Source organism: Pelodiscus sinensis, chromosome 3 (assembly GCF_049634645.1).
Source record: "Pelodiscus sinensis isolate JC-2024 chromosome 3, ASM4963464v1, whole genome shotgun sequence".
Taxonomy (NCBI): domain Eukaryota; kingdom Metazoa; phylum Chordata; order Testudines; family Trionychidae; genus Pelodiscus; species Pelodiscus sinensis.
This window is the reverse complement of record NC_134713.1, coordinates 193,081,279-193,224,555: the sequence shown is the minus strand read 5'-3', so window position 1 is coordinate 193,224,555 and position 143,277 is coordinate 193,081,279. Positions and strand designations below refer to the sequence as shown.

The following is a 143,277-nucleotide window of genomic DNA, read 5'->3' as shown; positions in this document are numbered from 1 at the left end:
ACCCCACTTGGGAGACACCTCGCCATTGTGGGGCGTGTTCCCAGTGGAGGCCATGTTCAGAGGATCCCACCCACAGGCCGTGTGTTGAGCCCCGTGTAAACCTGAACCGCACCATGGGCCGCAAACAAACGGGCCACGGACCGCATGTTGAGTAGCCGTGCTCTAGGCTTTATACGGGCAAGGCCTTGAGTCTGCACAGCGCCCCACTGGTGTCAATGAGGTTCTGTGCAAGCACCGGGGCTGTCCATGCAGAGCTCGTAGCAGGACCGGAGTCTTGATTTGCGAAGGAACATCTTGTGGTTTGGTTGTTTTTTAACTCACGGGACTGTGTGTTCTGGGGGCACTCTCTGTGCCTGAATCCACAAAGAAGGGGAGTCTGTTATCGTCTATAAGCCACCTAGCTCAATCCTGGGCCTCCAACCTGTGCTCAGACCCGTAAACAAATGCCAGAAGGGTCCTCTTTGAACCCAGGCCCTGAGTACAGGGAGGGGCAGGCAAACAAACACCGTTCACGGTTTAGGTAGGCCCAGGCCCTGGTGCAGGGCAGGGCTGGCAAATAGACAGTAGATCCCTGGTGAGATAGAGGGGGAGACTGCCACCCAGTATGTGGAGTGGCAGGGGGGACACGGGCCCTCCCTACTTCACCACGGCCCTGCTCAGGGCCCTAGCAGTGGCAGCCCTGGCTGCACTGGAGTCAGCAGGGATCCGTCCCTGGGCTTTTATACTATTCTCCCTGCCCCTTGGCTTCCAGGGAGGTAAAGGGGCAGGACCAGACTCGGCCCACCCAAGCTCACAGAGGGGTTCTTCTCCCTCTGGGTCAGTCAGTGGCCACTCCTGCTCACTACATAGCCCCATAGTGGGAGTTTTAATTCAAACTGCAGCAACTCCCGTGGCTAGTGGTGGACGTTCCTGGCTCAGTTCCTTTGGTGCGTCAGCCAAAATGGCAGCTATCACGCGTCTGTAGACAGAGCACCGGCACGTCTGTTGACACGGTCGGTGTATGCACATCTGTGAAGTAGGCACAACTTCAGAGGCCAGTGGAAATAGTTTGCCCTTAAATGTGAACTGGTTGCCCAAGCAACTAGTCCCAGTCTGGGGCTCTGGGAATGTGCCAGTTGGGAAGGAAAACTGGTGATAGGTATTTCTTTGATGCCATCTTCTGTGAAATCAAAGAGCAGGAAACAGTTTCTTTTGCCAAGAGCATTCTTCTCAGCCCGCACCTCAGACCCAAACACTTCTGCCAAGGTTTTGTCTAGAGTCAGACATTATGCTTTCGGCTGCCTCTTCAGGCTGCTGTTTCTCTTTGGCCCTCTGTTTTCCACCTCCCCCCACACACAGGCATGCACATGGGTGGGTGCACACACACACCCTACCTATCCAAAACAATATACTGCCAAAGTTCCTCTTGTTCAAGGTGGGGGCTCACCTAACAGTTGCATAAATTGAAGGGCGCTTCCACACCTATCAATCTCCATGAGCCCCAGCTCAATCCACAGTAAAGTTTGGTCCAGCTTCTAACAATATTCATATTATCCAACTGCCTGAGTTTTAAAGCCATGGGACCTTGTTAAGCAAGTTATGGGGCCTTCTCTGTGCCTGAATCCACAGGGGAGAGGAGTTGGCGATAGCCCCGTTACGAAAGTTTTAGCTCAAACTGCAGTCATGTTTGAAGAGTTTTCCCGTGGATTTCCACTGCCGAGTCTCTCAGATTGCTCCCTTAGCTTTCACTGAATCCTTGGCCCATCTCCTCAGATGACGTAAATGTTTGTAGGTCCATTGTCTGTGATGGATGGACTTCACTGACTAGGTCCATAGCACCGGTAGAGTGAGGTACCATTGATAAAGGATTTTGTAGAACTTATGGTCAGAAAGCAGAAATTCTGAAACTTTTTGAAATTTTGTTTTCATCCTGAATTGAGATGAAAAATAAAAATGTCAAAAAAAATGTGTGGAACAGAAATTCCAAAAACTTTGATTGAAAACATAAAAAAACCAACAACCCTTATTAAAACGTTACATTTATACAATGTCAAAACACTGGGATATGCCTATTAAATATAATGTATGCCTATGGAGCTTAATCTACTACGTATTTGAGATAGTTTGTGCATCTGTCTGTCTGTGTGTGAATCTGTTTGTTCAAGAACAACTCCTAAATGGTAAGAGAGGAGCACCAAATTTGATATGCAGCTTCCTCTTATCATAACTTAAAGCAAGGTCCAGATTTGGTAGTGACAGGACAATGGAATATGCCTGGATTTTGGCTGTTTCTCATAAAATGTGTCAGAAAGAGGAGGGAGAAAAATTATTCTCCTTAGCCTCTGGGGATAGAACAAGAAGCAATGGGCTTAAACTGCAGCAAGGGAGGTTTAGGTTGGACATTAGAAAAAACTTCCTAACTGTCAGGGTGGTTAAATGCTGCAATAAGTTGCTTAAGGAGGTTGTGGAATCTCCATCACTGGAGATATTTAAGAGCAGGTTAACTAGACATCTATCAGGGATGTTCTAGATGGTACTGGGTCCTGCCATGAGGGCAGGGGACTGGACTCAATGATCTCTTGAGGTATTTTTCAGTTCTAGTGTTCTGTGATTCTATGAAAATGGAAAGGGAGGGGCTGGTAGAAGGAACAGTTATACTGCACAATGACCACAAGGGGCAGAGCTGGTGACTGAGACAGTTATAACCCTATTAAGAACATAAAAACGGCCAGACTGGGTCAGACCAAGGGTCCATCTAGCCCAGTATCCTGTTCTCTGATGCCAGGTGCCCCAGAGGGAATGAACAGAACAGGCAATTATCAAGTGATCCATCCCCTGTCTTTCATTTCCAGCCTCTGACAAACAGAGGCTAAGGACACCATTCCTACCCATCATGGCTAATAGGACCTATCCTCTGAATTTATCTAGCTCTTTTTTGAACCCTGTTAAAGTCCTCTGGCACAGAGTTCCACAGGTTAACTGTGCATCGTGTGAAGACGTACTTCCTTTTGTTTGTTTTAAACCTGCTACCTATTGGGCCAACAGGAGGCATGGGTAGAGAAAGGGACAGCTATCTACTATATATTTCAGAGTGTTTGTCTCTGTGTCTGTTTGTGTCTGTCTGTCCCCCAGTCAGGGGACATGCAACCCTTCCCTGGCTGTGCCCAATGCAGCTGCAGTGGCCACGGAGAGGTGCTTCTCACCTGTCCCCAAGCTGCTGCAGTGAGAGAGGGCTGGGGTTATCTCCTCTCCTTGGGGCAACCGGCAGACTGAACCCCTCATCCCCATGCCATCCCAGAGCAATGATTTAAATGAAGAAAAACAAAACTTATTTGAATTAAGGACCCAAGCAAGGCCGGGTAAATCTTCTAGTGTTGTAATGTACAAATGATATAAAAGTCTTCAAAAAATCAAATTAGAAAGTTGAAACGAAATGAGAGAGCCAAGGTGAAATGCACCATTCATGTTTTGAAATGCTTCCATTGAAAATGTTGTCAAAATTGACTTGTTCCTTATTTATACGGAAACTTAGCACGCAGGAAGCCTGCATAGAGTTGCCATGCGGCCCCTGCTGCCATGGACTAAAAATTCTGTAATGCTTCTCCTGCTGTTGGGAACAGGTGTATGTCCAAGTGCATGATGGGATGTTTGGTGCATGGTAGCAGCAAGCACAGGGCGGGCTAATGTGCTATAGACTTATGAGGGGGAAATCTCGCTCCCCTGGAGTACAGAGCCCCCAGAAGGGTCCGAGGCCGGAGGTCAAATCAGTGAGGCAGGAGAGAAATCTAGAAGGAAAAACTTTATGATGCATGCATGCAGGCTGTCACACCAAGAGTGAAAGCAGCCCTGAGGTACAGGTTTAGGTATCCTATATACAGAATGCTTAGACAGTTCAGTTGTTGATTGTTATTCTTTAACATATCAAAGTCTCAGCAGAAGTACTCTGAGACTTCTGTTCACCCCAGGAGTGCTAGAAGTAAGTTTTACAAAACAAAGGCACATGAGAATGTGGAGTGGAGAAGTCTACAACGCAAACTGTGACAAAGATAAGGGTTTACATGACAAATTGTGACAGACTAGGAGTATCCATGAACTTGAGATAGGCATTGTAAGGGTCTTGATTAGAGCTAATTTGATTTCTCTCTGTTACAGGGAGAGAGGCCTGGAAAACTTTTTAACCCTTACAGCAGTTTTCTTTTAGAGAGTTTTGATTTTCTGCACAGTCCCCCCTTTAGACACAATTGGAGTTATTTGATTTTTCTCCCACAATTACACCCTGGTTTACAAAGTGGTCATCTCCATAAAACAATGGTCAGAAAATTGTTCCCTTCAAAATGTTTCAACCAGCTCTAATGTTTTGAAGTCATCTTCCCTCTACAAAGATGGAGGGATTATACACGTGCCATAGTTGTACACTTTCCCTTCCCAACCCAATTTTAGTGTAAAGAAGGTCTGAATCGATGCTTCCATTCCAGCCAGCTGGAATGGGAAAGGAATCCTGGGTGTGGTTATGTTCACTCAGGGTACGTCTAAACTACATGGCTCCGTCGACGGAGCCATGTAGATTTGTTGTTTTGGCAAAGGCAAATGAAGCCGCGATTTAAATGATCGCGACTTCATTTACATTTACATGGCTGCCGCGCTGAGCTGATGAACAGCTGATCAGCTGTTTGTTGGCTCAGCGCGCTAGTCTGGACACTCCCCTGCCGACATCAAAGCCCTTTGTCGGCAGCCCCGGTAAACCTCATCCCACGAGGAATAACGGGGCTGCCGACAAAGGGCTTTGATGTTGGATGGGGAGCGTCCAGACTAGCGCGCTGAGCCGACAAACAGCTGATCAGCTGTTTGTCGGCTCAGCGCGGCAGCCATGTAAATGTAAATGAAGTCGCGATCATTTAAATCGCGGCTTCATTTGCCTTTGCTTATAATCCTAATCTACATGGCCCGTCGTCGGAGCCATGTAGTCTAGACACAGCCTCAGTTTGCTTAGACCTGCTAGATATTCAACAGCTATGTAAACACAGTTCATGCTGGACTGGGAAAGAAATCCTGGGTGTGGTTATGTAAATGCACTTCACTCAGGTTGCTTAGGCCTGCAAGATATTCAATTGTTAAAATGCTGTTTTGCCCATTGTAACCAATTTGGCTCTTGTGGGGGGGGTCACAAACTGTGCTAACAGTAAATGCAGGAATTGTAAAATATGACCACCAATGCTTGCAGTGATTGTGGGAATGCACAATGCAGAAAAGTCAGACTGTGTTTAACTCAGTTAGAAGGAGAGACCCTGTCACTTGGATGAACAGAGACTGCTCTTTCAGGCTAGGTCTACACTACAGAGCTTTTGTGCAAAAGCTCACAGAGCGTCCTCACCTCAAGCGCGTTTCTGCGCAAGTAAAATGAAAGAACAGAGGAGTTTTTCCGATTTAGGTATTCCTCATTCTACGAGGAATAACTCCTTTTTACGAAAGAGTTCTTTCTCAAAAAGGTGTGTGTGGATGGGCAAGAGGGGGGTTTTGCGCAAGAAGAGGGAAGAGGGAAAAGCACAGGTGCCCTAGTGGCCATTCTGTCCATAGCAATCATGGCTTACTTGTGAGAGCGTCCAGGCAGTCTGGATGCTCTCTTGCACAAAAGCACATCACTTTTTTAATGCGCTTTCGCAGTGTGGACGCTCTCTTGCGCAAGAAGCCTGTAGTCTAGACATAGCCTCAGAGCCCTATAGATTGAGCTGGGGAGGGAGTCAGCAGACTACATGCCAGTGTGAGCTGTGAGACTGGTTCAACCTGTTTCTCCCCGCTGTTTCAATGACAGAGTTGAAGAAAGGCTCCATAAGGGGTCTCTCTTGTACAAAAATGTTCTCCAGTGGATGCTGGAATCTCTTGTGGCTGGACTGTGCTTTGGGCCAAGAGTTGAGGTCACTGAGAGCTGAAATCACTAGGTCTGGCCCAGGGCTAAATCCACCACATGCCAGGAGATGATGCGATGAGCAGCCACAGGACGGTGAGGCATGAGGAGCAGCCAGCAGCGCAGTGGGAGCGAGGGGCAACCGATGGAGAGGGGCACCAGAGAGTAGATGGTGAGTGACTAGCAGAGTGGGTGAGACGCCTTTTACATTTCTCCCCTTCCCCAACTCAGGACAGGAGTTAAAAGCACAGTGTGTTACAGGTTGAACGAAAAAGCCACGTCTCCGGAGCTGGGGCTGTGACAGACTTGCATATCCTCTGCAGACAGGGCACAAAGGGAGACCTAGATCAGACAGCTAGAGGGACAAGACAGGAGACAATGGGAAAAAAAGCCCTGTATTTCAGATAACAGGTGGGAAAACGTAGCATGCACCTTCTTTCACTGCTAGACACCATATTGCCTTCCTTACTTTATGAGTAGCCTTTGCTTTTGGGGTAACCTCCAGGAAAATACATGTCAAAGGGAAACTGGACTGCAAAAGTGAGGGGCAAAACCACCCTGGGTTCTGTCTCCCTGTCCGTCTCTCGCCTGTCACCTAGGAAGACAAAAGAAACAGCCATTGGACTTTGGGGGCAGATTCAGAGTTGCTGGACCAGGGCTGTGATGATGGACACCCGGGGGAGACTGGCAGCTGTTTGTGAGGGGCTCAGGATGCCTACACTAGGAAATGATTTAGAAATAACTCAATTTGAAATAATAACTGCTGAAATAACAAACTCGCGATAGTGTGCCCCCACTATGGAGGAGCCTCAGAATTAGTCCGAGGCAGGCTCTGTTAATGTGGACGTGTTATCTCAACGTAGAGCCCCAGGAAGAATGGGGGAGTAGTTACTTCAAATGATGCTGGGGGGTAATTATTTCGACATAGCAGCAGTGGGATGCAGATTAGGCAGGTCGACATTGCAAATGAGGCAGGGATTTAAATATCCCGTGCCTAATTTGCATAAAAATGGCTGCCGCGTTTTGCCGACTCAGCGCTTTGTCAGCAAAAAGTGGCAGTCTAGAGCGGGATCTGTCGAGAAAGAAAGCCTTTTTCGACAGATCCCTTCTTCCTCCTGCAAGAGGACCCTGAGCGGATCCCAGTGACACAGCCCCTCCCGGGTCTGGATTGAGCCCGGGAATGTCACACCCATAGTCTTGGATAATCTGTCCATATACCAATATGCACTGTGCTTTTAAACAAGAACGCATAATTAGAGGCCTCATTCCTAATGGGGCACTGGGCTGGGAGTCAGGAGATCTGAGTGATTGCTGGCTCTGCCACTGACCGTCTGGGTGACCGTGGGTGTGTTACTTCTAACTGCGTCTCTTTCCCTTCTATCCTGTGTGTGTCTTGTCTGTATAGCAGGGGTCTCAGACTCAGTTATCTGAGGGCCAGTGCCAGTCTTCATTGTAGACCAGTGGACATCCCTCTCTGGCAGGGCTCTGGGAAAGAGAGGGGGCTTTCTGCATGTCCTCCCACAATGTATCTGCTAGCCCACCTGCTGGCTCACACACTCCTGCCCCCTCCAGCCCCACCTGCCAAGCTATTTGATTTGGCCTGCGGCTCACCTTGTCAGGAGAGGTGGGGCGAGAGACTTTACGCACTCCTCTTCCCCCAGGCCCTGATTGACTTGCACCTGTGTGGGCAAATGCTCTTTAATAGTAGACAGCTCTTTATTCTACAGGTTGAACCTCTCTAGTCCAGTACCCTCGGGATCTGACCGGTGCTGAACCAGAGAATTTGCAGAACCACAGGAGGTCAATGTTGTCTAGCAGCTTTACCAGCACGTCTGCTGCTTCCTGGGCTCTTAGGAGACATTGAGAGGTGAATTAAAGCTAAATAACAGCACAGAACACAAAAGCCAGGATTGGTGGCTGTAAACAAACTTTATGGGGCCACGGGAAAGTTGACCACACCCAGGATACGTGGACATCCGGCTCACTAACATCATGCTGGACCACAGATGTTGCCAGACCAGAGAGTGCTGGATTGGAGAAGTTCAACGTGTAGCAGGCAAAAACATAACAAGACACAATGGCTGGAGGTTGAAACTAGTTAAATTCAGGCTAGGAAAAAAGCACAAACTTTTTAAGCAAAAGTTAATTAACCTTTAAAATCCTTTACCACTGCAGGTAGCTGATTCCATTTTGATTTAAAGACATCAAAGGATGGGGGAATGTCTTTCTAAAAACCATTCCACTCAGATCCTTAGGAAGGAATAATTTAAGAATTCTTTTTAATTTAGTCCCAGTTGAAATCTGTGTCTGTTAAGAGGGTTGACTTCTTACCAGCAAGCTCAAAGACTACACGCATCCAGTTCTGGAATCACAGGACTTTGGGTCTTTCTGACATAGATAATCTAGCTCGACCCAAGAGAGATGGGTTTGCTGCAGGAGTCGCTGGGTAAGGTTCTGTGGCCTGTGTCATGTGTGAGGTCAGGCGATCATCAATGGTCCCTTCTGGTCAGAATCTAAAATTTGTGCACGAAGCTACCCAACTGCACCTCTCTCTAATGTAGAGGCCCTCATTGTGATCCGTCATATCCCTCCATGTCTTTCCATCTGCATGGAGCTCTGTCCCAAGAGCCTGGAGATGTTGTGCAAGTCACACCTTATTGTCAAGCATCTTTTCTGATTGTGAGATTTTCCAAGTGTGGTTTGCAGGGGGAAGGGTTCCGCCAAGCTTTTCCATCCCAGCAACTAATCTCCCCTCCTCTTCCAGGCATTGACACGATAGCCCCCTCTCGGATTCTTTTTGGCTTCACCTCCCTGCACTGTGGGCAACAGCCTTGTTTCTTCACATGGGGCGTTTCTCCAGTGTCATCCTTGCATTGGAATCATGCACAATGTACAAATAATTGGTTTACATTTCAGGGGAGAAAATATATCCGGGGCCAGATTTGGATCGTCTCCTTTCTGCTGTGTGCCAACTTACTCCACAAATAGGCCTCTTGATTTACGTGAAAGTACTATTCAAATGGAGCAAAAGGATCCAAATCTGGCCCTCATCTTGTGAAATACTCAAGTAGGCTGTCGCCAGACCCCTAAAGCTTTGTCTACACGACGAGTTTTTGCCGGAAGAGGCAATGCAAATGAAGCTCTGATTAGCATTTTGTCACGCTTCATTTGCATAATCTATTCGGAGCCATTTTTGCGCAAGAGGTTTTTGCGCAAAAACAAGCTGTGTGGCTGTGTCCGTTTTGCGCAAAACCCCCTTTTTGTGCAAGATCCTTACGCCTCTTCCGGCAAAAATTCGTAGTGTAGACATAGCCTAATGGTTTCCTCCTCCCCTAGATCCCATTATATTCTAATCAATTCAACACTCAGAAATCCGGCCTCCGTTTGGACTTGTTTTCCATTGTGGGTTGGTTTTGCAGTGACACAAATGGGCTACATGCACCTTGCTGTAAAATCAGTTGCATTCTTGGCTCCAACCATTCAGAGGAAACCAGTGTCACTTTCTTTTAAATGAGGGTTTTGACATCCTGCCGGGAACAAACCGAGCGCCACGCCGTCCATCTCCCCGACGATGTTATTCTAAATCTCAGAGGGGGCCATTATCATTTTTGGAAATAGAAAAATTGCCTTTCCTGATATTGTTTTGCCCCTTCAAAGGAAATTCCAGCAGTGGGAACCTTACATGGAACAATAAAATGAGCTCACACTGGCCAGGGTGTAAGGGCTCAGACAAGGTGACCCCTGTGGGTTGTTGTTTTTTCTCTAAGATTAAATGGTATTTTCTTCTTGAAATTCTCTAGAATAACACAGGCCAGAGACCAAACTATTTGATATTCAAGATCCCCTGCTTCCCGGCCATTTGCCTCATTCACTAGGGGATACTATGAAGCTATTTCAGGATACCGGAAGGATCACGAAATAGCTATTCTGCATCTATTGAAACAGCCTGTGATTTCGAAATATTGGGCGGCTTATTCCAACATCCCGGTAACCCTCGTTTCACGAGGGTTGAGGGGCATTTAGCACAGCGCAAATTATGTAGCTTATTTCGAGCTAAGGGTGCTGTGTAGACGCACCTTAGCTTATGATGCTTTTGGAAATTTCTTCCCCCGCCTGCGGAAGTCACATGCCTGTACATGTATGCTCATGCACCAGTGTCCATATGCCGCATGGCAAATAATTCAGTCTCTGGGAATTTTGGAGAAACTCAGAACTTCACAGAGTGGAATTGGATGAAACAAAATATCAAGAAAAAAGTGTATAAATGCTCTCAACATTTTGCTGAGGTCTAAACCAGCAAAGGGCAACCGAGGCTAGTGAGTGGGCCACATGAGTGGCCCTCCTTCCTCTCAGTGGGTCTCTAGATTGTCATAACCAAGCCGGTCTCCCGCGAGAGGTAGTTTTGCTAACTACACTTGCACACCTCAAATTTGTGGGCAGTGCCGTTTGAACCGTAGCAGCGCTGTGATTGGACGCAGAGGGAGCACACAGCTCTCACAGTCCGTGTTGTGTGCAATCAGAAGGCACCTCACCTCGCATGCCCTTGCTATATGTGCATGTCACTTTAGTAACTCCACTAGAGGAAAAAAAAAAACGGGGCTCAAAACCGCCAAAATCCGGCAGCCTTGTACATGGGCAACAGTAAACAAAATGCTTTGCGGGCCACACATAAAACTCCAGTGGGCCACACATGGCTCCGGGGCCACAGGTTGCCCACCACTGGCCTACAGACTGTTGTAAATACCATTCATAACAGCTCCAGCAGTGGGGTCTAAGTTGTGCCAGATGCTGCATGAGCACAGTGGTCCCTTGTCAGTTGCAAGATGAGGGCCTGCACTGAGCTGTGAGGGCATCATTGCTGTGCCTAACTTTCAAATAGAAAAAAAACTTTTAATATTTTAAAAAGGGAACTAAGGTCCCAATCTGTAAACTCCAAGAACCAGTTCCTATGACGATTTATGCCTGTGGTTAACCTAGTCTGTGAGCTGTCGCTTCTCCCTTCAGCGTGATTACTTACAGGGCTAAAAATGAAGCATGTGAACGGTTGCTGAACTGAGGTTGAATAGGGCTAACCAGGCCCTTTACTCGTGTGTAGGATTAGGGTTGCCAGGTGTCCGATTTTGAACCAGACAGCCTGGTATTTCAGCTTTTTGTCCGGGAAACAAATTGAGAAAATACCAGACATATAAATGTCCGATATTTTCTAATTAAGGATGTTTTATTATTATCATGCACCATGCAGGCTGCACGGGGCTTCATTTCCCCTTTCCCCCGCTCTGCCCCTGCCCGACGGGGCCTCACAGCTGCGGTAGGGCAAATGGGAGCTGCTGGAGGCGCGTCCCACTGGAGGGGTGAAGATGGCGGTGAGTGGTAGCAGGCAGCTCCCCACCCTCCTCTTCCCCATTGGTGCTGAGTCTGTTGGTGGCGCTGCTGCTAGGCTGGACAGCGGACATAGCTCTGGCCCCATCCCCGCAGGTGAGCAGTGTGGAGGGGGTGGATACTCCAGCCTCTCCACATGTGCTCCCCACAGGGCTCATTCATTCCAGACACGATCCGCTGGGAGATCCGTGAGATCTGTCCGGCTGCTGGGCTTCCGCAGGCTTGCCAGGTATCTCCACCCCCCGTCGCATGGGGGAAAGTGCCGTGCTTTGCTTGGGGCTGTTTCAGCCAGACGCGGGCTCCCAAGTTTCAAAGGAACCTTGGAAAGTTTAGCAGCCCCCTGCCACCGCCCCCTTCTCCCCCTGCTTTCTTAGCAATGGCTGGAGGAGACGTTTGAAACGCTCCGGCGGCTTTCCCAGCCTGGCACTCAGCTCTCGTGTGGGGAGGAGAGGCTCTCCAAGAGCATCGCCAGCTCAGACTTGTGAGTTCCAGCGGACTCGGTGGCACGTGTGTTCCTCTGACTCCCCTGTGCGGCGTCCCTCTGAAAGATAGTAACGCTTACCTCCTCCAGGCTCTGGCGTGACTGGCCCTACGAGACCGCTATATGCTGAAACAGGGGACCTTTAAAAAAAAATGAAGTGCATTTCAACCTTTGATACAGTTTTGTTGAGCGTGGGTGGGGAGGAGAAGTAACGCTTTCTTCTACTGCTCATGAAATTCCTGCAGGGGAGGAACTATACAAAGATCTTCAGGTTCTTGACTTGGAATCAGGTAAATAATGAGTCATATTGTACTTTGGCAAACACAAAAATATAGACCTACACTGGCTAGCAAATTATCAGTGCCAGGATCTTTCTAATACGGGGGACAAGATTTGTCCGTGTCTTTCCCCATCCCTGTTAAGTAACCAATCCTCTTTCCTCTCCCGCCGCCCACCAATAGCCTGAGACTCATGACAAGGTGTTAATGGGCCACATATTTCCTAGCCCATGAGTTTGTTCATTTCTACTGCTTGAATTTTGTTAATTTTCCAAGAAGCTAGACAGCAGCCAGAAACTAATTCTTGGTGGCTACGTCTACACTGGCATGATTTTCCGAAAATGCTTTTAACGGAAAAGTTTTCCATTAAAAGCATTTTCAGAAAAGCACGTCTAGATTGGCAGGATGCTTTTCCGCAAAAGCACTTTTTGCGGAAAAGCGTCCGTGGCCAATCTAGATGCGGTTTTCCGCAAAAAAGCCCCGATCGCCATTTTCGTGATCGGGGCTTTTTTGCGGAAAACAGTACTGTGCTGTTTACACTGGGCCTCTTGCGCAAATGATTTGTGCAAGAGGGCTTTTGCCCAAACGGGAGCAGCACAGTATTTCCGCAAGAACACTGACGATCTTACATGAGATCGTCCGTGTTCTTGCGGAAATTCAACCGGCCAGTGTAGACAGCTGGCAAGTTTTTCCTCAAAATCATCTGATTTTGTGGAAAAACTTGCCGGTCTAGATACAGCCAGTGTGTAAAACAATAACAAAAGAACGTATGCCCAAAACCAGTGGAAAGAGAGGTCAGATACTCATTTGTAAAAATACCATCCATGTTTCCTAGGAACCACTTGTCACAGTTTTTCTGTAGTTTTGAATCTAAGGCATCTCTAACTGGATCCTACATGGGAAAGGTGTCCTATCCTGTGGGATGGATTTTACATAGTGATAAAAATATCTTAGAATATTGAAAAGTTCCAAGCAATAATTGATAAAAGCCGCACAATCTAAAGTAAAGTAAATGATGTACAGGCAGTCCCTGAGTTACGCGGATCCGACTTATGTCGGATCCGCAGTTACGAACGGGGCCGTCTCCCTGGTCTCCAGCAGACCAGGGAGAGGAAGCAAAGCAGCGGAGCACGCGGGCAGCGGACAGCCCAGACGCGTCTGGGCTGTCCCGCTGCCCCCGTGCTCTGCGGCTTTGCTCCGGATGCCTGTGGTACAGCAGCTGGGGCGCTGCCGGTTGGTCCCGTAGTGCCGCTCTGGGCGCTACTGGACCAACCCGGCAGCACCCCAGCTGCTCTGCCCCAGGCGTCCTGATTCAGCTACTGCTGGTCAGTTTCAGCAGCGGCTGAATCAGGACGCCTGGGGCAGAGCAGCTTGGGTGCTGCTGGGTTGGTCCAGTAGCGCTGAGGAGCGGCGGCGCTACTGGAGCAACCCAGCAGCACCCCAGCTGCTCTGCCCCAGGCGTCCCCAAGTCAGCCGCTGCTGAAACTGACCAGTGGCTGACTACAGGAAGCCCCTGCCCTGGGCTTCCTGGAATCAGCCGCTGATCAGTTTCAGCAGCAGCTGACTTGGGGATGCCTGGGGTTCTTAAGTTGAATCTGTATGTAAGTCAGAACTGGCGTCCAGATTCAGCCGCTGTTGAAACTGATCAGTTTCAGCAGCAGCTGAATCTGGATGCCAGTTCCGATTTACATACAGATTCAACTTAAGAACAAACCTACAGTCCCTATCTTGTACGTAACCTGGGGACTGCCTGTAATGTAGATTGTCGTCAATAAACTTCCCATGTCATGTGTGTATATATATATATATATATATATATATATATATATATATATATATATATATATATATGTTGACAAATTTTTATCAAGTGTGTCCAGTATTTTTGTTGAAACCATCTGGCAATCCTAAATAGAATCAAAGTCAGTGTAAAATCAGAGTGTAGGTATGAAAGTAGATGATTACAAAGGAGTAAAACAGGAAATCATAGACTGTGCCAATAATGAGTTAACTTTCATGTTCTTCACTCCTATCCTTTGCAGATAAATGCTCTGAAGAACCTCCCATGGCCAGAACTAGGAATTTCATCTTCACTGGTTCCTCCCATAAACATCATTGTTCTTATTCCTGTGTCTTCCTTATCTTCTCTTTGCAAACGGGCCACTCCTTCCTTTGAAATCGCCCCTCAGCGCCATGTTGTAGTCTGAACGAGGTTTTCCATTGCCTGGAGAAATGGATGATTGTGTTCTGCTCAGAGAGCCCAGTAGGGCAAATCAAAACAGTAAAACAATCTTAGGATTCAGTGAAAGTGTCAGGAGAGGCTGGCTTTTTTCATCAGTGTCTATTTTGTTGCATTTTTTACTCATCATATAACAATCAAAGGGAAAGCTAGGTTTAAATCATGCTAACTGAAGCAAATAATCCCAAATCTTTCTCTACTGTACTTGGAAAATACCCATATGCATTCTGAAACAGCAGGATTATGTTTCTATCTTTTCCTGAAATAACAAAAGAAAACTTATTCCTTAAATGCTCTGATCTCCTGAGGTGCCTTGTAGGATCTACATACATCCTGTGACTCTGGACTAAAAACAAGTCTCCAAGGGGAGAAATTTGATCTTAGCAATGGCAGCATCTCCTTATCATTTAAGCTTTCCTTCAAGAGCAAAGCTGATTGTTTGCTTACATGTCACAGCAGGATCTCCTGAGTTAGACTTGGTAATGGTTAACTGACCGCTGTCTCTCCCCATCACATGAACCATTTCTATGTCCCTTCTGACAAGGCCATGTTTGCAGAAGTGGTAGCATACAACAGACGCTTTATAATACTTCAGAGGCAAGATTATGGCACGCTGGGCTGCAGAGACCCAAATGAGATTAAATTCCCATTTTATTGCAAAGTTTTCCTGTCCTGGGGAGAGATGGGATTCCAATGGATAAACATTTGGCTGTAGCATTTCACAACTTATTTGACCTCCTAAATTATTACAGCTGCGATCATTAAAATGCATTTCAACAGCTCCTTGAATTCACAAGGAATGCTCTAAGGGTACATCTGCATAACAACATTATTTCAAACACAGCCGCTCCCCGAGTTACGACCACCTCCACTTACGACCATCCGCACTTATGACCAAAATGGTCGTAAATGCAGATCCGAGTTACGAATGGCAATCCGCACTTACGAACAGCGCGGTCGCCCTAAAACTCCATGGGATCTGAGTTACGAACACTTTGAGTTACAGACCAAGTGTTGGTCCGTAACTTGTTCGTAACTCGGGGAGCAGCTGTACTAGCATTATTTCCAAATTACTTAGTCCGTGTCTACACAACCGGCAGTTATTTCGAAATAATGTCAAAATACTGTCAAGCAGGAGGACTTCTTACTCCCATTCCTGTAACTCTCCTTATCCGAGGAGCAAAGAAAGTTGGGGGAAGAGTGCTCTATTTTGAAATAAGTGCTGTGTAGATGCTCCCAATTTCAAACACAGCTGTGCAAGTGACATAGCTCAATTTGCATAGCTTATTTTGAGTCAAGCCCTGCTGTGTAGATGCTCCCTTATTGCAGGAGGCTTGCTTTTGAAAAACCCACTGGGTCTATTTACAGTTCGTGGCAAGCAAGGCCTCGTGGTAGGGTGATGGGGAGGGGGTTATCCACCTTTCTCTGAAGCCTTTTCACATGGACAGTAGACGTGCAAAGCTCCAAGAAGTGTAGTGACATGACATCTCCCTGAGATCTGTTTGATACTGAACCATTCAGCCACCAGATAGAACCTTGGCTCTGGCCACACCCCACTTCGCGGCCCACTCTTCATGCACCTCCGCAGCCCCACACTGCCTTGTCTCCCCCAGGTATCCTGTGATGGGGCATCTGCTCCACAATGGCCCTGTAAGGGTTAAAACTCAGCCGGGGAGAGGGCTGGCGCAGTGGGACGGTGCAGAGCAGCTGTGGCAGATATTAGCCAATTAGGGCCCAGCTGAAGGCTCCAGGAGAGGAGATATTAGCCAATTAGGGCCCAGCTGAAGGCTCCAGGAGAGGAGATATTAGCCAATTAGCCCAGCTGAAGGCTCCAGGAGAGGAGAGAAACACTCACTCTTGCTCCAGCAGGGGAGCAGAAGGGACCTAGGTGCCAGGGAAGCTAGAGGTTTCCTGACTTAGGGCAGGGCTGGGGAGCCCTGCTGAGGCAAGGCCTGAGCAAACTAAGGCTGCAAGGACACAGCCAGGGATAGGCAAAGGCAGCAGGTCCACACCCCCTTGCCAATGATGAGCGGCCATTTCAGACTGCAGTTTGCCCCCGCCTCAGGCTGGATGACGACTGGCAGGGGGTCACTGAGGCAAGGTGAGTATAGGGGGCCGGGGGTTTCCTGGGAGGGGAGGACCCTAGAATGGGGGCACTGTGGCAGGGCAGGACCCAGAGGAGAGGATGCCATGGTCTGGGAGGGCCGTGGGTCCTATCACAGAGATCATAGAATCATAGAATACTAGGACTGGAAGGGACCTCGAGAGGTCATCGAGTCCAGTCCCCTGCCCTCAAGGCAGGACCAAATACTGTCTAGACCATCCCTGATAGACATTTATCTAACCTACTCTTAACTATCTCCACAGATGGGGATTCCACAACCTCCCTGGGCAATTTATTCCAGTGTTTGACCACCCTGACAGTTAGGAACTTTTTCCTAATGTCCAACCTAAACCTCCCTTGCTGCAGTTTAAGCCCATTGCTTCTCATTCTATCCTCAGAGGCCAAGATGAACAAGTTTTCTCCCTCCTCCTTATGACACCCTTTTAGATACCTGAAAACTGCCATCATGTCCCCCCTCAATCTTCTCTTTTCTAAACTAAACAAACCCAATTCCTTCAGCCTTCCCTCATAGCTCATGTTCTCTAGACCTTTAATCATTCTTGTTGCTCTTCTCTGGACCCTCTCCAATTTCTCCACATCCTTCTTGACATGCGGTGCCCAGAACTAGACACAATACTCCAACTGAGGCTTAACCAGCGCAGAGTAGAGTGGAAGAAGGACTTCTCGTGTCTTGCTCACAACACACCTGTTAATGCATCCCAGCATCATGTTTGCTTTCTTTGCAACAGCATCACAGTGCTGACTCATATTTAGCTTGTGGCCCACTATAACCCCTAGATCCCTTTCTGCCGTACTCCTTCCTAGACCGTCGCTTCCCATTCTGTATGTGTGAAACTGATTGTTCCTTCCTAAGTGGAGCACTTGGCATTTGTCCTTATTAAACTTTATCCTATTTACCTCAGACCATTTCTCCAATTTGTCCAGGTCATTTTGAATTATGACCCTATCCTCCAGATTAGTCTAATGATTTAGATATTGAACAGAGCCAGTCCCCAAACAGACCCCTGCGGAACCCCACTTGTTAGACCTTTCCAGCAGGATTGTGAACCATTAATAACTACTCTCTGAGTATGGTTATCCAGCCAGTTATGCTCCCACCTTATAGTAGCCCCATCTACGTTGTATTTACCTAGTTTATTGATAAGAATATCATGCGAGACTGTATCAAATGCCTTACTAAAGTCTAGGTATACCACATCCACTGCTTTTCCCTTATCCACAAGGCTTGTTATCCTATTAAAGAAAGCTATCAGCTTGGTTTGACACGATTTTTTTTTACAAATCCATGCTGGCTGTTCCCTATCACCTTGCCACTTTCCAAGTGTTTACAGATTATTTCCTTGCTCCATTATCTTCCCTGGCACAGAAGTAAAACTAACCGGTCTGTAGTTTCCTGGGTTGTTCTTGTTTCCCTTTTTATAGATGGGCACTATATTTGCTCTTTACCAGTCTTCTGGAATCTCTCCGGTCTCCCATGATTTTCCAAAGAGGATAGCTAGAGGCTCAGATACCTCCTCTATCAGCTCCTGGAGTATTCTAGGATGCATTTCATCAGGCCCTAGTGAGTTGCAGGCATCTAACTTTTCTAGGTGATTTTTTTATTTTACCTTCTAAAACTACCCCCTTCCCACTAGCATTCACTATGTTAGGAGTTCCTACAGACTTCTCAGTAAAGACCGAAACAAAGAAGTCATTGAGCATCTCTGCCATTTCCAAGTTTCCTGTTACTGTTTCTCCCTCCTCACTGACCAGTGGGCCTACCCTGTCCTTGGTCTTCCTCTTGCTACTAATGTATTTATAAAACGTCTTCTTGTTTCCCTTTATTCCCGTAGCTAGTTTGAGCTCATTCTATGCCTTTGCCTTTCTAATCTTGCCCCTGCATTTCTGTGCTGTTTGCCTATATTCTTCCTTTGTAATTTGTCCTACTGTCAATTTTTTATATGACTCCTTTTTTATTTTTAGATCATGCAAGATCTTGTGGTTAAGCCAAGGCGGTCTTTTGCCATATTTTCTATCTTTCCAACACATCAGAATAGCTAGCTTTTAGGCCCTTAACAATGTTCCTTTGAAAAACTACCAACTCTCCTCGATTGTTTTTCCTCTCAGTCTTGATTCCCATGGGACCTTACCTATCAGCTCTCTGAGCTTACCAAAATCCGCCTTCCCAAAATCCATTGTCTCTATTTTGCTGTTCTCTCTTCTACCCTTCCTTAGAATTGTGAACTATATGATTTCATGATCACTTTCACCCAAGCTGCCTTCCACTTTCAAATTCTCAACCAGTTCCTCCCTATTTGTTAGGATCAAATCTAGTACAGCTTTCCCCCGGTAGCTTTTTCAACCTTCTGAAATAAAAAGTTGTCTCCAATGCAGTCCAAGAACTTATTGGATAGTCTGTGCCCTGCAGTGTTATTTTCCCAACATATATCTGGATAGTTGAAGTTCCCCCATGACCACCAAATCTTGGGCTTTGGATGATTTTGTTAGTTGTTTAAAAAAACCCTCGTCCACTTCTTCCAACTGGGTAGGTGGCCTGTAGTAGACTCCTAGTATGACATCACCTTTGTTTTTAATCCCTTTTAGCCTAACCCAGAGACTCTCAACACTTTCGTCTCCTATGTCCACCTCCACCTCACTCCAAGTGTGTACATTTTTAATATATAAGGCAACACCTCTTCCCTTTTTTCCCTATCTATCCTTCCTGAGCAAGCTGAACCCTTCTATACAAACATTCCAATCGTGTGTATTATCCCACCAAGTTTCTGTGATGCCAACAATGTCATAATTGTACTTATTTATTAGCACTTCCAGTTCTTCCTGCTTATTTCCCATACTTCTCGCATTTGTATATAGGCATCTAAAATACTGATTTGACCTTGCCTCCCAGTTTTGCCCTGACCCTCCTTTCTCTCTGCCATTGTAGCCCACGCTCCCTCCCATTTCTGACCCATCTCCCAGGTCTCCATGTTCTCCACTTACCTGTGGGCTTTGCTCACCTGTCCCCGTCGAACCTAGTTTAAAGCCCTCCTCACTAGGTTAGCCAGTCTGTGTCCAAATAGAGTCTTCCCCCTCCTCGAAAGGTGGACGTTAGCAGGGATGGAGGCAAATAGGTAACAGTGTGTGAGTCACCAGCTGAACAGGGGCACTCTGGAGCTGCAGAGCTAATTCCCAGAGTCACCAGCAGGAGGTGCCTGGGTGCTGAGTGCCCCCTCCCTCCCAGTGACATATCCACATAGGAAATGCACAGAAGGCTTAGACGGGACCACTTAAAAATAGGTCTGTCTAGTGATTAATCGCGTGCACCTCCCCTTTGAAATGCCGCGGCGGCGTTTCAACTGGGCAGCGCTGCATCGAGCCTGGGATCAGCTGGAGTCCCCAGCTGGCCCCGGGCTCCATGCAGCGCTGCCTCTTAGAAGCACCACAGCAGAGTTTCCAAGGGACAGCGCGTTAGGAGCCTGGGATCAGCTGAGGACTCCAGATGATCCCCAGCTCCGCTATTGCAAAGCCCCTTTGAAGCATCAGAGCAGCACTTCAAAGGGGCAGCACAGCATTAATGCCTGTGATTAATGCGTTAAAAAAATTAACGTGTTAATCCTGTCTTGCGTTAATCGCAGGCATTAATGCGGGTCAATTGACAGTCCTACTTAAAACAAGCAAAAACTAACCAACAACACAAAGCATGACAAAAAATGAAGTGTGAAATGTATGTAAAATCCCACCCTTATTTCTCTCACGTCCAATCTGAAGTACAATTCTTAACCTTAATTCTTAAATAGGTATCAAAGAGTTACCAACAGATAAAAACCTGTCCTATCTAATTTGGAGAAGGGAGTAAAGCCAGAGGGTGATCAAAATGGTCTGATTCCAGTTCTCCAGTTTTCTCAGTCACAAACACGTAGCAGATCAGTATAAACGTATCCGACATTAACACATTTCCACAAAGATTCATCCTGAAGCTGTGACTAAAAAGAGAAATGGTGGATGAATAATGTGAACAATATTTTGTCAAACTTCTTTTCCTAAATCATCAACCATATTTTGAGTCCATCGCACAAAATTCTCTCGGTGTCTGATATGAGCATTCTCCAGAATCACCAGTTAACCATCGAATAACCCAGAGTTGGTTCCAAGAATCTACCTCTGCAGTTCCTATATACAGACCTGCTGTCTCCCACCATTTATCCTAAATTGTTTTATATACAGTTGTGACAAAGACATGAATTTGGATTGTTTGGGCATATTGCTCCATTTTATGTACAGTAAAACTCATGTGCAGTATTATCCAATTTAATAAATAGTTAACATTAAGAATTTTTGTAAATCATACCATATGGACTGGGATAGCTTAGGGAATTAGCAATGAGATATGTACCATATGTTGCCATTCGTCTCTAGATCACTGATTCTGTGATAGCTGAGTTTGGCAGTGAATAGAAGCTGTTGCTATCCAAAAACTTTTACCCTCTGTGAGCACCAGCCAGACCCGAGTTTTCCAACATAAGCATTTGTGGTGCTGAAGCCCCATATTGGAGAAAATTACAGGGAGCAGAAAACCCAGGGGTGGGTCAGCAACAGAGCCAGTTGTTAAGAGGGTGTGGGGTTTTGTTTGGGTTTTTTGGGGGGTGGATTGATTGAAAAATGCAATTTTGCAGACATTGAAGTGTTCCACAAAAATAGCTTGATCAGAATGGCGTTTTCTTCTTTAAAAAAAAAACCTGTCCTTTTGTTTTGGTTCTGATAACTACACTCAAATGAAAAATTCATTTGAAACATAAAAAAAAAGTTGTATTTTCTCTCAAATGTTTCTGGTGAAAAGTCAAAAAAATCCAATGTTTTTAATAAGAGCCCACAAGTCCACCCAGGCCTATTTCATGTTCAGCCAATCTCTAAGGCATGTTTACAATTGGTAGGAAATAGTGCTGCCCGCTTCTTGGTTACAATGTTATCTGAAAGTGAGAACAAGTGTTCACATGGCACTTTGGTAGCAGGTGGTGCAAGGTATTTATGTGCCAGACATGCTAAACATTCATATGCCCCTTCATGCTTCAGCCACCATTCTGTGCCATAATGGAAATCAAAGTATTTGAAAATGTAGAAAACATCCCAACATTTTTAAATGAATAATATTCTATTATTGTTTATCAGCATAGTTAACTATGTGATTAATTGCGATTAATTTTTTAACTGCTTGACAGCCCTCATAGCTATTGTGTGTTTTTTTCCTGACATGACTTCATGTAAATCTTGTGTCTTTGTTCACTGGTACTGCACACTGAACTTTGAGGAACTTACATTTTTCTACACCAACTCCCAAAGGCATTTTGTTCTCCTGTCTACTTAAATCTGCCTCTTTTTGGTATAATTTGAGAAACTGCTTTTGTACTATATGCATTTAATTTAATTTCCCATCTGTTTTGACAGAATTAAATTCTCAACTTTTCTATACAGTATCTTACTGTATTGTGCTTTAAATGCTCCTTCCCACACAATTTAGCATCACTTCTTAACATAATAGGCATGTTATTTCTTACAGAATTATCTAACTACCTTACTCACATTATTATGATTTATTACAGAAGCACTTAGAGAGGCTTCATCTGAGGTTTGGGCCCCTCTAAGTTAGGCACTATCCAAACATAGTAAAAGTTCTATTCCTCACCCGCCAACTGAGCCCCGTTTGCTCTTTCAGGAGTGGGGGACAAAAGACCTGCAGCATTGTGGGGAATCTCTCCCTACGGGCACTCGTATACTTCTCTTGTAAAAACCAGGCAAACAGGCTGGTATATCTTTGCTCTTGTCTTGACTTACCAGAGGATCAATGTTCAGATGATCAATCTTCCAGGGTTTGATTTAGCAGGTCTAGTAAAGACTTGCTCAATCAAACACTTAGGGCATCTCCCGTTGTTTGAAGCATGGTACTCCTCACTCTCGAAGAGTAAGGGGAATCAACGGGAGCATTTCTACTGTTGACCTCCCGCCGTGGGGCTGCTCCAGAAAATCAAGGCAAAGAACGTCCACTCCAGCAATTTATGGAGCTGGAGTTGTGTCTCTTGCGTTGATTTTTCTCCCTCAGTGTAGACCTGGCCTTAGTTGCACTAGAATTCTCACCAGCATTCCAGAATCAATGATCAGTGTTATGCACCTGCAACTCAGAATTAAGCCATGCAGGGATATTTTTAGAGTCCTGGGGCTAGATCCTCAGCTGATGTAGGCATCGCTCCATTCATTTTAGTGGAGTGTTTACTCCAACTGAGGATCTTGATTGTAGGATAAAGAGTCACAAAGCATGCAGCATTTTAGAAAGCACTGCACTTAGAGGCTAACCATTCATATTTGATTTGATTTTTTCACAATACTAAAATCAATCAAATGTGGATAAAGTGAGATGAGATTCATATGGATACAATCTGTATTAGAGTAGGCAACCTATTCTGAACTAGCTTTGAGACGGCCTGTTCATAACTTGTGGAAAGTTGTCTCTTGAACCTGACTCAGTGAATGGAGGGTGATATTCGCAAAGGCCTGATCTAAATCCCAAGGAAGGCAATAGGTGTCTTTTTTATTGACTTCTGGGAACACTAGATCAGTTTCTAACATCTATGAAATCAAGATGTACCATGGATTTGCTGTCTAGCAGCAGTGTTACCATCAATTTAATAGCAACTTCCATTAAAAATAGCACCAGTTTAGGGAATTATTTGATCTGGGTAATTATATATAGGCCATGACAATGTAATTTACTCTAGCCTACTCCCTCTGTCCAGGTCAGGACAGGGGAATTTCCAACTGGAGGGATGTGGTTAGATTCAAGTGCAAAAGGCATCAGCGTGATATCTAGAATCAGAATGTTACAGGCTACATCTACTCTACGAGTTTTCTCAGCACAAAATATGCTAATGAGGGACTCATTTGCATGAGTCACAATCTCATTTGCATATTTTCTGCCAATCCATTTTTGCGCTAGAGGTTTTTGCGCAAAACCAAGCAGTGTGGACGTTTTCTTTTTGTGCAAAACCCCCTTTTTCCGCAAGAGCAGTACACCTCCTTTTTTGGGGCATAAGAATCTTGTGGAAAAAGAGGTTTTTGCACAAAAAGAAAACGTCCACACTGCTTGGTTTTGTGCAAAAATCCCTAGAGCAAAAACGGATTGGCAGAAAATATGCAAATTAGATCATGACTCATGCAAATGAGTCCCTCAGCATATTTTTTGCTGAGAACTCGTAGTGTAGACATAGCCCCACTGTACATAATGCCCAGGACAAGCCCCTAGGCTAGTGAGAGAAGAAATAAGACATTTGATCCATGGGAAAAAATGTGCTTAGAGATAGATCTTATGACTGAAGAGTGACTAATTGGTTTTTTGGTTTGGTGGCTGAACTAAAAAATCTGGGGGGGAAATTGTTTGAGGCTGAACAGAAGTATTTTGACCCAAACCAATTTTTTCCAGTTCTTCATTCAGGTTTTTTTATTATTAAATGTTGGGTTCTTTTTTACTCTCCAAAAATATCTTTTGTAACTAATGTAGCTAAATTCCTCGAGATCCATTGTTTACAATGGAAAGTTGAAACATTTCATTTCCAAAAAGTCTAGTCAAACTGTTCTGACACTCTTTTTATAAATCCACCTGAAACTAGTCACTGAATACAACTTGTGTGTGTGAATAGTTAAACCAAAAAAAAAATTTTCCTTGGTGAATAAACTGCCAAAAGAAAATTCACCAAGCTATAGAATCATGGAATCATAGAACTGGAAGGGACCTCAAGAGATCATCAAGTTATGGCAGGACCAAGCACCATCTAGACCATCCCAGATAGATGTCTATCCAACCTGCTCTTGAATATCTCCAGTGATGAAGAGTCCACAACCTCCCTAAGCAATTTATTCCAGTGTTTAACCACCTTGATGCTTAGGAAGTTTTTCCTAATGTCCAACCTAAACCTCCCTTTCTGCAGTTTAAGCCCCTTGCTTCTTGTCCTATCAGCAGAGGCCAAGGAAAACAATTTCCCCCCGTCCTCCCTGTGAAACCCTTTTAGATACCTGAAAACCACTATCATGTCCCCTCTTAGTCTTCTCTTTTCCAAACTAAACAAGCCCAATTCCTTCAGCCTTGCCTCATGTTTTCTAGAAACACGTCTTTGAGAAATAGGTCTTATTTCTTTCCATCGGTGACAGGCTTGCTCAGGATTAAAAAAACAAATGCTCACGATTTTTATGATCTAATTCCATACAGCTAATTCAGACAGACATTTTGAATTCACCGTACGGTCCTTCCAATACTAAATAATGCACTTAAAGTGTCTATAGCTGCAGATTAAATTTAAAAAAAAGAGAGGCAGACTTGAGCTAATGTAACTGAAACCAAGAATACATTGACAGATTGCCACAGTGTTCTTCCAACTTAAAAGTAATTGGAATGCTTCTTAACAGGGAGTCGTGAAATCAATCCCCCGGCGGGACACATAAATAAAGGGCCAGATTTTCAGTTCTTTGTGAAGTGTACATAGGTCACTGGAGCGGTCCTTGTGAGGACTGCTCCCCTAGGAAAGGAATGCAGGTTTAGGCCCATGCAAAGGAACACATCATGGCAATCCAGACTTGAAGGGCCAAAATCTGACACGGCTCCTTTGAAGTCATCCTGTTTTTAAGTCCTCTTAGTGATCATGAAAGGTATCAGGCAGATAGCCAAGGACAATGAAGCCTTTTCTTCCGCCACGGGACTTGCAGAGCATGGAAAACAACGGCGCAAAGGAGGGTCTTGCCAATGAACCTGCATTAGAAAGCAAAGCTGAGACTTGTGTCTCACCACAGAAAGGAGGAGAGAAAGGTCTTAGGGCAAATTCCAGCCTCTGGGACTTGTTTTCTCAAGTTGCATCAATCCTCGTTGAATTAGCGGCTATGGTTCAAGTGTATCATAATCAGTCTTCAAGGGATAGAGCGTAGAGGCAAAGGGGCAGAATTTGGATTGGGAAATCTAAAGGGGAGGCCTAGAAAAGCCCGAGGGGATAGCGCAGAAAGCCATGGCAGTGCTGCCGGCTCAGTGACATCTCTGCAACTCCAGGCAGCCTGGGCAGGGGCGTAAGTGACGGGGAACAATTCTGTTTGACAGGAAGGAACAGAACCCAGCTAGCTTTCTCATAGCTGACCCTGAAGAATCCACAGGACCCACTGCCCTTCTCTTGGCCACCTACTGCAGGTGTAGACTGAGAGGACGGGTGGTCCAGAGGCTGGGGAGGTAGCTACCGGAAGGGCAGGTTAGTTCTTTGCTCTGCAACTTCCTCTGCGAACCTGGGCAAGTCACTTAGGGCCATATTTTTCCTAGGATTTGGGGGCCTCTCTCCCCTCAAAACAAGTGGGAGTTGGGCACCTAAATACCTTTACAAATATGGCCCTAAGCCTCCCTGTGCCTAAGTGCCCCGTGAGTAAAACGGGGTCAGTGATGCTGGCCTACCTCTCCGGGGTCCATAGGGACCAATGCAGAAAAGCGTGGGAGGTGCTCAGATGTGGCAGCAACAGGAGCCTCTGAGGGGCTCCCCTCACCCCAGCCCTGAAAGAACGAAGGAAGCTGAGAAAGGGCCAATGAGTGAGACAGGCCAAACAGGAGGGATGTGTCTACACTGGCGCGATCTTGCACCAACGTTTGCTCTTGCGCAAAAACTTGCTGCTTGTCTACACTGGCCGTGTGTTCTTGCGCAAGTAAACTGACGTTCTATTGTATAAAATCAGGGCTTCTTGCGCAAGAACTCTGATGCTCCCGCTCAGGAATAAGCCCTCTTGCGCAAGAGCTCTTCCAGAAGAGGCCAATGTAGACAGGCAACATGAATTTCTTGTGCAAGAAAGCCCGATGGTTAAAATGGCCATCAGAGCTTTCTTGCGCAAGAGAGCGTCTACACTGGCACGGATGCTCTTGCGCAAAAGCACCTGCCAGTGTAGACGCTGTCTTCTGGAAGAGTTTTTGCAGAAGAACTCTTCCGCAAACGAGTTTTTGCATGAGAAGCTGCCAGTGTAGACGTAGCCCTTAAAGGGTTTAGGCGGGAGAAGCAACCCCTGACAGGGAGATGGAGCTCAGCTGAGCCAGTGGGCAGGAGAGCTGGACTGGTATAAAGCCAGGAAATGCCTCACAGAGATGATTTCAGTGAGGGGGTCTCCAATGGCCTGCAGTCCCACTGACGGGGGTAAAGAGGGCAGTTGCCTCAGGGCCTGGTGATTCAAAGGGGCCCTGAGCCCTTTAAATTCCCACCAGAGCGCCTCATGGTGGTCTCTGGATGGCTCTTAGGGCTGCCTAGAGAGGAAGGGGTGCTGCAAGGTGCACTCCAGGCAGTATGGGGGGGCGCCATCTGGGGAGTGCTGAGGGATGGCTGCCCGTGGTCCCGCACCTTCTGTCTGCAGTCCTACCCCTTCCAAGAGCATGGAGCCAGGGCCCCCCTCACCTTACCCAGGACCCCAGCGTGGCTGTCGGTTCCCTGGTGGTTTTGCATTGAAGAGAGAAAGAGCAGGCGCCTAAGGGGGTGTCTCTGGGGAAAGTGGGGGAAGGCGGGACGGCCGGGGTTCCACGCTGGCTATGTCCAAGTCGCCAGGCCTAGGATAGCTGGTCCATTGGGGTGCTGCACCCCAGAAGGAGAAAGCCCAGAGTGATCTGACCGGGAGGCCTGAGTCACAAAGAGGAAGCTCTGGAGCAAGGCAAGGTGGAGTCGGAGGACAATGAGGGGACTCAAGGGCGGGTGTTGGACCTGAAAGAGCCAGTCCCCAGAACAGCCCGAAGGAGGAGAGCACCCCGGGACTGCCATAGGAAGATGTTAGAGGGGCCCCTAGCAGATTATTAGGGTACTGAACGGCATGGATCTGGAGAGCGGTTCGCTCTGAACTAGGTTGTAGTGCACTCCTGTGAAGTCCACACACCTTGTCAGAACAGGTGGCCTAACCCTCATTGCGACGTATCCTGCCATCAGCTTTAAAGCAGAGCATTCTCCCGATTTCACTGGCAAGTTTCCAGCTGCAAATCGGCAGTAGGGTATGCCCAGTCATTTAACCTGGTAATGTTGGGAAATGCTGCTGCCTTGTGGTGCTGTGGAGAGATGACATGGTGCTTGTTAACACTAGCTCCCTTAGCACATCTCAAAGCATTTTCCAAAGGGATCGGTATCATTACCCTGCTTTTCACAGATGGGGAAACTGAGGCATGGAGCCGCAAAGGGACGTGCACAGCTTACCTAGCAGACCCACTGCAGCACGCAGACCACTATGAAAAATTAAGTGCAAATGTTCTCATTTTATTTCTAAGCCATTTCCCTTTTTGTAAAAAAAAAAAAAAAAAAAAAAAAAAATTGATGTAATTTTCCAATCATGGTCCTTGTGCTGTCATTAGATTTCCTTTGAACACCGTCCATTAGTCAATGCTCTCCTCTCTGTCCTCTTGTTTTCCAATATGATTTCACTCTGCTTTTAGCCTGCTGGAGTTTGCTTGTGTTTTATTTGAGTAATATAGTCTCTGAGGAGAGCAGTCAGCAGAACCCTTTGTAATGAATGTTTTCCATCACGCTGATAAATTACCCAGCTCTTAGGGGGCCTGCAATGAAAGGGAAGGTTTTATTTTGAAAGTGGTCCTTGTGTCACATCATGTTGTGAATCCTGATTACTTGACACAACTGCATGATCCCTCCATCCCACACACACTATATCGGGATCCAGAGCAAAAACAAGACACAAGGATGGTTTTTCTCCATGGGATAAAGAGGCGCCAAAGAACTATGTGAAACAGCGGGAAGTTCTACTCTCTAAAGATCCGGATGGCATTCCCACTTGTTTGGTACATTGCTGTTACAATGGCAGCTTGCTGTTTTGGTAACTCATCAAAGAATATGCTGTTGTTTCTCCTTCCTTTGACGTGTATGGTATGCTGTTATTCTTTGCCCTTATGTCCACTTCCCCCCACCTCTTTCCACTAGAGACGCATGGGTCGATTCATTATATTTCTCTCGAGACGCATGTTAATTGTGACTGCCCTAAAACCAGATTCTGCTTAGTTTGCAAGCCTGATCCAGTGCCTGTGGAAATCCATGGGGGAATGCTCCCGTTGACTTTGATGGGCTTTGGATTAAGCTATTTGTAACCCCCTTATCAATGCATGCTGTGTGGACAGAGGCTCCCAGTGCACAGCGGATGTGAGTGTACTATAGCTCTCACTTTGAGAGGCTGTTTCTTTAACTTAGGCAGGGGTGAGCCTTGTCTTACCGCTGGAGTTCAGTCCTCAGAATATTAGCCAAGGTGGCAGCCATCTTGGGAGCAGAGATTCGCAACTGGGTATTGCTATGTTCAGTCTTTTCCTAGTTTTTGCCACTCCATTTTAACACCATAAATTCTGTGTCAGCCTCATACCTCCTGGGTGTGGTTCGCTGCCCCATCTAGGCTATGTCTAGACTATGTAGAATTTTTGAAAGCGGATATGCAAATTCCATGGGAATTTGCATATCTTCTTCTGATCTCACTTTTGAAAGAGAATCTTTTGAAAGGGAAAGTAGTCTAAATGTGTTTGTTTTTTTTTTAAAAAAAACCCCTTTTTTGAAAAAAAAAACGCTCTTCCTTAAAAAACGAGGTTTACATGGTTTTTTCGAAAAAGGGTTTTTTTCCTGAAAAACACGCGTCCAGACTACTTTCACTTTCGAAAGATCCTCTTTCGAACGTGAGATCGGAAGAAGATATGCAAATTCCCATGGAATTTGCATATCCTCTTTCAAAAAAAAAAAGTAGTTTAGACATACCCCAAGTGGCAGTGAGACCACTCAGAGAGAATAATGAGTCTGCTTTACACCCTTAGCTGTGAGCCTGCTGACTTTTAGCTCACACTGTAGAGGCTCATGCATTAAGCTCCAGAGGTCCCAGGTTTGGTTCTGCCTGTCTGCATCGTGTGATTGTAGTGAGCTACTTAGAGGCCCCCATTGAGCATGGCTGTGGACAGACAAAAGGAGAGCCATGGTGCATCAGACCTTAGGGCATAAAGCAAATACAGTGCTCTTTCTCATTGTGTACAGATGATTAAGTACTCCACCAATGAGTGTTCTTGACACATATAAGCCCTCTACATGCTACAATTCTATTGGCTGACATGAACATTAACTGGAGAGGATTGCTGGTGATCAGTTGAATTACCTCTGAAGCTGGTGACTCTACTTAAGCATGGACTCAGTTACTCCTAACTAGAACTGAGATCTTAGATCTAACAATTATTAACTATGTTTCATTACATTAATTTCTTCATTTGTTTCCTATGCGCTCATTTTCAGTAACTGCTTCACTATCTGGAAAGCCTGCAGAGTTAACAACAAGCTGTTCATTATCTAAAGAAAGCCAAAAAAGAGACAAAATGGCAAATGCTCTTAAAGGGTCCCAGTTTTAGTTCATGATTCAAAATTAACAGGTTTGCTTGTAAATTCTTCACATTCAATGTGTTCTGGGAGAGCTAAGCTCTGTAGCTCTGTGGAGGATACACTGTATTATTCATGTATAAAGAGGGTTAATCCCAGCTTTAAATCCAAAACTCAGCCCAACCTTCACTACAGAGCTGCTGCCTGCGTGTACATTTCTTTAGGGTGCTTTTAATGGGGTTTTTTTCGAATTGCTAATAAACACATTTAATCTACACCGAGGCCTTATCTCTGATCAGATACGAACACTGATCGCTTTGGTGCATAACTAGTCCCTTCTCTCCTGACTACATTGCTGTTTACCGTTATCTTTTCTCGACAAATTTCAGTTGTGTGCTCAGACAGAACCTTGTTTAAGTTGGTTGCATAAGGCTACATCCCATTATAAGACCTTGCTTGCAGTTGCTTTTAACTTTTCCAAACTTTAGCTCTTTGAGCTGAAATTTTCAATGCTGGGTTTTTGCCTCCCTTTCCCTATTCAGGCTTTCCACCTGGGTTCGCCCCACATCTCCTCTCCTCTGCTCTCCTGCCCAATCCTGGCCTCCCTTTCCTCTCCTTTCGATTTAGATGATCTGCTCAGTAAATCCACCCCAAATGAAATAAAACAGTGGCTCTTTTGTGATGTTTGCTGCCATCATATTGTTCATTCTATTTGTGTTCTTCCCCTTCTCCTGTTCTGTCTGCCTGTATCCATCTGTTGCCTCTTGTCTTGTCCTTGGGTTATGCTTGCATGAGCAACCTTCATTTGGGCATTTCCTAACTTCTGAGTGCTTAACCTTGCCAATATATTCATGTTCTTTTAATATATGTTTGTGCTGTATATAATTCAACCCAATCTTAGCCGTGAAGTCATCACTGCTGCTGTGTATAACTAACTCTAGAATTTCATCATTTTCTTACTGGCTTATTGTATCCCATCTGATTTGCTTCTTGCAGGGCAATATTCCAACTTGGCTCAGACCCAACCAACTGCAAGGAAATAGTCCTTGAATAGCCGCAGTAATACGCCCTTCCTTAGTAGTCCTGCAATGCTTATTCCACCCAGACCTGGGTAACTGTTCTTGTATGGGTCAGCACACGTTTCACAGTGCGTCCTCCCTTATCTGCCCTTCTTTTTGCTCTGTATCCCTCCATCCAGGTTCATTGGGTCTAACCAAACTACCAATGAGATTCATAGGAAGAGGATCAGTCTGAAAAGCTAAAAGGAAGGAGTTGGGTTAAAAGAGAAGCAATAGCTCAAACTTTGTTAAGAGCCAAGTGCTCTAGGAAAATTCAGAGCAGCAAGAAAAGGCAAGTCTTAGGAAAATTCAAAACTCGGTGGAAAGCTGAAAGATTCGATCCTTCTGGCTAATATTCAGGGTGCTGATTCTCTAGAAATGGTCAGTGCATGCTGGGCCAGATCCACAGCAGAACTGCCTTGAAGTCATTAGCGGTCTAGCACTTTGCTGATTTACACCAGTGCAGGATCTGAAGTGTTAGCTGAAAGGGTGCAACTCATTTTAAAAATCCATAGCTCTTTTTTCCATATACCTGAGACCAGGAGCACCGCTGAGGGCCTTTGTAGGGTTAATAGCCGTTCTTGGGTCACTGACTCCTCGCTGGTTTACTAATCCCTTAAGGAATTCTTTGGGCTTCCCTTGTTATTTCCTGAAGTGCTGTTCTGTTGTGAAAAATGACACTGTGGGTCCGATGTTTAACATGACTCAATGACTGTTTAGACGTCCTAGATGATGGGCCAGATCCTGCTTTTGTGACACAAGTGTAGTAAGCTAGTTAGATTCTGTTTGCTGCTGCACATGTCACTTATTAACTGACATGCCCCCTACTGGCCCAAAGTGGCCACATGTGATGGAGTGGACCAGGCCCTTGTGGCCCCAGCAAGCCATAGGCTGTGTCCAGACTCAGGGGTTTTTTCGGGAAAAGTAGCCTTTTCCCGAAAAAACTTCGCCTGCGTCCAGACTCAAGCCGCGTTCTTTCGAAATTATTTCGAAAGAACACGGCTTTTCTTTCGATGGCGGTAAACCTCGTTTCACGAGGAAGAACGCCTTCTTTCGAAAGTTCCTCTTTCGAAAGAAGGCGTTCTTCAATGTAAATAGGGCTTCCTCGAAAGAGAGCATCCAGACTCGCTGGGTGCTCTCTTTCGAAAAAGCGGATTGCTCTTTCGAAAGATCCGCCTGCAGTCTAGACGCGATCTTTCGAAAGAGGCTCTTTCGAAAGATGCTTTCGAAAGAGGCTCTTTCGAAAGAAGCTTTCGAAAGAGAATCTTTCGAAAGAAGCCTGCAGTCTAGACATAGCCATAGAGAAGTCCTCCAGGCAAGCTAGAGTGGCTGCAGAGGACATGGCCAATCAGGGCCCAGCAAACCAGTTAAAAGGAAGCTGCTGGGCTAGAGTGAGGCAGTTCCTCTTTGGAGCTCAAGAGGCACAGACTTGGCTACGGGAGGGCTGGGTCAAAGGAGAGCCATCATAGCAGGGAGTGCCGGCACACACACTTGGCCAGTCGAGGGGAGAGGAGAGGAGGCCACTTGTGAGGGGTAAGTGACACCCCCCATCATACTGTGACACTGTAATTATTCTCAGTCTGATACAACATGTTTTTCTAAATTGTTAAGTAAAGATGTGGTCACTCTAGTCTAAGACTATAGTGTTCATAGAGCATTTATAATTGGGTCCTGTAGGTTAGACCCATTGCACAGATTAGCTCAGATTTATTGCTGGGGGCTCCCAGGACATACTCATGTGTTGTCGGCTCCCAGTTAGCTTGGAAGGAAAGGGAGGTTACCACAGTTACATCAGGAGTTGCAAGCAAAACTGGACCTGTTGTTTCTAGCTACCAGCTCTGCTCCTGCTAGTTCATCTTAGGCTCTAGAGATGATATTCTGCCTCGAATTAAGCCAGTGGGAGTTTTGCCGTAAACTTCAAGGGGGCCAATATTTCACCTTGAGTCAGTGGGACTTCCTTCCGCCACATGCACCATCAGCAGCAGGGGAAATTAGGCCTTAAAATAGCCCTGTGCAATCCTATTGTCTTCCATTTATGTCCTTCATCTTTCTGCTCTCCTGCCCCTGATCTTTAAAGGGCTTCCCCCAAGTGGGACTACTTGGAGTTCAGTAGTTAATTATATGAAGGCTGCACAAAATACAATAGGATTTGCATCACTCTCATTCTCTTTCTGCAGGCCTCAGGGGAGTGAAAAGCCACAAAACAATCTTGCAGTCACTAAAACAGCAGATAAGACTTTGAGCACACACAGGGAACAGAGTATAGATAAGCACATATTTGTATAGCCATCAACATGAAATCAACTTTGAATTAATAATAGAGGATTAAGTCCCCTAAGAACAAGTCTGTTGTTTGTAAGGCTAGCATAGAAAGGGAAGCTGAGAATGAGTGGAGGTGGAATTCTGAAAATATCTGCTACCTAACTACGCTTTGTTTCAAGGAAAAATCCCAAAGCACCATCATACTTCCTCCAATGAAATCCTGCATCAGCAAATTCTTTTTCTGGTTACTTGCTGCACCTTTTTCAGAAGAAGTCTTCTGGCAGTGAGGAAGAAAGCCGGCTTTGAAAGTCTGGGTATCTCCAGTGCTGGGGGAACTTGTTGGGTATCACCCGATGCTTCCCATGATATAAATGAAGTTTAATAAAGAGAAATGCAAAGTGCTCCACTTAGGAAGGAACAATCAGTTCCATACATACAAGATGGGAAGCGACTGTCTAGGAAGGAGCATGACGGAAAGGGATCTAGGGGTCATAGTGGACCACAAGTTGAATATGAGTCAACAGTGTGATGCTGTTGCAAAAAAAGCAAATATGATTCTAGGTTGTATGAACAGGTGTGTTGTAAGCAAAACTCGTGAAGTCATTCTGCCGTTCTACTCTGCACTAGTTAGGCCTCAGCTGGAGTACTGTGTCCAGTTCTGGGCGCCACACTTCAAGAAAGATGTGGAGAAATTGGAAAGGGTACTATTGGAAAGGCTTCATGAACTGGGCTTGTTTAGCTTGGAAAAAAGAAGATTAAGGGGGGACATGATAGCGGTTTTCAAATATCTAAAAGGGTGTCACAAGGAGGAAGGAGAAAATTTGTTCCTCTTGGTTTCTGAGGACAGGACAAGGAGTAATGGGCTTAAAGTGCAGCAGGGGAGGTTTAGATTGGACATTAGGAAAAAATTCCTAACTGTCAGGGTGGTCAAATAAATTGCCAAGGGAGGTGGTGGAATCTCCCTCTCTGGAGATATTTAAGAACAGGTTAGATAGACATCTGTCAGGGATGGTATAGACGGAGCTTGGTCCTGCCTTGAGGGCGGGGGGCTGGACTCGATGACCTCTCGAGGTCCCTTCCAGTCCTATGATTCTATGAAATATAGCAAAGGTTCAGAGTGGTGAAAGGTTGCAAAAGTGCTCGGGGCTAGAGCCCCAAAGGAGTTTTGGCGCCTCTCTGCCATTTGAAGTGCCTAAGTAAAAGGAGTTGCATCTATTTACAATATGTCAATTAGGGATGTTAAATTTAGATTCATTAATTAATCAAATAGTCGATGGGATTTCCATGGCTTGCCCACTGCAGCCCCCAGCACATTCTCAGTGGCTGCTCCGTCCAGAGCCAGCTGCCCCAGTCTGAATCTCCCCATTGCAGGGGCATCCCCACGCCCAGCACGGTCCTCAGGCTTTCGGGGCTGCTGTGAAATGGGCTGTCAGATTTCAGTGCTCCGTTTGCTGGCGCTTCTGCCAGCGGCCAGTAGGTGGCAGCGGAGGAGAACAAATGTCTGTGTGCAGGCTGCTGGAGCTGTAAGGGGACTAGCCCAAGAATTTCCCCTGGGGCTACTCTCGGCCCCTCCTGGCTGCTGGAGAAGAGCCGCATCCATTCGGATTTTGCCCTCCTGTCTCTGCCTTTTTTCTGCTCTTTTCTTTCAGCGTCTGAGGCCGGGCGATGTGGCCCACGAAAGCTTCTGCCCTAATCAGCGGATCTGTCCGTAAAGTGCCACCAGGCTCCTGGCTGGTTTTACTGACACAGACTCACACGCAGCCCTCCACAGACCTGTCGTCACCCCGTGGGGCACTAGGCCTGACCCAAGCTCTCCCCAGGACTCTGCTCCTCGCCTGAAGCCCCGTGTGTGGGGGTGGCAGACTCCCCGCACCTTGTGCTTCATTTGCATAATCTCTTCCGATCCATTTTTGCGCAAAAACAAGCAGCGGGGAGGTTTCCTTTTTGCACAAGCTCCTTAGGCCTCAAAAAAAGGAGCTATAACGATTTTGCGCAAAAAGGGGGCTTTTGCACGAAAAGGAAACATCCCCACTGCTTGTTTTTGTGCAAAAATGGATCGGAAGAGATTATGCAAATGAAGCACAAGAAAATGCTAATCTGTGCTTCATTTGCATTGCCTCGTCCAGCAAAACTCATAGTGTAGATGTAGCCTGAGTTACTGCAGAGAATTCTTTCCCAGGCGTTTGGCTGGTGGGGCTTGGTAAAATACTCCTTCTCTGACCGAGCCCATGTTTGGGGATGGGAAGGAATTTTCCCATGGGTCGGATTTGCAGAGCCCTTGGGAGTGGGGGTGGGGGAGGTTGCCTTTCTTTGCGGCATGGGGCCTGGGTCACAGGCTGGGTTCAGCCAGTGCAAGTGGTAGGTTCTCCATAACTTGAGGACTTAGAAATGGGATTTGAGGCCTTCTGTAACCAGCCAGTGATGGTGGGTCTATGACAGGAGTGAGGGGGTGAGGTTCTGTGGCCTGTGATGTACAGGAGGTCAGACCAGATGCTCTCGAAAGTTCCTTCTGCCCTTAAAGTCTGAGTCTGAGACCTGCCTTTTGGCTCTCTCTTCGACTCCTGGCTCCGGCTCTGACCCATGGCTCTGAGTGCTGGTCTTTGGCTGCCCCTGCTCTGACTACTGGGCCTGGCTGCCCAAGCTGTGAGTCTGAGAGGGCTTTGAGTGGGGAGAGGGTGTTGTTATGAAAACACCAAACTCCTGTGTGTGTGGGCCGCATCTAAACTAGGGGTCTGTGCTGGCACAGTTATGCCAGTATAGGCTCTGGAGTGTAGGCGCACCCTCTGCTTTCCTGTATAAAATGTCTCACATCCCACGTTTGCAGAGAAAAGGGTGAAAACAGGACCCCTGTGTGTCCTGAAGGCTCAGAAAGCAAAGACACAAAAAAGACACAAAATGAACGAATTAATGATTTGATTTGATTTAATTGATTGATTGATTTTTTTTATCTCATTATTTTAAACTAGTCCAATGATTTTTTTATTTGGCTCCGGATGTTGGTCTGCCTGAGGTTGGCCATGCCCCCAGGACAAAGAATTTTGTGTTGAGGCTAACTTCCATTTTGCTGTTCTAGGAAATGAACAAGGAGGCAGCAGCCGGCAGGAGACTCCAAGGTCAGAGAATTTGGATAAAATCTGGCTGATACAAGGGGCAGGCAGACACCGTATTTTTGTTCCTGAGTAAGTAATGGGGTTCTTTCTACAACAACATGTACAGACGAGTATGTGGGCACTTAACGCCAGGGACACTGATGTTGGAAAGACATGCCTTGGCCATGACCTCCCTTTAGTCCTCCAATCTCTAGTCAGGCAGATATTTGAAATATAAAAAACATCCCTGAGAATCTACAACCACCTTCATAGAAGTTATGGAAAAGAGTCTGCCAAGAACCACTGGCTGAGTTGGATCTTGGGGTCGTAGTAGAATCCCCTAGTGCAGTGTTTCTCTCATTGGGGGGTTTCACCCCAAAAGGGGGTAGCGAGGCGAGTACAGGAGAGTCATGTCAAGCCATAGGGGCAGGGCACAACAGGGTTGTGGATTCACTTCAAGACAGAGTCGATTAGGGATAGTTACTTTTATTAATCTCACCATGGGTATGTCTACACTACAAAGTTAGTTCAAACTAATGGACGTTAGTTCGAACTAACTTTCATAGGCGCTACACTAGCGCTCCGCTAGTTCGAATTAAATTCGAACTAACAGAGCGCTTAGTTTGAACTAGGAAAACCTCATTCCACGAGGATTAAGCCTAGTTCGAACTAGCTAGTTCGAATTAAGGGGTGTGTAGCCCCTTAATTCGAACTAGTGGGAGGCTAGCCCTCCCCAGCTTTCCCTGGTGGCCACTCTGGCCAACACCAGGGAAACTCGTATGCTGCCCTCCCAGTCCCAGACCCCTTAAAGGGCCACGGGCTGGCTACGGTGCCTGTGCCAGGTGCAAGCCTGCCAGCACCCAGCCAGCAGACCCTGCACCTGGCACGGATCGAGCCATCCACCCGATGCCCCCCAGCCCTCCCCCTCTTCCCAGGACCAGGCTGGCTGCTCCCGGAAGCTTGCCCGGGACGGCAAGACGCGGGCACCCGCCTGGGCTAGTGCGGACATCGTGGACCTCGTCCATGATCTCCGCACTAGGCACAGGAAAGTAGCCGTCTAGGGCAGGAGAGCTGCCAGCCTGGCCACCCAGGAGCAGGTATGCAAGAGAATCAAGGGGGTCCACTGAGACCCCCGACCCTGAGCCCTGAGCTTACAATGGCCGTCCTGGGTCAGACCAAAGGTCGATCTAGCCCAGTAGCCTGCCAACAGCGGCCAACCCTACAGACCCTGGAGCGGATGGACCGAAGACAGTGACCAAGCCATTTGTCTCGTGCCATCCCTCTCCAGCCTTCCACAAACCTTGGGCAGGGACACCACTCCTACCCCCTGGCTAATACCACTCCATGGACCCAACCTCCATGACTTGATCTCACTTCCCTTTAAACTCTGTTCTAGTTCTAGCCTTCACAGCCTGCTGCAGCAAGGAGTTCCACAAGTTGACTCTTTGCTTTGTGAAGAACAACTTTCTGTTACTAGTTTGAAACCTGCTACCCATTCCTTTCCTTTGGTGTCCTCTAGTCCTTCTTTATGGGAACTAATGAAGAACTTTTCTGTATGCACCCCCTCCACCCCACTCCTGCTTTTAGAGACCTCTATCCTGTCCCTCCTCCGTCTCCTATTTTCTAAGCTGAAAAGTCCCAGTCTCTTTAGCCTCTCTTCATATGGGACCTGTTCCCAACCCCTGATCATTTTAGTTGCCCTCCCCTCTCCCAGCCTCTCTCTTCCCCTCTCCCACCTCCTTTTCCCAGTCTCCCCCAGTTTTGTTCAATAAAGAGAGATTCCATTTTTGAACACAATTGTCCTTTATGTTGTACATCAAGAAGAGGGGCTAGGGAAGGGTAAGTGGAAGGAGGTGAGGGAGGAATGGGGCATGAGCCCCCGATGGGGAGGACTGGGCTGGCTCTGCGGGCTTGTGGGGGTGAAAGCTCTCCTGCAGCCCCCCAATTGCCCCCTCTCCCCAGATGGCAGCCTGCAGCAAGTGCAGCCGGGCTGATGGCCGAGTGCTGTGATGTGCCCAGTGTGGGTACTCCGGGCAATCCAAGCCAGGACTGCTTTGGAAGCGGGGCACCCCTGAGAACTGTCTGTCCGGGGTGGGGGTCGGGACCCTTTAAGCACAGCCTGAGGCAGCATCTCCACGCTCTAAGTCCTCCTCTGATGCCCTGCCGGCACTGCTTCCGGCCATCCTTAACCCCAGTTCAGGGTCCACTTAATGTGGACATGCTAGTTCGAATGAGCAAAACGCTAATTCGAACTAGTTTTTAAGTCTGGATCCGTTAGTTCGAATTAACGTTGTAGTGTAAACATACCCCAGTATGTAAAAATACTACTATTACAGGCTTAATACTGCCAGATGGTTACACAGCTACTGCAAAGTAGTACAACAATCAGCATAGGTAAAGCAATGCATGTAAGAGTAACAGGCACTTGGAAATGCTTACGCCCTTTCAGGTCTGCGGGGAGTCCAGTTCCGGTCACCTTGCACCTGCCACAGTGGATGTGGCTCCAGCTAGGGGGATCCAGGGCACCCTTCAAGGTCTAGGTCCTTGTTGAGACTCAATGGGCACGGGACTCCCTACACTACTTATACTACAGTTGTTTACCGAGCGTGCACATATCTGGCTCAGTGCCATTCTTATCGCTCTTATGGGCTGAGACCAAGGTCAAACTTGTTTACCACTTAGTAGTTTCCCAGCTCAAGGCATGGGTTAGAGCTGATTAAGCCCAGCTGCGGTTTGGGCTTGCAGAGTCCCAGGCTATGCTAAGCTGGGTATAGCCGGGATGGAAACCTCTTTGTGGATTCTTGGGGCTGCTGATTTTAAAATGTTCAGCCTGAGTAGCTGTGGTTTAGCATCCTACTTATTTACTAATGGACTGGACAGCCTTTCATCACCCTGGCGTGAGACTAATCCCTCTTTCCTTCCCAATGGATATTGCTGCACTGAACACTTCTGCATCATTGTTCACAATGTTCCCACCCTCCTCTACGGTAGGGTCTGGATCACCTACAAGCCTGTAAACACTTCTGAACCTATCTGCGGGATCAAACCTGTTATTTGTGGTGGTTTGTCTGCAGAGGAAACATCCTGCGGGTCTCTCCAAGTGCTCCTACCCTTGGCGGTACTTCCAACAACACTGAAATGAAATCTCAGGCTCTCGGGGAGGTGGCGTCAGGTTTAACTATTAAAAACACTGGGGCTACGTCTAGACTGGCATGATTTTCCGGAAATGCTTTTAACAGAAAAGTTTTCCGTTAAAAGCATTTTCGGAAAAGCGCTTTTTCCGGAAAAGCGTCCATGGCCAATCTAGACGCGCTTTTCCGCAAAAAAGCCCCGATCGCCATTTTCGTGATCAGGGCTTTTTTGTGGAAAACAGTACTGTGCTGTCTACACTGGCCCTTTTACGCAAATCTTTCGGAAAAGACTTTTGCCCGAACGGGAGCAGCATAGTATTTCCGGAAAATCACTGACGATCTTACATGAGATCGTCAGTGCTTTTCCAGAAATTCAAGCGGCCTGTGTAGACAGCTGGCAAGTTTTTCCGGAAAAGCGTCTGATTTTCCGGAAAAAGTGGCCAGTCTAGACACAGCCTGGGAGCCCAGCGGGCTGTGCTTGGGATACCTGCTCCATGTGTCTAGGTGTCCATCGTGCACTGAAGATTCAGGTGTATTCAAGGGTGGGGAAGGGGTGTAAAATGATGGGGGCACTTCTTTGAAAAATATCCACCCATAAGAAAAGTTCCACCCCTTTAGTTACCTCTCCCATTACACTGCATGTTCTCTGAGCATCCTTGCGCAATTGAAACTGGAGTCAACCTTCGACGGGGCTCCTAGGTCTTCGCTCCTTCCGGCATGATGGGGCAGTTCACATCTCTTCGAGCTGGTGTCCCAGACCCTCAGCAGATCTGGGCGGGGAGACGCCGCTGCCTTGGTTAACCCTTGGACAGAGGTGGAAAGTAACCAAGTAGAAATACGTCATTACACCGCTCAAGTTCGCTTTTTCAGTATTTGTACTTTACTCAAGTAATTTATTTTTGTGATACTTCAACTTTTCTCAAGTAGGTTTTTTTTTAGGAAATATTCTACTTGTTACTCCACTACTATTTCCGGAAACGCTTAGTTACTCCCCACTTTCATCACCCCACTGACAGTTGCACAAGCTCCAGCCAGACCTCCATTCCAACCCTGCTCCACCACTCTTCCTCCCACCCAGATGCCCACTCTCACCCCCTTCCCTATCTCATTGCCTGGCAGCCTATAGGGGAGCCTGCACTACCCTGCCTTGGCAATAAATGGTGATGTTTGCCTTGCCCACTGTGTGGATTTCTGGCCTGTCTCAAGTCTGGGGTGACAAAGCATACAGGCAAGGCCTGAGAGCCAGGAATCGTTTTGCATAACAATGCAGATTAAGCCTGGTACGCGAGACCACGTCAAGCACACAGGACAAGCGCTGATAAGCAAAAAGTACAGATGCAGCCATAGAACTGTCAACTGTGCACAGAGCAGCAACGTCCTCAGCAGCAGGATGTACCCCAGATAGGGGCATTGGGCATGTGACGTATCCTACACAACACGTCATCTATTGGTGAACATTATTAGAACGACCAAGTCTCGCTTTGCTATAAATTGGCCTTAGTAAGAACAATCGGTGGGAGGGAATGGGCAGGACTGACCCACACGTCTTCCTTGATGGAACTAGAAGTGATTCGGCCCTTCACACCGGCTACGTCAGTGGTGGCGTTCCTATGGGTGGGAAAAGACGGAACCACGAACTCCTGCCTGGCACTGTAGGTAGCATACGGGTGAAGTGTGAGTGAATTAGGGTTTATTATTGTATATAGTAGATCTTTTAGCAATTGTTTTTGTATTGCTTTGCGCTGTATTAATTGCTTTAGAATGTATAGTATTTAAAGTTTAAATTGTATAGCACTTGTTCTTAAGGCTAATAACTGTATTACCTGCTTAAAGCTTGCAATAAATAAGAAAGTGGTTTAAGTAGCCCTAGAGTGTCCTGGTTTCCCTTGGATCTAAAATAAATCAAACCACATGACACAGCCCCCTCCCACACACGGACCCCTCATTTTGATCTCATCCCAGAACAAAATGACTGTTTGTGACTAATCAGATTACTGAGTTTTCATTCTGACAGTCATGGCCACAGGGACACATGCACATCTCAGAACCTCTGCTGCTGCCAAGTTCAGTTCAAGTGTTGATTCGCAGAGAAACAAAGTCATTCGAGGTAAGAAACCAAACAGATTCTATTGTGCTTCCAGGACGGTTACAGCAGTACTTGCGTTGCACAGGAATACAGAAGCATGTGAGGTCCCAGCAAGGGACAGCAGCCCATCTCGCGAGGGTGCTCCGATTACTGTGTTCAGAAAAGCACAGCAAATGTACAGCCACGGGTTGCCGACGTGTACGGGAACAAACAGGAGCTTACTGGCATTTATTTTCCTGGAGGCTAATTCCGTTTTGCCAAGGGATAACGTACATGACAAAGTTGCAGGTGACGTGCTGAGGAGAAAGGGGAGAAAGGGGAAAGTTACTTTGCACAGATAAAATGCAGATGAACCAAACTGGTCCTCACTGGACACAAATAGTTACTGGCTTGGGAAGCCGGTGGTGTATTGCAGAGCCGAGAAGGTGGCTCTTTAAATGATCCGCACTTGTGACTGTTCTGGGACGAGAATATTCCTCAACAAGAGACGAGGGAGTTTTCCACAGGCCCGAGCGCATCGCCACGGCCATCGATGTCAGCAGGCAAAGCCGAGTGTGATCCGGATAGCTCCCCCAAGGGGTCTCTACCACAACTAGACGCCCACAGCTTGGACAAAGGGGCTGTGGGACTGCAGTGCAGACATTCGTGTGTGGCTTGAGCCCCGGAGCCAGGACGCTGCCAGGCGGGATGTCTGCTCTGCTGTTAAACAGTCCCTTAGCGCGAGTGGTGAGAGACAAAGTCAGCTGCCGCGGGCCACCCCAGGGGTGTAACTGCAGTGTCAACAGACCCTAGGGGTATGTCTAGACAACATGCCTCTGCTGACAGAGGCATGTAAAATAGGCTACCCGACATAGTCAATGAAGCCAGGATTTAAATATCCCCGGCTTCATTACAATAAAAATGGCCACCGCACTGTGCCGGCTTAGCTGATCGTCGGCACAGCGCGCGAGTCAAGACGTGGCGCGGTCGACAAAGGAATCCTTTGTCGACCGCTCCCTTGTGCCTTGTGAAACGAGGTTTACAGGAGCGGTGGACGAAGACTTCTCTTGTCGACCGATTCGTTTCTTGACTCACGTGCTGTGCCAACGATCAGCTGAGCCGGCACAGCACGGTGGCCATTTTTATTTTAATGAAGCCGGGGATATTTAAATCCCCGCTTCATTGACTCTGTCGGGTAGCCTATTTTACATGCCTCTGTTGGCAGAGGCATGTAGTCTAGACGTACCCTAAGTGCCTAACTTCAGCCACGACTTTCCACAGCAGGAGTGTGAAGTTCCGACGGAGCGCACAGGTTTGCTGAAAGGGCATGTTAGTGCAGTGAGTTCACTAGTGCGTGTAGCAGGACAGCACGCACCACTCTGGAAACTGCACATGCAAGTGAATACCTAGCTGTGCCGCCAGCAGTAATGGCACGCACAGTTGCAATGCATGTGCATGGAGGCATGCCTCTGATCATCTGTAGACTATCTGGCTCTCGAGCCAAATACGGCTCAGTATGGAGCCAAATATGGCACTTTTGTCCTTCCCAAAATACATGCAACTTTTAAAATGAAAATGAAAACTTAATTCACAATTTTAAAACCTCTTAATTAGTCATGCAGCCTGAATGCGTGCATGAACTGAATGTGACCAGTTATGATGTAAACTTCAAAGAAATGTGGGAAAAGAAACAGCAGAAGTCCCATTAAATAAAGCCTCTGATTACAATGTTTCATTTTTTCTTCCGCTTTTTGAAATTTTCCTTCTGTTTTTTTGCGTTTTTACTCCATTTTTAGCTCCAGCAGTTTATACAGTCCAGAAACCATCAGGACACATCTACACAGCAGGGGAAAACTCGAATTAAGCTACGCAACTTCAGTGACGTCAATTGCGTAGCTGGAGTTGAAATAGTTTAATTCGGCTTTTGGTGCTGTCTACACAGCAAGGAGTCGAAGGAAGAGCACTCTTCCTCTAACTTCCCTTACTCCTCGTGAAATGAGGGTTACCATGAGTCGGAGTAAAAAGTCCTCCAGCTCGACATTATTAAAGAAAGGCTTGTAGTGTAGACGTGCACTGTGCTATTTTGGAATCACATCAGTTCCTCCAAACTAACGCTGCTGTACAGACATAGCCTCTGGGAATTGTTCCCCAGTCACATAATTGCATGGAACCAGGAGGGGGGACGTGTGTACAGTGTTGGAAAATATCTCAGTGCTGGATTGGGTTTAGCACCTCGCACATGTTGCACATGCCCCTGGCAAAGCATGTGAGTGCAAAGCTTGGGGAATTCTCTGCTCAGTATGGAGGCTGCGTCTGGGCTGCCACTCCTGGGCTGGGTAACCTGGAGCTGAATGAATGTTTGCAGAAGATTATAGAAGCCACATGGATGCGAGGCAGCTCTGGTCGCTCTGATAACGGATTAAGGAGCTGATGTAGGCGTGACTCATTTCCTTCCTGAGCTATAGCGGGGGATGAGATGTTGATAAAATCGTGGGCACAAACTTTCAAGAACGACTCTGCCAAGCTCTGGCAGGGAGCAAATGCAAACAGCCGACTGCCTGAGCCCGTCTCGGAGTCTGGGGCCAGCCCCTGCTCTGTTAACCACCCCCCACCATGCTGCGGCTCTGCCTGGCACTGCTGGCCACGGCCCAGCTCGGGTGCTCGGCCCCCTCGGCGGTGCCGCCGCCCCCGGGGGCGCAGTGCATCGAGCACGACTGCTTCAGCGTGGTCTGGGGGCGCCGGGTGTTCTCCGAGGCCGGCCGGCTCTGCGCGGCCAGCGGGGGGCATCTCATGACGGTGCGATCCACGGTGGCAGCGGACGCCATCTCACTGCTGGTGCCGCGCCAGGGCGCCGCCAGCCTGTGGATCGGGCTGCAGCTGCCCCAGGACCAGCAGTGCCCGGAGCCCGGCCGCAGGCTGCGAGGCTTCCGCTGGGTCACGGGCGATGAGAGCACGGACTACGCCAACTGGAAGCCGGGCGACCCCAGCTGCGGGCCCCAGTGCGTGGCCGTGGCTCCGGACCTCTTGTGGGAGGCGAAGCAGTGTGACTCCGAAGCAGACGGCTTCCTGTGTGAGTACAATTACCCCGGCACGTGCCCCAAGCTCTCCCCGGGGGCAGGCCTGGTGGTGACCTACACCACCCCCTTCGGGGTGCGGGACAGTGACCTCCTGGCCCTCCCGCCCCAAAGCACGGCCTCGGCCCCTGGCCTGGGCGTGGAGCTGGTGTGCCAGGAGCACAGCAGTGGGGGCTGGCGATGGAGCTCAGCCAGCCGGGGGGCCTGGCACTGCCAGCTGGAGAACGGGGGCTGCGAGCAATCGTGCCAGTGGGACGGCGGGAGCCCGCGCTGCGCCTGCCCCCAGGGGGAGCAGCTGGAGCAGGACGGACGCGGCTGCTCTTCCCTGTGCGCCAACGCGCCCTGCGAGCACTTCTGCACCCCGGACACGGGGAACTTCACCTGCATCTGCTCCGAGGGCTACGAGCTGGCGGGGGACGGCGTCCATTGCAAGGACATTGATGAATGTGAAGCCACGCCGGGCGTCTGTGAGCAGGTTTGCACCAACACCGACGGGGGCTTCCACTGCGAGTGCCACCCGGGCTACGAGATGGTGGACGGCAAGTGTGAGGACGTGCTGGATTGCGAGGAAGGCAAATGTGAGTACAAGTGTGAGGATGTGCCAGGCGGCTACAGCTGCAGCTGCTTTGATGGATTTATTATACACCCCCAAAACCCGCACAAATGTGCCAGATTTTGCAACCAGACAGAATGCCCAGCAGACTGTGACCCCCACACTCTGGATAGTTGTTACTGCCCCAATGGCTTTATTCTGTATGAGGGCGATGGGGGAGACAAGGTGTGTCAGGATGTGGACGAGTGTGAGCAGGGCTATTGTGACCAGCTTTGCACGAACGAGCCAGGCCACTACAGGTGTCACTGCCGGGAGGGGTACGTCCTCTCTGACCAGCGCATGTGTTCTCCTGAGGAGGAGTCGTCAGGTGAGACGGAGCCCTACCCCAAAACAGTGGCTCCCACCCGCGCCCCACCAAAGGCAGACAGCCTCCACCCCGGAGCGCTGATCGGAATCAGTATGGGCATCCTGGCCACGCTTTTGGCCCTGCTGGCCATTCTCTACCACCTGGTGAAGAAGCACTGCCCGGCCCGCGGCACCATGGATTATAAATGCAGCAAGAGCAAGAAAAGTAAGTGGTGCTGCAGCAAGTTACCCCCAGGTGCCCTTCTGCCAGCCAGAAACTGTGACAAATCCCATGGGGCCGAAAGCAAAGGGATGCTTTGCTGAGCTGTTCCCATTTGTTGTTTTGTATGTATCAATTTCCTCCTTTTCTGATCCAGGTCTCTCTGTAGTTAAAAGCGCTTCTGTGGGCACTTAGAATATAAAGCCAAATATTGCTTGAACATTTATGTTACCCAAAAAATTCCCACTGGAAACCACCCAGGGTTACACTAGTATGGATTTATTGATTGAGGAATTAACACTCCACTATATGTACTATATGGTTAAACTAAAGAGGATCGAATTGTCACTAAAGGTTTAAGCTAAAGGGGAACCAGCTATCTCTGACACACAGAAACAAACACACACACTTTCATTCATTCACACACATTCATTCCTGCTCTCGGGTACTCTCACACTAACACAGGCATATGGGTTACAGAAAGAGCCGTGGCATGTTGATTCTGGAGGGTCTGTCTGCTGATCATGTTTGGGGAGGTGGTCAGAAAAGAAAGAGAGCTTCTGGCTGCAAAAGAGGAGCTTCTCAGAAAAAGAGCTTCTGCCACATGCTCTCTCATTTTATTGCCTCTGTACAATGCCTGTGACTCATCCACATTTGTCATCAGAGAGCATGCCCCCAGACTTCCCGTGATCCAGCAGAGCAGCAGTGTCTCCTTGATTGGTCTGAAGATTCATCACTTAGCTCCACCTGCTCAGCCTTGAAGTTTCTAATCCCAAACACACAATAGTCTCCACTCACACACACACATTCATATCTCAGGGGAGAATGCAGTTTAGAGCAAGTTACAAGCAGAGTGGATGAAAGTTACAAAAAGTCACAAAGTTGCAAGATCAACAAACGTTAGGGCTGTGTCTACACTGGGCCACTTATTCTGGAAAATCAGCCACTTTTCTGGAATAAGCTGTGAGCTGTCTACACTGGCCCTTGAATTTCCGGAAAAGCAACGACGCTCTACTGTACAAAATCAGCCGCTATTCCGGAAAAGCTACGCTGCTCCCGCTCGCGCATAAGTCCTTATTCCGGAACACTGTTCCGGAAAAGGGCCAGTGTAGACAGCCCAGTAGTCTTTTCCGGAAAAAAGCCCCGATCGCGAAAATGACGATCGGGGCTCTTTTCCGGAAAAGCGCGTCTACATTGGCCACAGATGCTTTTCCGGAAAAACGGCTTTTCCGGAAAAGCAGCCTGCCAATGTAGACGCTCCTTTTCCGGAAATACTTATAACGAAAACTATTCTGTTTTAAGCATTTCCGGAAATTCATGCCCGTGTAGACACAGCCTAGGAGTTGTAGAGTTCAAAAGGCAATTCAGCTGAAACAATTACTAAGCTTCAGAGAATCATTTACAAATATCAGTAATTAAGTGATTTAGAAGAAAACTGCCCCCCACACAATAGCAACGCAGTCAACAGGAGGTTTTTGTCCGTCTCTAAGTCATGTGTTGGCAGGACCTTACAGTTTAATGCATTTCCAGAAAATCTGTGTGTAAATCAAGTAATAGCTTGGGCAAAGGCTTTTTTGCAACAGCTAATTGCCCAGTCCTTCTGTCCTTGACTTCAGTGGCTTTGTGGTGATGCAGTCTGGCCTTCCACAGACCCAGAGTAGGGAGAGCCCCTCACTGAACCTTAAAATGAGGGATAAGGGATCTTTCGGAAACGGCTTTATTTTCCGAAAGATCCGTGTCTAGACTGGCTCTTTTTTCTGGCAAAGCTCCGAGCCGGAAAAAAGCAGCAGCCATGTTTATGCTAATGAAGCAGGGGAGATTTAAATCCCCGCTTCATTTGCAATTGCGATATATCTAATTTGCATCCCTTTTACGAAAAAGGGATGCAGTCTAGACACAGCCCAAGATAAACACATGAGTGAACGGAGGAGCACTGTGACCACGTGTATTCATCCGCTTCTGCTTATTACCACTGTTTTCACCAACTTATACCGCCACGCGAAAAAGTTCTCCACTTGATTATTTTCATGTTATTTCGGGGATGGCCGTGTTATTTGAAAAACGTTCCCTAAAAAAAAATCGTGCTATTGCGAAAATGTGTTAAGCGGGCATGTGTTAAATGAGTAATTACTGTACATGGTTAACTGATGAGCCTAGGCAGTTAACTAATGCTGCCTGTATCAGAGGCAGCAGCCTGGGGGTGGGGTGTCAGGTGGGAACCAGTGCTTGTGGGGAGAGGCAGCAGTGTGGGGTTGGGGAGGGACAGGCAGCTCTGCAGAAGCAGGTTCAGAGGCAGCAGCACTGAGTGGAGGGTAGGCAGCTCCACAGAAGCCGGAACGCACGGGGAACCAGCTTAAAAGTTACACAGTTTCCTAAATAAACACATTTTAAGATCCCTAATCTGCACCTACATCTGCAAAAATGAGCCATAGATATCCGCATCCACATCTGCAGGTGTGGATACCCACAGAAATAAAACAGATATTCTTGAATTAATAGAGCTCTAGAATTTGTGTTTTACAGGCTATAAAGTTTTAATTTTTGAATCTAAATGTCTACACTCCTTAAATAATTCTTGTCTGAGCACCCCCTAATTTCTCACAACTGAAAATTTACATTGATAAAAATTAAAAATTAATTAAACACTGATATTATCTATCAAAATTATTTTAAAAAATTAAATTCTGCCAAGCCCACATATGACACAGGTGTTTTCCTGTTATTCAAGAATGGTCAAACTATGTTACAACTTTAAGAGAGAAAAGAAGGGATGTGTTATATGAAGACTAGTGTTCTTACTGTAAATAGTTAATTCCACTCGTCCATTGTTTTGTAAAAGTTGCACATGGGACACAGCTTCTTAGTCAATCTATATATGTATCTGTCCGTTCGTGAGTCTGTTTGTTCAAGAACTCCTGCAAATTTGAGGACCACCAAATTTGGCATGCAGGTTCCTCTTATCATAACTTAAAGCAAGGTCAAGATTTGGCTGTGCCTGGACAATGGGATGTGCCTGGAATCCAATTGTGTTTCATAAAATGGAAAGGGAGGGGTCTGATAGCAGGGACAGTTGTGCTCTGGAATGACCACAGGTGGCAGCAAGCGCAGAGGAAAATTATACTGCAGAGTGACCACAGGGGTCAGAGTGTAACAGAGTGACTGGCTGGGGGTGCATTTTGCCAGCCAATGGCCACAGGTACGTGGACACCCTGCCCAACAGCTGGAGCCCAAAACCTCGGCTCCAGCGCTGGACACAAGTGGGGGAGCCCGGAAGGCCAGTGTAGTCCCCACCGCCCTCCCTTTGGAGAGTAGCCATTGGCTGTACACCAAGGTCCCTGCCGCCATGGCTACTCTAGGGAGCACCCGCAAGCTGGTCTCAAAGCACCTACCAGCTGAGCACCGCCAGCCCCGCTGCCATGGCCACCCGGGAGAACGCCTGCCAGTCGGAGAACACAGCCTGTCCTGAGCCCCCAAAAGAACCTGAGCAATGCCAGATAAATCCTCTAGTTGGAAATAGAACTTATGCACAGTTATTCTGTGTAGCTGTCTCATCTCTGGAAATATTGATGGGAACTTAAAATGTACAACTCTTGCAGTAGCTTGAGGAGGTATTTCCCTGCATAGTGAGAAATACTCAGAAGGCACCATTCTCAGCTTTATTGAAAGATACATGTTGACAGAAAAAGTTGCATGAGAGGAAGCTCTAGGTTAATGTCTGCCAGATCCCATTTTAAAACTTTCTTATTAAACATCCAAAATCCAAGAAACCTCCCCCCACATAATAGACTGAAACCCATAAAATCAAACACTGAGCAATTTCACATTGACAAGGGCAAAGCCAACTATTTCAAAGAAACCCTGAAGTGAGCAATTACGGAATAACCTGCTGATAGGAGAAGGGTTTTTTCCCCCCCAATCCCATCATTTGGAGTTTGATTAGAGTGGGCAGCAAAAATATGGGGATTGTGAATGGTGGAGGTAGTCCATGAAGGAAGAATATGGGGGCATTAGCTTTAAAGCGGGGGAGAGGAGCTGTGGAGAGAAGTGAATATAGCGGGGTCAGCAGGGAGATGGCAGAACACAGGAAAATTAAGTCTTGTTTATACAAAAATCAATGCCAAAACACTCCGAGTAAATTTCACACTGGAAAAGCTAGTGCCAACTGTTTCAGCGGAACGTGCTTGAAACCCTGATGGAAGAATGACAGAATAGGAGACATGCCACTCTGATTTCCAATGCAGAGGTGGGCCCTGGAGATGTTCAAATGTGATTAAGTAACCGTATAACCACTGAAAATGTCCGTGGTTACACACAGAGCAGCAGTTGGCTCCTCAGGAACCGGGGCTCGCAGGGGGGTGGCTTTTAAGTTGGCTCCCAGCGCGTCCTGGTTCCCGCCTGCCTCCTCTGATATAGCAGCGTGCGGATATGGGGGCAAAGGCAGTTGCTTTTAAGCCGGCTCCCCACGCGTCCCGGGAGGCAGCGTGTAACCGTGAAGGTTAACCGATGAGCGCAGGTGCCCTTGGCGGCACGCTTCGCACCCAGCTGCTCACCCCCACTGCAAGTCTTGCAGCACCACGAAGGCGCGGGATGGGGGCAGCCACTGCGAGGGGAGTGGGTAGATGACGGCGGGCGGGGGGGGGCGCAGAAAGTGGGATCCTGGGCACTCGGGTTGCCAGGTGTCCGGTTTTGAAGCGGACAGTCCAGTATTCGAGCTTTGTGTTCGGGAAACACATGGAGACAATAGAAACGTTCTAACTAGGATGGAATGTCCATTGTGATGTCATGTCCAGTCTGGCAGCCCGCCCCGGAGCCGGGGCTCCGCATCCGGGCCTGGCGGGGGGGGGGCGGGGGTGCGGGTGCTGCCTGGGGCTGTGTGCAATGCGGGGGGGGGGGGGCACTGCGCGTGTTTCGGTGCCACGGGGCGAGCTGCGAGCACCACCAAACCGCGGTGGCTGCAGCCCCACAGGCAGGATCGTGCTGGGGAGGGGGGCTGACCCAGGACTGCAAGGAGGGCAGGGCGGGGGGGGGGGGGGTTCGAGGGCAGGGGGCCCAGGCGGCCTTTTGCAGCCAACCCCCAGCCCACGAAGCTGCTGTGCCCTCATTCAAGATGGCCGACGGGTTGGGGCCCTAAGAGGGAGCGGTCTCGCTGCCCACACTCAAGATGGCCGGGAGGGCGGGGCGACGCTCCTGTGTGCCCTGGGCGGCCATCTTGCGTGTGGGCAGCAGGCCCGCGGTGCGTCGGTAAAGCGGCCTCTGCGGCGCAACTATGGTGGCCGCGGCGGGAGGCGGAGCTCTGAGCTCGCGGGCCCTCGGGCGGTACCATCGCGCGGACAGCGGGGGAGGGAGCTGCGCTGTGGAGCCCGGCGGTGCGCAGCGCGGGCAGGAGCCGAGCCCCATGAGCCTGCGCGGGAGCTGCGCGCCCTGCTTGGGAGGGTAAGGCTGGGCTGGGCTGCCCCATCGCTACGCCCTGCCTGCCCCTATAGCACGGTATCCCCTAGAGCTACACTCTGCCTGCCCCTATAGCACTGCACCCCCTATAGCTATCAATAGCCCCCCTGCCCCTATAGCACTGCACCTCCTATAGCTATCGATAGCCCCCAGCCCCTAGAGCTACACTCTGCCTGCCCCTATAGCACTGCACCCCCCTATAGCTATCGATAGCCCCCAGCCCCTAGAGCTACACTCTGCCTGCCCCTATAGCACTGCACCCCCTATAGCTATCGATAGCCCCCCGCCCCTAGAGCTACACTCTGCCTGTCCCTATAGCACTGCACCCCCTATAGCTATCGATAGCCCCCCGCCCCTAGAGCTACACTCTGCCTGCCCCTATAGCACTGCACCCCCTATAGCTATCGATAGCCCCCAGCCCCTAGAGCTACACTCTGCCTGCCCCTATAGCACTGCACCCCCTATAGCTATCAATAGCCCCCAGCCCCTAGAGCTACACTCTGCCTGCCCCTATAGCACTGCACCCGCTATAGCTATCGATAGCCCCCAGCCCCTAGAGCTACACTCTGCCTGCCCCTATAGCACTGCACCCGCTATAGCTATCGATAGCCCCCAGCCCCTAGAGCTACACTCTGCCTGCCCCTATAGCACTGCACCCCCTATAGCTATCGATAGCCCCCAGCCCCTAGAGCTACACTCTGCCTGCCCCTATAGCACTGCACCCCCTATAGCTATCGATAGCCCCCAGCCCCTAGAGCTACACTCTGCCTGCCCCTATAGCACTGCACCCCCTATAGCTCTCAATAACCCCCTGGCCCTATAGCTACACTCAGCCTGCCCCTATAGCACGGCACCCCCTATAGCTATCAATAGCCCCCAGCCCCTAGAGCTACACTCTGCCTGCCCTTATAGCACGGCACCCCCTATAGCTATCAATAGCCCCCAGCCCCTAGAGCTACACTCTGCCGGCCCCTACAGCACTGCACCCCTATAGCTATCAATAACCCCCAGCCCCTAGAGCTGCACTCTAGCTGCCCCTATAGCACGGCACCCTCTATAGCTATCAATAGCCCCCAGCCCCTAGAGCTACACTCTGCCTGCCCCTATAGCACTGCACCCTCTATAGCTATCAATAGCCCTCAGCCCCTAGAGCTACACTCTGCCTGCCCCTATAGCACTGCACCCCCTATAGCTATCAATAACCCCCTGCCCCTATAGCACTGCACCTCCTATAGCTATCAATAACCCACAGCCCCTATAGCACTGCACCCCCTATAGCTATCAATAAGCCTCAGCCCCTATAGCTATGCTCTGCCTGCCCCTATAGCACTGTAGCCCCTCTAGCTACACTGTGCCTGCCCCTATGGCACCACAGCCCCTATAGCTGCTCCTTGCCTCCTGCCCCTATAGCACTGCCTAGCTATCAATAACCCCCTGGCCCTAGAGCACTGCAGCCCCTATAGCTACACTCTGCATACCCCTATAGCACTGAAGCTGCTACAGCTGCTTCTTGACTCCTTCCGTTACAGCACTGCAGCCCCTATAGCTACATCTTGTCTGACCCTATTGCTATGTCCTCCCTGCCCCATAAATCTATATCCTCTCTGGTTATGCCTGCCTGCCCCTTTAGCAGAACAGGCCCCATAGCTACATTCTGCCAGCCCATATAGCACTAAAGCCCTCCATAGCTACTCTCTGACTGTCCCTGTAGCACTATAGCCCCTGTAACTACATCCTGCCCATTCCTATAGTACTACAGCCTCCTATGCCCTGCTAGCTACATAGCTCTATAGCCCCTATAGCTCCTCCCTGCTTGCTTCCTACGCTACAGCCCCCTATAGCTATGCTCTGCTTGCTCCATAGCTCGGCAGCCCCTATAGCTCTGCAATCCATATACAGGCAGTCCCCGGGTTACGTACAAGATAGGGACTATAGGTTTGTTCTTAAGTTGAATTTGTATGTAAGTCGGAACTGGCTCCAGATTCAGCCGCTGCTGCTGAAACTGACCAGGGGCTGACTACAGGAAGCAGGAGGCAGAATTGCTCTGCCCCGAGCTTCCTGGAATCAGCCACTGATCAGTTTCAACAGCAGCTGAATCTGGAGCCTGGGACAGAACAGCTGGGCTGCCAGGTAGGTCCCTGCAGGACCAACCTGGCAGCACCCCAGCTGCTCTACCCCAGGGTCCACAACAAAAGCCTGGTCTGCTGGGGGGGGGCGCACTAGCTGCGCCCCACCCCCCAGGAGACCAGGGACACGGGGAGCAAAGCCGCAGGGGCGGCGGGGTGCCGCGCCTCTGAGGCTTTGCTCTGGCAAAGCCTCAGAGGCGCGGGACCCCGCCGCTGCTGCGCCTTTGCTCCCCGTGTCCCTGGTCTGCTGGAGACGGTCCCCAGCAGACCAGGGACACCCGGAGCAAAGCCGGGGAGGCAAAGCCTCAGAGGTGCGGGACCCCGCCGCCGCTGCGGCTTTGCTCCCGGTGCCTCTGGTCTGCTGGGGACCGTCTCCACCTCCCCGGCTTTGCTCTAGGTGTCCCTGGTCTGCTGGAGACGGTCCCCAGCAGACCAGGGGCACCCGGAGCAGCTTTTCTCACCCCAAAGGTCGAGGTGGCGGGACCGCTGCGCTCTGGGCGGTCCCGCTGCCTGTGAGCTCTGGGGCGAGAAAGCCCCGTTCGTAAGTGCGGACCCAATCACACAAGCAAATCCTTAATGTGAGGCACGCGAATAGTCCCATGGACTTCAGTGGCTCTGGTCACATACTTAAAATTAAGCACGTGCTTAGGAATTTGCAGGACCGGGAACTAATTTCTGCTAGTGCTGATGTTGTGGCTCAGGTTGGAAGTGAGGTGGGTTTGAGAGCCCAAGTTGCTGTGTCCACACTGCTGTTTTTGGTGGGTTAGCTTGAGTCCTACTAGCACGAGTTTCTACCTGTGCTGGGAGGGTCATTTCCAGCTGAAGTGTAGACGTACCTTTCTGGCTTCCCAGCCAGAATCCAGCTCAAAATAGCACTGCTCTTTGATTCTACACCAAGGATGAGAAACCTCACGCCCGGAGGCTGGATGCGGCCCCTGGCTTGCCTAGAGCTGGCCCTCAAGACTCAGAGTCCTGCCAGCAGTGGGGAGCCTGTGCTGGTGCTCCAGCCTCTGGTGTACAAGGGGTATGTGGGGAGTGTCTTTCTCCTCAGTTGGATGCCACCTCAGTGAGGGTTTGTTTGTTTTTTCTGTGGGTCAGCAGCTCCCAACCCAAAAAAGGTTCCCTAGCCCTGATCTAAACCCTAGGGCTAGGTCTACACGACGGAGTTTTTCTGGGATACCGGAAGTATCCTGGAAAAACTCCGCCGTGTCCAGGGAATGCGTCTGCTCTTCTGAAATATTTTTCGGAAGAGCAGATGTGCTCTTTCGGAAGCCCTGTAAACCTCGTTTCACGAGGAAGAAGGGCTCTTCCGAAAGAGGAGGTTTTTCCAAAATTTGGCCCAGTGTAGACGGGCCAAATTTCGAAAAAGCCTCTTCCGAAAAAAGAATTAGAAAAAGGTATGCAAATTGCAGAGTGCAATTTGCGTTCCTTTTTCTGAAAAAGAAGTGTAGTGTAGACATAGCCTAGGTTATCCAGAAACGTTGGGCAGCTGCCAGGCTTTTTCTTTCCTTTTTTTTTTCTTTTTTTTTCTCTACTGCTTTCATTTATCACACAGATAGGGAACCTTTTTTGGTCAGGGGCCGCTGACCCATAGAAAACTCAGTCAGGGGCTGCACGCAAATGAGAAGTTTAAAAAAAACAACAACCCCTCACTGACCTGGTCCCTGACTTGGAAGGAGAAAGACAGTCCCTATATTCCCCTTGCACACCAGAGCCTAGGGGGCCCAGACTACTAGATTTGTGTGCTCCAGTCCTGTGGGGAGACAGCAGGAGGGGAGGGGGAGGCTCTGGAGCACCAGTCTGGGCTCCCCAATACTGAGGGGGCCCCTTGTGCTTCAGGGGCCAGATCCGGGCAACTTGGAGGCCACGTCCAGCTCCCAGGCCTTACATTCCCCACCCCTGTTTTATAATGTACAATAACCTGGAAGACAAACACACAGCTCTTGTATTCATCCGTCAGTAGATCAGAGGAGTTGACCATGTGTTATGAAAACCGGAATCTACCCTTTGTTTCATAAACAATGTACTAATGGCACTACATGACATTTATACATTGTATTTGTTCTGTTTATACTAGGGATGTTAAAATATGTTTCTTTTTGTAAATGTGTAACCCCTGAATTTTTTGAAGCCATCATGTGGACTGCAGGTGTAGGCTGATTGGGTCATATGTTGAGTCTTGGTCCATGACTAAGTTCCCAAGCACTACAGTAATATAAATAATAAGTAATAAAATAATTTCTGTAATCAGTGGAAGATGTATTGTAACATTGCAACTTTGTTGTACTCATTTTGAAGACCTTCAGTGGCGATTTTTCATTTCTCTTTGATTGTCATTAATCTAATCAAGAGTAGAGTTTAATAGGAACCAGATTTTCCATTTTATGGAAAATTTTGTTGTTTTGAAATTCTATTCCAAAATTGATGAAAAGAACAACATCAAAAAATTCAAAATTTTCTGTGATAAATTTGTTCCAGGTTTACCAAAATGAAACATTTTAATAAAAATTGAATTGTGTGTTTGCCCATATCTTTTTGAAATGTTTTAAATAAAAACAATGAAATTTGTTTCAAAATGTGTTATTGAAACAAGAAATCAAAATGTTGCATTCTGAAAGTTGACATGAGACTTTTGACGTTATCAAAATGCTTCATTTTGGGATTTTTTACAAAATGAATTTTTATTGAAATCTGTATTTTTTTAACATACTGATTTTGATGAAAACTGATTTCTTTTTTTGTCAAAAGGTTTTTCAACTAAAAATTTCTAACCATCTGTAACCGGAAGCCATTGAAATAAGTGGAAAGACACCATTTCTTGTTCACTTGATTAGATTTTGGACCAGATCCTGTGAGCATTCAGACATTTTTAACCCCCCCTCATTTAAGCCAGAGTCCTGCAGTGAGTTCTGTCAATAAATCACTCTGCCCCTTTGAAATCAGTGGGGTTCACATGTGTGCATGGGTAATACATGCAGAGCTCATTGCAGGATCAGAGCCTTAAAGGGGAGGAGTAAAGTGTTAATTTATAATCCGATAAAAGATTTTAGCAAGCCCTACTTGTTTTAGGAGCTCCTTGGTTGTTTTATTTAAAAAAATCTTTGATTAATAGTATGGTAAGTCATTTTGGGCTTTCTTCTGCAGGGGAATGGCAGGAGCCTGTGATGATGGGAACTGTTAAGCAAGAGGGCTGTGTCTACACTGGCCACTTATTCCGGAAAATCAGCTGCTTTTCCGGAATAACTTGTCAGCTGTCTTCACTGGCCCCTTGAATTTCCGGAAAAGCACTGACAATCTAATGTAAAATCATCAGTGCTTTTCCAGAAAAACTATGCTGCTACCGTTTGGGCAAAAGTCCTTTTCTGGAAAACTGTTCCGGAAAAGGGCCAGTATAGACAGCAAAGATTTATTTTCCGCAAAAAAGCCCCGATCGCGAAAATGACGTTCGGGGCTTTTTTACGGAAAAGCGCGTCTAGATTGGCCACGGACGCTTTTCCGGAAAAACATCCTGCCAATGTAGATGTGCTTTTTCCGAAAATGCTTATAACGGAAAACTTTTCCGTTATAAGCATTTCCAGAAAATCATGCCAGTGTAGACGTAGCCGAGAAGTCTAGAGACACAGCTCATGTGTCCATGTTTTGATCAAATATTGAGCATGGCTTGGCTCTCTGCACTTCCCTAAGCAGTTTGCACGTTCAGCGCTCTGTAAGTGTGCGTGCGTTCCTAGCAGTCAGAATTGGCTAGCCACATGGATGGTTGTAGCAGACTTATGAACCGGCTTCAGCAAATTCTGCCTCTTAAATATTGTGAAGCCATTTCATTTTATTGTTTTAATTGAAGACAGTGGCTTGTGATCAGAAAAGGAATGTGTTTATCTTGATTCTTCATCCGTTAATCATAAACATATGGATTCTTGTACCCTTGAGTAATAATGACAGTGTCTTTCTTTTAATGGACTACAGTAGTGCTTAAATACTTTCCAGATGCTATAACTGCAAATCTTGATGTCTGTAATTAAAAGTATTGTATATGATAAATGTAAGGAAAGATCATGGAATACTATAAACAGTTCACTAAGCAAATTTAATTGTCTTGGTTAAAATAGGCATGTTTTTCATTTCCTCCCTCGTCACTGAAGTGTTGCCATTGATCTACAAAACTGGTAGATGGGTTACAGGAGTATCACAGGAAAACGTGGTGTTTGTTCATGTTTACAGAGTTCCCTGTAAACTGAGCATTTGGGCGGTCACCCAGCAGAGAGTCAAATGATGCCCAGCTGATTAGCAGAGTGCCCACAGCTGGCTGCATGTTTCAACTGGTGGTGCACATCCACACATGCCTCAGTGCACAAAACAAAATTTATTCTGCACTCAGATAAAAAATTAGAGAGGCCAGATAGAAATACTGTGTTTGGTATCCTGTCGCATTAATTTCCTCTTGAGCTGTTTGTTTAGACCCCAGTTCAGCACATCTAAGCACATGCTTAAGTTCCATTTAAGTCAGTGGGATATACGTAGGGCCCTACTAAATTCACGGCCATGAAAAATGCGTCATGGAACATGAAATCTGGTCTTTTGTGTGCTTTTATCCTATGCTATACAGATTTCATGAGAGACCAGCGTTTCTCAAAATTGGAGGTCTTGACCCAAGAGGGAGTTGCTTGCAGGGGAGTCACAAGATTATTTTAAGGGGGGTCATGATTAAGGATGTTAAAATGTGGTTAATTGACCAGTTGATGGAATTAATTGACTGGTCAATAGGCACTTCCTCATTCTTCCTTTGAAATGTACAAGAGCCCCCAATTTTGCAGCAGCCTCCCCTGCCTCTGCCCCTGCACTGCTGCCTCTAATAGAGGTAGCAATGTGTGTGGGAGGGCAGCTGGCACCATAGAGCTGGTGTTGGGGGAACTGGCTTTTAATCCGACTCCCCTCAGCACTGGCTCTTTCCTGTCCCCTCCCCCTGCTACCTCTGTAGGAGACAGCAAGGTGGGGGCAGAAGGGTCCGCGGAGCTGGCACACGTGGAGAGCTGCTTAAAAGCTGGCTCCTCACATGTATGAGCTCCTGCCTGCTCTCCCCTCCCCCCCCTGCTGCTGCCTCTGATACAGAGGCAGCAGCACAGTGGGGGGGGAGCGGTGCATATGTGGAATGGTGCTTGTCGGGAGCCAGTTTAAAAGCCAGCTCCCCAAGGGCACAGGCTTCTGCCCCGCCCCTGCTGCCTCTGATACAGAGGCAGCAGGGGGAGGGGAATGCATGTAGCCAACAGGATTAACCGATAACCCGATGCTTATCAGTTAATTGTGGAGTCATCTACACGCTGACATCCCTGTTCAGAACAAGGTGGCCGTGGAGTGGCAGCTGTTGGCCAGGGGCTCATCTCTGAAGGCAGTGCCCTACCAGTAACAGCAGAGAAGTAAGGGGGGGTAATACCATACCAGGCCATCCTATCTTTTGCACTGCTGATGGCAGTGGCTCTCCCTTCAGAGCTGGCCTCCTGTCCAGCAGCCGCTCTCCAGCTGTCTGGCTCTGAAAGCAGCACCTGCGCCAGCAACAGCGCTGACATAAGGGTAGTAGTGCCACAAACTTCCCAACAATAACCTTGTGACACCTCCTCCTCCATGCAATTCCTGTTTGGGGTCAAGACCCCTTGAATTACAACACTGTGGAAACTTCAGATTTAATTTGAATTTGGTAGGGCCCTAGATAGAAGTATGCGCTGAAATGCTCTGGTGAATTGGAGCCACAATGGGGAATACAGTCATATACAAAAGCGGTGAAGGGAAACTGAGTGTACGCTGTCAGATATGGTAAGACAAAGATGCATTTTTCATCAAATGAGCATACAGTGAATTTACCTTGGAATAGTCAGTGTCACAGAGGTTAAGGCCAGAATATTGCTGAGCCTCATTTGCATACCTAACGAGCCACCATTTTTTTCAGAAGAGGCTCTCAAGTAATAGGTGTAACGGCATTGCGCAAGAGGGTTTTTCTTGGGCAAGAAGGGGCAGTGTTAGATGCTCCTTCTTGCGCAAGAGCCTCTTCTGAAAAAAATGGTGGCTCGTTAGGTATGCAAATGAGGCTCAACAATATTCCACGCTTAGCCTCATTTGCATATTACTCACGCAAGAAGCCGCGAGTGTAGACATAGCCTTAGTGTTTTGTGTGTCTAGAGGTAGAAAAGCCATACATCTGTTACGCTTCTATCTTTCTGCCATAATATTTAGAGAATGTGTCTAGAAAGAATTGGAAAAATTCCATTTTTTGGTGTGAAAATGTTTGAAAATTTTTCATCAAAAAATTTCAATCCCTTTGGGCTGAATGAAAACCAATAAGAAGGGCTTGATACTTTCCAAAATACTGCCAACTTTTCAAAAATTTTAAACTAGATCTGTATCTCTTTCCTTGCATATTCTATATATTTCTATGAAAATATCCATTGACAATAAGCATTGTAGAACCTCACAAACTCACACCCTTAATCTACAAGTTTGGGTGTGTTCATTAAAAACCCACTAGACTTTCTGTTTAACGACCCATTGCTGTAATGAACTCTTTTACTTTTTCTCTGGCAGGATGGAGAAGAAGAAAATTCTGATGAAATCCAAAGTCGCTGCGTCAAATCTTCTGAGCGCACTGCATTCACTCTATCAGTTTGGCCACTTCTGTGATGTGACTGTCCATACCGAGCATCTAGGGATCCAGGAGGAGTTTCTGGTTCACAAGGCTGTCTTGGCTGCTTCCAGCAATTATTTTAAGGGGCTTTTTCTTCACGATGAGATGTTGGACGCTAAGAATTGTACCGTAACGCTACAGGACATATACACAGAAGAATTCACTTCCTTTCTAGAATTCATCTACACTGCAGAAGTAGAGATTGATGCAGAAAAGTTGCATCGGATGAAGGAGGTAGCTGAGAGACTTGAGTGCAAAGATTTGTTGGACATTTGTGAAGAAATGAAGGCAGAGGGTGGAAAAGGGTTAGATTTGAGTGTCCATTTGAAAGGTCAGATACATGAAAATGGTGGGTCCCAGTGGGCTCATGTCCAGCAAGCAGGAGACAATGAAGTGAATGATTCTGCCCAAATTTCGCTAACATCCATGAAAAGGAAATTTTGGGACAGCCAGAAATGCAGAAAATTGCCACCCAGCTATGAGAATGTTGATGGTCAGCCTGCAAATTGCAATAAAGATAGGACAGAATTTCTGGAGTCGAAAGCTGAGATGGCAAAATCAGACAAAGGTAACAAAATAGAGACCGGTGAAATGACTGACATGGATACAGTCAGCCCAGAGGAAAACAAGACAAGCCATTGTGTCCTAAATCGGTCAGACTCAAAGCAAACCTGCATAGTGATTAAAAACATGCTTCCCAGCCTGGAGGAGGATGAAAACAGTTTAATTTCTGAGCTACCCAGTAAAACTGAATGCAGGAAATCCCCTCGCAATGTATCAAAAGTCCTGCCCCAATTGTACACCTGTGAGAAGTGCAACCAGCCCTTCCATTTCGTCAAACACTACCAGTCGCACATGGCGCTGGAACACGACATCCGTATTGTCCTCAAGTATAGCTGCAATCTGTGCGACCAGCTCTTCTCAAACCGCCAGAACCTCCGGCAGCACCGCCTGACAGTTCACAACGACCAACGGCGCTTTCCGTGTGTGTTCTGTGAGAAGAAGTTCAAGCGCCGGAAGGATATCAATGACCACATCCGACGAGTGCATGAAAAGAAGAGGAACCCCCAGGCGTGTCCGTACTGCCACAAGGTGATCAGCTCCAAATGCGGCCTGAGAGTTCACATTCGAACCCACACTGGAGAGAAGCCCTATAGATGTGAACGTTGCCCCGCCAGCTTTGCTCAGAGATCTGCTTACAATACCCATGTAAGGTACAGCATTTCCTGTGTGTGTGTGTGTGTCTGGGCACTAGGAGAGGAATATTTTCACGGTCCTGATCGCTTCAGAGCTCGTATGCTTTGTGCTAGTGAGTACAGTGGACTCTGGGGTCAGGATAGTATCAGTTTGCAACAGCATTGGACTGACATTTTCAATGCCATACAGGGGATTAAAATGCACGCTTCCCATTGAAATTAATGAGAGTTGTGCAACTAAATCTCCTTTGAATGTCTCAGCCTTTGGGTTTCAAATTAGGGATGTGATGGTGTATATGTGTAAACGGTTAACCGATGAGCCTGGACTCATTGGATAACATTCACGGTTACACACAGCCCTGTCCCCTCCTCCCCCCGACCCACCTCCACACACTGCTGCCTCTGTATCAGCCCCCTCCTCTCCTTGGGTGTAAACGTGTACCTGCTGAAATTTTCTACACGTCTATCAAAATAAACACATTTTAACATCCCTGTTTCAAATATGAGCCAGGGAGAACTGTAAAGCATTACAAATGAACAAGAAAATGATCCTTTCATAAAGACCTGGCTAACGTGGTGATCACAAATCTCTTTTTTTCTATCATTTTGAAATCTTTCCCAAAGTGCAGTGCCTAGAGCTGGAAACAGTGCTCTAATTGAAGTCTTATCAGTGCCCAGTAGAATGGGACAGTGGTTCTCAAACAGGTTTAAGCATACTCCTGGAGGTACGCAAACAACTTCCAGAGGATACATGAGCTCTTCTACATATTTGCCTCATTTTAGAACAGGCTCCCTGAAAAGCACATAGTAAAATCGGTGCAAACTAATGACTTCTTTACGCTGTTCCATATACTATAGCAGCAGTTCTCAAACTATGCAGCAGTATGTTTTAATGGGATAGCCAGGGCCTATACCTATAGTAGACTTTTTGGCGCTTGGGGCTAAAAGCTGTAGGTAATGTGAAACTTGGGGTATTGACAGAGCAGATGCCTGAAAGGGGTGTGGTAGTCTGGACAGGCTGACTTTTCATGTCCTGCTTACTTACATCCCAGAATGACGTTTGCTGTTTTTTGCAAGAACAATACATTGTTGACACCTGTGTTGCAAATATTTCATCAATGTGCAGCGCATTGTAACAAGGAACTCAAGTTTATGCTAAAGTGATGATTCTCCGTTCTGCTTTCTTATCCACCTTCCCAACATTGGGAATTTCTTCCATGTATTTTAGAGCCAAATAATACCCTTGCATTGTGGGGAAATCGCATATACAATTAAAGTGAAACATTGGTTTTGTGATTTGAGACACACACAATAAAGTGTTCCATGGTCAAATGTGGTAAATATAATGTATTTCTTTAAGGCGGTACCAGGGTGAAATGCAGTAGGTATTTTAAAAGTATGCCATTTAGTATGTATTGATTTGAGTTTAATTACAAGCAAAGCAAGATGATCTCAAATTGTATTTGCAAGAACCCATTTATTAGACTGCATTTACACTCTTTCATGTTATTAGTCAGGTAACACACAAGTTCACTTTAGAGTTGAAACTTCTGCTAGTGCCTCGCTGTAGTCTCCATTGCTAGCTGTGAAACCAAGAATACGTATCAGTTTACGTAATGCTTCTACAGAATTACTTGCACAAGACATTTTAGTTATCATTAATTATGTAGCTTCACCTTTCTGCAATGTGTCCTTGCTCTGGCTCTCCAGTTTTTTCTCCCAGTTTGTGAAAGGCATCACTAAAATGAATGAGAAACCCTATTGCTTCTGTGTGCATGCTTATAAAACCAGGTGTTTATCTCTCCTATCGTGTTTTGTTTTTAACAGAAAAATACATGAATCTGGGCAAGACAGGAAGCTTTTGCCAGTCTACTGGATGGTAGTTCCACCTGCTGAGAGAGCAGATGTAACCTTTTGTGAATCAGATATTAGCAAAGAAACATGGGATGCGGCCTCAGATGGATTGCAAAAAGGTGCTAAGCGCAAAAAAACCATGGACAATGAAGAAGAACCAGGGAGTTCATCAGATGCACAAGTGGATTGCAGCAATGCAAGAGAAGAAAGGAAGCCACCATATGATGAAACTGAAGCTAACAAAGAAGACGAAAATGAAGGTGATGAGGATGAAGAAGAAACAAATGTGAAAGGAGAAGGGGAGGGAGATTACAATGTGGTTTATTCTGAAGTAGATGATGGTAAAGATAACGAGAATGTTTGTACAGATGATGACGATGACTCGTCTAATGATAAAGACGCTGAAGAAAATGAATCGGATGAAGACTTTAAAATAAAGAAGGTAAATAAAACCAGAGTCACTAAGAAGTCTGCCTATGTTATTACATGCGATAAATGTGATGAGCAGTTTGTGTCCCGGAAAAAATATGTGGATCACTGCAAAGATGTCCACCAGTCCTTGCCTGGGAAAGTCTATCGATGTGATATCTGCAGCAAGTCGTTCGCTAGCTACAACAGCTGGAAAGAGCACAGAGCATGTGTGCATACGGAAGAAAGGCAGTTTGCCTGCACCCTCTGCAATGCTACATTTAAAAGAAAGAGAGACGTAAGGACACATTACATTCGGAAACATGAAGGGAGAGTGAAGCGCCCGCTGTGTTCAGTCTGTGGGAAGATCTTGAGCTCGCGAACTGCCCTGGTGTTTCACATGCGGACGCACACAGGGGAAAAGCCCTACGAATGTAGCGTTTGTCATTCGAAATTTGCACAGCCATCACAGCTTAAGATCCACACCAGGTCAGGTACCGCTTCTCCCGTTACTGAACCCCGCATACACTTTGCCCCAGAAGACCTTTTCTTGTATGACTCCCTATCTCCCAGTCATCTTTCTGCAGTACGCGTGTAACAGCGGAAGACTGGGCTTTATTTTGGCCTGTAATATCAATAACTAATGAAGTGTTTCATTCTTTTATTTTATGTAAAGTTGTTTATTCCAGGGTCATCAACTCACCCTTGGGAAAGAATTAAATCATAGCAGTACCATTCCTTCATAGGCAAGCATATACCTCTAAAATATTGAGCCAGAAGCTCAACTAATGTAAAAAATGTCATGAGAGGAAGGATTGCTCAGTAGTTAGGGCACTAGTCTCAGATTTAGGAGACTCGGGTTCAGTCCCTTTTTCTGCCACAGACTTTTCACATGTCATTTCGTTTCTCTGTGCCTCAGTTCCCCATCTGTAAAATGGGGACAGTAGCACTGCCCTTCTTCACAGAAGTAGTGTTGGGAGAAATACATTAACAAGATTGTGGAAGTGCTTGGATACTTTAAAATTAAGTGCTCTCTCTATATATCTCCAGTATCTATCTTTCTATCTAAATAAAATCTCCAGTAGAGCTCTGCTGATTTACACTTATATTAGTTCCTGCCCTGAAAGTCAGCATTATACCAACAAATCAAGGAAGTTTAGGGTTTGTTTGCATTCCCCCTCTTGTTCAGCGTGCAGCTTTTTGACTGACGTCTCAAAATCGTTTGTAGTCTTGCATATTGTATAACATGACCTGAACTGGGGAAGCACAGCACAGAAAGTTCCAGATGTGGGACGTTTGGCTCAGAATGTCCTTTTTTTAGCTCGTTTAAAATCAGATTCTAAGGGTATATTCTAAAACACGTCTTGCAAGGTTATCCCTTCATGACCACACTCTTTAAAAATAGGAACATCCTCGTGAGTTAAAGATCAAGATTCAGACCCTCAGCTGGTGCAAATCTGTTTGTGTGATTTACGTGAAGTTGAGAATGGTAGCTCTGCCTGGTAACTAAAATGAAAGCAGAATTGTTGAAAAGCCAATATTTAAATTGAAATCACCAATAGGACCAAGTCTTTCTTCCATGGAGTGTCTGGCCCAGTATGTTTGTCACAGTTATAAAGTGAGGTCATCAGTACTTGCTACATTTCAGTGGGTGATTGTATGTGTCCTTGTCTTTGGGACAAAAAAAAAAAAAATCTCGATAAACTTAAGTAATATATTTGTGTAAATGTCTAGGAACCACATGTTATATGCAGCATAGTTGTAGCTTGTTGGCCCCAGGATATTAGAGAACCAAGGTGGGTGAGGTAATATTTTACTGGACCAACTTCTTTTTGGGTGAGACAAAGCTTACGAGCCACACGAAGCTAATTCTACACTAGGGGGCAATGTCAAACAGGTACACAACTCCAGCGACGTGAATAGCGTAGCTGGAGTCGACATACCTTAGATCGGTATGGGGGGTCAACAGGAGAAAACTCTCCAATCAACTCCCCATATGCGTCTCGAATTGGTGGAGTACCAGAGTTGATAATGTGATCAGCAATTGATTTAGCATGTCTTTACTAGACCTGCTAAGTCGACTGCTAGGGGATCGATCCCCACAGTGCCAATCTTCTAGTAAGTGTAGACAAGGCCTAAGATCTTTCTCAGGTCATCTGCTGTCTCTGCACTCACTGGGATTCTCTCTCCTTGAGCTTTCTTCACCTGCTAAGTGAAGCAAGCTGCCCTTCTATTTGAAATAACCCATGGCTTTATTGGTTCCTGGCTGGATTGTAGCAATAGCATATATATATTCACACAAGGAGATGATTGGTCTTGGGAGAGTCTCCAAGGAGTAGGATATTCATCACTTTGACACATCATCAGGCGACCAGTATAGAGCAATAGTATGGTTGTTTGAACAAGGGATATTAATGTGTAACCAGTTACCCAGAAAGCATCACCCTTAACAGGTGGCGCAGCCTGTGCCCAGTCGTCCCGCTCTGGGCCAGAAGTCGTGGGGCTGCAGAACCCCCCCAGCCCCCTTTAATCAGTTAACTGGTTAAGTTTACTATTTAACTGGTTAACTGATTAAAGAGAATTTTATATTCCTTGTTTGAACAGGCTGTCAATTCTTTTGGCAGCAGCGTTTAGGCCTGATGCTGCTGTTGGAGCACGAAGGAAGGAAAAGAAAGGAACAGCCAGAGGAAAATCTTGCCTGCTCCCCTTTAAGGCGTTGTAAGGGAATAATCCTCCACTGGCGGGAATCAGCTGGGCTCCTTCAGATTAACGAAGCTACACTGACTTACTCCTCCTGAGGCATATGACTGTTGCTGCCCACAGTTCTCTAGGGCCACTCCCAAAACACACACTCTGAGCATGCAAAATCCCAAGCATCAGGTAGGGTCTTTCATTGCAACAGGGCACCTTGGAATCCCAATGCATCTTTGGTGGGAGATGCATGCGGACCTTCAATTTCCTTAGGATTTTATGCCAACTCCCATATAGGAAATCTAGGCAAACTCTCCAGGACTGTAATATCCACAGCACAAGAAATGAACATTGCGGGGGAATGGCTACTGGAAAATCCCCTAGCTCATCTCCAGACTTGTCAGTTCATCGCCCTCGTGTGCTTGTTTATGAAAGTTTAAAAAAAAAAGGCTTGAACCCCAGCACCTCTTTCCTTACAAATTAAGCGCAGCCTGTCTAGCTGTGTTTTCTCAATCTCTCTCTGTGCTTCCTTGCCTGTAGGTCGCATACGGGCGAAAAGCCATACATTTGTGAGGACTGCGGGGCGTGCTTTGCTGACAAAGGCAAACTAAATGGTCACAAGAGGACACATACAGGTAGGAATTAAACTCTCTGGGCCAGATTCACGAAGGACTATTCCCCTCCCTGTATCATTCTCACTAGGGATGTAAAGTCCTGTTAAACCATAGGTTAACCAATTAAGTGAGATGTGGGGAGAACTACTCCAGCCCAGCTGGAGCAGCCCCCAGGGATACTGCTGTCCCCCTCACCTCTTGCTGTCACCTCCCCCAACCCCATCAGCCCTGCATGGGGTTGCTGCTGCCACCACTGGCCCCATGTGGAGATCCCGGCCCCATATGGGGCTGGAGCAGCCCTCCACTTGCAGCAGACTGGTCCTGGGTATAGGTTAATCACTACCCAGTGTGCTTCTCCCAATGAGGATGTTTCTTACTGGGTAACAGGTTACCCATTCACATCCCTAATTCTTACCGCTATTTGGTCATGTTGAATGCAAGTCATCTGCAGGACATCCAGGTAGAAAAAAAGTCATCCATGTTCCTAACCTCGGCAGCAGGGGATAGGGAAGTGCATAGTGTATTTTTAGCTCTTGGGAGGTATCAGGTGATGTAGCATGTGGGCGCTTGAGTAGGGAGACATTAGGAAGGCTGAGGAGATGCAAAACTGAAGAAGGAGATCGGGATAGAGGGGCGGAGTTGGGAGTCATCTGCATAGAAATGGCAGCTGAGGTCAGTGAGTGAATAGTTTCATCCAAAGAAGACTGGAAAGAGTTGCAAAGGGATCTCACAAAACTGGGTGACTGGGCAGCAAATTGGCAAATGAAATTAAATGTTGTTACATGCAAAGTAATGCACACTAGAAAACACAATGCCAACTATCCATGCAACATGATGGAGTCGAACTTAGCTGTTACCACTCTAGAAAGAGACCATGGAGGTATTGTGGATAGTTCTCTGTAAAAGTCTGCTTAGTGTTCTGTGGCCATCAGAAAAACTGACAATGGTAGGACCTGTTAAGAAAGGGATAAATAACCAGACCGAAAATACCATCATGCCTCTCTATAAATCGGTGGAATGCCTGCAGCTTGAATACAGGCAGTCCCCGGGTTACGTACAAGATAGGGACTGTAGGCTTGTTCTTAAGTTGAATTTGTATGTAAGTCGGAACTGGTACATATTGTAGGGGAAACTCTAGCCAAACATTTCTCCAGAGCTCAGTTTTATTCTCCCACCCCTCACTTCCCTCAGTCCTTTATTCTCAAGCTGAGGTGTCTGCTGAGAAAAGCCGCTCCGCATCTCCCTGGTCTGCTGGGGGGAGCGCTAGCTTCACGTCTCCCTGGTCTGCTGGGGGGAAGCACCTAGTGCGGGGTTGCCTCACCTCGTTTGTAAGTAGGGATTCGATGTAAGTCGGATCCATGTAACCCGGGGACTGTCTGTACTTAAGAGCATAAGGGCCACACTGGGTAAGACCAAAGGTCCATCTAACCCAGTGTCCTGTCTTCCAACAGTGGCCAATGCCAGAGGGAATGAACAGAACTGGGAGTCATCAGGTGACCCCTCCCTTGTCACCCATTCCCAGCCTTTGACAAATAGAGGCTAGGAACACCATCCCTACCCATCCTGGCTAATAAGTATTCATGCAGATCTGGTCACCCAGTCTCAAAAAGGATATATTGGAATTGGAAAAGCTACAAAGACAAGCCACAAAAATGATTAGGGGGTTGGAACCATTTCCCTATAAGGAGAGCTTAAAAAAAGACTGGGACTTTTCATCTTGAAAAAGAGCTACTGAGGAGAGCTATGAAAGGTGTGTAGATCGTTGGTGATGTGGAGGAAGCGAATAAGGAAGTGTTGCGTCCTCCTTCACAGAAGAGGAGAACTAGCAGCCAACCAATGAAATTAAAAGGCAGCAGGTTTAAAGCAAACACAGGGAAGCCCAGTCCACCTGTGGAATTCTTTGCCACGCGAGGCTGTGCAAGCCAAAACAATAACGAAGTTCAAAAAAGAGCTAAATAGGTTGATGGAACCTAGGTACATCACTAGCTGTTAGGGTGGGCAGGGATGCCACACCATGCTTGCAGTGTCCCTAGCCTCTCTTTGCCTGAAGCTGACATGGACCATTTGATGATTCTCTGTTCTGTTCATTCCCTCTGAAACACCTGGCATTGGCTGCTGTCAGGACAGGATACTGGGCTATATGGACCATTGGTCTGACCCAGTATGGTCATTCTTAATGAGGTCACATAGAGAAAGGATGAGGAGGGAAAAAAGGACTCAGCCCTGAGGGATGCTAACAAAGCATGATGGAGGGGAAACCAGCTGCGAGCCACTTTTGATTCATGGAAATCATAAGACAGTCCTGAAGAAGGGAATGATTGACTATGTCAAAGGGAGCAAGAGGGCAAGTATGGGGGAAAAAAATAAAGTTGGCCAGGAGGAGGTAACTAGTAAGAGAGTTCAGAATGTCTTTGGTTTTTTTACAGGAGAGCGTCTCTTTAAATGTGATGTGTGTGGAAAACATTTTGCCACCAATGAATACTTGAAGTGCCATAAGCGATGCCACATGGGAGCTAAGCCCTATAAATGCGATGTTTGTGGGAAAACGTTTGGACTGAGGGCCTCGTTAGCCCAACACAGTAATGTCCATGCAGGTAACAAAGCAAGGAGATGTTGGTTTTGGTAGTAGAGCTCACCAAAGAGAACACTGAATTCCCCTTTTGCAAGCAATTTCAGATCAAAACTTTCATCCATATCTACTCCTCTACCAGTAGATTGAGCTGGGAGTGATTCAGAGCTAGAGTTTATATTTCCTCTTATTTTTTTTTGTAAGAGATAAAACTATTCCTACAGTATTTAAACATTAATAAACATACCTTGCATTGCCTCTTTGATCATTAGATCATTGATCATTTGGTCGTTAGATGTGGTGAGCCACATGCAAACACTTACGCATATTCTTAACTTTACTTATTTGCATAACCTGACTAAAGCAATCCAGGACACGCCCCTCTCTCCCTCAAATGCCCATCCTCTGTGGTCATCACACCATCAAAGGGTAGATTCCTGGCTGGTGCAGTGGCAAGGTGGCACCTAATGTTCTCTGTAAACTGAGCGCTTGGGCATCCACCCAGATGAGATTCAAATGCCACCCAGCTGATTAGCAGAGTGCCCACAGCTGGCAGCATGAATTTCTATTGGTGGTGCACATCTGCACATACCTTGGTGCACACAACAATATTTATTCTACACATGGATGGGAAAAAATTAGAAGGAACATTGGTGGCAAATCCCTTTCCCTTTCCCTGTTCTGGCATGTACTGTAGGGCCAGGTAGCTACCTCCCTGTGCAGACTGAGGCAGACTCTGGCCTGTAGGATAGATTGTACTTGGGTCACACTTTCAAGCTATTTTTTACAACAAGGAGGGCTAGAAATATTCATCACTAGCTTGTGGGAGCCAGGGCTGCTGTTCATATGCTTTAATCTGCTCACATAAATCAAGTTAAGCATGTGTCAATGCATCTGCAGGATCAGGCTCAAAAGGGCTGACTGATGTGGTTATGGTTGTGGGGGTTGTTTGTTTGTTTGCAGAGACTCGCCCATATTTCTGCGAACAGTGTGGAAAAACATTTACTCAGCAAGGAGCTCTCAGGCGTCACCAGCGTATTCACACCGGTGAAAAACCATACAAGTGCCGGGCTTGTGAGAGAACCTTCACAGACATGTCCACCTTACGGAGACACGTCTTGGTACGTTGCTGCCTTGCAGCCTTTATAATGGTAAACCTGATACCGAAGTTTAATTGAGGTGAAGAGGTGATTTTTTTTTTTTTTAATTTACTGGGGATTAGAATTTATCCTTCAGTTTTTGATTCCTAATGAAAAATAAAACCTGTTAGGACAAGGGAAAGAACAAAAATGCTGATTTATAATTATATCATGCTTTTTATACTGTTTATTAGGGTGCCAAATGATTATTAAAAATTGTAATTAATTGAGATTTTTAAAAAAGTCACAATTAAATGCAGTTTTAATCACACTTCTTAATAATACCAATTTAAATGTATTATAAATATTTTTGGATGTTCTGTATTTTCAAATACTGTATATTGATTTCAGTTATACAACCTGGAATGGAAAGTGTACAGTGCTCACTTTATATTTTATTATAAATATTTGCACTGTAAAAAAGATAAAAGAAATAGTATTTTTCAATTCACCTCATCCAGGTTCTGTAGTGCAATCTCTTTATCATTAAAATGCAACTTACAAATGCAGAAAAACATTTTGGTACGTAACTGCACTCAAAAACAATATAATGTAAAGCTTTAAAATCTATAAGTCCACTTAGTCCTACTTCTTGTTCAGCCAGTCACTGAGACAAATGAGTTTGTTTACATTTACGGGAGATAATGCTGCCCACGTCTTATTTACAATGTCACCTGAAAGTGAGAACAGGCGTTCACATGGCAGTGTTGCAAGTATTTATGTACCAGATGTGCTAAATATTCATATGTCCCTTCATGCTTCGGCCTCCGTTCCAGACATGCTTTGCCGGTTGAGTTAACTTTGATTAGTTGACAACCCTGTTATTCACTGTTTATACTATTGTAACACCTAGCTTCCCCGCTCACAGACCAGAGCCCTGTTATGGTAAATATGAAACAAACAAGGTCTCTGCCCCAAAGAGCTTACAATCTGAAAAAAAAAAAGGGGATTTCTGAGCTGTTAGATTCAAGAAGAGAAATCTAACCCCCAAAGAAGAGAAATCTAACCCCCAAATAAGGTATCAATTCCCAGGTCTGACAGCCAAACCGGTCACTTTGAACCCAGTTATTTTTAAACAGCAACATCTGATCCTATAGGAAATGAAGTATGAGGAAAGACAAGAGCCTAGCTAATGTAAAGAGGATGCTGCTATAGCTGGAGTCTTGTTTTTAAAACCACAATTAGAGGCCTCCTTAGGCCTTATTTGTAGCTGGACCTGAACCAGACCCAAACCCAATCAACCCAATCCTTATCTGTTCTGCAAATGAGTCAGTACCATCACCGCCTCCTGCCTGTGCAGCTGGTATCTGGGTAACTGCATGTGTTGGAAACTGTGTTGTCTGCTGGCTGCCACCCCACACTGTGCTGTGTGCACTGTGGATTGAGAGTCACTGCCACTCTTTGGCACACTTCCTCTGTGACTGTAGCACATGCAGCGTAGCAAGGTAGTAGTGACTTGCAGGAGCGAGGAATGTGGCTGGCACAGGAAGGAGGAGAGCTGACCCCAGCCAGAGACGATCCAGGTGTTTTTCTACCCTGTCTGCCCTTGAACACTTGTAATCAGGGTCCGTTGGGTTTGGGTTGGATTGCAGGTCTTTGGTAGCAAATGCTGTGGAAAGTGGCTTAGTACTTGTACTGTAGATCTAGGACACCGTATCTTACTATTTCTGAAACTTCAGACGCATTCTCTGAGTTTTAATAGGACATGCAGCTCAAAGCGATACATTGGACTGCAAGCAAAATCACTAGGGCTATGTCTACACTAGCAGCTTCTTGCACAAGAACATCTTGCGCAAGGGTTCTTGTGCAAGAACACGTCCACACTGCCATGTGCTAACTGTACTTTTGCGCAAGAGCACCCATGGCAGTGTGGATGCTCTCTTGTGCAAGAAAGCTCTGATGGTTGTTTTAGCCATAGGGCTTTCTTGCGCAAGAAACCCCGGCCGAGCGTCCACACTGCCCTCTTGTGCAAGAGCTCCTGTGCAAGAGGGCTTACACCTGTTAAAAAAGAGCATAGCTCTTGCGCAAGAAGCCCTCTCTTACCACGCCGTACTGTAAATTTCCTTGCGCAAGAGCAGGCGGGCCATGTGGATGTTCTGCGGATTCTTGCGCAAGAACTGCCATACTTGTGCAAGAAGCCGCGAGCGTAAACATAGCCTAGGGGTATGTATACACTGCAGAGTTTTTTCGGAAAAACTTCATTTTCATCCACACTGCAGTCACGTTCTTTCGAGGAAAAAACGCTGAAAGAACAGAGGGCTTTTTCTGACATTGGTAAACCTCTTTCTACGAGGAAGAAGCCTTTTTTCCAAAAGAGCTCTTTCGGAAAAAGGTGTGTGTGAAGAGGGAGCTGTTTCGGAAGAAGAGGAAAGAGGAAAACGCACAGGTGCCCTGGTGGGCACTCTGTCCATAGTAATCACAGCTTAAATACGAGATAGCGTCCATTCAGTTTGGACGCTATCTTTCAAAAAAGCAGATTGCTTTTTCGATGCGGTTGGGCAGTGTGGACGCTCTCTTTCGAAATAAGTTTTTTCAGCAGTTATCTTCCGGAAAAGCTTCTACCGAAAGAAGCCTGCAGTCTAGACATAGCCTCGGACACCATTCTGGTCCTTGGAGTGTCTCTTTGGAGGAGGAAGTTCATGGCTTTCCCAGTTTCCCTGGTTCAAGTCTAGCATTCACCTGTTTGCTCTGAGTTGTGTTTCTGTCAACACTGCATCCTGATAATGGACCTGGAAGAGTAGAATTATTCTCACATCTCAGAGCTCAGCTAATCCCGTGGCCCATCCCACTGAACTTGAATAATAAAAATAAAATCTTACGTTGTTTTAAATCATTGTTCGGACTCTTTTCTTCACTCTATAATCTATTTTTCTTCCCACCTAGATCCATGACCGGAATGCTCACTGGAGAAGTTTCTTGATCGATCTTACTACGAAAAAAGACCATAATTGGTCCAAAATAGAAACTTTATCAGATGTCTGCATGGGTGAGGACTCAGTACCTGAAATTTGGTCAGTTGACCAAGGTAAACTTTATAAACCAGACAACATTGGTGTGAAAAAAGCAGAACAGAGACCATCTAGTGCTAACATGCGGGACACTGATCATTCCCTTATATACTTATAACTCTTATTGCTCTAGCCAGAAAATTATAAAATCTCTCAACAGACTATGAACTAAAACCTTTCAAATCTGTGTTCAATATAACGGCTTCAGTTTTACTCTGTGAGATACTCTTACCTTTTTATAACTGATAGGCGATGTTACATTGCAGTCTTTTATCTTGTTATGGTAAACTATTTATGCCAATTAGGTTGTGTACAGAGTTGTGTTTTTTTGTTTTTTTTATCTTGACTATATCACACAGTAAAATACCCATTTAATTAAGTAGATATGTTTCTGTATGTATCTGTATATACATATACACGTGTGTTCTTTTACATCATCTTTATTATAGAGATATTATGTTTAGAAAAAGCCACATAAACAATAATCTGTGCCGCATCTAATTTATTTGTACATATTTGATTGTAAAATATTTTAACTCTCTTAATCAATACAAAATGTTAAAATATTTGCTGTAGAAATTTATAAGCCAACTAGAACATAGTTGTTCTATGCAGTTTTCCAGCTTTTCCATTTCATTTTGACTTGATACTGTGATATTTGGTTTTAACACCTAATTATAATTTTTTTTGCATACTATAAAATGAACTTCAAATTTATTTCTCAAAGTGATGGGAAACTTCTTAGTCCATATGCATAATAAACAATAATGAGCTGTGACTTATGGGCTCCATTTTATAATTCAGCGGTTTGACTGCACAACCCTAGATTAAAAGCAATAATCTTTTGCAGGGGATTTCGTTTTATTGGCCTTCTGAGAGTTTTCAGCATTTCGATCTCTAATGGCTTTCATTAGAATTGTAGATTCTAAACATACCATTCTTTTATGATTCAAAAAAGCTGCCTATTGTTGAGATTTTAAATGCAACGAAGTCAGGACATCCAGAGTTTTGTTTCTGAAACCAGTAGTAAAACACAGAACCACTGCACACCTTTAGTATTTTGCATTACTGAAATAGTCTTAATTGCATGTCTCAGAACATGGTGTGTTAAGTGTGGGGAGGGGGGGATTGAAGGTTGGGCTGAAAGCAGTACTTTGAATTGCCAGATTATGGGCCCGATTAATAATTGTTGTGATGCCAAAGACAATGGAATTTCATTAGGGATTAAATTGGTCAGATTAACAATCCAGAAAATGAGGAACACACAATTCGTGTGGAAATCCTGGTTTTATAGACTTAGCATCCGATAGGAACTCTAGTTGGTGCAGGGATAGAATACAGAGTGACAAAACTGCCTACATCAGTGGTTCCCAACTGGTGGTCTGCAAACCCCCTGGTGGTCCGTGATGGTACTGCAGGGGGTCCATGGAAAGTTTAAAAGTAAGGATCGGGCCCACCTTTTTTCTCTTTTTCCTCTCTTTTTTTCTTACTTTTCCTTTCCTTTTTTTTTTTTTTATCTGACACCACTGCTCACCTCTTGCACAGAATCGCTGGGGGAAGGAGCAATCAAAGGAGCATTGCTATATTCACCTTCTCTGGAGTCTGGAAAGTACAGGCAGTCCCCGGGTTATGTACAAGATAGGGACTGTAGGTTTGTTCTTAAGTTGAATTTGTATGTAAGTCAGAACTGGTACATATTGTAGGGGAAACTCTAGCCAAACATTTCTCCAGAGCTCAGTTTTATTCTCCCACACCTCACTTCCCTCAGTCCTTTATTCTCAAGCTGAGGTGTCTGCTGAGAAAAGCCGCTCCGCATCTCCCTGGTCTGCTGAGGGGGGGCGCTAGCTTCGCGTCTCCCTGGTCTGCTGGGGGGAAGCAGCTAGTGCGGGGTTGCCTCACCCCTGATGTAAGTCGGATCCATGTAACCCGGGGACTGCCTGTATTTCTGTTTTTTATCTTTTTTTTATGTAGGCAACACAGATCTGTAGTCTCAGAAGCTTCCAAAACCTTCCACTGTGAACTAAATTGCTTTGTCTCCTAGTTTAAACTGCACAATATCCACCACAGAACCAGTCCTGGTCTCAAAAATCACAGCGTCCTCCCTCCCAGCTCCTGGATCTCAGAGACCACGTATGGGCTTTGGAGGCCAGGGTAGCTGAATCGGAGGAACTAAGGGAAGCCAAGAGGTACGTAGATGAAGCTTTTTGGGATACTGTAGAACTGTCCCACCTCCAGTCAGACAGCCCCTGTGCTGTTAAGGAGGGTGAAAGGCTCAGGGAAGGAGAACAGTCAACGAATAGAAGGAAACCATCCCATAGTTGGGACCCTCCTTCCGGATGATGTTGGGGTATCCTCTCGCAATGAGGATACCTCTCTGAGGGAGGGAACTCCAGTCATTAGGAAAAGGCAGGTGTTAGTAATGAGGGATTTGATCATTAGAAATGTAGATAGCTGGGTTTATGATGACCGGGAGAAGTGTATCGTGACTTGTTTGCCTGGTGCACATGTTGCGGATCTCTTGAAACACCTAGATAGGCTTATGTGTTGTGCTGGGGAGGAGCCGGTGGTTGTGGTACATGTAGGTACCAATGACATAGAGAAGGGCAAGTGAGAGGTTCTGGAGGCCAAATTTAGGCTGCTAGGAAAGAGGCTACTTAAGAACATAACATAAGAACATAAGAAACGGCCGTACTGGGTCAGACCAAAGGTCCATCTAGCCCAGTAGCCTGTCTACCGACAGTGGCCAGCACCAGGTGCCCCAGAGAGGGTGGACCGAAGACAATGATCAAGCGATTTGCCTCCTGCTATCCCTCTCCAGCCTCTGACAAACAGAGGCCAAGGACACCATTTTATCCCCTGGCTAATAGCCTTTGTAGGCTAATAGAAGTAGGCTAATAGCCTTCTTCTAGACCAGTGGTGTGCAATCCATGAATTGCGTTCCCCAAGGGGGTCACAGATGTCTTCCCAGGGGGTCGTGGTACTTAGATCCGGCGAGCTGGGTGCAGGGGGTCGCAGATCAAAAAAGGTTGCACAGCATTGGTCTAGACTGCAGGCTTTTTTCGGAAGAGATCTTCCAAAAAAAGTCGTCCAAAAGAGAGTGTCCACACACAAAAGTGCATCAAAAAGACTGATTGGACGTTCTCTTGCATAAAAGGCCACCTGGAACCAGTTCGGCCAGAGCGTTAGGTCACCAGTTGCTTCCAAGTGCTGGGGCCGGAGCCTGGCAGAGACACGTGCTTAAAGAGACCCCCTTGGACAGCCGTTTCTCTGCTTCTGCTGTGTGCTTGCTACCTCTTTGAGGGACAGCAGAGCTCTCACCGTGCCTGCTGTGCTTGCCCTGTTCTTTTTTGGACACCACAGCTTTTTCCTTGGAGCCATAGAGCTGCCCCTGGGCATGCGATGGCACCACACGGCCATGCTGCAGTTTTTGCAGCACTTTGTTCCGGCTGCCTTCCTGGTCCTACATGAGCTGGACCCAAGCTTATTCTGGGGACCCTCTCCCTGGGTGCGACTGCTACACTCTGGCAACCGCACCCCACAGGGGAGAGGTGTTTTTGGAGGCTCAACATCAGTTTGGACTGGTAGGACCGGCTGGTCCTGGAGCACTGGGACGATCCGCAGTGGCTCCAAAACGTCCGCATGTGGAAGGCTCACCCCCGCCCTCTGGAGACATGACACCCACCTGCAGCCTGCCATCCCCCTGGAAAAGCGGGTCGCAATAGCCCTCTGGAAGCTCGCCACCCCCGACAGCTACGGGTCACTGGGCAACCAGTTCGGCGTGGGGAAGTCCACAGTTGGGGCCCTCCTCTTGGAGGTAAGGCACTATCGGGCTGCAGTCCCTGCAGGGGTGGGAGAAGTGTTGGTTAAGGGGGATCCTTGGGAAAGGGGGGTTGAGGATTGTGGGAGTGGAGGAGGAAACCCCATCCCCGGGGGATTGCGCCATCCTGCCCTCCCACAGCCCTGCTACTGGGGGGGGGGGTGCCTCATAAGAGGTGGCTCTTGGGGGGGAGGGGAGAGGCAGCAGGATGGGCACCTCCCCAGGGCTCAGGCACCCCCTCTCTTATTCTCTGTTTTGTGTGTTTGCCTCCTTCTGCAGGTGGTGAGGGCCATCAACTCGATCCTGCTGCAGAAGGTTGTCCGTCCGGGAGACCTGGACGCAACTGTGGCTGGTTTTGCTGCCCTGGCGTTCCCGAACTGCGGTGGAGGCATCGATGGGACCCACATCCCAATCCGCGCACCATACCATGGAGCGGCCCAGCGCATAAATCAAAAAGGCTACTTTATGATGGTGCTGCAGGCCCTAGTTGACTACTGGGGACACTTTACAGACATTTTTGTTGGGCAGGGCACATGATGCCCGAGTGTTCAGAAACTCTAGCCTGTACCACAAGCTGGAGGCGGGCGCATTCTTCCCCTGCCAGGACTTTGCCGTTGGGGATGTGCAGATGCCACTGTGCATCGTGGGGGATGTGGCCCTCATGCCGTGGCTGATGAAACCATACACCAGCCACCTGGATCCCAGCAGGGACCAATTTAATGCCCACTCGAACCGGGCCTGAATCCAAGTGGAGTGTGCCTTTGGCCGCCTCAAGGCACATTTCCGGTGCCTGCTGACCCACCTCGACGTGGGGGAGCACAACATCCCCAAGGTGATGGCGGCATGTTGGGTCCTCCACAACATTGTGGAGAGGAAGGGGGAGGCCTTCCTCCTGGGTTGGGGGGCTGACGCCGGCAGAAAGGGGTGAGCGTTTGAGCAGCTGAGGGCAGCTGCCATCCGCCAGGCCGGAGTGCACATCCGGGAGGCCCTGAGGGAGAGGTTCTCTCAAGGACCCCAGTAACTCTCCCCAGGGCCTCCTCCCTAGAGTCCTCTGGCTTGCAGCCCTATCCCTTCCCCACCACAACCCCTCCCTTCACCTCTGAATAAATACACCTGTTTGATTTTCAAAAACACGAGGTCTGTATTTATGAAACATTCAGAAAATGTGGGCCTGGGGAGGTGCTCATAACTGGGAGGGGCAGGAGGTGGCTCGATGTGCCACCTTGGGTGCAGAGACCTCGTCGGAGTTGGGGTTGAGTGGGTCCATGGAACATGGGGGGCTGGAGAGGGGTCAGGGTTGGCGGGGGGGGGGGGGGCAGAAGGAGAGGCCATAGGCCTCACTTGAGATGGGGGCATGGGCATCACCTGGGGAGGGAGCAGAGGCATAGCGAGGGGCAGGTGGAGAGGCAATGGGCATAGCAGGGGGGGCAGGAAGGTGGAAGCCAGGAGTAGCAGCTTCAGGCGGATGTGCCGTCATACGTGACATCACAGCACACATGTTGTCACACTGCTATGTCAACTGGTCCCATGCGTGGTTCCACTACTCCCACGTCCATGCGGTTGTGCACTAGGGTCTGGTGGATGTTGTGCAGGACACTGATGTGCTGGTGCATGAGGTGGTCTTGGATCCTAGTGCACGTTAGGGTCCCCCAGGCTCTGGCGGGTGACGGTGGTGGTGTGGCTTGGCCCTCAGTCCCAGCTGGTCCTGCTGTGGAGAACACAGAGAGAGAGAGAGGCGGTCAGTCATCCCTGAAGACACTGTCCCTGAAGCCTGGCCCTTCTCTAAGAGCAGCAACCAATAGTCTGCGGCTCAGAATAGGAGGATGTCCCAGGTGCAAGGCCATGTGTGGCCTGCACAGCAGCCCATGCCTCACAGGGGCCCTGACATGCCCAGAGGACCGTGCTTCCCGCTCTTTCAGAAAAAGGCTTCTTCCTCATAGAATGAGGATTAACATAGTTGGAAAAACCCCTCCGTTCTTTCGATTTTTCTTTCGGAAGAACGCAATTGCAGTGTGGACGTTTCTCAAGTTTTGTTGGCCATTTTTCCGACCAAACTCTGTAGTGGAGACATACCATGCGAGATTGGCCAATGGGAGCTAAGAGATTGGCCAATGGGAGCTAAGAGATTTTGCTGGGAGGGTCGGAACCACATGCGAATTCTCCCTCCCCAGGACAAAGAACAGCTGGCTTTTTAAAGTGTGAACTGTTCTCTGCCTAAGGGTTTCGGTGACGCAGCCGTGGGCTGGATCTGGCCCGTGGGCTGGATCTGGCCCGCCCATGCGTGAACTCCAGAGGGGTTCACATTGCACAGACAAAATGCTTGTTTTCATAACAGTTGCTGAGTTTTAAGCCAATCTTGAGATTTTGGAGGGCTTGGCTCCTGGTGTCTGGACATGGGGCAAGCACATGGTGGAGGGTGGAGTAGAGATAGGGTTACTGCCTTTGAAGTGCAAAAGCCCTGGTACCCCCTTCTCCCACAAAACAAGTTCACCACAACCCCAACCATAAGGCAGCTCTGCAGCTCTTCCTCTTCAACAGCCACTTCCAGCAGAGAGAGAACTTCTATAGATAAGATTGATAACATCTCCTGTGACTCAAACCCTCTCTCGCACCCGCACTTGAGTGTTGGTGGGCACACAGCTACTGTATTTTCTACAATTTTGATGTGTTGTCACTTAATTTGCAGAAGTGGAAGCCCTGCAGTATCCTTAGCAGGACACAGAAACTTTCAACATCGGCTATTCCCGTTTTATTGTGATTATAATGCAAATGTTTAGGCTCATGTTAATAAAAAAGGCACATTAAACTATTTTTTGGGGGCATCCAACAGATCCATAAAAAAATGGACAGGCCAATCAAACACTGGCCAGGTGGTAACCCCAGATATGGAGCACGTAGGCTGGGAACAGTGGGGTGCAGGCCCCATAGGGAGAGGGGTGTGGGATGCAGAGAAGGAGGTGGATGGTGTGCATAGGAATGACCAACTGACTCTCACCATCTATTCCAGTGTCCTGTCTTCCAGCAGCAGCCCATAACAGCTGCTTGAGAGGGAATGTACAGAACAGGGTAATTAGCGAGTGAGCCATTCTACCATCCAGTCCCAGCTTCTTGAAATCAGGGTTAGGGACCCCCAGAGCATGGGTTGCATTGTGGAAGATCTTGGCTAATAGCCTTTGATGGCTCTAACCTTCATGAACACATCTAATTCTTGTTTGAACCCCATTATACTTTTGGCCTGCACAACATCCCCTGGCAATGACTTCTGCAGATTCACTGTATATTGTATGCATGGAAGGTGTGTGAACTGCCCACTGCAGGGAGCCAGCCTTGCTCCTTCTGCCTGACACCCTACCCCTTCCTGTCAGAGCCCAGGCACACACAGCCCCTTCCCTCCCCCCCTCCCCCCGCAGCTGCTGGCCCCTGCCCCCGCAGCTGCTGGCCCCTGCCCCAGGCTAGTCCTTCCAGGTTCAGAGTGCTGGGAGGGAGGATAGTGTGACTACAGCCTCCCCAGTCCCGAAAAGCCAGGAAGGAGGGCAGGTGGTGCCACTACAACCTCCCCCCTACTCCTGCCCAGAATGCCAGGAGGGCAGGTAGCATGGCCCCAAACCTTGGAGTCAGGCTGTTAGCCATAGAGCAGAAGCAAGAGGCCTGAGTATGGCGCATGGGTGGAGCCATGCCTGGAAGTTTGGGGAGACACAGCCTTCCCCAGTCTGTGGTACCCACTGCACATGGGATTTATGAAGAAATACTTCCTTTGGTTTGTTTTAAACTTTTTCTTTTGTTATGTGACAGGATAAGTAACACTTCTCTACTCACTTTCTCCACACCATTCGTGATTGTATAGACCACTTTGTATCCTCCCTTAAATTGTCTCGTTTCCAAAATAAACAGTTCTAGTGGTTTTTAATCTCTTTCTCATATAAAAGCTGTTCCATCCCTCTTTTTTTCCCCTTTGCTGGACTTTTTCCAATTCTAATGTATCCTTTTTGAGCTAGGAGTCCATAACTTCACACGGTATTTAGTGTGTAGGTCTATCATGAATTTATATGGTGGCATTATGGTATTTACTGTCGTGTTATCTACGTTTCTTAGGGGACCTTAAGATTGTTAGCTTTTATGATTGTCACTGCACATTGAGCAGATGTTTTCAGAGGACTATTCATGATGACACCAAAATTGCTTTATTGAGTGCTAACAGCTGATTTAGATCCTTTTGCATGTACAGTGGGTTTATATTTTCCAATGAGCATTTCTTTGCATTTACCAACACTGACTTTTCATTTTGGTCCAAAACCTCCTCTATTGACACCTCAATCTGAGGTAGTTCCTCAGATTTATCACCTAAACACAAGGGCTCAGGTGTGGGAATCTCCCATCCTCTGCAGCCAAGACTGATGCAAAGAATTCATTGTTTCTCGGGGACCACCTTGTCTTCGTGGAGTGCTCCATTAGCACCCCGATGGCCCGTTTTGTGGCGGGCTGTTTCTGATGTCCTGTTGTAATTGCTGTCAGTTTGGGTCTCTCGCTCTTTGCACATCACATTTGGGGGTTTTTTGGTCCGGCCTCATTACTCTTGGCTTGCCAGAGTCTGTGGGCCCCGTCCGGTTTCCTCGCGGGGATCAGACGTCCCGTCTGCAAAGGTTGCCCGTTCGCTGCCTCTCACGCTCGGTGGCTTCGCCACAGCTGCCTTGTATTAACACCCCCCCCCCCCAATTTTGCTTTTTCTCCGGTGGGGGGTGGGCAGAGTGTGCACCGCTGGGAGGGCGCCTGGAAAGTTTCCTTGCGACTTGCAGGCATCTCGCTCTGGGGGCGGTGCCTTTGAGTTGCCATTTGCCAGCCCCTTGTCCTCCGCCCCCCACCACAGTTAAACCTCCCTGGGGGGTTGCTCCCCCCCCCATGTAATGCCAGGACAGGCCCCCCCCCCCGTCTGCAGGCCTGCTGGGGGAGGGGCAGGGTGAGCACTGACTGCGAGTCATGGGGGGGGGTTTCAAGCGTTGCCAGGCAACCGTGCGACGCCAGGGGGAGCCCCCTGGAGGGCGGCCCGACGCCACTTCCGCCCGCTCCCTGTCCGCTAGCGTCATCACTCTGCGCCGCGCGACGTCCTATTGGGCTCGAGCCGGGAGGCGGCACCGCGTGGTCTCGTGACTCCGTGGCCGTTGCCGGAAGTGGCTGGGTCCGGCTGACTGGGGGGGGGGCGGAGCGCTCGCGAGCGCCCAGCGCTTCCGGCCGTCGCGCGGGGCCAGGGGCTGAACGGTGAGTAAGCGGGGAGTCCCCCCCCCCCCCCACAGCCCCGCCCCCCCGATCCCCGCTGCGGGAGCCCCACAGATTCCCTCCCCCCATGGGTCTCTGCTTCCCCTCCCCCCACAGATCCCCGCCGCCCCCGGGGGTGGCTGAGCCCCACAGCGCTGCTCCACGGGGCCCCCCACCCCCCCATTCACGGGCTCCACACAGCCCCTCCCTTCACACCGACCTCTGCCGCCCCCCCGGGTGGGGGGGACGGACCCCCCAGACCCCTGCCCCGCTTTGGTGAGCCCCAAGAGTTTCCTTCCCCAGAGGGGTGGGAACTGCCCTGTGGACACTTCCTCCCAGAACAGTACGGGGGGCAGGTCCTGGACACAGGCGTTAGGGATGTGAAGAGTTGACTGGTTACCCAGGAAGCAATTTACTTTACCATCATGCTACCAGGACAACCGGTTAATTGGTGGCCCGGAACGGCCTGGTTGGAGCAGCCCCTTGCCCATGGTGTGCCCTGCCCGGCGGTTGAAGCAGCCCCTGCCATGCAATCCTGGATAAAAGGGATACAGTTTAATCAGTTAATTTTTTAAAGGGGATTTTACATCCCTAATAGATACCCCCTTGCGGAGGTGTGATGGTTGAGGATGAGGCTTTCCCCTCTCGTGACTGAGCATTGCCCTGTACATCCCCTCACATCCAATATCTCTTAGGGTTGTTGGCGTCACCATGTATGATGTAGTTGTGCCACAGATGGGATGCTGACAGTGCTAGTGTTGCATGTGGTGAGATTAGTGTAAATATGAAGGATAATGAAGTCCTTTTTGATCCAGTTTGATGAGGTGACATAGCAACACTCCATTACACTATCATGCAGGAGCCTAGCCTATTGGCCAAGCTTCCATGAGTATCAGTCTGATAACTTCAGTGTTTCTCTGATCCCATCCCTCCAACACTGTTACCTGGGCTTCACATGTTTGCTTTATCTCTCATCTAAACTTGATGCCATTCTTCTGCTCCAGTGGCCATCCTACTGTGCCTCTCAAATTATAATTGTCACTTTAGTCATACTGTATCATGCCTAACAAAACAGGTTTTCTTGTCTTTGTTTTGTCAGGCATTACATATACTTGTGTAGCCAAGAGGGGGGAACCATAAACTACTACTGACACAAAAAAGGGGGCATGCTGAAATAGGTTTGAGACCCATTCTCTATTCGCTGCCGTTTTAGTATGACGTGACTTGAATACCAGATTGCTGGCCCTACGTAAGAATATGGTCCCCAGTCCTCCAAGCTGCTTTATGTGGGCAGACTCCCTGGGCCCACTCAGAGCAGTTTGCAGGCATCAGTGACATAGCATCTTTTTTTTTCTTTTTTTTTTTTTAAGAGAAATACATATGGATGTTTCTGTTGGCACAGATATGTGCTTAAAGCAGAGAATGCAGCTAGCAGTTTGAATGTGTGTGTCATCCACTGGAATTGAAAGCCTTTCCTTGCAATATGTTCCTTATTGTATGCATAAAATTGTTTCCTGTTTGAACAAATTCCACTTGAGTAGAAGATCAGTGCTATGAGAATGAGTGCATTCTGCATCTTGACGGTAGTTCTTAGTGTTGTGCTAAATCTGATATGAGAGGAAAGAGAAAATATGTCTGGAATAAATAGAGAAGTGGAAATTGAATTTAGCCACCTACACTCCATTGTTTATGCTTGGTAAACGATGTGAATCTATAGTAGGCCTTGCACGAAACAGGCCAATCATAAAAACATAAGAGCTGCCATACCAGGTCAGACCATGATCCATAACCCTGTTGTTTTAGAATAGTTTCTCCAATTTGTGGAAATAAATAATTAGCTTCTCTCTTTTATGGTCTCATTGACATTTCTGTTTTGAGATCTTCATCCAGCTTTTGTTAAAACTCCTGGAACTACTATTTAGCACTTTAAGTGTGCTAATCGCTAATTACTTTCTATGAATGGCTATTAGCATGTTTCTAAATAGTTTCAGGATTAAATGAGACTCTTGGCTTCAGGCCAGATTTTTCAAAAGTGCTTTTCTGAAAAATCTGGCCACTTTATTAAGGTGCCAAAATGGGAGTTAGGCTTTTAAGTTTTGTTGGTTTTTCCATGACAGGCAATTAACATGTGATGTTGTTAACAGCTGTTTGCAGAAAGAAGAAAGATGGAAAGTAATGCAGTTTTGCTAGAGTCAAAGTCCTCGCCAATAAACCTTCTGAACGAAATGCACCAGCTGCGTCTTCTGGGCCATTTTTGTGATGTAACGGTTAGTGTGGAATATCAAGGAGTCAGGGGAGAGTTTGTTGCTCACAAAGCTGTATTGGCAGCAACAAGCAAGTTTTTCAAGGATGTGTTTCTTAATGAAAAGAGCATGGATGGCCTAAGGACAAATGTGTTCTTGAATGAGGTCCAGGTAGCTGATTTTGCTTCATTTCTGGAGTTTGTCTACACTGCCAAGGTAGAAGTGGAGGAAGACCGAGTGCAACGTATGCTGGACATAGCTGAAAAGCTTAAGTGCTTGGACCTGTCTGAAACCTGTTTTCAGCTGAAGAAGCAGATGCTTGAATCAGTGTTGTTGGAGCTGCAAAATTTCTCTGAAGCACAAGATGCTGAAGAGGACAGTGGGACCCAATCAGATGCTTTACTTGAGTTGAAAACAACTGTTGTGGCAGAAGGTGACTGTGTAGACTATCCCCCTGATTCTCCCAGTTCCCCCATGGGAAGACCCAGCTATGGCATGTCTCCTGAGAGGCCAGCTTCCAAATCAAAGGAGAAGGTCGACAAGAAAAAAGAAACCATGAAGCCTCCCTATGCCAAAATCAGAAGAGCCAGTGGGAGGCTGGCTGGGAGGAAAGTATTTGTAGAAATCCCCAAGAAGAAGTACACAAGGCGGTTGAGAGAGCAACAGAAGGATGCAGAGGAAGCTACTGAAGAGAACAAGTTCCTGATAGACCAAAGCATGCTTACTGTGGAGAAGGAAGAGGGCCAAGAAGAGAACAGCGTGAAGCCTGAGAATGAAGAGTGGAATGGCATCTTTGAATCAGAAGAAAGCTTTAAAAAACTGGAGGAGGAGAAGAAGAAACGAGGTGGCAACTTCAAATGCAGCACCTGCAAGAAGGAATTTCTGTATGAGAAGAGCTTCCTCAAGCACATAAAGCACAGTCACGGCATCGCAGCTGAAATCATTTACCGGTGTGAAACATGCAGTCAGACCTTTGCCAACCGGTGCAATTTAAAAAGCCACCAACGCCACGTCCACACCAGTGAGCGCCACTTCCCTTGTGAACTCTGTGGTAAGAAGTTCAAGAGGAAGAAGGACGTCAAGAGGCACATTCTCCAGGTTCATGAGGGTGGTGGGGAGCGTCATCAGTGCCAACAGTGTGGAAAGGGTTTGAGCTCCAAAACTGCCTTGAGGCTTCATGAAAGGACGCATACAGGCGACAAGCCTTATGGGTGCACAGAGTGTGAGGCTAAATTTTCTCAGCCTTCTGCACTTAAAACACACATGAGGTATGAACAGACTTAACTGGCCTTGCTAGATTCTGGTGGGAAAGGTAAAATCCACTGAAAGTCGTCCTGAACCCTCAAGTAGAGTGGAATTTAAAAGCAGAGTGACTGGGAGGTTTCAATAGATCCCTTTTCAGAGTGTTTTCTTTCTGGTTAGGGGAGCAGCATCATTTAATCTAAGCCCAAGATATAGGTTTAGGCCCTAATTCAGCAAACACTTAAACACATAATTTTACTCATGTGAGTACAGTAAAATTCCAATAGTCCGGCATCCAATAGTCCGGCACTCCTGATAGTCCGGCATCAAAATGGCAAGAGCCTAGTGAGTGAGCTTCGGCAAAAAATGAGTCACAAGGTAGCAGCAGCAGCAGCTGAACTGAGCAAAAAGGGTAAAAAAGGTTTAAAAAAACTAAAACATTATAGTATACTGTATACAGTATGTACAATAAAAAGGGCTAGGAACACTTTATATATATGTATATATATAATCAGTTTATAGTACCTCCTGATAGTCCGGCATATCTGATAATCCGGCACCACCTAGGTCCCATAGGTTCCGGATTATCGGAAGTCTACTGTAGTTGCATTGAAATCAGTGGGACTGCTCTCAGAAGTGAAACTACACACTTGCTCGAGTGTTTTCAGGTTTGGGGCCTTAGTTTTTTAATTGGCTTAAGAAATGCTAAAATGAATGGTAAAGTGTTATGCAGCGAGAATGAACCTCTTTTTAAAAAAATAAGTAAATATTCCCTGTGGTGGATGTGACCCAAATAAAGCAGCATCAGCTTGGTGTGGGGGGAAAAAAACCAAGAAGAAATGTAATAGAAACAAACCAGTCTGGTGTCACTGTTCAAGGAGAACTCCATGCAGACAGTAGACACAGAGCAGGAATGAGGAGGACTGTAGTAAGAAAGCTAAATATTTATATAGAGCTTAGAAAATGAGCACATAGCGCCTTTACAAATGGGGCACATGAAGTCCATGGGAGTTGCATGTCTGGGAGGGCAAATTTGTCTCATTTGGGGATTGAGGCTGCAAGGTGCTGAGTTGCTGTGTCCCTGATGCTTAAGTGTGTGTATAAAGCAGAGAGAATTACTTGTTCTTAAACTTAAGTATACGTGTAAATGTTCTGTAGGATTGGGGCCTTGCAGAATCAGCCCCTCACTAACCCTCCGAGCACACTGAGGGAGGGTAAGTGTGGGGAACATTCCCCCAGATGTCTTTTTCAGAGCCGGACCTAGAACTCTGGAGTATGCTGACCTCACTAGGCCACTCTCTCCTCTGAGGTATGAAGTTCATTAGATCTTAGTCTCTTAATCAAAGTGTACTTACTACATACAGACAGGATGCTTTCTGTCGTCATAGTCCCATTGAAATCATTGAGATTTCACAAGATAACAAACACTATGCCTCGTAGGAAGTATTAGCAGGATTGGGTCCTACAATGTTGTTACCAACGAGGGATGTTAAATTTCGATTAATCAATTAATCTAGTAGTTGATGGAATTTCCATTGACTACTCGATTAGTCGATAAGGGGGGCGCTCACTAACCCGCTGTGCCTCTCCCTCTGAAATGTACAGGAGCTGCCCACAGCTCTTGTATATTTCGGGTTCCCTCTGCCTCTCTCCTTTTGAAAAGTACAGGAGCTGCCTGCAGCTCTTGTATATTTCACAGGGCGAGACTCTGGGCTTTCTCTGCCTTTGAAAGGGACAGAAGAACTGCTGCTTCTCTCTCTTCTCTCTTTTGAAATGTACAAGAGCTGTGGGCAGCTCCTGTACATTTCAAAGGGAGAGAGGTATCAGGGCCAGAGAGGTGGTTTCCCCTCTGTGCCTCTTCCTTTGAAATGTACAAGAGCTGCAGACAGGAGAGGAGCAGCAGTGGGATCAGCGTGAGCAGGACTCTTTCAATCCCTGCTCGTGCTGTTTCCCTGCTGCCCACTGTCTCCCCTTTCCCCTGCGGAAACATTGCTGGGCTGGGGGGGACCGGCTTTTAAGCCAGCTCCCCCCAGCACTGACTTGTGCTCCCTCCTCCTTGCTGCCTCTTTTTGATAGAAGCTGCATGGGGAGCGGAGGGGGGAGCAACTAGTCGCGTTCCTACTCAAACTACCTAATAAGAATTTGCGTATGGGGTAGTCGACTAGTCGCTTACATCCCTATTACCAACACAAATATGGAACTTTTTCAGTATCACCCTCTAAGTGTAGTGACCCCTGAAAGTCATTCAATGTTCAGGAAGATAAATGAGATTGCCCCTCTACCTTGGACAAATATGAATAGACAGTAAGGATGCTCTCTGTGAGGATTGTATTGTTTAAGCCTTGACAAGGTGCTCAGCATTGTATGTGTTATGCATATCAAGAAATCCCTGTCCCAAGAGCTTATACTCTAGAACAGTGTTTCCCAATTTAATTTGGCCATGGAACCCTTTTCATCTTAAAAGAATTTCAAGGAACCCTTAGGGTTGCCATGGTAACTTGTCAAGCAAAAAAAATATAAAAAAGCCCCACTGGAATTGGTTGAGTAAGTGGGTTCCGCGGAGTACCAGTTGGGAAACACTGCTCTAGAAGACAGACCTAGAAAGACAAGATGCTTGGAAGACCCAGAGGAAGAAGCTACTTTTAATGAAACAAATTTTTTTTCACTTTAATTTTCACATATAATCTCCCCTGCTAATATTTAACTATGAGAACTGCTCATCTGGTATTTTTGTTCCTGCAGAGCTATTCAAAGAAGTCAAGTAAATCAAGTGTGAAGTTCATATGTAGGCAGGAAGTTAAAGGTAGATGCAGCTGAAATGCAGTTGTAGACCTGATCTTCCAAACTGCTCTGCATGGGCACAGGACTCCACCATGGAGATCTCGTTGCAGAACTGAAGCTATAATAAGGAAAATGACTGGACTAAAAATGCAGTGCAGTTGTAGCCTGTCCCAGAATATTAGAAGGAGAAGGTGGTTGAGGTAAAATCTTTTACTGGACCATACTTCTGTTGGTGAGAGACAAGCTTATATAAAAATGGCATTTTCCTGTTCTGCTCCTTGTGTGTCCTCAGTCTGTGTCAGCCCCGTACTTTGTGGAGCTGACAACTCTGCAGAGCCGGCACAGCTAGGATACAGCGAACCAAACTGTTCTGACTCAGTAATCATCTAGAAAGAATTGTTAGCCATTGATTGCAGAAAGTTTTATTGATGCTATCTGAGTCATAAGGATTACTGTTTGACTTTCTGATTCCAGGTGGAATTTAAAAAAAAACAGATTTTTAAAATTATAATTAGGTAACTATTTTTCCCTCTCCATTTTTATATTTGAAACACGTAAACATTCAGTAGAGATTTTTAAGCTTACCAAAAGTTCTTTGGCTCAAATATTTCTGGATCCTAATCCCAAATCCTGGCTGTCAGCACAGAATCTGGGCTAGATTAGAAAACCTTTAGCACTGAACTCCACAAGACCAAATGTTTTTAGTCCCAATTCAGAGGATAACCATACAATAAAAGTGATGAGTACTGTAGAAAGGAGAGAACCTTTCAGGTGAATGGTATTTTTTCATTTCAGAATCCACACTGGTGAAAAACCGTTTGTCTGTGATGAATGTGGTGCAAGATTTACACAAAATCACATGCTTATATATCATAAAAGATGTCACACAGGTAAGTTTCTTCTTTTGTTACACTCTTCCATGTAAAGGGGCGTTGGGTGCAAACTTTAGAACCTAACTGCTGTGGCTAGCATAATATATTCGTGACCTTAAAAGTACGGGCAGAGGAGGGAAGAGGCCAGGATTTTGTGAGTAATTGTCTTTACCCAGGGTGCCACGTTTTAGGAAACATACAAGAAGGGGTTACTTTTAATTAGCATTTTCTAAAGAAAAAACAAACACAAGACTTCAATAAAACACCAGCTGTATAAATAATTGCAGCCATCTGGACGCTGAACAGAGTGGGAGCTACAGTATGAAGCACAAGTACATTTTTGTTGCGTATGCTGCTTTTCTGCATTGGAGTGAGACCATTTTTGAGAGCGGTGGGGGCGGGAAATGCTTCACCCTTAACGTTTTCAGAGTTTACTGCTGTAAAAACAATTAAAATATGCCTTTATCAAAAATATTCTTCACAGGTTTACTGCCATTTAGTGTCGGCCTGCAGTATCATTTAAAAAGGGACTCTGAAGCCCATAATAAACCCAGTTATTTGACTGAATGATAGTAAAAGGCCCTTTTGTGTTTATTAAGGGCTCATTCATGAGACACCTTTACACATTCTGCATTTTGCTCCTTTATTCCCCTGCATGGGCTGCCCACATCAGTGCTCTCTGATGGTGGGAGGGCAGTGGATAGAAGTGGACAAAACCTATTAAAGGAATTGGAAGTTTCCCATTGGCTTCAGTGGGCCAACTGGGGGGCTGATTTGGAAAGTCAGTCCCATTGTCAATAACTATAAAAGCAAAATCTGGACAGGCATTGCGGGTAAACATGCAACAATTAACCTAAGAAACTTAATGTTCAAAGTGGCTTATTTTACTCTGGTATTGCCTGCTTCATACACTTACAGTTTAAATCAAATATGCTGGATTGACGTTGTACCCACAAGGTTTATGTCATGTCTGGGGAATTTCCTCTTTTCCTTTTGCATTTCTTGTGGCAAAAATTTGCCAATGTAGCAAAAATCTCTCTGTCCCCCGTGCTCATGGACTCTTCTGCCTGGCAGAAAGTGTAAAACTAGTGCCATGTTAACACAGGGAAACTTGCCTTATGCAATACTCAAACATCAGCTACTTATTGTAGTGGCCTTCTAATAAAGGTGAGCAGGACTGTGTTCAGAATAGGCCTAAGCCAAAGGCCTCCAATAACTCCCTCTAACTAAAGACTGCAGTGGGCTTTTCCTCAAGGCCTATGCATGCAGGTATTCTGGTGTGCAGTGAGAGGGGAGGTTACGTTCTGAGAGGGGTACCTCGTGCAGCTTTCTCAAACAGGCATGTTCTGTACCTGATTACACAGCTTGTGCTCCCGAGCTAGGCCCATTGGAATCCATTTTAACATAGACATGCATTTAGTTTGTATAAAATAGCTCTGTGTTTGAATATGATGCCTAATAACATTCTAAAACACCTTCTTTTTTTCCTTCTCCAATTCACTCTGGCTGTAGGAGAAAGGCCTTTTATGTGTGAAACCTGTGGGAAGAGCTTTGCCTCTAAGGAGTACTTGAAGCACCATAATAGAATACATACTGGATCCAAGCCGTTTAAATGTGAAGTTTGCTTCAGAACATTTGCACAGAGGAATTCGCTTTACCAGCATATTAAAGTTCACACGGGTAGGAAAGACATTGATATGGCTTCCACCATAACATCAACTGTATCCATATCCGCCTCAGTTCTATTCCTGCTGAAATCTTCATCCACGTCTTATCTCCTCTCTTTTGTCTGTTGGAGTGTCTTTCTGAAGTCCTTCGCTTTCAGCACTGCAGCATAGTGCAGATGTCTCTGTCCAGCTTTGCTCATGTACGAAGTGCAGCGTAGTTGTTCCATCTCCACAGCAAGAGCCAGCTTAATATTGTCCATAGTTATAAAATTCTCCCTAGATTATCTTCAGCTATCTCAAAGACGCTGTCTACTTTCCTCCCCTCCACTTGTCTAGTGCTGGTCTCTTTGTGTCCCTGTACACTATCCTGCCATTGATGCTTCACCCCTATCTTGCCTGCTACCTGAGATACCAGGCTTGTATCTTCTACCTCATCACATGCACATCTTTTTTTCATATCTTCCAAAACCCTTTTCTTTTCCCGTGCTGTGTTTTAACCCTGTGGCTGTATCTCAGAATGCTTTACTGGGGTAAATAATGCATCATGGATGGAAAATGCTTTAGACTAAAAGTGCATTTTACTTCTGAGTAGTATTGTGATCTGCTGTGGTAGATTTAAAGAGAGAAACCAGATGGTGGGATAAATCCCAGAATTCCTGCCCTAGTAAAATATTTTATACGGGTGAGTATGAAAACTCATGTACTTTAGACTGAAAGCTCAGTTGATGTCAGTGGTCCAATAGAGCTAAACTGGTTCACAGTAGCAAAGGATCTGCCTGTAAACCATAGACATGGTTTGTTTACTTACCTTAGATTTGTCGAGATAATTTTACGCAAACCTAAAATTCAGGGAAAGGTATTTTTATGCTTTCTGAAAGTGCCTGTACTTGCCTAATCAAATAACTATGGTGCGAGTGCCCCTATGAGATTACCAAAGGAGCAGCATGCAGGGTACAGCTGAGAGGTCAGTCTAACCCTGTGCTCTGATTTCAGGCGAACGGCCCTATTGTTGTGATCAGTGTGGCAAGCAGTTCACACAGCTCAATGCCTTGCAGCGCCACCATCGAATACACACCGGGGAGAAGCCATTCATGTGCAATGCGTGCGGGAGAACGTTCACGGATAAATCTACCCTGCGGCGGCACACTTCAGTAAGGATGGAGCCTCGCTGCACGCTCCCGTTATTTCCAGTGGGCCTTATCTTGCATTTCAGACATGCCCATGCACAATGGACCCGCCCTAGAAAAGGGGCTGTCGTCTTCCAAATTTCTGAGTGCACGCATTGTCCCATTCAGGCCAACAGCTTTCCCAGGTTACAGACAAACTGATCTCACAGCAATCGCACACGGTGGGAGGGACAGTTGTTTTTCACTGACTCGCTATGCGATCTTGGCACTGCCATGTCCCTGCAAAATGGAAGTGAGATGGCCCATCAGGGACCTGATTGGAGAACGCTGTTTCTCTACCTGCCCCTGGAACAAGCTACAGCAGCAATGGGGCTGCTGTTTTCCGCACAAGCGGACAATAGCTCAGGCCTGTACTCCCTGTCTCCAGACGCCTGCCATAGAAGTACACTTTGCTGACTCTGTGCCTGTGTGGGAATCCCCATGTAGGAGGTTATAGGAAGTCCCTCCCCCCTTTGCTGCTGCCTGAGCAGTATAAAAGCTGAGGAGCAGGGCACAGAATCTGCCCCGTTACCTTTAAACATTTTAGATCCTTGACTGGAAGATTCTGTAGAAATACCGAGTGTTGTCATTCTAAACAGCAAGTGCTGAAACTGTGTATTGTGTTTGGTTTTAGATACATGATAAGAATACACCCTGGAAGTCTTTCCTGGTTATTGTTGAAGGCGTTTCTAAGAACGATGAAGGTCACAAGACAGAGCTTCCCGATGAAGAGTATCACGTGTCACCAAAAATCTCAGAGAAGTTGCTGTCTTTTTCTGAAAACGGCCACTATCAAACCTTGACTGCTGTCCCGGGGGGTGTGACTGCACTGCATGACGGCAGCTCAACCACCGTGACAGACTGCAAATCAGATGGGACGGTGGGAGCCCAGGAAGCCCTCATAGCTACCACCTTAAGTGAGCTTACAGTACTCCACACACAGACAGATGCTATTCAGCCGCAGCTTCATGCTCTGGTGAATATGGAATGATTTGGTATTGTTCTCCAAGACTGTACCTCTAATAACTTCGGATTTGGCTAGTAACCTAGTGATGTAATTAGGAGACAGCATAGACCCAAAAGGAAGAGGGGCAAGTTGTGGACAACCTCTACGACATTTATCTCCCCCCATAAAACATCACAAATCGGTGATCTTCAGTTTGCATAGTCTAGCTGTAGCTCCTTTTCCAGCTGATAGTTATTATTCTACTTTATTAGTTTGATTTTTCTGTACCCTTTGTTATGAAAGTGTGAAATAATACAATCATTTCAGAGAGCAGTTATCCTCAAGCAGAGCATATGAAGATCTGCCATTGTTTTAATCTCTGGAAATCTGTCCAGGCAGTCTCCTCTTCGCTACCCTCCTACAAAGGTGTATGGTAAGCCTTTCTTCCTTTGGTTTGGATGGCATAAGTGCAGTTCCTTTAGAAAGGAGGGTGTGTGGGTTTTTTTGTTTTGTTTCATTTCCAATTTGATTCCACAACACGTGAACACAAATATTGTGGTGTTTCCGGGCCTAACAGTTAAATGGTTACATTTTCCTAGTAAAAGGCCATATGTAAAAAACCCAAACTTTTTAAATTTCATTTCAGGAAGTGTTTTAAATGTGGCTTTGCCAAAAATTCAAATAGAATGATTTTAGCTTTTGGAAAAACTAATGAGAGCAAGGTTTGGACATTCCGATAGTTCTTATTTTTCCATATAAAAAATGTGGAAATTGTAGGCTGTGGGTTTGGGTGTTGGAAGCAGACTGTGCTCTTCTAAAATAGCTCAGGTACTGTTAACTCATTCCAGTGAGTGTCAGTTGTGAATTAGCAGGGTAACTACTCTAGTGATTAACATAACTCACTAAAAAGTAAAGGTGTAAATTACTGCTTCATTATCACCAACTTTTGCACTAGCTTTGCACTCAATCTCTGATCTTGCAACTGGCTCTACTGGTCCCTATTAATTAATGTGGTTCTTGATGGATTCATTTGTGGGATTAGGGGTCTTGGTGTGCAGGAGGTCAGTGGAATCCATTAAGACAATTCTGGTAATTTCAGGCTCCGAATTTTACTTTGAAATTTTTTTTACAAAACTTGTGAAGGAAGAACATTGTTGCTGTTATTTCAATAAGCCTTTTCTAAGAGTCAGTGTTGGAAATGCAACCACTGCAGCTTTGGGCTAGTGCTTGAAGGTGCTCAAACTGAGGCAAATGCCAAAAATAAATGACATCTGTGCTGAAGTTTATATTTTAAAAACATTTGTTTTCCTATTACAATGGTATTTAAAGTGAAAAAATTAATAGGAAGATACTGACAATGTGCCTTTTAAAGGGCCAGGAAGGTTGTGCTTGCTCCAAAATCCATTAAGGTGCAATAGGAGAGTTCCCATGGACTTCAGTGGACTTTTGGAGAGGCTTTTATGGGTTGGATGCTTCAAGCTATGCTTCCATGAATAATCTGATTGGTCCTTCTCATGGGTGTTGTGTTAAAAGAGATTGCAGGATCAGACCTTTCTTGGAATCTCCTATAGAAATCTAGTCAAGGTGTCAATTTTTGTCCTAATCCTTTTTACAATGAGACTAAGTTCCCTTTACTGCCTACAACAAAGTGGGATGTCTCTGTACAACTAATTTTTTTTCCATTGCAAGGGCTCACTTTCTGCGTTATTCTCAGTGAGGGAAAATGTAGACCTTAACTTATTTTGTGAGCACCTTCCATGTGTGGATGGATTTAACTGAGCAGAGGCTTGTTGTCACAATGGAAAATGCCTGAACAGTGGAGCAGGATTAGCCCCATAGTTTAGTTAGAAGCATTCAAAGATGATACTTTCAACAATTAAAACAGCTTCATCCCACTTGCCTTTTTTTAAAACTCAGAGGCAAAGCAGTTGCCTAGAAAAGGCACAACCCATTTTAAAGAGCTTTTATGAGCATTGGTCAAGTATCTTATTACTAATAGGGAGATTAACTGTTCCAAAATCTTAGCAGTCAATTTACAGCTGCTGAGGCTCTGCCTTTCTGCTGAAGGCTTCGTAACTTGGTATTTTCTTCAGAACCAGTGTGAGACAAGCTTGCTGGACGTTAAGCACAATCAAGTTTTGTGGCCCATTCTTAGAAGACTCACTGGTAGGCAAAGCAATAAAAATCACCTCTGGTCTTACAGTTCTGTTGTGGGTTTTTTAACCTTAAATGAGCTTCTGATGTTACCTTTGGCCCCTAGCTTGATCCAGGAAAAAGGATTAAAAAGAGCTTTCTAAGAAGTTATATTTGGCATATTTATTCAAAAATTGTGTTCATTTTGAGTGTTGAAGTTCACATGATTCCTAATGACCAATGTACAGTGTTTGTAGATATATTTAAATCCTGAGTATTAGTACCTGTAGACAGGGAAGAATTTTGTACTCCATGAATGTATCTGAGTGAGTAACCTGTATGAACTATTAAATCCTATTAAAATATTGAATGCGTACTTCCCTTTTTGTAAACGGCTTGCTTGAAGTACCAGATGGCCACCTCCCCCAGTGGGAATGATGCATGATACACTGCAGGGATCTTATGATTTTGAGGTAATTATAATAGCAGGCCCAGTGGAAACACAGCCATGATTCTACAGAAGTTGCTCCTGATTATTTCATGACTTAAGCCTAATCATTCCACTGTTCAGTACTCTGTTTTGCTTACATATGGCTTGATTATTTCTGCAATCATTGTAATGTTATAATATGCATCAGAAAATTCTACTAGATTCATTTTCACACATGAACAAATCCTATTGTAGCCCTATAAGAACTTCAGTTGTGCATGCAGTATTGAGTACTAAGGGACATGAGGCCCTCCCTTCTTGGTTAACTGGTCAATCCTGGCTAGTCCGTGTGGACAGTATTTCCCATAAGCCTGAATCAGCCCTAGCATGGGTGAAAGAGGAACCTGACAGCCTATCTAGGCAAAATTCAGTAGGACCAATTTGAAGGATTTCCTAAAAGTGAAATCTATCCACTACAACAGTGGTCCCCAACCTTTTGGGGCACCCGGGGGCAGGGCCACGGACGGTGCTGCTCCTGTTTTGCATGCCCAGGGGCGGGGATGCCCATATGCTGCGCACCTGGGGCTGGCACCGCCCCTGTGCTGTGCACTCGGGGGCAGGGCCGGCCCCAATCACTCGGCAGGCGCACAGAAATGGCCCGGCGGGTGCCACGGCACTCGCGGGCACCATGTTGGGGACCACTGCACTACAAGCTACTCCGGGGCTCATGCCCATGAAAACACACCCTGTTTGCCTATGACACATCAGCTTAGAACAGTAATTCAACAGCTGATAGTTTACGTGAGTCTGGATGAGATAAATAATCACGTAGTGTCGTGTTGGTGGCAGTAGGGAAATTCAGTGCAGAGCATTCTGAAGATTTACACATGAACCATGCAGAAGGTGGAACCACTTGCTGCAGAGCACTCGCTGACAAAAGGGTCTCTTACCATTAACACAGCTCATGGCCACTGCTAGTCTACAGACAAGAATGCTCATTACAATTGCTTCACTTTCATTTTATTACTGTAGAATTCACACAATCTGTTCCTGCTAAGGCCATTTCATTATTAGTTTTCATAGTACAGATTCTTGACCCAGGGCAAGGAAAAATAACAGCCTGACAGTTTGCTCTGATTACATGATTTGAAAACTGGTATCACGGCTTACAGCAAATTATTACATTACAGATGACATGCTACTATACAAAATCACCAAGATTTGCAGTTAGACAAGACTACTACATTAGAGTGCATTAATAACGGCTTACAGACTAGTACATCGTTCTGTTACAGCAATAATTTATGCATACTATCATAATTGTGCAAAATACTGTGTTTCAGGTCCTGGAAAAATAAACCAGCCATGGAAAGTAAAATATAACTAGTGCCGACTTGTGTATGAAGTGTTGAATGTGGCTATTGTGTGTGGTGTTACCTGTGTAGATTTTCACTAAACTTGGCTAAACTGAGTTTTGTCTGATATAAATGTTCCTCTTTGCATAAGGAAAGTTTGAAAAAACAAATGCCTTTCTACAAAACAGCTTAACATCTCATTTCTTCTTAGACCTGAGCTTTTTTAAATATATAGGACTACTCTTAAGCCTTTTCTTTTCCCCTCTGGCTTGTCTTTGTAGAGGCACACCTTAAACTGAGTCAACACAACTGTAGCATTCAGGTGTGAAAAATCCAGCCCCTGAGCAAAGCTATGCTGTTCTAACCTCAGTTAAATCAATGGGAAAATGCATCTGTAAGCTTACATGCTAGTTCATGCCCAGGGCCATGGTTTTGTACCCTGACAGAAAAACCCCTTCCAGAGCTGCAAGCTGCACCCACACTACAGGAGTATGCTGGCATATCTGTTAAAGAAAAGTTGGCTTTGTACAGGAGTGTTCCCTAAAGGGAGGCCCAAGTGAGTCATTTCTAATTAGATCAGCCAAGCTAAGCAAATGTTAATCGCACAAGAAGTTGCAGCTTTTTAACACTTCCCACCCTATTGGAGTCTGTTTCTTATCAGAGCCAGCTCCTCCCATTTCCCCTATGTCTCATTGAAGCCACACATCTCCATCCAACAAACCAAGCAAGTTTTTCCTAAGAAGCTTTTTAAATTCTTGAGGGGTGAGGAAACAATTTTGTCCAATTTCAACGAATGCCAATAGTGCTGTTTATTTCAATTACAAGAAAAGCCAAACTCACTACACAGCACAGAGCTGAAAGCAGGGGTAGATCCCTTCCTGGAATCATTTACAAACACATCTAGATAACATGGAAGAAAGTTTAAACTGACTGATGTAAGTCAATGAACTTAAACAGCAAGTAGTCCTACGGGACAGAGACTAACAAGCTACATTTTTTTGTTAGTCTCTAAGGTGCTGCAGGACTACTTGCTGTTTTTTAAGTTTTTCAGTTACAGACTAACATGGCTGTCCCTCTGAAACATAAGTCAATGCAACCATGTTCTTTCCTGGAATTTATGATATCACTTGATATTTTCTGTAAACAAATGTGTGTGCTGTTTGCTAGGATTACTACGTACCCATACTTTTACTGTGTGTCAGGCAATATAGCCACTCAGTTCCATTTTATTAAGGAAAGCTAGAAGCACAGGAAAAAAAATAGATATTCTTAAAAATGAAAGTCAGTTAGTACCCTGTTTGGGCAGGTCTTTCCTCCACAAGAGAGCAAAAACCAACCTAGACCATAGATAGCTGCACAGTACAGGTACCAAACTATGGGATAGTAGTGTTTTCCTATTTTATGAGTATCCAATATTTAAAAGCTCAAATGACAAGAAGCATTTATGCAAAATAAAACCAGTAGCCTTTCACTACCTAAGCAGCACTGGTGATGTAAAAATTAAATCATTTCTACATCTTACTGGAATTGCACTGAAATATTAAGCCACAACACTGAAACTGCAATGGTCATGAATATCCCTCACTTTGATACATATATTTAATATAGGTAGCTTGTCTATCTCCATTGAAACTAGGCTAGGCACATACAAACAGAAATTAGGATTCACAGATGTTCTTCAAGATCATTGTATGTGATTTTTATTTTCTACATAGTTTTAAAGCAAGCCTGGGCAAGCTGTTGTCCAGCAGTGCTGAAAAGGTGTATCTTAAGCTAAGAGCAAGTCTAATTCAGTCACTACACCGCATACCATTGACACAGACTTGCCAACAGCACCAAGGTAACGAAATAGTGTTCTGGCACATACAAAAAACCTGCAGCAAAGACAATAGCAGGAACTTACGTAAATGAAAGGTTAGAAAAATATATTATTACCTGTTAAAGTCATCTTAGGGCAGGAGAGATGGTATACACCAAAAAATAAAATGAGCGGAAAAAACATATCCAAGGGAAAAAAATAGAAGAAACTTAAATGTTATATATATTTCTTAAACAGAAAAATATATAAGCTAGGTCCTAGTTAATGAGTGTTTTGGGGAGAAGGTAATTTACATTATAAGCGGACCCCCTCCCACACACACATGAAGATTAATGTTTTTAGACCCAGATCATTATGTATTTATTCATGCACACATGTATCTGTAGAGTATGTACACAGACACACATGCATACTGTATATAAAAATCATAAGCTTTTCACTACCATCATTAAAATAGCTTTATCATTTTAAAAACAAAAGTCTACATAGAGAAAGGTCCATTAAAAACATAAAACTCTAGCAATATAGCATTAGATCAGAAAATACTGTGTACTGTATGTCATATTTACAAGCATGGATCAAAGGTGTGGAAGACAATGAGCTAGGAGAGAAATGGCAGCAAAACGAAAATTAAAAATGAAAGACTTCTGGCTCACCAGCTACCAAAAAATATATTTTTGCCACAAGCATTTCTTTCACTGATTTCAACAGTCTAGTGAATCCCGCTATTGCTCTCACATATGGAAGATCTCTTAGCAACACCTAGGGGTATCAATTCTCATCCATCCAGGTCATCAAAAAGACACCAGGATACTAACAATACACGTCATTTGGTTCATAAGCAACAAAATTAAGCTAGACATATCGTTAAGTATCCCATAATGGTCCCTGGCCATTACACAAAAACAGATTATTTAGGAGTTAGGCTGCATGCCATATATACCATAAATAATTCACTTCAGGTCTCCATCACCATCTCCTTGGACTGACTTTTTGATGCGAAGCAACATAGTGGTAAGCCATTGATCCAAGCGAGATATTGAGTCAAATTCCTTAACCTAAGTGGAAGGAAGTTGAACACGGTTTAACAGAGGGCAAACTGGAACATGCCATCACTACCCCAACAGTAAATTATGTGCTACAATTCATTTGCTGGTCATTTCTGTTATTCCTTAAGCCAGTGATACATGTAGTAAAGGGCTGATCCAAAGCTCACTACAATCAGTGGGAGTTTCTAATATAAAAATCTAAGAGAGCAGGACACTGCTTCAGCGTAGAAAGCCGTGGCACATTAGCACCACCTCTGAGAGAGAGGAGGAGAGAGTTTGTGGCAACCCCCTGCCCCAGTGCTCTTCCTCTCTTGCTATTGGCCTTTTCAGGGCAAGATAAAACGATCATGGAGGATACCCTGTAGTTCACTCTCCTAGATCAAGCAAAACAGACCAGGATTGTTGGAAAAAAAGGGAAGAAGGAACTGGAGTGGGGAGCAGAGACCTCAAAATGCAGTGATGACCAGTAGGAGAACTGGTCATTTAAAAAAACCTCACCCAAGTCTCTATGTATTTCAGTGGAACTTAAGCATGTGCTTAAGGGCTTTGCTGATGTGGGGCAGTTTGCTGAACAGGGACCTTTTTACATTTTCAGCTGCTTTGTACTGCTGCACTAATACGAAGCACCGAGTACACACGTGAAGACCTAGAGATGTTTAAGCTTTTAGGACCTGATCTGCTACTACTAGGGATGTTAAATTTAATCAACTAGTCGAATAGTCGATGGAATTTGCATTGACTATTCAAAAAGGGCGCCTCCGCCTTTAAAATGTAGCGAGAGCCCTGCCGGCTCCTGTTACATTTCAAAGGTGGAAACACCGCAGGGAGCATAGAGTCAGCAGGGGACTGCTTGAGTCCCCCGCTGGCCCTGTGCTCCCTGCGCACTTTGCTTTTGAAATGTACAAGAGCCCTGCTCTTGCTACGTTTCGAAGGCGGAAGTGCCACCAGTTCCCCGCTGCGCCCCTGCCCCGCCCCACGGAGATGCTGCAGGGGAGAACCAGCTTTTAAGCTCCTGCTCCCCCCCAGCTGCCTCTCTCTGACAGAGGCATCAAGGGGGGGAGGGAGCGACTTATCAGATAGTGGATTAGTCACTTACTAAAATCAGGGTAGTAGCTAGGGATGTGTTACCCAGTACCGAATTATGCCTTAGATTATAAACTCTGCCAGGTCCTCAGGACAGAGACAGTAGCCTGAATTTTCACATACACTTAGGCCAGGGGTCCCCAACGTGGTACCTGTGGGTGCCATGGTGCCCGCCAGGGCATTTATGTGCGCCCGCCAACTGATCTGGGCCGGCGCATGCACGGCTCCTGCCCCGGGCGCGTGGCGTATGCACAGCTCCTGCCCTGGGCACATGGGTGGTGCCGGCCCTGGGTGCGCAGCACATGGGCAGCCCCGCCCTCGGACGCGTGGCACGTGAGCAGCCCCGCCCCCGGATGTCCGACACGTGAGTGGCCCCGCCCCCGGGCGCCCAGCAGCCCCGAAAGGTTGGGGACCACTGACTTAGGCCATTGCTCCAGAAGGGTAAACAGAGCAGCGTTAAGTGGGAATCGGGGTCTTTGCCTGGGTGTTTCATACAGCACTGAGGATGCTAACAGTGCAAAGAACAACAATGCCCAGGAACTCTCGTGCAAATAACCGAGCGGACAAAATTAGCATGCAAAAATGGAGACTAGAAGGAGGCTTCTTTGAACTTTGGTCCGGGAATAGTGTGCCACAAATGCCTCAGGGTACGGCTTGACTACTTACGGCCTCAGTGTACGCATCACAGTTTTGGTCCTCATGAGCTTCCAGCAGCTTCTACCAGAATTAGAGGCAAGGGTTATACTTTAGTATGGGAAATGTATCACTTCCATTCCCAGCATCAGATTGTGCACATGCTAGTCTGAGTACTCCGTTACCCTGTGACAGCGGTTCTCAACCTTTCTAGCCTGGGGCCCACCCCGCCCAATGCAAACCTTTCCGCAGGCCACCAGCAAACCACCCATGACGACAAAATGCCTTCATGTCTCTCTAAATACCTTAAATAGTAAATGATTCATATTAGGCTACTGGAGCATAAAAACATAAATCTGCAGTTATAACATAGGAGGGCATATCACTGGTAAGAAATGAAATATTATTAATCTAAATCAAAATCTGTAAATAGATTAAGCGCTCTAACTTTCTCATGTTAGTTTACCAAACTTCATTTTTAATCAAGTAAAATATTAATTTATGTCCAAAACAAAAGCTTTCAACATTGTCTTTATTTATAACGGGGGGGGGGGGGGGGGGGACCTTTTTGGGGGTTGGCAGCCACTGACCCACAGAAAAATCAGTCAGAAGTTATACTCTCCTCCTGCTTCTGCCCCATGGGAGAGGAAGCATAGAAGGGAGGACAGAAGTTCAGGGCTCCCCACAGGCCAGATTAACTCTTCTGGGATCTCAGGGCTAGTAGATTTTTGTGGGCCGTTCCCCCAGGCTCTGGTGTGGGGCCAAAAATGAGGAGGGGGCTGCCAGGGATAGGGATTCTGGCTGTGATTCTGGCCAATAGGAGCACTTGGGAAAGCCTCCAGGCAAGCGGTTTCCTGCACTCCCCTTTTCCCAGCCAGCAGGAAGGGGAGCAGCTGGTTCCTCCAACGAGCCAGATTCAGGGTTCAGGGTTCTCCCCCCCCCCCCACACACAGCAGGAAGCTAGCACTCCAACCACGTGAGGGGGAGTGCACAGGGCTGGAGTCCCAAGCCCGCAGACTACCTGCAAGGTGGTTGGTCCATGAGGACCACACTTTGAGAACCACTGCACTATGATTTACGGATTATACCTAACACTCTTCTCCATCAACAAATGGAAAAAGATAACCAATGCGTGTGCTTCACGCAGCATGAGGAATTCCTGAACCTGTTAAATCCAGCAACGTACAGACAATGTATGGAACTATCCAATAAGCCCTTTGGATCTATTGCTATATTTGCTTATGTGTAATAAAATATGTACTTTCATTAAGATTAAGCTAGAGACAAATGATAATTATCTCACAAGTTAAACAAGTTCTGTACAATTCCAAGCCAGATATAAACTCATGTGGGCGCCCTCTAATGTACACAAATAATATGAACAGATCAACATACTATACGGTAAGGGAAAGATAGTAAAGTGCAGAGTTGTTTATTTTCTGACAAATGACTCAACTTTCAGGGTAACTATATTTAACATCAGTTCGACTTACTTTCACTAGCTTGCACTCTCTTGAATCTGTGAATGCTGGAAACATTTCTTCATACTTCTCAAGAGCAAGCTGAAACAGAGAAGTTAAAATTACTAGAAAAAGCAAGCACTGGGTTTCAGCCAAATGCAAGAGTTATTCACCTGGTCACTGTCTTTATATAACCTCACCCTAACACACTGCAACAAACAGCCTAACACAACAGATTCCAGTAAAATCTCAAGCACACAAAGAAATTTAAGGCCCAAGCTTGTTCTTTGCCTAACGGAGAATGTTAGGAGGCAAAATAACGGGCTAGAAGGCTGATTTCAGTCTGAAGCCCCTTGTTGCGACAGGTGATGCTCCTGCCCTGCCTCATCGCACAGCCTCTAATAAGACTATCCTTTTCCACCTAACCTTACTGACATTTCTACAGTGGGCGGTTGGGGGAGGGGAATGTCTGCTGTTTGAGGGAGGAAGCCGGAAAGGAGAGTTTGGATCTAGATCCACATTTTGTTCAACATCTTTATTAATGACCTGGATGAGGGGATGGATTGCACCCTCAGCAAGTTTGCAGAGGACACCAGGAGCAGCCCGAGACCGGCTGTAGTAGCTGGCACCCCAGGCAGAAGGCGCGATTGGCACCCCTGCCTGCACGGCCGTCAATGGCCGTGACATAATAATGGGACGCCCGGGTGCCTTGTGATGCCGTCATCGGGCGCCTAGTCTGCCTAGGCTCACGGGCCGCCCCTGGATGATACTAAAACTAGGGAGAGAGGTAGATACACTGGAGGGCAGGGATAGGGTCCAGAGTGACCTAGACAGAAATAGAGGATTGGGCCGCAAGAAATCTGATGAGGTTCAACAAGGACAAATGCAGAGTCCTGCACTTGGGACGGAAAAATCCCAAGTATTGTTACAGGCTGGGGACCGACTGGCTAAGTAGCAGTTCTGCAGAAAAGGACCTGGGGGTTACAGTGGATGAGAAGCTGGATGTGAGTCAACAGTGTGCCCTTGTAGCCAAGAAGGTGAATGGCATATTAGGTTGCATTAGGAGGAGCATTGCCAGCAGATCCAGAGAAGTCATTATTCCCCTTTATTCAGCTCTGGTGAGGCCACACCTGGAGTATTGTGTCCAGTTCCAGGCCCCCCCCCCCCAACAGAAAGGATGTGGACGCATTGGAGAGGATCCAGCAGAGAGCAACCAAAATGATTAGGGGGCTGGAGCATATGACCTACGACGAGAGGATGAGGGATTTGAGCTTATTTAGGGTACGTCTAGACCCATGGTCCCCAACCCGGTGCCCACGGGCGCCATGGCGCCCGCCGGGCTCTTTACATGCGCCCGCGGAGCAATCTGGGCTGGCAGGTGCCAGCCCCGGGCGCATGGCCGGTCCTGGCCCCGGGGGCGCCGCGCGTACCCTTGCCGGCGCCGGCCTTGGCCCCGCCCCCGGGAGCACCGCGCATGCCCTTGCCGGCCCCGCGGCGCTTACAGGGGGGGGGAGCGCCGGCCCCGGCCCCGCGGCGCTTACGGGGGGAGGGGCGCGCCGGGCTTGCCAGGGGGCGCCTTCCCCGGGCGCGCGGCTATGGAGGGGGCCCCGCCCCCGGGCATACGGCTGGGGGGGGCCCCGCCCCCGGGCGGGCAAGTGTCCCCGCCCCCTGGCGCCCACCAACCTGAAAAAGTTGGGGACCACTGGTCTAGACTACAGGGTTTTGTCGACAGAAGTTTTGTCGACAGATACTGTCAAAGCTTCTGTCGACAAAGAGTGTCTAGACACATTCAGTTCTGTCGACAAAGCAAACTGCTTTGTCGACAAAACCCTGTAGTCTAGACACAACCCTACATGCAATAACACCTTCTGTCGACAGAACTCTGTCGACAGAAGGCGTTATGCCTCGTAAAATGTGGTTTACCAGTGTCGACAAAACTGCTGTCGACATATTGTCAACAGAACTCAGCGGTGGTGTAGACGCAGGTATAGTTTTGTCGACAAAAGTCCACTTTTGTCAACAAAACTCTGTAGTCTAGACACACCCTTAATCTGCAGAAGAGAAGAGTGAGGGGGGATTTGATAGCAGCCTTTAACTTCCTGAAGGGAGGTTCCAAAGAGGATGGAGAGAGGCTGTTCTCAGTGGCGATGGATGGCAGAACAAGGAGCAATGGGCTCAAGTTACAGTGGGGGAGGTCTAGGTGGGATATTAGGAAAAACTATTTCCTTAGGAGGGTGGTGAAGTACTGGGATGGGTTATCTAGAGAGGGGGTGGCATCTCCATCCGTAGAGGTTTTTAAGTCTCGGCTTGACAAAGCCCTGGCTGGGTTGATTTAGTTGGGACTGGTCCTGCTTTGGGCAGGGGGCTGGACTTCATGACCTTCTGAGGTCTCTTCCAGCCCTAGGATTCAGAGAACTTTAAAAAAAAAAAAAGAGAGAGAGAGAAAGAGAGACCCCATTTCCCTTTCTTCCCTGTAAGATACTAGAAGAAACTAGAAACAACAGAGACTGCAAAGCTAAGGGAATGACTTGCACAGGAGAACAGACAGGCTTCCTCTGAAGCAGAAGCTAGGTCTGCTGTCTGTTGTTTTTTCAGCTTGAATTGTGACTTTAAAGGGTTTCAGAACCTGACCTTTATTGCAGGTGCAAATCAGGTACCTATGGCCTGATCCAACACACAGAACTATTTGGACTGACTTAGCAGGCCGTGTGGGGCTGCCCCTGTCCACGGGGGGTCCGAGCTCCCCATGGTCAGGGGTTGCGCCGGCATCCTGGCCGCCCTCCAACACGTGCTCTTCCCTCTGTATCAGAGGCAGCATCACGGGGGGAAGGAAAGGGGAGAGGAACTAGCTTTTAAGCTGGCTCCCCTGAGCACCAATTCCCGCCTCCCCTTCCCATTACTTCTGTGGGAGGCAACAAGGGGGGGGAGGAAGGGGCAGGTGACTCTGCAGAGCCAGTACCTGCAGAGAGCTGGCTTAAAAGCCGGCTCCCCACATGTACCAGCTCCCGCCTGCCCCCCTCACCCTCTGCGTGCAGAGGCAGCAGCACTGGGATGGGGGACAGGTGGCTCCATGGGCTCAGGTGCTTGTGAGGACCTTGCTTAAAAGCTGGTTCCTCACAGGCACCGGCTCCTGCCTCCCCTCCCCCCACCTTGCTGCCTTGGATACAGAGGCAGCGGAGGGGGAGGGGGGAAGGGGAGGTCATGTAGTCAATAGAATTAACCGATAAACCCTGGTTTACCGATTAATCATTTACACGACTATACGCCAACATCCGTCCTGCCTACAGAACAAAAAAAGCAATAGGCAGGATGGAAGTCAGCCCCCGAAAGGACTCCTGCAGTATTTTAAATCCTGTCCAAGATGGGTAATAGAAAGAGGCTCTTTGGAGAAGCTTAAATCGTGCCCTTATTATGAGATTGCGTCCACATGAAGACGGTTCTATTTTATGGCACCCGAGAGTTGATGGGCCTGATTTTAATACCTGCTTCCCTTTCTTTTGCAAATAATTGTCTGCGGAGATGAATGTGGTCATAGACACCTCTGCTTGATTTGCGGTACTGATCTCTCTACGCACCCTTGTCTGCTGCCGAAACAAACGGGGCCTCGGTTGCTGGCAAGAGTAAAAAGGGAATCTGCTTTGAGAAACAGGCCCCAGCTCAGCAACCATCCGTAGAAAAATTAGGAAGTCAGTTGTTCTGAGAGAGTAGGAATGTACGGTTAGAATGGCAGATCCTATGGCAGAGGGCCCAGTTCCTAGCTGCATCACAACCCTGGTTTCCAGCAGTCCCGGCTGCACCCCAGCACCAGTTCTCAGCCGCCCCGGTTCCTGCTACAGTCCCGGCTATGCCTCAGTAGCCCTGACCCCGGCCAAGTGCCTGCCGCAGCAACAGTAAGACCCTACCGCTACTAATGACTAACCGGTTAAAATGATGTAATTTTAATCGTTGAACTGTTTAAACAGTTTTGACCCATATTTGCATCCCTCCTGCATATCAACCGAAAATTTGTATTTCACACCCTTGCTGCAGAAAGGCAGGATCAGTCAGTCACATTAGCATTACTTCATGTTGCAAAGTTTCATCTAGATACAGCCTAGAAAAATAGAGCAGAGGTCACTAACCTTCGCATTCAACTCATCCACAATAAAGTGGCAGAGAGCAGCTTTAAAAAAATACTCTTTTGCACTGTACTTGAGCAAAGGATTATCCATGGTATTTGTTCCAACCTAGACATAAAAAGTTAGAGTGACCGTCAGGTTATATTACATCTTTTCTTTGCAAGAACTAAAAACCCCCAGGTGATCAAAATGACATACAACAGCTCACACACGTTTAACAGACAGGATTAAAAACGTGCAACGAATACCAGATCCTAAGAAAAAGCAACAGCTCCAACGGGTTTCATCGAGTACAACAAAATTCCAACGTGAAACAAATCAGTACCAAATATTTCTATACATAAATCTAAGGGATTTACCCGGCCTTGCTTGGGTCCTTAACTCAAATAAGTTTTGTTTTCCTTCATTTAAATCATTGCTCTGGGCTGGGGATAAGGGGTTCAGTTTGAAGGCTGCCCAGGGACAGAGGGCAACCCCAGCCCTCTCTCACCGCAGCAGCATGGGGCCAAGTGAGAAGCGCCTGTCCATTGCCACGGCAGCAGGCACCCCCGAGGGAGGAGTGCATGTCCCCCAGCTGGGGGGACAGACACAGACGTACGAACAGTCAAACGCTCTCAAATATATAGTAAATAGCTGTCTCTTTCTCCACCCCGGCCCCCTGCTGGCCCAATGGGGTTATAGCTGTCCCAGTCCCCATCTCTGGCCCCTTGCTGTCCCCCTGTGGTCACTACACAATATAACCATCCCTGCTAGCAGAGCCCTGCCTTTCCATGTTATGAGAAACAATTGCATTCCAGGCGCATCCCATTGTCCTGGCACAACCAAACCCCGATCTTGCTTTAAGTTGTAAGAGGAAGCTGCCTACCAAATTTGGTGGCCCAGCTCTTCCTATTTAGGAGGAGTTCTTGAAGAGACAGATTCACAGACGAATGCGCACGCACGCTCACACCTCTCCATCAGGTTTATACTTAAAAGGCTACAATATTTAGAACCACCACTGCCTGGAACAGAAGTGATTCTTTTTGTTCCTTCAGGGCTCAGTCCCGTATGCTGCTGTGCACGCTCCCTCCCTGACCCAGCAAGCACTTACACACGTATTTAGCTTTAAGCACACCCAGGGTATGTCTACACTACCCCGCTAGTTCGAACTAGGAGGGTAATGTATGCATACCGCACTTGCTAATGAAGCCCGGGATTTGAATTTCCCGGGCTTCATTAGCATAAGCGGGGAGCCGCCATTTTTAAATCCCCGCTGCTTCGAACCCCGTGTAGCGCGGCTACACGGGGCTCGAACTAGGTAGTTCGGACTAGGGTGCCTATTCCGAACTACCGGTACACCTCGTTTCACGAGGAGTAACGGTAGTTCGGAATAGGACCCTAGTCCGAACTACCTAGTTCGAGCCCCGTGTAGCCGCGCTACACGGGGTTCGAAGCAGCGGGGATTTAAAAATGGCGGCTCCCCGCTTATGCTAATGAAGCCCGGGAAATTCAAATCCCGGGCTTCATTAGCAAGTGCGGTATGCATACATTACCCCGCTAGTTCGAACTAGCGGGGTAGTGTAGACATACCCCCAGTCCCCCTACAGCCAGTGGGACTGTCCATGGTCTGAAGGGAGTTAATGAACTAGGAACAAAGTGCTCAGCGCTTTGCAGAGCTGAGCCCTCAACGGAAGAGACGCGAGACTGCACAAGTCGGATTTTAAAACACAGCATTGATGCTGGAGAAAAACTCACGTGTTCTCCTGCTAAGTCAGGAGTAGGGAACCTTTTCTGGGTCGGGGGCTGCACACAAGTGAGAAGCAAAAAACAAACAAAAAAACCCCTCACTGATGTGGCCCCTGACAGAGAAGGCACCCCCCACTTTCCCCTCACGCATCAGAGCCTGGGGGGGCCGGGCTAGTACATTGTGTGCTCCAGCTCCCTGGGGGGACAGCGAGGAACTACAGTGCCAGCGCAGGCACCCCACTGCTGGAAGGGGGCAGCGTCGGGGGCCAGATCCAGGCAATCCAGGGGCTGCATTCGGCCTCTGGGACTCAGGTTCCCCACCCTTGCCTTAAGTGGTATTATGTAAACTAGGGATGTTACTGTGTACCCGTTTACATGATTAACCGATGAGCTTAGGCTCATCGGTTAATCCTAACGGTTACACCCCCCCCCCTTGCTGCCTCTGTATCAGAGGCAGCAAGGTAGGAGGCAGGTGCCTGTTCCTGCAGAGCCACCTCCCCCCTCCCCCCCGACTGCCAGAGGCAGCAGCGCGGGGGGCAGGCAGGAGTCTGTGCTCGGGGCTTCGAGAGAGAGGCAGCAGCACAGGGAGTGGAAGGGCCGGCAGGCGCCGGTACACATAGGAAGCCAGCTTTCAAGGAGCTGCCTGCCCCCCGTGCTGCTGCTGGGGGACAGGTGGGAGCTGTATGCACAGAGGCAGCAGGCGGGAGCTGGTGCTTGGGGGGACCCGACTCCCACCTGCCCCCTGCCTGTAAACGTGTAACTGCTAAAAAATTCAATGGCTACACGTTTACAAAAAGAAACCATCTGTTAACATCTCTGGCGTGAACTGCACTTTGTCTCCGCTCTGCTGGCAACCTTAGAATCTCTTACAGAGCAGAATGGTACAGGCAAAGGTAGGGATGTTACACAGCGGTTAATCGAGCAGTCAATGAACCTCATGAATTCTTACTGGTTACTCGACTATTCTATAGTCCCCGGGGGCAGGGACTCTTGAGGAGCCTCCTGCCACTCTGCATTGCTGCCTCTGTATCAGAGGCAGCAGTGCAAAGTGCCAGGCAGGAGCTGGTCTGCGAGGGGAACTCTCCTCAGAGTGGCTGCCTGTCACCCCACGCTGCTGCCTCTGATATAGAGGCAGCAGCATGGGGTGGCAGCATCCCCTGTCCAGACAAGGGGGGAAGATCTGAGCTCCCAGACCCAGTGCAAGCCAGGACTGAGCTGGGGGGCCTGCCCGCTCGGCTCCTAATACACTTTAAATGCAGAGCCTCAGCAGGGATAGGTCCCAGGACTGAGCCGGGCTGCTAAAAAAAATTATTGGCAAGCAGGGGGGAAGAAATGTGTATAGTCTATAGCATTACCTATATGCTTTTGCTTATCAGTTAATTGACTAACACTATTACATCCCTAGGCAAAGGGAATCCACACCAGGTCTGTCTGGCATTGCAAGCGGATGTTCTGGAGCATGGTACATGGCGCCAAACAGACACAGCGGCCAAATCATGGCTCCTTGCACAGCCTCGGAGAAGAGAATGGAGAGTGAAAGGCGCTGCAGGTGGAGGGCTGCAGGGCTGGAGAGGCGTTTCTGTGCTGCCAGCAATATCCCAGAGCCCCAAAGGGCCATGACCGGAACAGGAAGAGAATGGCTGTGGCTCTCCGCTGCTTAAGTGCAGGGGAGCGCAAAACTGCAGAGCAAGTGCAGGAGCGGTCACTAGACAGCCTACATCCCCCAGCACCCTGGAGGCGTGGTGTCTGCTGCTCTTCCATGGGGCAAGCATCCGACTGCCAGCTAACCCAACGCTACAACCGTTTGCTTCCCCGCAGCTTAACATGTTAGGTCTGATTCAGCAGGCTGCAGGGAGCCCTCCACTCCTAGGGAAGGCACCAGGAGCGGAAGATGCTGAGTAATTCCAGATCAGATGCCCACAGCATTCTGTTTAGTGTGCACAGCATCACACGTACAGCCTCTCTGTAAGCAGCTGTTTTTGCCGTTTGGTGCAGACCAGAGAGCAGCGACAGGACTCTGTGATATCCTGTACAAGTATTAGGCCCCTAAAAAATCCAAAAGCAAAGAGCTGATTTAAAATACTCCCAGCCAAAAATCTTCATTATGATACACTAGCTAAGCTTGCAAACAGGTATCAATGGAAACAGAAACAGGACATTCTTACAAAAGGTGAAGATATAAAAATACAAATTTGAAAGCCAGGAAGTTCACAGATTAAGTTCCACAAACAACCTTAGCTGATCTCACACCAATGGTCATCCTCTAGCTACCTATCAATCTTTACATCTGGAAATTCTGAACACAAAGAATAATATGGTGGCAGCAAAATCTTCATTAAAATAATCCACTCAACTGCATTGGCGGCCAGCCAGTCTGCTAGGGATTGACTCTAGCCATGCAATATCATTCCTAATTTCACAGTTTCTCTTGAATATTAATGCTATGCGCTAGATATCAATTAGGACTCAAGCACTAACAACATTTGAGATTCCAGCCCTAAGACTTTCGGGGGGGGGGGGAGAAAAAGACTTGGAAACACAAGGTACAATTAACTTTTGGAAAACTTTTCTAGCTCTCCAAGCTCATGTTGAAGTACATGACCAATCACAGGGAAACACATACAATTATATCAGACAGGGAAACACACATTTCCCCTCCTTCACTCCCTCACCAACTCAAGAAGTTACAGGCAGTCAAAACTAAGCTTATAAAGTTAGAATGTTAACCCTGGAACAACTCAGAAAAGTTGTTTTTGACAACATCTCCCAGAAATCTAAGCGGCAAGGTGAGTGAAGCCATTACTGGGAGATACTTGCAATTTTCAAGCTAACACAAAGCTCTTCAGGTGAGAACAGGAGCCATAATTATCGCCAGGTAAGAAATGCTCTGTGTAAGCTCAAAAGCTTGCTCCTCAGTCTCACCAGAAGCTGGTCCAATAAAATATATTTCTCCCCCCAGCTTATGTCTCAAGTATGGACCAACCAGGCTGCAACACCACAGCATGTATCGCCCTGTAGAGGCTCATCCGATTCGCAGCACAGTTTCGCAAAAAGAATTCTACTCTTGACCAAGTCCACGTGTGACATTTCACATCCAGTTCAGTTGTATGGAACGAGTAAAGTCTGTTTTATAATGGAAAGCTAGTTGCAGCCTCTACTACGGACAGAATGGGGATTCTTTCCACAGTGAGGGAAAGAAATTCTCTCTTTAGTCCACATTCCTGAGACCATGCAAGATTTAGGGCTTATCTATGCTGCCCCACAGTTTGGGCTACAGGGTTGGAAACAGCAGTGCACTCATGCAGTCCTAAGGGGCTATGTGTCCAGATTGGAGAGGAGCAGTGCGTAACCCACACACCTAAGCTATGTCTACACTGGCGGGTTGTTGCGCCAGAAGTATGCAAATTAGGCTAAGCGTGGAATATCGCTGAGCCTCATTTGCATATCTAATGAGCCGCCATTTTGCAGAAGAGGCTCTTGCGCCAGAAGGAGCTGTCCACACTGCCCCTTCTTGTGCAAGAAAACCCCTCTTGCGCAATGCTGCTACGCTGATTATTTTCAGGAATAATGGCACGAGATAAGACCAAGAGATCTCTACAGCATGGACTGGGAGCCAGCTGGCTTTTAGCTCAGAGGGTAAAGGCTCCTATATTAAGCTCTAGAGGTCCCAGGTTCAAATCCGCCCGGTGGCAGTTACTCAGCACTTTGGCTATTCACAGCCCCATCACCCAAACAGCAGGGCCATGTAGACAAACCCATAGCATTCTGGCTTCAGTGCCCACGGATCCTGACCCAGAGCAGCATACAAGGCACTTATGTGACTTACACATTTTATAACTAGCCAATAGCCCGTCATAAGACAGGATTTTGCAAGGAACCTGGAAATCATAAGACGGGTGTGTCTTGGTGGGGATCAAGTGTCTCCCTGCCCTACTTCTTTGCCCTGCCCTCGGGTTTCTCCTCCACGTCCTATTCCCTTTCTATCTCGATCTTCCCTCTTAAGCCTCCGGTCTCTCCCTCCGTGTCTCTCTCTCTCTCCCCCCTTTTCTTCTCCTACTGCCTCCCCCTCTCTCAGCTCTCCTCCGCCTCCTGCCTCTCTCTCCATCTCTCTCTTTCTCTTCTCCTCCTGCTTTTCTCTCTCTCCTCCTCCTCCTCCTCCCCCCCATCCATGTACGTTACTGCCCCGCCCCCGCCCCTTCGCCTCCCACCGTGGCACTTGGCTGACTTCTGCGCGGCTCAGCCGGGCCGTCGCGTGGGAGCAAGCAGCACAAACAGCCGTTTGGGCTCTGCGGTCCCCCTGCAGCATGAGGGTCGGTGCCGCTTGAGTGCGGGGTGGATTGTCCTCGCCGCCACAGAGTTATCCTGCCCTGTCACACGGTGCTCAGTGCTCCGCTCCCTCTACTGATCACTGCAGCAACACCGCTCAGAGGCAAGAGAGAACATGACAGCGTTACAGAGGCACAGGCGCCGCTCAGAGGCAAGAGAGAACATGACAGCGTTACAGAGACACAGGCGCCGCTCAGAGGCAAGAGAGAACATGACAGCGTTACAGAGGCACAGGCGCCGCTCAGAGGCAAGAGAGAACATGACAGCGTTACAGAGGCATTACAGCGTGACAGAGCCACAGACAGTGGCCTTTTATATATATGATAAGAGTGTATGTACTAACCTGCTCGTAGATTTCTATTGCCTTCTGGTACTGCTCCAGCTGAGCAGCATATGCAGCCACCTTCAGCAGGCACCTGTTAGCTGAACTAGAATCAAGAACTTCAGTTAAAGTAAATAACAGCACAGTACCTAGTGGTCAATGTGTCAATTTTCCTACTTCTCTACAAGATACGCCCATTAGTTAATGCATAGCCCAGTAGCTACCTATAAACAATTATATTAAAAATACCAAAATTATTAAAGTACCAAGGTCCAATGAATCTTAAAGCTTTCTGCAAATCTACAGGAAATTCCCTTTCCAGTGACCTATGGAATGATATTCAGCCCCAAAGAGCCTAAGAAGCACGTGCATTAAACATTCCATGGCGTGCGGAAGTCAAGCCTTAAAATCTAAACCAAGGCAGAAACCCGTTTTCACGTGCAAGCACCTTAACAGGACTCTGAGTATTCAAATTGAGATATCTAGACTGACAGGCCAGTAGGGTGAATGCCAATTTCATGTACCTAAGTGACCATCTCAGCATCTTAATGCAGTATCTGGACATCCCATTAAAGACTCCACAAATTAGAAGAGGCGTATAATACTTGAACATCTTAGTATAGAGAAGACAAAAAGTATAATTCCAGACTGTAAATCTTCCGTATTTAAAATAACTCTCCTATGACAAAGACTTGCCTGTTAGATTCTTCTCCTTTGTAGTAATCTGCCGCTTGTTCGTAATGTGCAATTGCCTAAAAGACAGACGCAAACATTTCTCTCGCAACATGTTACTTTTGAGACGAGATTTTTGGTGAAGACCATTATTTACCAAGCTTAGAATTTTTTAAAATAATTCCTCGGGTGGTTTTAAAGGGACAGCATGACATTCAATTGCTACTGTCCCATAGGAGTATTCCAATATTCAAACACTGCAACCCATCTCGAACGACCTCTGAGTAAGAGTTTTACAGCTGGACTACTGACTATAGCTTTTATTACTGTACATAAACCCACTGAAATCACACAGCAAGCTTTGCAGACAGTCTGGAGAAGAAAAAAATGGAGAAGGGAAAGGCCCAGGAGTCCCAGCAGGAAAAGGAGAGAGAGAAATGCCCCAGGACATAAGGAGGCGTCTGTGTCAAAGAGCACAGATGCTGCATATTCTTGTGCACCTACACAACAATCACGGGTAAAACTCCATAGCAGCATCCACCCTCAACATTGCATGTGACATCAGGGACTACCACTCCAGCCCCTTACCACCCCACCCCAAGAGACATTAAGGAAAACCAGAGCTTCACATACACTGACCTGTGAAAGCCACACTGACCTGTGAAAGCCACAGTTGCTGCATGTGTAGCTAAAATGGACATGAATATTCTTTCCTCTTGAAAAGATATATTCTATTAATTCATGATGTTTTTATGGTCTGCTTTTAAATGGCATAGATACTTATTTTCACTGATTGTCACTGCATAAAAATTCTATTCTTTGGGAAATAATGCATCTTTATTAGCTCACGACACACGCTGCAGAATCCCTAGCCCTTCTGAAATCACTCACTTGCTTGTCGCTGCACAGTGTGACAACTCACAGGATCAGTGAGCTCACAGGATCAGTAAGTGACAGCTCACAGGATCAGTAAGTGAAATCATCTACAGGTTCAGCAAGTGCTGCAAAATTAACAGGCGCACTGACAATGTTCTAGTCATACGTTTACCGCCCCACCCCCAGCACCACAAAATTCCTAATAGGCCCCAAACCAGCAGGGCCACACAAAGCATAGGACACCGCAATGCATTACTGCCATAAAAGTGCTCTCCTGGAGCCTCTTGGAGTCATACCGCTGCAATGGGTTCTTTTACTAGCCCTTGTGTCTAGCTGTTTGAACTTAGCAGATGGCCTCTCTATCTCTGCCCTCCTCCCTAGCGGCAACTTTCCTCCCTTTGATTCACAAGTATTGCGCAGGACACAGCGAGACGCTATCACCCCTGGGATATTTTTCTTACTGAGCTCCAACCTTGTGAGTCAACGATGCTAACGTCCCTTCAAGCTGCCAAAGACACATTCAGCATTCACCCTGCTCCTGGACAGCTGGTTGCTGAATCATTCCATGCTGTTGAGGATGGCTTCGTCGGGAAGCTCACATTTTGTCATGGATATTTTTAGTAAAAATCAGACCGGTCAAGGGCAATAAACAAAAATTCACAGGAGCCTGTGACGTGCCTGAATTTTTACTAAAAATATTCTTGATGAAATGCAGGAGGGTCCAGTACCCACAGTAAATGGAGGTCTTGGGGCTAAGAACTGCTGGGGGTCCACCAGCAGCAGCTGAAAGCTGCAAGGCTGCCTGCTGATGGGGGCAGAAAACGTCACAGAGGCCTCAGGAAGTCATGGATTCTGTGACTTCCATAACATAATTATAGCCTTAGCCTACCGTTTGCTCACGAATAAGTCCCCCCAAAACCACTACTGGCGTTTTAACACAGCCAAAGGTTATTGAGCCATCAGGGAAAAAAAAGTCCCTCCTTACAGCAAAGGCCTGTGTTTTGAAATATGTGACTGTCATGCATCCTCTCTGAGCAGCTCACATTGATATTGGTGAAGTCTCCCCAGTGATCCACTAATGTTTGCATCACCACACAAAAGTAACCCTTGTGTTCATGCGCTCCATGGCAAGGTGGTTTGCTGCTAAAATAAAGATACAAGGGCCATTTATTGCTTCTCCGTAGTTCAGGAACCTCAGTGCTGCAAATCCATCCACTATGTCCTAAGCATCACAGTCCCATGCAGCAGTAAGTTAATGGCCCTGCACTGAGGCAAGCATTACCATCAGTTGCAGGACAACGGCCCCTGCTGCGCATTTTCCCCACTCCAAACTGATTTCCGGCTGGCCGGTACCAATCCGGCATTGCACGTTTTTACAACTGCGCTCACCACTCACTTCTCCACTGTCAGTGCAACTCTCAGTTTGGTGTTCTTGCACTGGAGGTCTGGGGCAAGCTGGGCACACAGCTCTAGGAACCTGGCCTTGCATGACCAAAAGTTCTGCTGCTGCTGCATGTCTTTCTAAGCCTGCATTTCGATGCAACCCCACCATGAAGCGATCATGTCTTGGGCCCAGAAGTAGCTCTCCACCATCTGCAGCCGCTCTGTGAACCCTTGTCTTGGCATTTGCTATGTCCCACAGCAACCCATCCTCCCAGAAATATTGAATGAGTGCCCACGCAGGTTAAAATGTGCTCCTACAGGCTCGTGCATTACCATTTCTGAGATCCCAGTGTGTCCATTTAACCTGTGTCGAGAGACTGACCTGGGCACTCATTAATAGATGTAAAATAGGGCTGTCAAGCAATTAAAAAATTTAATCGCGATTTATCGCGCGATTAAGAAATGTAACAGTGATTTATCGCATGCACCTCCCCTTTGAAACACCAGGGCGGCATTTCAACAGGGCCAGGCTGCATGGAGCCTGGGATCAGCTGGGGACTCCAGCTGATCCCCAGCTCCACTGTTGCAAAGCCCCTTTGAAGCGCCGGAGTAGCACTTCCAAGGGGCTCCACTTGGGCTGCCCCTTTGAAGTGCCAAAACGGGACTTCAAAGGGGCAGTGCAGCATTAACACCCGCAATTAACGCGTTACAAAGATTAACACGTTAATCCTGTCCTACATTAATCGCAGGCGTTAACGCAGGTCAATTTAAAATACCTACTCGGGCACTCATTAATGGATTCAAAAGTAGCCATTCTTTTACAAAGGAATTTCAGGAACCAACTACAGAGAGAAACTGAGGAACTGACTTTCATTTGCAAATCTGACACGGTCTCTTAGGGACTGAACAAAGACTGAACTGGATAGACCGTTATATTCAACACCCAAATAACATCCACAGCTCACTCAGTCTCATTTAGCTATGGCACTACTATTAACAGAGTTTCTCTCTCCCCCCGCCCCTTCTTTTCTGCTTTAAATTGTGAGGTTTTTTCCTATTTTTTTCCACTCATCTGAAGAAGTGGGTTTTGCCCATACAAGTTCATGATACAGTAAAACTCCAATAGTCCAGCATCCAATTGTACGGCACTCCCGATAGTCCAGCATCAAAATGGCAAGAGCTTAGTGAGTGAGCTTCGGCAAAAAACGAGTCACAAGAAAGCAGCTGAACTGAGTGAAACCGGACGGGACCGAGTCAGTCTGCCACTGGCATTGTGACACGCTGGACAGTGCTTGTGCTACGATAAAAAGGGCTAAAAACACTTTATATATAACCATCTTATAGTACCTCCTGATAGTCCGATAATCCGGCACCACCTAGGTCCCAAAGGTTCCAGATTATCGGAAGTCTACTGTACTATCTATATACTGTTAGTCCCTAAAGTGCTACAGGACTACTTGTATTTTCACCACACAAGTTACTCTTGACGTGTACCCACATCAGCAAGATTGGAAAGAAGCCCACAGACAGTACGACCCTAGGAGAGCCTGATTCACGAAGTTCGCTAGACTAGCACAGTGAAGTTTCATAATCACACACAGTTCTGACCGCACAGTCACACACATAATTACAATGAAAAGTTTCCTCAACTTACCTTTTCAATATCTACCAGCTCAGTCTCATAAACCTCTGCAATAGTGATGTGATGTTTGGCAGCAATAGTAAATCGGCCCTAGGATGAACAATTAAAGAGAGACATACGGGTTTTTCCCCCCCTTTCTCCTTCAAGTATATGCATAATTTATAACTTTTAATGGAACTCTGATTTAATCAAACTCATGTTACAACAAGAGGCATCAATCTAAGCTGACACACATTGGATACCAACCCCATCTCCTCAAGGTGATACATTTCTTACCAAGTCTGTGTAAATATCGATGGCTGCATTTAAGCAGATCATAGCCTCTGTAGCGTAAGCATTCAGGAAAAACAACGGGAAAAAAAATCAGCTGAGACATGCAGGCATTGTTCAACTTTCATCAAAATAAGGCAGTATTTCTGCTATGTGTCTGTTCTGATCAGAAACTTGAATGTCATTCTCCTCAAACAACCAGCTGACCAGCCTCTGAAACTGAGACATACATTTTAATGCCTCAAGTTTTACACAGGCAAAACCCTCTGAGGTGTGTGCTTTAAAGGTGCATTTGTACTTGCAAATCTAGTAAACACGTAATGCCAAATCCCATGGAGAAATGCGCATCCTAAGTACAAACGGATTTTTCCCGAGCCAAAATTTTGCCTCTGAGAAGGAACACATGCAAAAACTAGCATGTGCAAAAAACCAGTATTCCAGTCTCTTAGTTTGCTTTGAAAATTTTGTCCAGGAGAAGCAAGTTTTTAGTGTACTCAAACACAGGGGTCGGCAGCCTATGGCTCGAGAGACAAATAGGACTCACTAGGGAGCCAGATATGGCTCTTTTGAAGCTTAAGCCCAGCTCCCACTTGCCCCGCAGCAGGAAGCCTGCGCTGTGGCTACAGGAGGCCTGGGCAAAACACCCTCCACAGGCTGGATCTGGCCCACGGACACAGCAGAGAGCCCTCAGAAAAGTGGTGTGGGGGGGGCCCTTTGTGTGGTGGGGAAAGTGTGTGGGGGGGGGGAAGATAGAGCATGTTGCACGTGCTGCATCACCGACTTGCTCGATCACGTGATGACGTCAAAATGGTGGCGCCCGGGTCGCCCTTCCGCGGATCGTTATTGCTGACGCGCCACCCTGGACAGGCTACGCGGAGAGAGAGTAACGCACACAGGGCAGGTTGATGAAGAAAATGACTACAGGAAGGTTCGATTTCTTGCATGGCAGGAGGTGAACGAGAACTCTGCAACTGACTAAAGAGCAGAGCAGCCTGTGAATCAAGTTGAAAATGGAGTGGTATCGTGGGAGGAGCTCTGGGACATCCGGGAGCGTACATAAATGTGAACGAAGATACAAAAAATGGGAACCTATGGTTACTGCAGACTTCAGTTTCAACAGCAACATCTCCACTGAAAAGTCATCCCTTCATGCCTCGCAGTATTCGGACAGGAGTTCGGTGTTAAAATATTAACAATAAACAACAAGTAAAAGCTCAAAAAAAACCCCACAAAAACCTGTGAACTCGGAAGGGAGGAAGGAGCGGTGTTTCATGGCTGCTCCAACCCCCAGCACAATCCCACGGGCCAATGACTGGCGTGTGAAACATCAATCCCCTCTCCCCTCACACAGCACAAGGCCCTGAAGCTTGTGCGGGGATGGGGATGGGACAGGCTCCTGAGAAACGTGCTGGGCTGGAGTCTCGCTGGTAAGTCTCCTGGCCAAAGCCTGTCTCTGACACCTCTGCCAGCAGCCCTCTGTCCCCCTACTCCATATAACCCAAACCCTCTGCCCCTCCTGAGCCCATATCCCATCCTAGATCCTGCACCCCAATCTCCCGCCCCAGATCACAACTCTCTCCTGCCCTAGGTCACAACCCAAACTGCACCCCAATCCTGTGCCTCAGGTCACAACTGCCTCCTTCACCCAAACTCAGAGGAGCCCACCACTGCCATATATAAAGATTATGTTGAAACCTTTTGTGCTGAACATAATATTTTACTTTATTTAAAAATGAAGCCTGGCCAACAAGCCCCCAATCATAATACTTCTGCACTGCCCCCACGCACCTCCGAGCCTATCATACACCTGAACCCTCTGCCCTGAGCCCCTCATATCCCTACATCCCCAGTCCCCTGCCATAACACTCCTGCACCCCACACACACCCCAACCCTGTGCCTTGAGCCCCTCATACATCCCAACCAAGACTCCTGAACCCCTACATCCCCAGACCTCTGCCTTAAGATTGACAGAAGACAGCCTGAATGGGTGCTTGAAGCTGGATTTGACTAGTTAGGACGTAAACTTCAAAGAAATGCATGAAAAGATGCAGTAGCATAAGTCCCATTGAAGAGAGTCTGTGAGTACAATGATTCATGTGTGCTATTATTAATCATCATGCCAATTATCAATACTCTTAAGTTGCATATTTTCAGTCACGCAAATGGGCATTTTTATACAGCTCTAAACGTTGGGTAGTTTGGCTCTTTGGCTTGAAAAGGTTGCCGACCCCTGCTCAAATACCTAGTGACTGCACAGGAATTTTGTCAATATCCCCGAGAACAGAGGAATGGCCATACTAATTCAAACCAACTATCCATCTGGTCCAGTAACCTGTCTTCTGACAGCAGCCAGTGCCAGATGCTTCCGAGGGAATGAAAAAAACAAGGCAATTAGTGAATGATCCATTTCATTGTACACCCCCAGCTTCCAGCAGTCAGAGGCCTAAGGACACCTAGGGTATGTCTACACTGCCACCCTAGTTCAAACTAGGGTGGCTAATATAGTCATTCGAACTCGCTAATGAAGCCCGGGATTTAAATATCCCGGGCTTTATTTGCATGTTCCCAGGCGCCGCCATTTTTAAATGCCCCGTAGTTCAAACTCCCTGCCCGCGGCTGTAGTAAGTTGAGGGTCAGTACCATGGAGTCAGCAGGCCTAAATAGAGGCCTGTAACATGAAAACAGCAACAGGCCTTGCAATCTAGTGAGCAAGACTTTAGTTCAGTAACAGGAGCCAAGAAAGAGTCCGTACTGATAACTTCCTTATGTTTGTTTTAACTATGTTTGTTTCTTCACTAGCTTCACACCCTTCAAGATTTTATAGATCTCTGTTACTTAATGAAGCACACTTCATGCTGGGACTGAGTATTTCTGCCATAATTCTAAATCCTACTGGGTGAGAAACAGACACGGTTCCAAATTTTGCTCAGTTACAGCAGGGTAAATGCAGAGTAATTCTGTTGAAGCTACTGGATTTACTACAGAGCTACGTCTACACTGGCACCCTTTTCCGGAAATGCTTAAAACGGAACAGTTTTCCATTATAAGTATTTCCGGAAAAAGCGCATCTACATTGGCAGGATGCTTTTCCAGAAAAGCACTTTTCCGGAAAAGCGTCTGTGGCCAATCTAGAAACGCTTTTCCGCAAAAAAGCCCCTATCGTCATTTTCGCGATCGGGGCTTTTTTGCAGAAAACACTACTGTGCTGTCTACACTGGCCCTTTTCCGGAACAGTTTTCCGGAAAAAGGACTTTTGCCCGAACGGGAGCAGCATAGTATTTCCGGAAAAGCGGCTGATTTCTTACAGTAGATCGTCAGTGCTTTTCCCGAAATTCAAGGGGCCAGTGTAGACAGCTGGCAAGTTATTCCGGAAAAGCGGCTGATTTTCCGGAATAAGTGGCCAGTGTAGACACAGCCCAGTTGTGTACAGATTTAAACAGAACAAAATCTGGTTTACAATTGACACCGACAGAGACAAAACAAGAATTACTTCTTTAGACCTGTAAATCCCAAAACACAAAACTGGATGAAACCAGACCTTTATGACCAATCTTATTTCAATAGGGCTTGTGAAAAAAACTTAAGCAGACTGCTTCAACCCAGGACAGCTATAATAAATTTAGCATTATTTGCAAAATATGAATGAACAAAAACGGCCTTAAGCAAACTTTTTTGTTTCACTATGAAAAGCTCACACTCCAAGACCATACTTTAAAAATGTTTTATCAAATACCACACAGAAGATCGTAAATCAAATACCAGCAACTTACTACGCGCCAAGCAGGCTTTGTATATTATTGTATTATATGTCATTTGCCTTACCTTGTGGATCTGCCTTTTTATAAGCATTCCCAGCATCCACAAAACTGATGGCTGCATCGTGTTTACTCTGTAGTTGCATATGGAGCTTGGCTGCCTGACAAAACGCATTTCCTGCAGCTAGGAAAGAAATACAATGAAAAAGATTAACATTTCTAGTCTAATTTAATAAGCATGAATTTATAGCAGTGGCTACAGAAATGTCAATGGAGCTATAAAATTATAATTTTGAGAGATGCACCCTGATGTACAAACCAAAAACTCTGCATTTGTATGCAAAGATAAGGCCATCACGCTGAGGAACATGCAAGTGCATATTGCAACGTAGGAGCCCCGCTGAAAATTTAAGGTCACATTTTCAAAGACAGCTTTCATTCTGCAGGTACAATTTGTACCTACAAAATCTGTGCCCTCACCTTTACGTCTGAAATGGGATTCAACTCTGAATACCTCGCCTCTACCGGATTTGCAAGTGCACTCAGATAGTCAGAGGTGGATGATAAAGAGGTACGTTAACTTGCTATGGCAATTATTTCTGCTAGTGTCAAACAGCAGATGGAAATCGCACCTAAGAATTGGGAGGCTCAGATCTATCCCTTTTTGAAATTTTTAGTTCCTGAAACTTGGCGGCAAATAAAATCACTGCTTCTGTTACTATTTCTACCCTATTCTAATATTGAGAAAGTCACATACTCAGAGTGAACTACTCAATAGTGTACATGCATTTAGCAGGAGATCATCCAAACACCACAAGGGACAGCTAGATACACTGCTCTCAGTGGGACTTGGCACCTCCTTCTGGTTTGAAAGTCTCCCCCTTTGCTCCCATGCTGATGGCACATCCAAGCAGGAGTTAGAGAGACGCAAATGGAAAGCCTGGGAAGAAGCAAGAAATTTTTTTTTCCAGTCCCTCATCTCCCATTTGTTAAAGAAAAACTGGTGCTATTGTGCCCCGCGTAAACAAAGTTTTCATTTCTTTTATGTGAAAGCCTGAAGAGATGCCAGCGTCTCAAATCCCCTGATAATTCTGTGCATTGATGTTCATGTTTATCTTGGGAAACTTATATTTGCATCAACTTTTCCCATGGCCATCAAATATGGCACAGCATTTCAAACACAGAGCTAGTAATAACCACTCCACGTGCTACACTTCCCCCCCAGCACAGCAGGGAACAGCTCTTCTCCTTGTGTACCTCTGCTATTCCTCCAGAATATTAGATCACTTGCCAGTCTTTGACCTTGGAAAAAGCATGTTTACAAATCTTAAAAACAAATCAAATAGTCAAACAGGAAAGAACCCCAAGAGCAACTTCTTTGTAGGTATCAAGCTTTAATTATTTTTAAATGAAAATGTGCACTTGGACACTGGCTAGTTAACTCAATACTGTAACGACTCTGGACCCCTCCCAGTTCATTCCAGAGAATACTATGGGGGGTTGACAGTGTACATAAATCGCACAGCCATCGTCACTAGTCCCATGGAAACACCCTGCCAAATGGGACTGCACTTAGATCATTTGCAACAGGATATTGGAGCAGTCACAGGTCACTAAGCTGTTTGAAAGGTTCTGAACCAATTATTCAAGCACTCAGCTGGGCAGAAAGGTTTCCTTTCTTCAATTTTTGTGAATTTTGCTGGCTCTGGGTGACTTACGGCACTTCCTCTTCCCAACCCAAAATAGGCAAGATACAAAGCACAAGTGGAGATGTAAAAACCAAAGGCTGCCCCCCTTGTTTTCCCTGATGCACAGATTCCCCACCCCCAACTCTCCACCAAGGCTTTTAATTTGCTTCCTTGCATGTAGAATCATAGACACATAGGGTTAGAAGGGACCACAAGGGCTGTCTAGTCTAACCAGCTTTGTTGTCTAAACCATCCAAGGCAGAGGGCTGTCCAGCCTCCTTCCAAAACCCTCCAGTGAAGAAGCTTCCACAGCCTCCCTAGATGTCCCACTGTTAGGGAAGTAGCTGCTTAGTTGGTGTTTGACCTTTATCTGAAAGATGAATCTCAAGCTTTAAGCCTTTCCTACAATTAACCTTATAAATGAAACAAACTACTCACCATTCCAGTTTTTGGCGATCTTGAACAAGTTTGCAGCCCTGGTGTACATTTCACAGGCTTCTTCCACCTTCGAGTTACCTCTGGAGAAGCCAAAAAAAGTGCAAGTCACTCAATTACAATTTGCAGGCACGGCAATGAAATATCGTCATTTGGGTGTGAGCTAAACCCAAACCGGAGTTTTGGATTTTGTGTTCTTGTCTCATGCAAAGTTACAACTCCATAAAATGTACCATTTCCACTACAAATACTCAAGTGCAAGAGTTTCAGATTTTCCTTTCTCAAGGGCTGGTGTGAATAAAAACCGGAATAGTAGCAGAGGCACATAAAGAAGGACTGGGAAGGTCTAAGACAAGCCCAGATCCTCAAAGTATTTAGGCAGCTAACTCCAACTTCTGGGCCTCACTTGCATTAAATTCAAGCTAGTGCTTGCAGCATTTTTCCTCCCCAGCATTTGCCTAGTTGTAAACATGATCATCAGAGTGGAAGTTTTCACTCCAAAGAAAAAACAGCCAGAGGTCGGAATCACTGCCGTTGATAAATAAAACAAGGACAACAGCGAACAACAAATCGCACTGCTGTACTGGCTGGAGGGGCGACCCTGGGACCAAGAGTGTATGGTCATGGCTGGAGGGGTTGCTGGAACCAGTGATAAAGGCCTGACAGGAGGAGGTAGGTTAGAACTGGCAACTGGGCCATGTTGGGAGTCTCACGCTGCAACTGCATTCTGCCTGTTCCCCTCTGGAGCTGCTGTAGTAGAGGCACAGGGTGTAGCTGTGATAGACCAGAGGTGGTCAATAATTTTTGGTGGGGGGCCACTCCAAGATCTTGGAAAGCGGTCAAGGGCCGTACTTTTCTGTGGAGATGCAGGGTCTAGGATGGAGGCTGGGTGCAGAAGGGCACATGAGGTAAAGACCTGGGGTGCAGGAGACGGTCTGAGAGGGAGTTTGGATGAAGGAGAGGGTTGTGACCTGGGTCAGCGGATTGGGGTGTAGGGTCAGGAAAGGGGTATGGGTGCAGGAGAGGACTCTGGCCTGGGGGAGGGACTCTAGGAGGAGGTGCAAAGTCTGGGAGGGAATTGTGACCTAGAAGGGAAAAAGGGGGTGCAGACTACAGAGGGTTTGGGTGGTGACCTGGGGCAGGGGAATGGGGTGCACGGTCTGGGAGGGTGTTTGGTTGCAGGAGAGGATTCTGGCCTGGGGGAGGGGTGTAGAAGAGGATACAGGGTTTGGGAGGGAATTGTGACATGGGGCAGAGGGGTGCAGAGGGTTTGGATGGTGACCTGGGGAGGGAATTGGGGTGCAGGAGGGGCTCAGGTGCCAGAGACAGGCTTTGGCTGGGAGGTGCTTTCTAAGTGTCTCCTGGCCAGCAGCCCTGCAGCACTCCCAAGGTAGGCTGGGCTCCCTACTTGCTGTAGCCCCAGATCACTTTAAACTGCAGGCTGCTCCCTGCATGTGGCTCTCAGCTCCGGGCGGGGGAAGAGACTTGCACGGCCCCCATCCCCAAGGCCAATCTCTTAGCTCCTATTGACTGGTTGTTTCCAGCCAATAGGAGCTGAGAGATTAGCTAGGGTCAGTTCCTAGAGGCTGGTTGTTTCAGCCAATAGGAGCTGAGAGATTGGGCTGGGGGCAGGAATATCACAACGCCTCCCCCTCCCTGAAAAGCAAAGAGCCACACAGACTGCGCTTTAAACCGCAGCAGCTGAGTCTGAGGGTCCCGCAGGGTGGTCTGTGGCCCGGATCCGGTGGCTGCCATATTTTGCCCAGCCCTACGCTAGACACCACTGCCAGAGGAGCTGAGTGAGCCAAGTGGATGCCTTTGTCCAGGGGAGAGGAACTATCTTGGGAGCAGAAGCAATGAAATTTTCTCTATGCAGAACTGAAGAAAAATTGAACAGAGGAAGTATCTTCTGGCTTTAACCTTCCTTTAGGGTTCTCTGCCAACTTTGGAACTGGGGCAGGAAGACAGCTGCTGTGCGTGGTGAAGCCAAGCACCCTTGAAAGGAAGAATGTAGAAAACCACGATTAAATCAAGTCTTCCTGACTAGTGATTTAAATCAATCTGATTTAAATCAAACCCACTCTGGGCTAAAGTGATCCTTGGATACACCAATGGGAAATTTTGACTGGAGTAAAGAGGTTATTTTGCCTCTGCATTTGATTTAAATCACGAGTTAGGAAGACTCAATTTAATCATGTTTTTCTACATAAAAGTGCATTCTTGTCGGCTGTTATAACCTTAGTACATATTCTTCACAACTCAGAGACAGATGTAAGTTTCGTTTTTAGAAGGTACATACTATACAGTTTTAAACAGTAACTTATTTTGAAAACTTTTCAGATTAGTTTAACATCAACAACGGAAAATGAATGATTAGTTTGAATTATTCAAGGTAAATGAAGCAGATATTTATGAAAATATTGGGAGGTGAACCATCTCCAATTCAACAGGTTAATCGTTAATATTTGGAGCATTTTTTCGTCATGCTGTATTAAGAGGAGAACATCGCCAGAATTGTTTTATTTAACTAAAACAACAATTCTGAGGGGTTTTTTCAACTGCCAATGTACAACATTTTAACATAACAAGTTTTAACAAGTTTTGAACTTAGTTATACATTCAAGATTTTCAAAATCAGGTTTATTTTTGATAGATTTTTTTAAACTGAAATATGGAGTGACTATGTACGCACAATTGCAGAGGGACAATAGGATTGAGGTCTGTTATTTCTCACCTCTCTATATTATTTATTTATTTTAAAACATTTTCGCTGTTAACAACCAGGTTAGAACATAAGACTATAAGAACGGCCATACTGAGTCAGACCAAAGGTCCATCTAGCCCAGTGTCCTGTCCTCCGATAGTGGCCAGCACCAGGTGCCCCACAGGGGGTGGACTGAAGACAATGATCAAGCAATTTGTCTCCTGCCATCCCTCTCCAGCTTTTGACAAACAGAGGCCAGGGGCACAATTCCTTGCCCCCTGGCTAATAGCCTTATATGGACCTAACCTCCATGAATTTATCTAGCTCTTTTTTAAACTGTTATAGTCCTAGCTTTCACAGCCTCCTCTGGCAAGGAGTTCCACAGGTTAACTGTGCGCAGTGTGAAGAACAACTTTATTTTATTAGTTTTAAACCTGCTACCCATTAATTTCATTTGGTGTCCTCTAGTTCTTATATTATGGGAATAAGTAAATAACTTTTCTTTATTCGTCCCCTCCACTCTACTCATGATTTTATAGATCGCTATCATATCCTCCCTAAGTCTCCTCTTTTCTAAACTGAAAAGTCCCAATCTCTTTAGCCTCTCTGGAGACACAAATCCAGTTTGAGAATTGCAAAACTAAGCATCTCTGATGGTATCTTCTGGTGGTGTCCAACCAGTTCTGAAGCAGTAGCCACTATAGCCAGCAAATAGCCACCTGTGGCTAGCATGTTGGACCCCATGGTAGACTGTACACTGACTGCCACTGGGTAGATAGAAAGATTAACCTAAATAATCTATACAGAAGCCTCTGGAACCCCATAGGATTGGGTCCCTCATCCATGAACTATTGGCACTCATTTACAAAACTTTTCTTAAACATTACGGCTGTGTCTAGACTGGCCAGTTTTTCCAGAAAATCAGACACTTTTCCGGAAAAACTTGCCAGCTGTCTACACTGGCCGCTTGAATTTCCGCAAAAGCACTGATGATCTCATGTAAGATTCTCAGTGTTCTTGCGGAAATACTATGCTGCTCCCGTTTGGGCAAAAGTCCATTGGGGCTTTTTTTGCGGAAAAGCTCGTCTAGATTGGCACAGACGCTTTTCCACAAAAAGTGCTTTTGTGGAAAAGCGTCCGTGCCAATCTAGACGCTCTGTTCCGAAAATGCTTTTAACGGTAAACTTTTCCGTTAAAAGCATTTCTGGAAAATCATGCCAGTCTAGACGTAGCCCACATGAATGTATTATCTCACACTCCAGCATTAGAATTTATAATCCCTATTCTATGGTGTGATATCTTTGAGCTATAATGTAACTTAATTAAAATTATCTTAAGTTTTATTAAAAAAAAATCCATTAAAAATTTTTTTTAATAGTTTTTTATCCGCTCTGCGTTAGCCCTTTTGGCCACAGCATCGCATGGGGAGCTTGCAATCAGCTACTGAGTCATAACCCCCACCTCCAATATTTTTCAGAGTCATTCCTTCCAAGGATAGAATGTATGGCCTACAGCAGCGGTTGGCAACCTTTGAGAAATGGCCTGCCAAGATTTAACTTATTCACGGATGTGTGTGCTGGGGGGAGGAAGGAGCAGGGGCAGACTGGGTACGGTGACCATATTTTCTGAACCAGCAGCAGCTGGGGAGAACAGGTTCATTTAAATCATTACACAGATTAAGCGGTTTAACTCTCTCTCGTTAGTTTATCAAACTTCATTTTAAATAAAGTACAATATGATGTCCAACACAAAAGGCTTCCGTGTTTTCTTTATTTACAGCAGGGGTGGGGAACCTTTTTTGGGTCGGGGTCACTGACCCACAGGAAAATCAGTTGGGAACCACACACGTGGTCAGCCTCCTCCAAAAAAACTCAACCCTCACTGATGTGGCCCCAACAGACACCTCACTCCTCTGGTGCTCCAGCCTCATGGGGCGAGGGGAAGGAACGGGGAGGACTGAGGTTCAGGGTTTCCCATAGGCCACATTGACTTTTCTAGGCTGCCGGAGTTACTGGATTTTATGGATCCCCTACGGCTCTAGGATAGGGACAAAAATGAGGGGTTCAGTGTGCAAGACAGGGCTGCCAGAGAGTGAGACAGAGATGGGGGGCAGAATCTGGAAGGGAGCTGGGGAGCAGAAGGGGGAAAGCTTGTGAGGTCTGGGTGAGAGGTAGGGTGCAGAAACAGGCTGGGAGTAGGATGTTTGGGCCAGCTGGAGGGAGCAGGCACCAGGGAGGGTGCAGTGTGTGGCTAGGAGGGTGAGGGAGCAATGATGGATGCAGGAGCAGGATGTGGGGGAGGTGTCTGGCCATGAAGGCAGGTGCAGGAACGAGGGAGGGCATCAGAGCAAGCTGTGGGTGCGGGGTCTTGGCGGGAGGAAGGGGAGTGGGGGGGGGATTGGGGTAGGGGGTCTGGGCATGAGGCAGGACGCTTACCTGGCTTTGCGCCCCCTTACAGCAATTGCTGTGGCCAGGCGGGCCCTGGAGGCACTTCTGCGGTTATGCGGCCAGCCTCAGAGGCCCCGCTGCCGCGACCACGTAGTCTGGGGCTGGCCCCAGAAGCTGCAAGGCCTCACGGCTGCAGCCAGCCCTGGAGGCCAGAGGTCCCACTGCCCCGCCACACAGTCCAGAGCCGGCCCTGAGTTCCTGCCACCGCGTGCGGCTGAAAATCAGCTTGCATGCCATTTATGGCACACCCATGCCGTAGGTCGCCGACCCCTCGCCTAGTCTTTCCTCCTCGACACACAGAGCTGTATAGTTGTATTAAAATACATAGTTTGTTTGTGCCCCATCTAGCAAGTAATCCAGATTGCTCTGTATCAGTGACCTGTCCCCTTCACTGATTACCACTCCCCGAGTCTGTGTCAACTGCAATCTTTCTGAATGATTTTATATTTTCCTTTAAGTCACTGGTAAAAATGTTAAATAGAACAAGGCAAAGTACCAATGCCTGTGCTCCCCTGCCCGCAGTCCGAAATACATCCATTCAATGATCATTCCCTCTTATAATTAAAATTTGAGGTTTACCAGTTAGCCAGCTTTTACTCCATCTAATGTGTGCGGTGTTAATTTTATAACATTCTAGTTTTTTAACGAAAATGTCATTTGGTACCTAGTCATATGTCTTATAGAAGTCTAAATATATTATAATCAACACTACTACTTTTATTAACCGAATGTGTAAGCTCATCAAAATATATTAAAATATGACAGGGTCTCTTTTCCACATATCAGTGTTTATTGGCATTAAATATAGCACATCCCTTTAATGTTGTATTACCTGAATCCCATGTCAGCTACTCCATTATCTTCCATCAGTGTCAGACTAATAGGCCTATAATTACCCGAGTCATCCCATTCATCCTTTTTAAATATCAGCCCAATATTAGCTTTCTTTCACAACTTCCTTAGTGTTCCAAGACTTATTGAAAAATCAACATTAATGATCCAACAAGCTCTTATAGACATCTTGGATGTAAGTTATCTCAACCTGCCGATTTAAAATGTCTGAGTTTAAAAGTTTAAAAGTTATTTAACATCCTCCTGAGATACTAGAGTAATGGGAAAAAGTGTTATCCTCATATGGTATGACAACATTATCTGCTGTTCTGTTTTTGGGAAAGAAAAAAAACTTTTTATTGAACATTTCTACCACTTCTGCTTTATTATTTATATTTCTACTATTTCCTGCTAGTAATGGACCAATACACCACCAGTAGGATTTGTTTTCTTCTTAACAGACTTAAAAAAACCCTCTTCTTTACTGACAACAGAATCCCTCTGCTTCCCTTATCAATGTTCTACAACTCCTGGATTCACTATTATCACCTTTCCCTTAGGGATGTTAAATTTAGATTAAACAACTAATCAAATAGTCGATGGGATTTCCATCGACTATTAGACTAGTCTATAAGGGTGCCTCCACCTTTGAACTGCCCCAATGGGGCTCTTGTACATTTAAAAAAAAAAAACCCTGTAGGGAACATGGAACCAGCAGGGGACCCTGTACTGCTGACAGCACCTGAGCCTCTGAAATGTTCAAGAGCCCTGGCGGGGCTCTTGTACATTTCAAAAGCAGAACCACAGCAGAAGCAGCGCAAGTGGAAACTGCTTCAGTCCCTGCACGTGCCGTTTCCGCTGAGCCTCTACCGCCCCTACCCTACGCGGAGACAGTGCTGGGGGAAACCGGCTTTCAAGCCAGCTCCCTCAGCACTGGCTCTCCTAGTCCCCACACCGACTTACCTCTCTCTGATAGAGGCAACAAGGGGTGGGGAAGCAACTAGTCGCATCTATAGTCTCTTATAGCCGTACTTTCCCTGCCTTCCATTCGTTATATATGGCTGCTTTCACTTACCTTCTAAACCAAGCTAGCTTTTAACCAATACAGGCAGTCCCCAGGTTACGTACAAGATAGGGACTGTAGGTTTGTTCTTAAGTTGAATCTGTATGTAAGTCGGAACTGGCGTCCAGATTCAGCCGCTGCTGAAACTGACCGCCAGTTCTGACTTACATACAGAATCAACTTAAGAACCCCAGGGTCCCCAAGTCAGCTGCTGCTGAAACTGATCAGCAGCTGATTCCAGGAAGCCCGGGGCAGAGCAACTCTGCCTGGGGCTTCCTGTAGTCAGCGCTGGTCAGTTTCAGCAGAAGCTGACTTGGGGACGCCTGGGGCAGAGCAGCTGGGGTGCTGCCGGGTTGGTCCAGTAGTGCCCAGAGCGGGCGCTGCAGGACCAATCGGCAGCGCCCCAGCTGCTCTGCCCCAGAGTCCAAAACAAAAGCCTGGTCTGCTGGGGGGGGGGGGGAGCACACTAGCTGCGCCCCCCCCCCCCCAGCAGACCAGGGACACGGGGAGCAGAGCCGCAGCGGCAGCGGGGTGCTGCGCCTCTGAGGCTTTGCTCTGGCAAAGCCTCAGAGGCGAGGGACCCCGCCGCGGCTGTGGCTTCAGTCTGGGTGCCTGTGGTCTGCTGGGGACGGTCCCCAGCAGACCACAGGCACCCAGACTGAAGCGGCAGCAGCGGCGGTTCCCCGCGCCTCTGAGGCTTTGCTCTGGCAAAGCCTCAGAAGCGCGGGAACCCGCCCGGTGCCCCTGGTCTGCTGGAGACGGTCTCCAGCAGACCAGGGGCACCGGAGCAGCTTATGAACGGGGCTTTTTCGCCCCGACCTCCGGGGCGAGAAAGCCCCGTTCGTAAGTGCGGATCCGACGTAAGTCGGATCCGCGTAAGTCGGATCCGCGTAAGTCGGGGACTGCCTGTACAGCTTTCGTCCTCAATTGTGGCTTTTTGGTCACCCAATGAAGAGTTCTTGAACAATTCCCAATTACCCCATTATCATTTTTCTGATTAAATTCTTCCTCCCAGCTGATTTGTAATTGTTGTAGGCTTTATGAAACTGGTCTTTTTAATGCACCAAGTGTACATGTTACTAGTCTGCAGTACTCTATTACACTGTAGACTAATAAAGACAGCCAGTATTTAAACTTCAAACCTTGAGTAAAATTCCTCACATGATGCTTTATTGAGAGGCCAAACAAACAAATACTTAGGCCTTATCTACCATGTCTACACACAAGCTTGCAGCAGTTTAGTTAAACTGGTTTAGTAAAACAGAGCAAACTCCTGTTTGGGCATTCTTGTTTTGGTTTAAGCGTTGCCCACCCTGCCACCCCAGCGGCCTCTGCCTGCCCTATACCTGGCTTCTGCTTTCCCACCTCAGGGATGATTAAATGCTGGCAAGCCCAATAAACAGTATTATTCTAGAACTACATCAAGTTCAGCCTCAGATTACGTCTCTCCAGAAAGGAGAAAGATTATATCGTTTGTGTGGCTGCCGGTTTTGTGAAGTACTGGCTAAAAGTCAGGAGTTATTATGACGGATGTAATGTTGCATTAGCTGCTGTGTGGCAGGTCAGATGATGATATTAGAGGGGCAGAAGAGGAGAAATCAAATTTCTTCACTGTAAAGCTCCAATAATGAAAAGCAGCAGCCACTTTTCCACTGGAGGATTATCGCAAGGGAGTTCCCTCATCATACAGAAACCCGGATTAGAAGCTAAAAATGCCACTACCCACAGCTCCTTCCTTCAGACGCAACTAATCACTATGGTGGTTTCTTACCCAGATGCTGTCTGTTAAGTAACAGGCTGACAGAAAGAGAAAGGGACCAGTGCAGGGTGTTTCCCCACAACCCCATCTCACCCACATAGGGAACGTTCATCCCTGCAGCGTGCTCAGTGACCTACCCCTGCCTTTGATACTCAAATACCCTCATCATCTCCAAAGCCCTAGAACTTCTCCCTCCTTACCAGGCATAACAATACACAGGCAACAGCAGGGCTGGGGGCGGGGAGGAAGGTGTAGAAATACAAGCAGGGGAAGGACCTAAAGGCAAGGTTTTCTCCCCCCCCCCGCCCCCTCTCCCAGCAGCAACACAGCAGAGAGGAGGAAGCGTTTTCGAGGTGGAAGGCCCGGGAGAAGGATTTTCCTGAGAAGCCTGTGCACAGAGACCATGGGCACCCTTGTGTTACAGAGCAATACTTGCAGGGCGGCAGGGATACCGCTGGTTACCAGGGTGCACACAGGCACAGGGTGCAAACAGAGATGCGCGCACACACACACACACACACCCCGAAACCCGCACAAAACAGACACACACGCACGCTTGCACAAAACACAGACACACGCACAAAACACAAACACGCAGATGCACAGACACACACGCACGCATGCACAAAACACAGACATGCACACAGACACACGCATGCATGCGCGAAACAGATGCACACAGACACAACACACAGATGCACACAGACACAAAACACAGATGCACACAGACACACGCATGCATGCACAAAACAGATGCACAGACACACACGCATGCATGCACAAAACAGATGCACAGACACACACGCATGCATGCACAAACCAGATGCACAGACACACACGCATGCATGCACAAACCAGATGCACAGACACACACACTTGCACAAAACACAGATACGCACGCACAAAACACAGCCACACACACACATGCACAAAACACAGATGCACAAAGAGACACGCACGCACAAAACACAGACTCACCCGAAGAGGCCCCTGAGGAAGGAGTGCGAGGACCTGACCCGCTTCTCGGCCTCGGCCATGAGCTGCACGGCCTCGCGCTCCTTGCCGCTGCTGTCCATGGCGGCAGGCGGCTCGGTCTGCGGGGAGGCGCGGGCCGGGCCGGGCGGGGCGCGCCGGGAGATGTAGTCTGGCAGGGGGCGGGCACGCGCCCGCGCACGAGGCACCCGGGGCCGCGAGACATTCCTGCGCCCCGGGCAGCGAGCTATTCCAATTGTGCAAGGGCCCCCCCCCTCCTCCGCGTGGGAGACGGTGTCCCTGTGTTGACACTGAGCGTGCACGCGCAACAATGCGTGTGTGTGTGTGTGTGTGTGTGTGTGAGAGAGAGAGAGAGAGAGAGTGGGATTGTGTGTCTAAGGGTGCGAGCGCATAGTGCCCTTGTATCATCGTGTCAGTGGGTCATTGTGTGACGGTGTCCACGGATGTGTAATCATGTCAGGGTGTGGTACTGTGTGTGTGCACGCATGGTGCTGTCCCTGTGGGATGGTGGTTGGGTGTGAAGGTTTCCGATTGGGCCGGTGTCAGTGGATGAGCATGACTCTGTGTTGCATGCAGAATGGTGTCCGTGTGGGATGACGAGTGAGGTGTATGTATCTGATGGTGTCTCTGTGTGTGCATGCAGAATGGTGTCCGTGTGGGATGACTAGTGAGGTGTATGTATCTGATGGTGTCTCTGTGTGTGCATGCAGAATGGTGTCCGTGTGGGATGACTAGTGAGGTGTATGTATCTGATGGTGTCTCTGTGTGTGCATGCAGAATGGTGTCCGTGTGGGATGACTAGTGAGGTGTATGTATCTGATGGTGTCTCTGTGTGTGCATGCAGAATGGTGTCCGTGTGGGATGACGAGTGAGGTGTATATGTGATGGTGTCTCTGTGTGTGCATGCAGAATGGTGTCCGTGTGGGATGACGAGTGAGGTGTATATGTGATGGTGTCTCTGTGTGTGCATGCAGAATGGTGTCCGTGTGGGATGACTAGTGAGGTGTATATATCTGATGGTGTCTCTGTGTGTGCATGCAGAATGGTGGCCGTGTGGGATGACTAGTGAGGTGTATATGTGATGGTGTCTCTGTGTGTGCATGCAGAATGGTGTCCGTGTGGGATGACTAGTGAGGTGTATATATCTGATGGTGTCTCTGTGTGTGCATGCAGAATGGTGTCCGTGTGGGATGACTAGTGAGGTGTATGTATCTGATGGTGTCTCTGTGTGTGCATGCAGAATGGTGTCCGTGTGGGATGACTAGTGAGGTGTATGTATCTGATGGTGTCTCTGTGTGTGCATGCAGAATGGTGTCCGTGTGGGATGACGAGTGAGGTGTATATGTGATGGTGTCTCTGTGTGTGCATGCAGAATAGTGTCCGTGTGGGATGACTAGTGAGGTGTATATATCTGATGGTGTCTCTGTGTGTGCATGCAGAATGGTGGCCGTGTGGGATGACTAGTGAGGTGTATATGTGATGGTGTCTCTGTGTGTGCATGCAGAATGGTGTCCGTGTGGGATGACTAGTGAGGTGTATATATCTGATGGTGTCTCTGTGTGTGCATGCAGAATGGTGGCCGTGTGGGATGACTAGTGAGGTGTATATGTGATGGTGTCTCTGTGTGTGCATGCAGAATGGTGTCCGTGTGGGATGACGAGTGAGGTGTATATGTGATGGTGTCTCTGTGTGTGCATGCAGAATGGTGTCCGTGTGGGATGACTAGTGAGGTGTATATATCTGATGGTGTCTCTGTGTGTGCATGCAGAATGGTGGCCGTGTGGGATGACTAGTGAGGTGTATATGTGATGGTGTCTCTGTGTGTGCATGCAGAATGGTGTCCGTGTGGGATGACTAGTGAGGTGTATATATCTGATGGTGTCTCTGTGTGTGCATGCAGAATGGTGTCCGTGTGGGATGACTAGTGAGGTGTATGTATCTGATGGTGTCTCTGTGTGTGCATGCAGAATGGTGTCCGTGTGGGATGACTAGTGAGGTGTATGTATCTGATGGTGTCTCTGTGTGTGCATGCAGAATGGTGTCCGTGTGGGATGACGAGTGAGGTGTATATGTGATGGTGTCTCTGTGTGTGCATGCAGAATAGTGTCCGTGTGGGATGACTAGTGAGGTGTATATATCTGATGGTGTCTCTGTGTGTGCATGCAGAATGGTGGCCGTGTGGGATGACTAGTGAGGTGTATATGTGATGGTGTCTCTGTGTGTGCATGCAGAATGGTGTCCGTGTGGGATGACTAGTGAGGTGTATATATCTGATGGTGTCTCTGTGTGTGCATGCAGAATGGTGTCCGTGTGGGATGACTAGTGAGGTGTATGTATCTGATGGTGTCTCTGTGTGTGCATGCAGAATGGTGTCCGTGTGGGATGACTAGTGAGGTGTATGTATCTGATGGTGTCTCTGTGTGTGCATGCAGAATGGTGTCCGTGTGGGATGACTAGTGAGGTGTATGTATCTGATGGTGTCTCTGTGTGTGCATGCAGAATGGTGTCCATGTGGGATGACTAGTGAGGTGTATATATCTGATGGTGTCTCTGTGTGTGCATGCAGAATGGTGGCCGTGTGGGATGACTAGTGAGGTGTATATATCTGATGGTGTCTCAGTGTGTGCATGCAGAATGGTGTCCGTGTGGGATGACTAGTGAGGTGTATATATCTGATGGTGTCTGTGTGTGCATGCAGAATGGTGGCAGTATGTGATGGTGTCAGTGAGCGTGTGTGAGATTATGATTTTGTATGATTTTGTCAGTGCCTGGGTACAAGCCTTAGAGAGGTAGCTGTGTTAGTCTGTATCTGCAAAAACAATGTGGAGTCCTGTGGCATCTTAAAGACTAACAGATATATTTGGGCATAAGCTTTTTCAGATGCTTCAGAGGGGTAGCTGAGTTAGTCAAATGTCACCCATGAAACCTTATGCCCAAATCCGTTAGTCTTTAAGGTGCCACAGGATTCCACATTGTTTATCAATGTGAAACAGTATTGAAACAAAGCTTTTCTGTGTTTGAGAATCAAATTTTTTTCTGGAATTTCGATTATGTAGAAAATGTTGACATTTTGAACAAAAACAAATGTCAAATGGTAGAATTTCCCGGAAGAGAGAAATTCAATTTTCCAACTAGATCTACTTTCAACCTTTCCCCCTAGAATTCCCTGTAATCCTGCCAAGACATGCAATTAACACATAGTAAAGTTATAAAGATATTAATACACGTATATATGGAAGAACATGATTCTCAAATATCTTCACATGTGAAACTGGCAATTTGGCATTTGGAAGAGAGCTTTCGCTTGGCTACTTTCTACAATATATGATAATGCTAAATGCAACAGAACAAACCCCTCTAATGAATGAAATCATTCTGAAAGATGTAACTCGGATGAAAGTTACATAGCAATAGAAGCATGGGACTTAACTCTCAAGGGCATATCTGCACTGAAATGAGACACCTGTATTTGGCCTGTGTCAGCTGACTTGGGCTCTAGTTAGGGGCTATTTAACTGCAGTGTAGCATTTTGGGTTGTAGCCTGAGCTCCCACCCAACTCTCAAGATCCTTGAGTCTCAGATCCAGTCTGACCCCAACCATCTACACCACAATTAAACAGTACGACCCCTGAGAAGCCAAGTCAGCTAGCATGAGCTAGCCACCAGTTATTAACAGCAGCATAAATATACCCCATGTGAAAGTAGAAAGAATTATACTGTAAGAGAAAGATGAATTGTGCTGTAATAATTGAATAAGTTGAAGGAATTCTGTTTGTCTTTTAAGAGATCAACGTGCTACCCAGGTGGGCCTGAGTTAACAGGAAAAGGAACATTAGGTGTTAGGCAGAAAGCAAATTGAGATAACCAAGTAGATATGGACAGGAGATTGCTGTGTGCTTGATGTGGAAATGAAGATACTTGACTAAGTCTCACACTAATCATGTGAAGTTTTGCCCCTCCTTTTAATCCTGTTAACTTGACTTTTTTTTGACTGTATAAATCAAGGGGTTTGAACCTTGCATGGTGCTCACATTTTCTGGATGCATTTTAGCAGAGCTTTGCTAAAATAAAAAGAGCGGTCTGACAAATCTGTGAGTCCTGTCTGACTTTGACACCCGTATGTACGATGATGAGTAAAATATCATGCACAAGCATAAGGGGGCAATCTTCACAATATCTTCTATAGTACTGGAGGTTTATTATTTTGCTCAGCATACAATGTACCAGTAGATTATAGCCGTAAGGCAAGCATTCATAAACATTTGGAGGCAGCTTCCCACAAATGTAAAGCAGAGGCCTTGAATTCTGAAATGGGAAGCGAATGAAAAGCACAGAGCAAAATTCTGTCGGAAAAGTTTGAAGTGACAGCAGATTGAGTATCTTCAGAGGTAGGTAGAGGTTTTTCAGTTTACTGAGGCTTTCTGTGCAGCAAACCTTGCATAAAAAACAACAAACAAAAAACCTTGACAACATGACCCTGACGGAGTACTTAGAATGTAACCTGAAAAATGTTGGAATCACACCAAGATTGAGATATCTACAGCAATTTTACTTGTGAAGAATATTTGAAAATCATGTAAACTAAAAGAAAAGCTGAAGATTTGTGATGGATGGAACATATCAGCTCCACTGGCTCATTCGGTTAGGCATAGGCTACCAACCTGATTTTCCCATGCTCCTGTGCAAGTGCAGTTATGCTTAGAGACCTCTAGGGTGATACAATTTGCTGGGATCTGCAGTGACCAGCACTGTCCTCCCATTACTGTGTGCCTCAGCATGGGACTTTTCCTAAATCATAGACTCTCAGAACACTAGAACTGGACAGGACCTCAAAGGGTCATCAAGTCCAGTCCCCTGCCCTCACGGCAGGACCAAGCACCATTTGGATCATTCCTGACAGGTGTGTGTCGAACCTGCTCTTAAATATCTTCAGTGGTGGAGATTCCACAACCCCCCTAAGCAATTTATTCCAGTGCTTCACCACCCTGACAGAAAGTTTTTCCTAATGTCCAACCTAAGCCTCCCTTGCTGCAGTTTAAGCCCCTTGCTTCTTGTTCTATCCTCAGAGGCCAAGGAGAACAATTTTTCTCCCTTCTCCTTGTAACACCCTTCAAATACTTGAAAATTGCTATCATGTCCCCTCTCAGTCTTCTCTTTTCCAAACAAACCCAATTCTTTCAGTCTTCTCTCATGGATTGGGGAGAGATTCCAAGTACAAGGGTTACAAGCTGTTGCTAGACAGTGCACATCTTCACTCTCCCTGTTTCCTTCCTAAAGGGAGCCCTCCCTGCTCCAAGAGTCAGCTCCAGACTGCCTCACACTGGCACTGTTGCAGCTCACTGCAAAACACGACTGCACCCTGATTGGTCCATGATGTTTGATACAAACTCCTGTGATAAATCTGCCATCGTTATTACGATGGCATTTATGAAAGCCCATCCTGGGAATAACCCTACTTCCACTAAAGTCACTTGTAAACTTCCCAGTTATTTCAGTAAGTCCTGGATCAGATTTCAATACGTAACAATGCACAATTTACTCTATGCTCTATTGCTGGAAAATTAGTACAAATACAATGAGAAAGTCAGACATTTAGATTCAGAGACCAGATGCCATACCCATAGAATGGGGGCCCGTATCCGGGAAGGAAGTGACTCTGAAAAGGATTTAGGGGATATAGTCAGACACTGTAGACAAATAGGGATCTTTAATCCTCAATTTCCAGGAGCAGGAAATTAGCAATCTGGTTTTTCTCCCCAAGAGATAGCTTCAAAAGGATGAATCCAAAGTGAGTCATTTGCATTCTTCTCCTCCGCTCCCCCCAGGTATTTCTAGAAAATAGACTGGGCCAAATTTTGGAAAAAAAAAACCTCTTTCAAAAGCCCACTTCTTCCTCATGGAACAAGGAATACAGGGGCTTCTGAAAGAGCATGTTTGCTCTTCCGCAAAAAAAAAAAAAAAAAAAAAAAAGCAGAAGAGCAAACACGTTCCCTGGACGTGGCAGAGTTTTCAGGATATCCCAAAAAAACCCACAGTCCAGCCATACCCATAGACAAAAGTTCACACAGAGTACTGCAGGACAGGGGATATGTTTGCCACAGATTGTCATTAATCATAATTTTTGCCTCCAACTGGCATTCCCCCAATCTTTTTGCATTTCCCCAGTTTGTCAACATTGGTTAAAAATGACTATGGATGATTCAGAGATTTCCTTAGCTAGCTCCTTTAAGAGCCCTGAGAGGCAGTGATGTGGGCCTGCCGATTCGGAAATATTTAATTTTAGCACGCGTCTCCTGTCGTCCTTAAAACAACCAGTGGCTGGAATTTAAAGCCCAGCACAAATCAAATTAGATATAAGGCACACCAGTAGGGTTACCATATTTGAACTTTCAAAAAAGAGGATACCCTTGAGAAGGAGTGTATCTGTATCCGTATCTACCAACTCACATTGTAGTAATGTGTTATATAGTATGTATGTATTTATTATATAACACATTACTACATCATGAGTTGGTAGATATGGATACAGATACACTCCCTCTCCAGGGTGTCCTCTTTTTTGAAAGTTCAAATATGGTAACCCTAAAGGGAGGACAGACAACCATTGAAATGAACAACCAATGGGATGAGTAGATTTTCCATGTCTTGAAGTCCTCATATGAAGACAAGATGACTTTGAGGAACAGAGATCTTCCTGAAACACGATTGAGTTCTGTGCTGTAATCACTGAGGGTATGTCTACATTGCCACCCTAGTTCGAACTAGGGTGGCTAATGTAGGCATTCGAAGTTGCAAATGAAGCCCGGGATTTAAATATCCCAGGCTTCATTTGCATCTTCCCAGGCGCCACCATTTTTAAATCCCCCTTAGTCCGAACTCCGTGCCCGGGGCTACACGCGGCACGGAATAGGTAGTTCGAATTAGGATCTCTAATTCGAACTACTGTTACTCCTCGTGGAACGAGGAACGAGGTGTACCGGTAGTTCGAATTAGAGATCCTAATTCAAACTACCTACTCTGTGCCGCGTGTAGCCGCGGGCACAGAGTTCGGACTAAGGGGGATTTAAAAATGGCGGCGCCCGGGAAGATGCAAATGAAGCCCGGGATATTTAAATATCCCGGGCTTCATTTGCAACTTCGAATGCCTACATTAGCCACCCTAGTTCGAACTAAGGTGGCAGTGTAGACATACCCTGAGTGAATTTCTAAGCCCAATACAGAAAATGAAATTATCCTGATCTAACAGACCCTTCTGGCCTAAAATGATAGGACTCTGTAGTCATTATTTGATCTGCAAAAGACAACAGGGAGTGGGTGGCAACTTGGGAACCAGGGCTAGCAAGTTCGTATGGACAGGAGGCCAGGGGTGTTATGAAGGAAAGGTGTGTCTTTGAGAGAACATTTGTGTTCATGGGAAAGACCTTCTGTTCTCTGGGCCACATGCATTATGGCGATTCAAGGGGTGCCGCATCAGACTGCAGCTGTAGCTATGATGCCAGAGGGCCTCAAACACTCCATCCCCTGAAATGAAGTCCGCCTGTGATGAACTGATGACAGCACAGAGGTTGCTGTGGGGACAGAGCTCACAATGGCCAACATATTCCATGCTCATCAAGATGAGCACTGACTGCTCCAGCTGGCCTTGGATGAGCACAGTTACTCCTCCTTGCCCCTTGGTCTTTTGAATCCTGACAATCTCTATTCTCCACTTGGAAAAGGGAGATCAGGAAGCCCTGTGGAGATCCATTCACAAGGTGCTCGGCCCACAATAAGGTAGGGTAAGATGTTTCTCTACAGCGTATTAGACAAGACTTTGTTTAACTTTAAAAATGAGTAGTCCTCAGAGACCAACAAAAATTTAGAGGATCATGGGCTTTCATGGGTAAGGACCACTTCATCAGATGAGTTGGAGCAGAAATAACAGAATCCAAGAGATAGACAGAACCAAAAGAACTACTTGTCAATTGTAGGACCCGTGTTAATTATGCTAATTAAGTAAGCTGGATGTCTCCCATTCATACCTTTTGGTGTGAAAATAGGGATGTTAAAGGAAGAAGAAACTGGCTTTCTAGTGTGCTAACCAGTTTATGTCTTTAGTCAAGCCCAGGGTAACGGTATCAAATGTGTATGAATTCCACTTCTGCTCTCTCTCTATAATTGGGTGGTGACATTCCTTTGTAGAAGAATGGCTACTTTTAAATTCATGATTGAGTGCCCAGGTATGTTAAAATGTTCCCCTACCAGTTTCTGTGTGTTACCACTTCTCCTGTCTGATTTGTGTCCATTTCTCCTTTGTTGCAGAGACAGTCCGGTTTGGCCAATATACATGGCCGAGGGGCATTGCTGCCACTTAATGACATAGATCACATTAGAGGATGTGCAGTTGTATGAACCACTGATGTTCTGGCTTAAGAGGTCCTGTCCTGCTGTCACATCGATAGATGTGTGGACAGGGTTGGCAATGGGGAGTGTTGCAGGGGTGAATGGGTCTGAGGTATGATCTGTGAATGCTGGAAATTATTTGCATCAGTTAGGATGGTTGAAATACTCCAACCACTAGGGCTGCTACCTCTTCCTATGAAGAAGTCCCCCACACCCAAGGGGCCAGTGCTGCGGGCCCTTCCCCACAGCAAACTGAGCTCTACAGCGCAGGGCTGGGCTTCTGCACAAGCACCCACCATTATTTCCTGTTTATATTTACATTACTTCTGCGGGGGCCTGATCCGAGGCCCGGGAGGCGAAAGAAGGAAATTACAGAGCAGCTGGCAGTGAGCTCAGCTCCCACAGGTAGGTGGATGCTGACTTGCAGTGTTACCGACAAGAACACCCCGTACCACAGGGACATGCACCACGGCCGACAGGGTAGGTACAAGCAATTGGCACCTACGGGTACGTGGAGAAGGATTCCCGCTCACGCAGACAGGTGGCCGGGGAGCACCGCTCCTATGGCCAGGAGATCAGGTCTCCACGCGAATGGACAGGCTGCCAGTGAGCTCAGCTCCCTCGGGCAAGTGGACGATGAGCCCCGCTGTTACGGACAAGATGCCCAGGAACCTGCTA

The 143,277-nt window shown here is 46.9% G+C and overlaps 4 protein-coding genes across 6 annotated transcripts; 3 read left to right on the top strand and 1 right to left on the bottom strand.

The window, feature by feature from the left end:
• The first annotated feature begins 32,306 nt into the window (after positions 1–32,306).
• LOC102451311 (uncharacterized) lies at positions 32,307–75,093 on the top strand. The gene is made up of 8 exons (XM_075925733.1): positions 32,307–32,332; positions 36,135–36,240; positions 59,683–60,996; positions 62,806–63,729; positions 66,472–66,566; positions 68,972–69,139; positions 70,078–70,235; positions 73,137–75,093. Exons 3-8 carry the CDS (start codon positions 59,684–59,686, stop codon positions 73,377–73,379), a joined length of 2,901 nt encoding a protein of 966 aa, XP_075781848.1. The 5' UTR covers positions 32,307–32,332; positions 36,135–36,240; position 59,683; the 3' UTR covers positions 73,380–75,093.
• On the top strand, positions 42,624–45,602 carry LOC106731484 (thrombomodulin-like). The gene is given in 2 exon segments (XM_075925732.1): positions 42,624–45,529; positions 45,532–45,602. Coding segments are annotated over 2 exon segments (1,641 nt in total). The 5' UTR covers positions 42,624–43,959.
• A 7,090-nt stretch (positions 75,094–82,183) lies between the features above and the next one.
• On the top strand, positions 82,184–95,743 carry GZF1 (GDNF inducible zinc finger protein 1). The gene is made up of 6 exons (XM_075925728.1): positions 82,184–82,331; positions 84,473–85,839; positions 89,390–89,484; positions 90,979–91,146; positions 92,127–92,284; positions 92,934–95,743. The coding sequence occupies exons 2-6, from the start codon at positions 84,494–84,496 to the stop codon at positions 93,288–93,290; spliced, it is 2,124 nt and encodes a 707-aa protein (XP_075781843.1). The 5' UTR covers positions 82,184–82,331; positions 84,473–84,493; the 3' UTR covers positions 93,291–95,743.
• NAPB (NSF attachment protein beta) lies at positions 89,081–134,516 on the bottom strand. Of its 3 annotated transcripts, XM_075925730.1 has the most exons (11): positions 134,203–134,432; positions 124,424–124,503; positions 122,365–122,481; positions 118,548–118,594; positions 118,284–118,361; positions 114,395–114,450; positions 113,720–113,804; positions 107,329–107,433; positions 103,241–103,309; positions 101,781–101,831; positions 96,813–100,040 (listed from the first exon to the last, which is right to left on the bottom strand). In XM_075925730.1, the coding sequence occupies exons 1-11, from the start codon at positions 134,298–134,300 to the stop codon at positions 99,936–99,938; spliced, it is 891 nt and encodes a 296-aa protein (XP_075781845.1). In that variant the 5' UTR covers positions 134,301–134,432; the 3' UTR covers positions 96,813–99,935. The 3 variants fall into 3 exon arrangements, with proteins under 3 accessions (XP_075781846.1, XP_075781845.1, XP_075781844.1); XM_075925731.1 differs by lacking the exons at positions 96,813–100,040; positions 118,548–118,594 and adding an exon at positions 89,081–89,903 and having other exon boundaries at positions 134,203–134,516; XM_075925729.1 differs by lacking the exon at positions 118,548–118,594 and having other exon boundaries at positions 134,203–134,513.
• Positions 134,517–143,277: the final 8,761 nt, after the last annotated feature.

Coding starts and splice junctions, on each gene's coding strand:
- LOC102451311 (XM_075925733.1), top strand. CDS start 59,684: ATGGAGAAGAAGAAAATTCTGATGAAATCCAAAGTCGCTGCGTCAAAT. Junction 60,997..62,805: donor GCTTACAATACCCATGTAAG/GTACAGCATTTC, acceptor TGTTTTTAACAG/AAAAATACATGAATCTGGGC. Junction 66,567..68,971: donor TCACAAGAGGACACATACAG/GTAGGAATTAAA, acceptor GTTTTTTTACAG/GAGAGCGTCTCTTTAAATGT.
- GZF1 (XM_075925728.1), top strand. CDS start 84,494: ATGGAAAGTAATGCAGTTTTGCTAGAGTCAAAGTCCTCGCCAATAAAC. Junction 89,485..90,978: donor TCATAAAAGATGTCACACAG/GTAAGTTTCTTC, acceptor CTCTGGCTGTAG/GAGAAAGGCCTTTTATGTGT. Junction 92,285..92,933: donor CCCTGCGGCGGCACACTTCA/GTAAGGATGGAG, acceptor GTTTGGTTTTAG/ATACATGATAAGAATACACC.
- NAPB (XM_075925729.1), bottom strand. CDS start 134,422: ATGTCTCGCGGCCCCGGGTGCCTCGTGCGCGGGCGCGTGCCCGCCCCC. Junction 103,310..107,328: donor TGGATGAGTTGAATGCGAAG/GTTAGTGACCTC, acceptor TCTCTGTTTCAG/CTTGCTCTTGAGAAGTATGA. Junction 101,832..103,240: donor GAGAGTGCAAGCTAGTGAAA/GTAAGTCGAACT, acceptor TAATTCTGGTAG/AAGCTGCTGGAAGCTCATGA.